This window comes from Diprion similis, chromosome 4, assembly GCF_021155765.1.
Source record: "Diprion similis isolate iyDipSimi1 chromosome 4, iyDipSimi1.1, whole genome shotgun sequence".
Taxonomy (NCBI): domain Eukaryota; kingdom Metazoa; phylum Arthropoda; class Insecta; order Hymenoptera; family Diprionidae; genus Diprion; species Diprion similis.
Genome location: NC_060108.1, coordinates 73,449 through 217,627, shown reverse-complemented (window position 1 = coordinate 217,627; position 144,179 = coordinate 73,449).

Here is a 144,179-nt window from a genome sequence, read left to right as displayed (position 1 = left end):
GAATGCGATAATACAAGTTTTAGGTCGCTAGCATGTATAGAAAAAAAGTTACTAACCGATATCTGAAAAACAAACAAACGGAATTCGACTCCGTGTTTTGAGCAATATCAGAACAAAGACGACCGTTTCCGGCGTAATTTGACGCGCTGAATGCGATAAAACAAGTTTTAGGTCGCCAGCATGTATAGAAAAAAAGTTATCAACCGATATCCGAAAAACAGACAAACGGACTTCGACTTCGTGTTTTAAGCAATATCAAAACAAAGACGACCGTTTCCGGCGTAATTTGACGCGCTGAATGCGATAAAACAAGTTTTAGGTCGCTAGCATGTATAGAAAAAAAGTTACCAACCGATATCTGAAAAACAAACAAACGGACTTCGACTTCGTGTTTCGAGCAATATCAAAACAAAGACGGCCGTTTCCGGCGTAATTTGACGCGCTGAATGCGATAATACAAGTTTTAGGTCGCTCGCATGTATAGAAAAAAAGTTACTCACCGATATCCACGGAACAAACAAACGGAATTCGACTCCGTGTTTTGAGCAATATCAGAACAAAGACGACCGTTTCCGGCGTAATTTGACGCGCTGAATGCGATAAAACAAGTTTTAGGTGGCTAGCATGTATCGAAAAGAAGTTACCAACCGATATCTGAAAAACAAACAAACGGACTTCGACCTCGTGTTTCGAGCAATATCAAAACAAAGACGGCCGTTTCCGGCGTAATTTGACGCGCTGAATGCGATAAAACAAGTTTTAGGTCGCCAGCATGTATAGAAAAAAAGTTATCAACCGATATCTGAAAAACAAACAAACGGACTTCGACTTCGTGTTTTAAGCAATATCAAAACAAAGACGACCGTTTCCGGCGTAATTTGACGCGCTGAATGCGATAAAACAAGTTTTTGGGTCGCTAGCATGTATAGAAAAAAAGTTACCAACCGATATCTGAAAAACAAACAAACGGACTTCGACTTCGTGTTTCGAGCAATATCAAAACAAAGACGGCCGTTTCCGGCGTAATTTGACGCGCTGAATGCGATAATACAAGTTTTAGGTCGCTAGCATGTATAGAAAAAAAGTTACCGACCGATATCCACGAAACAAACAAACGGAATTCGACTCCGTGTTTTGAGCAATATCAGAACAAAGACGAGCGTTTCCGGCGTAATTTGACGCGCTGAATGCGATAAAACAAGTTTTAGGTCGCTAGCATGTATAGAAAAAAAGTTACCAACCGATATCTGAAAAACAAACAAACGGACTTCGACTTCGTGTTTCGAGCTATATCAAAACAAAGACGGCCGTTTCCGGCGTAATTTGACGCGCTGAATGCGATGAAACAAGTTTTAGGTCGCTAGCATGTATAGAAAAAAAGTTACTCACCGATATCCACGGAACAAACAAACGGAATTCGACTCCGTGTTTTGAGCAATATCAGAACAAAGACGACCGTTTCCGGCGTAATTTGACGCGCTGAATGCGATGAAACAAGTTTTAGGTCGCTAGCATGTATAGAAAAAAAGTTACTCACCGATATCCACGGAACAAACAAACGGAATTTGACTCCGTGTTTTGAGCAATATCAGAACAAAGACGAGCGTTTCCGGCGTAATTTGACGCGCTGAATGCGATAAAACAAGTTTTAGGTCGCTAGCATGTATAGAAAAAAAGTTACCAACCGATATCTGAAAAACAAACAAACGGACTTCGACTTCGTGTTTCGAGCAATATCAAAACAAAGACGGCCGTTTCCGGCGTAATTTGACGCGCTGAATGCGATAATACAAGTTTTAGGTCGCTAGCATGTATAGAAAAAAAGTTACTCACCGATATCCACGAAACAAACAAACGGAATTCGACTCCGCGTTTTGAGCAATATCAGAACAAAGACGACCGTTTCCGGCGTAATTTGACGCGCTGAATGCGATAAAACAAGTTTTAGGTCGCTAGCATGTATAGCAAAAAAGTTACCAACCGATATCCACAAAACAAACGAACGGAATTTGACTTCGTGTTTTAAGCAATATCAGAACAAAGACGACCGTTTCCGGCGTAATTTGACGGGCTGAATGCGATAAAACAAGTTTCAGGTCGCTAGCATGTATAGAAAAAAAGTTACTCACCGATATCCACGGAACAAACAAACGGAATTCGACTCCGTGTTTTGAGCAATATCAGAACAGAGACGAGCGTTTCCGGCGTAATTTGACGCGCTGAATGCGATAAAACAAGTTTTAGGTCGCTAGCATGTATAGAAAAAAAGTTACCAACCGATATCTGAAAAACAAACAAACGGACTTCGACTTCGTGTTTCGAGCTATATCAAAACAAAGACGGCCGTTTCCGGCGTAATTTGACGCGCTGAATGCGATAATACAAGTTTTAGGTCGCTAGCATGTATAGAAAAAAAGTTACTAACCGATATCTGAAAAACAAACAAACGGAATTCGACTCCGTGTTTTGAGCAATATCAGAACAAAGACGACCGTTTCCGGCGTAATTTGACGCGCTGAATGCGATAAAACAAGTTTTAGGTCGCCAGCATGTATAGAAAAAAAGTTATCAACCGATATCCGAAAAACAGACAAACGGACTTCGACTTCGTGTTTTAAGCAATATCAAAACAAAGACGACCGTTTCCGGCGTAATTTGACGCGCTGAATGCGATAAAACAAGTTTTAGGTCGCTAGCATGTATAGAAAAAAAGTTACCAACCGATATCTGAAAAACAAACAAACGGACTTCGACTTCGTGTTTCGAGCAATATCAAAACAAAGACGGCCGTTTCCGGCGTAATTTGACGCGCTGAATGCGATAATACAAGTTTTAGGTCGCTCGCATGTATAGAAAAAAAGTTACTCACCGATATCCACGGAACAAACAAACGGAATTCGACTCCGTGTTTTGAGCAATATCAGAACAAAGACGACCGTTTCCGGCGTAATTTGACGCGCTGAATGCGATAAAACAAGTTTTAGGTGGCTAGCATGTATCGAAAAGAAGTTACCAACCGATATCTGAAAAACAAACAAACGGACTTCGACCTCGTGTTTCGAGCAATATCAAAACAAAGACGGCCGTTTCCGGCGTAATTTGACGCGCTGAATGCGATAAAACAAGTTTTAGGTCGCCAGCATGTATAGAAAAAAAGTTATCAACCGATATCTGAAAAACAAACAAACGGACTTCGACTTCGTGTTTTAAGCAATATCAAAACAAAGACGACCGTTTCCGGCGTAATTTGACGCGCTGAATGCGATAAAACAAGTTTTTGGGTCGCTAGCATGTATAGAAAAAAAGTTACCAACCGATATCTGAAAAACAAACAAACGGACTTCGACTTCGTGTTTCGAGCAATATCAAAACAAAGACGGCCGTTTCCGGCGTAATTTGACGCGCTGAATGCGATAATACAAGTTTTAGGTCGCTAGCATGTATAGAAAAAAAGTTACCCACCGATATCCACGAAACAAACAAACGGAATTCGACTCCGTGTTTTGAGCAATATCAGAACAAAGACGAGCGTTTCCGGCGTAATTTGACGCGCTGAATGCGATAAAACAAGTTTTAGGTCGCTAGCATGTATAGAAAAAAAGTTACCAACCGATATCTGAAAAACAAACAAACGGACTTCGACTTCGTGTTTCGAGCTATATCAAAACAAAGACGGCCGTTTCCGGCGTAATTTGACGCGCTGAATGCGATAATACAAGTTTTAGGTCGCTAGCATGTATAGAAAAAAAGTTACCAACCGATATCCACGAAACAAACGAACGGAATTCGACTTCGTGTTTTGAGCAATATCAGAACAAAGACGACCGTTACCGGCGTAATTTGACGCGCTGAATGCGATAAATCAAGTTTCAGGTCGCTAGCATGTATAGAAAAAAAGTTACTCACCGATATCCACGAAACAAACAAACGAAATCCGACTCCGTGTTTTGAGCAATATCAGAACAAAGACGACCGTTTCCGGCGTAATTTGACGCGCTGAATGCGATAGAACAAGTTTTAGGTCGCTAGCATGTATAGAAAAAAAGTTACTAACCGATATCTGAAAAACAAACAAACGGAATTCGACTCCGTGTTTTGAGCAATATCAGAACAAAGACGACCGTTTCCGGCGTAATTTGACGCGCTGAATGCGATAAAACAAGTTTCAGGTCGCCAGCATGTATAGAAAAAAAGTTATCAACCGATATCTGAAAAACAGACAAACGGACTTCGACTTCGTGTTTTAAGCAATATCAAAACAAAGACGACCGTTTCCGGCGTAATTTGACGCGCTGAATGCGATAAAACAAGTTTTAGGTCGCTAGCATGTATAGAAAAAAAGTTACCAACCGATATCTGAAAAACAAACAAACGGACTTCGACTTCGTGTTTCGAGCAATATCAAAACAAAGACGGCCGTTTCCGGCGTAATTTGACGCGCTGAATGCGATAATACAAGTTTTAGGTCGCTCGCATGTATAGAAAAAAAGTTACTCACCGATATCCACGAAACAAACAAACGGAATTCGACTCCGTGTTTTGAGCAATATCAGAACAAAGACGACCGTTTCCGGCGTAATTTGACGCGCTGAATGCGATAAAACAAGTTTTAGGTGGCTAGCATGTATCGAAAAGAAGTTACCAACCGATATCTGAAAAACAAACAAACGGACTTCGACCTCGTGTTTCGAGCAATATCAAAACAAAGACGGCCGTTTCCGGCGTAATTTGACGCGCTGAATGCGATAAAACAAGTTTTAGGTCGCTAGCATGTATAGAAAAAAAGTTACTCACCGATATCCACGGAACAAACAAACGGAATTCGACTCCGTGTTTTGAGCAATATCAGAACAAAGACGAGCGTTTCCGGCGTAATTTGACGCGCTGAATGCGATAAAACAAGTTTTAGGTCGCTAGCATGTATAGAAAAAAAGTTACCAACCGATATCTGAAAAACAAACAAACGGACTTCGACTTCGTGTTTCGAGCAATATCAAAACAAAGACGGCCGTTTCCGGCGTAATTTGACGCGCTGAATGCGATAATACAAGTTTTAGGTCGCTAGCATGTATAGAAAAAAAGTTACTCACCGATATCCACGGAACAAACAAACGGAATTCGACTCCGTGTTTTGAGCAATATCAGAACAAAGACGACCGTTTCCGGCGTAATTTGACGCGCTGAATGCGATAAAACAAGTTTTAGGTCGCTAGCATGTATAGAAAAAAAGTTACTCACCGATATCCACGGAACAAACAAACGGAATTCGACTCTGTGTTTTGAGCAATATCAGAACAAAGACGAGCGTTTTCGGCGTAATTTGACGCGCTGAATGCGATAAAACAAGTTTTAGGTCGCTAGCATGTATAGAAAAAAAGTTACCAACCGATATCTGAAAAACAAACAAACGGACTTCGACTTCGTGTTTCGAGCAATATCAAAACAAAGACGGCCGTGTCCGGCGTAATTTGACGCGCTGAATGCGATAATACAAGTTTTAGGTCGCTAGCATGTATAGAAAAAAAGTTACCCACCGATATCCACGAAACAAACAAACGGAATTCGACTCCGCGTTTTGAGCAATATCAGAACAAAGACGACCGTTTCCGGCGTAATTTGACGCGCTGAATGCGATAAAACAAGTTTTAGGTCGCTAGCATGTATAGAAAAAAAGTTACCAACCGATATCCACAAAACAAACGAACGGAATTTGACTTCGTGTTTTAAGCAATATCAGAACAAAGACGACCGTTTCCGGCGTAATTTGACGGGCTGAATGCGATAAAACAAGTTTTAGGTCGCTAGCATGTATAGAAAAAAAGTTACTCACCGATATCCACGGAACAAACAAACGGAATTCGACTCCGTGTTTTGAGCAATATCAGAACAAAGACGAGCGTTTCCGGCGTAATTTGACGCGCTGAATGCGATAAAACAAGTTTTAGGTCGCTAGCATGTATAGAAAAAAAGTTACCAACCGATATCTGAAAAACAAACAAACGGACTTCGACTTCGTGTTTCGAGCTATATCAAAACAAAGACGGCCGTTTCCGGCGTAATTTGACGCGCTGAATGCGATAATACAAGTTTTAGGTCGCTAGCATGTATAGAAAAAAAGTTACCAACCGATATCCACGAAACAAACGAACGGAATTCGACTTCGTGTTTTGAGCAATATCAGAACAAAGACGACCGTTTCCGGCGTAATTTGACGCGCTGAATGCGATAATACAAGTTTTAGGTCGCTAGCATGTATAGAAAAAAAGTTACTCACCGATATCCACGGAACAAACAAACGGAATTCGACTCCGTGTTTCGAGCAATATCAGAACAAAGACGACCGTTTCCGGCGTAATTTGACGCGCTGAATGCGATAATACAAGTTTTAGGTCGCTAGCATGTATAGAAAAAAAGTTACCCACCGATATCCACGAAACAAACAAACGGAATTCGACTCCGTGTTTTGAGCAATATCAGAACAAAGACGAGCGTTTCCGGCGTAATTTGACGCGCTGAATGCGATAAAACAAGTTTTAGGTCGCTAGCATGTATAGAAAAAAAGTTACCAACCGATATCTGAAAAACAAACAAACGGACTTCGACTTCGTGTTTCGAGCAATATCAAAACAAAGACGGCCGTTTCCGGCGTAATTTGACGCGCTGAATGCGATAATACAAGTTTTAGGTCGCTAGCATGTATAGAAAAAAAGTTACCAACCGATATCCACGAAACAAACGAACGGAATTCGACGTCGTGTTTTAAGCAATATCAGAACAAAGACGACCGTTTCCGGCGTAATTTGACGCGCTGAATGCGATAAAACAAGTTTTAGGTCGCTAGCATGTATAGAAAAAAAGTTACTCACCGATATCCACGGAACAAACAAACGGAATTCGACTCCGTGTTTTGAGCAATATCAGAACAAAGACGACCGTTTCCGGCGTAATTTGACGCGCTGAATGCGATAAAACAAGTTTTAGGTCGCTAGCATGTATAGAAAAAAAGTTACTCACCGATATCCACGGAACAAACAAACGGAATTCGACTCTGTGTTTTGAGCAATATCAGAACAAAGACGAGCGTTTTCGGCGTAATTTGACGCGCTGAATGCGATAAAACAAGTTTTAGGTCGCTAGCATGTATAGAAAAAAAGTTACCAACCGATATCTGAAAAACAAACAAACGGACTTCGACTTCGTGTTTCGAGCAATATCAAAACAAAGACGGCCGTGTCCGGCGTAATTTGACGCGCTGAATGCGATAATACAAGTTTTAGGTCGCTAGCATGTATAGAAAAAAAGTTACCCACCGATATCCACGAAACAAACAAACGGAATTCGACTCCGCGTTTTGAGCAATATCAGAACAAAGACGACCGTTTCCGGCGTAATTTGACGCGCTGAATGCGATAAAACAAGTTTTAGGTCGCTAGCATGTATAGAAAAAAAGTTACCAACCGATATCCACAAAACAAACGAACGGAATTTGACTTCGTGTTTTAAGCAATATCAGAACAAAGACGACCGTTTCCGGCGTAATTTGACGGGCTGAATGCGATAAAACAAGTTTTAGGTCGCTAGCATGTATAGAAAAAAAGTTACTCACCGATATCCACGGAACAAACAAACGGAATTCGACTCCGTGTTTTGAGCAATATCAGAACAAAGACGAGCGTTTCCGGCGTAATTTGACGCGCTGAATGCGATAAAACAAGTTTTAGGTCGCTAGCATGTATAGAAAAAAAGTTACCAACCGATATCTGAAAAACAAACAAACGGACTTCGACTTCGTGTTTCGAGCTATATCAAAACAAAGACGGCCGTTTCCGGCGTAATTTGACGCGCTGAATGCGATAATACAAGTTTTAGGTCGCTAGCATGTATAGAAAAAAAGTTACCAACCGATATCCACGAAACAAACGAACGGAATTCGACTTCGTGTTTTGAGCAATATCAGAATAAAGACGACCGTTTCCGGCGTAATTTGACGCGCTGAATGCGATAATACAAGTTTTAGGTAGCTAGCATGTATAGAAAAAAAGTTACTCACCGATATCCACGGAACAAACAAACGGAATTCGACTCCGTGTTTTGAGCAATATCAGAACAAAGACGACCGTTTCCGGCGTAATTTGACGCGCTGAATGCGATAATACAAGTTTTAGGTCGCTAGCATGTATAGAAAAAAAGTTACCCACCGATATCCACGAAACAAACAAACGGAATTCGACTCCGTGTTTTGAGCAATATCAGAACAAAGACGAGCGTTTCCGGCGTAATTTGACGCGCTGAATGCGATAAAACAAGTTTTAGGTCGCTAGCATGTATAGAAAAAAAGTTACCAACCGATATCTGAAAAACAAACAAACGGACTTCGACTTCGTGTTTCGAGCAATATCAAAACAAAGACGGCCGTTTCCGGCGTAATTTGACGCGCTGAATGCGATAATACAAGTTTTAGGTCGCTAGCATGTATAGAAAAAAAGTTACCAACCGATATCCACGAAACAAACGAACGGAATTCGACGTCGTGTTTTAAGCAATATCAGAACAAAGACGACCGTTTCCGGCGTAATTTGACGCGCTGAATGCGATAAAACAAGTTTTAGGTCGCTAGCATGTATAGAAAAAAAGTTACTCACCGATATCCACGGAACAAACAAACGGAATTCGACTCCGTGTTTTGAGCAATATCAGAACAAAGACGACCGTTTCCGGCGTAATTTGACGCGCTGAATGCGATGAAACAAGTTTTAGGTCGCTAGCATGTATAGAAAAAAAGTTACTCACCGATATCCACGGAACAAACAAACGGAATTCGACTCCGTGTTTTGAGCAATATCAGAACAAAGACGACCGTTTCCGGCGTAATTTGACGCGCTGAATGCGATGAAACAAGTTTTAGGTCGCTAGCATGTATAGAAAAAAAGTTACTCACCGATATCCACGGAACAAACAAACGGAATTTGACTCCGTGTTTTGAGCAATATCAGAACAAAGACGAGCGTTTCCGGCGTAATTTGACGCGCTGAATGCGATAAAACAAGTTTTAGGTCGCTAGCATGTATAGAAAAAAAGTTACCAACCGATATCTGAAAAACAAACAAACGGACTTCGACTTCGTGTTTCGAGCAATATCAAAACAAAGACGGCCGTTTCCGGCGTAATTTGACGCGCTGAATGCGATAATACAAGTTTTAGGTCGCCAGCATGTATAGAAAAAAAGTTACTCACCGATATCCACGAAACAAACAAACGGAATTCGACTCCGCGTTTTGAGCAATATCAGAACAAAGACGACCGTTTCCGGCGTAATTTGACGCGCTGAATGCGATAAAACAAGTTTTAGGTCGCTAGCATGTATAGCAAAAAAGTTACCAACCGATATCCACAAAACAAACGAACGGAATTTGACTTCGTGTTTTAAGCAATATCAGAACAAAGACGACCGTTTCCGGCGTAATTTGACGGGCTGAATGCGATAAAACAAGTTTCAGGTCGCTAGCATGTATAGAAAAAAAGTTACTCACCGATATCCACGGAACAAACAAACGGAATTCGACTCCGTGTTTTGAGCAATATCAGAACAAAGACGACCGTTTCCGGCGTAATTTGACGCGCTGAATGCGATAATACAAGTTTTAGGTCGCTAGCATGTATAGAAAAAAAGTTACCAACCGATATCTGAAAAACAAACAAACGGACTTCGACTTCGTGTTTCGAGCTATATCAAAACAAAGACGGCCGTTTCCGGCGTAATTTGACGCGCTGAATGCGATAATACAAGTTTTAGGTCGCTAGCATGTATAGAAAAAAAGTTACTAACCGATATCTGAAAAACAAACAAACGGAATTCGACTCCGTGTTTTGAGCAATATCAGAACAAAGACGACCGTTTCCGGCGTAATTTGACGCGCTGAATGCGATAAAACAAGTTTTAGGTCGCCAGCATGTATAGAAAGAAAGTTATCAACCGATATCCGAAAAACAGACAAACGGACTTCGACTTCGTGTTTTAAGCAATATCAAAACAAAGACGACCGTTTCCGGCGTAATTTGACGCGCTGAATGCGATAAAACAAGTTTTAGGTCGCTAGCATGTATAGAAAAAAAGTTACCAACCGATATCTGAAAAACAAACAAACGGACTTCGACTTCGTGTTTCGAGCAATATCAAAACAAAGACGGCCGTTTCCGGCGTAATTTGACGCGCTGAATGCGATAATACAAGTTTTAGGTCGCTCGCATGTATAGAAAAAAAGTTACTCACCGATATCCACGGAACAAACAAACGGAATTCGACTCCGTGTTTTGAGCAATATCAGAACAAAGACGACCGTTTCCGGCGTAATTTGACGCGCTGAATGCGATAAAACAAGTTTTAGGTGGCTAGCATGTATCGAAAAGAAGTTACCAACCGATATCTGAAAAACAAACAAACGGACTTCGACCTCGTGTTTCGAGCAATATCAAAACAAAGACGGCCGTTTCCGGCGTAATTTGACGCGCTGAATGCGATAAAACAAGTTTTAGGTCGCCAGCATGTATAGAAAAAAAGTTATCAACCGATATCTGAAAAACAAACAAACGGACTTCGACTTCGTGTTTTAAGCAATATCAAAACAAAGACGACCGTTTCCGGCGTAATTTGACGCGCTGAATGCGATAAAACAAGTTTTTGGGTCGCTAGCATGTATAGAAAAAAAGTTACCAACCGATATCTGAAAAACAAACAAACGGACTTCGACTTCGTGTTTCGAGCAATATCAAAACAAAGACGGCCGTTTCCGGCGTAATTTGACGCGCTGAATGCGATAATACAAGTTTTAGGTCGCTAGCATGTATAGAAAAAAAGTTACCCACCGATATCCACGAAACGAACAAACGGAATTCGACTCCGTGTTTTGAGCAATATCAGAACAAAGACGAGCGTTTCCGGCGTAATTTGACGCGCTGAATGCGATAAAACAAGTTTTAGGTCGCTAGCATGTATAGAAAAAAAGTTACCAACCGATATCTGAAAAACAAACAAACGGACTTCGACTTCGTGTTTCGAGCTATATCAAAACAAAGACGGCCGTTTCCGGCGTAATTTGACGCGCTGAATGCGATAATACAAGTTTTAGGTCGCTAGCATGTATAGAAAAAAAGTTACCAACCGATATCCACGAAACAAACGAACGGAATTCGACTTCGTGTTTTGAGCAATATCAGAACAAAGACGACCGTTACCGGCGTAATTTGACGCGCTGAATGCGATAAATCAAGTTTCAGGTCGCTAGCATGTATAGAAAAAAAGTTACTCACCGATATCCACGAAACAAACAAACGAAATCCGACTCCGTGTTTTGAGCAATATCAGAACAAAGACGACCGTTTCCGGCGTAATTTGACGCGCTGAATGCGATAGAACAAGTTTTAGGTCGCCAGCATGTATAGAAAAAAAGTTATCAACCGATATCCGAAAAACAGACAAACGGACTTCGACTTCGTGTTTTAAGCAATATCAAAACAAAGACGACCGTTTCCGGCGTAATTTGACGCGCTGAATGCGATAAAACAAGTTTTAGGTCGCTAGCATGTATAGAAAAAAAGTTACCAACCGATATCTGAAAAACAAACAAACGGACTTCGACTTCGTGTTTCGAGCAATATCAAAACAAAGACGGCCGTTTCCGGCGTAATTTGACGCGCTGAATGCGATAATACAAGTTTTAGGTCGCTCGCATGTATAGAAAAAAAGTTACTCACCGATATCCACGGAACAAACAAACGGAATTCGACTCCGTGTTTTGAGCAATATCAGAACAAAGACGACCGTTTCCGGCGTAATTTGACGCGCTGAATGCGATAAAACAAGTTTTAGGTGGCTAGCATGTATCGAAAAGAAGTTACCAACCGATATCTGAAAAACAAACAAACGGACTTCGACCTCGTGTTTCGAGCAATATCAAAACAAAGACGGCCGTTTCCGGCGTAATTTGACGCGCTGAATGCGATAAAACAAGTTTTAGGTCGCCAGCATGTATAGAAAAAAAGTTATCAACCGATATCTGAAAAACAAACAAACGGACTTCGACTTCGTGTTTTAAGCAATATCAAAACAAAGACGACCGTTTCCGGCGTAATTTGACGCGCTGAATGCGATAAAACAAGTTTTTGGGTCGCTAGCATGTATAGAAAAAAAGTTACCAACCGATATCTGAAAAACAAACAAACGGACTTCGACTTCGTGTTTCGAGCAATATCAAAACAAAGACGGCCGTTTCCGGCGTAATTTGACGCGCTGAATGCGATAATACAAGTTTTAGGTCGCTAGCATGTATAGAAAAAAAGTTACCCACCGATATCCACGAAACGAACAAACGGAATTCGACTCCGTGTTTTGAGCAATATCAGAACAAAGACGAGCGTTTCCGGCGTAATTTGACGCGCTGAATGCGATAAAACAAGTTTTAGGTCGCTAGCATGTATAGAAAAAAAGTTACCAACCGATATCTGAAAAACAAACAAACGGACTTCGACTTCGTGTTTCGAGCTATATCAAAACAAAGACGGCCGTTTCCGGCGTAATTTGACGCGCTGAATGCGATAATACAAGTTTTAGGTCGCTAGCATGTATAGAAAAAAAGTTACCAACCGATATCCACGAAACAAACGAACGGAATTCGACTTCGTGTTTTGAGCAATATCAGAACAAAGACGACCGTTACCGGCGTAATTTGACGCGCTGAATGCGATAAATCAAGTTTCAGGTCGCTAGCATGTATAGAAAAAAAGTTACTCACCGATATCCACGAAACAAACAAACGAAATCCGACTCCGTGTTTTGAGCAATATCAGAACAAAGACGACCGTTTCCGGCGTAATTTGACGCGCTGAATGCGATAGAACAAGTTTTAGGTCGCTAGCATGTATAGAAAAAAAGTTACTAACCGATATCTGAAAAACAAACAAACGGAATTCGACTCCGTGTTTTGAGCAATATCAGAACAAAGACGACCGTTTCCGGCGTAATTTGACGCGCTGAATGCGATAAAACAAGTTTCAGGTCGCCAGCATGTATAGAAAAAAAGTTATCAACCGATATCTGAAAAACAGACAAACGGACTTCGACTTCGTGTTTTAAGCAATATCAAAACAAAGACGACCGTTTCCGGCGTGATTTGACGCGCTGAATGCGATAAAACAAGTTTTAGGTCGCTAGCATGTATAGAAAAAAAGTTACCAACCGATATCTGAAAAACAAACAAACGGACTTCGACTTCGTGTTTCGAGCAATATCAAAACAAAGACGGCCGTTTCCGGCGTAATTTGACGCGCTGAATGCGATAATACAAGTTTTAGGTCGCTCGCATGTATAGAAAAAAAGTTACTCACCGATATCCACGAAACAAACAAACGGAATTCGACTCCGTGTTTTGAGCAATATCAGAACAAAGACGACCGTTTCCGGCGTAATTTGACGCGCTGAATGCGATAAAACAAGTTTTAGGTGGCTAGCATGTATCGAAAAGAAGTTACCAACCGATATCTGAAAAACAAACAAACGGACTTCGACCTCGTGTTTCGAGCAATATCAAAACAAAGACGGCCGTTTCCGGCGTAATTTGACGCGCTGAATGCGATAAAACAAGTTTTAGGTCGCTAGCATGTATAGAAAAAAAGTTACTCACCGATATCCACGGAACAAACAAACGGAATTCGACTCCGTGTTTTGAGCAATATCAGAACAAAGACGAGCGTTTCCGGCGTAATTTGACGCGCTGAATGCGATAAAACAAGTTTTAGGTCGCTAGCATGTATAGAAAAAAAGTTACCAACCGATATCTGAAAAACAAACAAACGGACTTCGACTTCGTGTTTCGAGCAATATCAAAACAAAGACGGCCGTTTCCGGCGTAATTTGACGCGCTGAATGCGATAATACAAGTTTTAGGTCGCTAGCATGTATAGAAAAAAAGTTACTCACCGATATCCACGGAACAAACAAACGGAATTCGACTCCGTGTTTTGAGCAATATCAGAACAAAGACGACCGTTTCCGGCGTAATTTGACGCGCTGAATGCGATAAAACAAGTTTTAGGTCGCTAGCATGTATAGAAAAAAAGTTACTCACCGATATCCACGGAACAAACAAACGGAATTCGACTCTGTGTTTTGAGCAATATCAGAACAAAGACGAGCGTTTTCGGCGTAATTTGACGCGCTGAATGCGATAAAACAAGTTTTAGGTCGCTAGCATGTATAGAAAAAAAGTTACCAACCGATATCTGAAAAACAAACAAACGGACTTCGACTTCGTGTTTCGAGCAATATCAAAACAAAGACGGCCGTGTCCGGCGTAATTTGACGCGCTGAATGCGATAATACAAGTTTTAGGTCGCTAGCATGTATAGAAAAAAAGTTACCCACCGATATCCACGAAACAAACAAACGGAATTCGACTCCGCGTTTTGAGCAATATCAGAACAAAGACGACCGTTTCCGGCGTAATTTGACGCGCTGAATGCGATAAAACAAGTTTTAGGTCGCTAGCATGTATAGAAAAAAAGTTACCAACCGATATCCACAAAACAAACGAACGGAATTTGACTTCGTGTTTTAAGCAATATCAGAACAAAGACGACCGTTTCCGGCGTAATTTGACGGGCTGAATGCGATAAAACAAGTTTTAGGTCGCTAGCATGTATAGAAAAAAAGTTACTCACCGATATCCACGGAACAAACAAACGGAATTCGACTCCGTGTTTTGAGCAATATCAGAACAAAGACGAGCGTTTCCGGCGTAATTTGACGCGCTGAATGCGATAAAACAAGTTTTAGGTCGCTAGCATGTATAGAAAAAAAGTTACCAACCGATATCTGAAAAACAAACAAACGGACTTCGACTTCGTGTTTCGAGCTATATCAAAACAAAGACGGCCGTTTCCGGCGTAATTTGACGCGCTGAATGCGATAATACAAGTTTTAGGTCGCTAGCATGTATAGAAAAAAAGTTACCAACCGATATCCACGAAACAAACGAACGGAATTCGACTTCGTGTTTTGAGCAATATCAGAACAAAGACGACCGTTTCCGGCGTAATTTGACGCGCTGAATGCGATAATACAAGTTTTAGGTCGCTAGCATGTATAGAAAAAAAGTTACTCACCGATATCCACGGAACAAACAAACGGAATTCGACTCCGTGTTTTGAGCAATATCAGAACAAAGACGACCGTTTCCGGCGTAATTTGACGCGCTGAATGCGATAAAACAAGTTTTAGGTCGCTAGCATGTATAGAAAAAAAGTTACTCACCGATATCCACGGAACAAACAAACGGAATTCGACTCTGTGTTTTGAGCAATATCAGAACAAAGACGAGCGTTTTCGGCGTAATTTGACGCGCTGAATGCGATAAAACAAGTTTTAGGTCGCTAGCATGTATAGAAAAAAAGTTACCAACCGATATCTGAAAAACAAACAAACGGACTTCGACTTCGTGTTTCGAGCAATATCAAAACAAAGACGGCCGTGTCCGGCGTAATTTGACGCGCTGAATGCGATAATACAAGTTTTAGGTCGCTAGCATGTATAGAAAAAAAGTTACCCACCGATATCCACGAAACAAACAAACGGAATTCGACTCCGCGTTTTGAGCAATATCAGAACAAAGACGACCGTTTCCGGCGTAATTTGACGCGCTGAATGCGATAAAACAAGTTTTAGGTCGCTAGCATGTATAGAAAAAAAGTTACCAACCGATATCCACAAAACAAACGAACGGAATTTGACTTCGTGTTTTAAGCAATATCAGAACAAAGACGACCGTTTCCGGCGTAATTTGACGGGCTGAATGCGATAAAACAAGTTTTAGGTCGCTAGCATGTATAGAAAAAAAGTTACTCACCGATATCCACGGAACAAACAAACGGAATTCGACTCCGTGTTTTGAGCAATATCAGAACAAAGACGAGCGTTTCCGGCGTAATTTGACGCGCTGAATGCGATAAAACAAGTTTTAGGTCGCTAGCATGTATAGAAAAAAAGTTACCAACCGATATCTGAAAAACAAACAAACGGACTTCGACTTCGTGTTTCGAGCTATATCAAAACAAAGACGGCCGTTTCCGGCGTAATTTGACGCGCTGAATGCGATAATACAAGTTTTAGGTCGCTAGCATGTATAGAAAAAAAGTTACCAACCGATATCCACGAAACAAACGAACGGAATTCGACTTCGTGTTTTGAGCAATATCAGAACAAAGACGACCGTTTCCGGCGTAATTTGACGCGCTGAATGCGATAAATCAAGTTTCAGGTCGCTAGCATGTATAGAAAAAAAGTTACTCACCGATATCCACGAAACAAACAAACGAAATCCGACTCCGTGTTTTGAGCAATATCAGAACAAAGACGACCGTTTCCGGCGTAATTTGACGCGCTGAATGCGATAGAACAAGTTTTAGGTCGCTAGCATGTATAGAAAAAAAGTTACTAACCGATATCTGAAAAACAAACAAACGGAATTCGACTCCGTGTTTTGAGCAATATCAGAACAAAGACGACCGTTTCCGGCGTAATTTGACGCGCTGAATGCGATAAAACAAGTTTTAGGTCGCCAGCATGTATAGAAAAAAAGTTATCAACCGATATCTGAAAAACAGACAAACGGACTTCGACTTCGTGTTTTAAGCAATATCAAAACAAAGACGACCGTTTCCGGCGTAATTTGACGCGCTGAATGCGATAAAACAAGTTTTAGGTCGCTAGCATGTATAGAAAAAAAGTTACCAACCGATATCTGAAAAACAAACAAACGGACTTCGACTTCGTGTTTCGAGCAATATCAAAACAAAGACGGCCGTTTCCGGCGTAATTTGACGCGCTGAATGCGATAATACAAGTTTCAGGTCGCTCGCATGTATAGAAAAAAAGTTACTCACCGATATCCACGAAACAAACAAACGGAATTCGACTCCGTGTTTTGAGCAATATCAGAACAAAGACGAGCGTTTCCGGCGTAATTTGACGCGCTGAATGCGATAAAACAAGTTTTAGGTCGCTAGCATGTATAGAAAAAAAGTTACCAACCGATATCTGAAAAACAAACAAACGGACTTCGACTTCGTGTTTCGAGCAATATCAAAACAAAGACGGCCGTTTCCGGCGTAATTTGACGCGCTGAATGCGATAATACAAGTTTTAGGTCGCTAGCATGTATAGAAAAAAAGTTACTCACCGATATCCACGGAACAAACAAACGGAATTCGACTCCGTGTTTTGAGCAATATCAGAACAAAGACGACCGTTTCCGGCGTAATTTGACGCGCTGAATGCGATAAAACAAGTTTTAGGTCGCTAGCATGTATAGAAAAAAAGTTACTCACCGATATCCACGGAACAAACAAACGGAATTCGACTCTGTGTTTTGAGCAATATCAGAACAAAGACGAGCGTTTTCGGCGTAATTTGACGCGCTGAATGCGATAAAACAAGTTTTAGGTCGCTAGCATGTATAGAAAAAAAGTTACCAACCGATATCTGAAAAACAAACAAACGGACTTCGACTTCGTGTTTCGAGCAATATCAAAACAAAGACGGCCGTGTCCGGCGTAATTTGACGCGCTGAATGCGATAATACAAGTTTTAGGTCGCTAGCATGTATAGAAAAAAAGTTACCAACCGATATCCACGAAACAAACGAACGGAATTCGACGTCGTGTTTTAAGCAATATCAGAACAAAGACGACCGTTTCCGGCGTAATTTCACGCGCTGAATGCGATAAAACAAGTTTTAGGTCGCTAGCATGTATAGAAAAAAAGTTACTCACCGATATCCACGGAACAAACAAACGGAATTCGACTCCGTGTTTTGAGCAATATCAGAACAAAGACGACCGTTTCCGGCGTAATTTGACGCGCTGAATGCGATAAAACAAGTTTTAGGTCGCTAGCATGTATCGAAAAAAAGTTACCAACCGATATCTGAAAAACAAACAAACGGACTTCGACCTCGTGTTTCGAGCAATATCAAAACAAAGACGGCCGTTTCCGGCGTAATTTGACGCGCTGAATGCGATAAAACAAGTTTTAGGTCGCCAGCATGTATAGAAAAAAAGTTATCAACCGATATCTGAAAAACAAACAAACGGACTTCGACGTCGTGTTTTAAGCAATATCAGAACAAAGATGGCCGTTTCCGGCGTAATTTGACGCGCTGAATGCGATAATACAAGTTTTAGGTGGCTAGCATGTATCGAAAAGAAGTTACCAACCGATATCTGAAAAACAAACAAACGGACTTCGACCTCGTGTTTCGAGCAATATCAAAACAAAGACGGCCGTTTCCGGCGTAATTTGACGCGCTGAATGCGATAAAACAAGTTTTAGGTCGCTAGCATGTATAGAAAAAAAGTTACTCACCGATATCCACGGAACAAACAAACGGAATTCGACTCCGTGTTTTGAGCAATATCAGAACAAAGACGAGCGTTTCCGGCGTAATTTGACGCGCTGAATGCGATAAAACAAGTTTTAGGTCGCTAGCATGTATAGAAAAAAAGTTACCAACCGATATCTGAAAAACAAACAAACGGACTTCGACTTCGTGTTTCGAGCAATATCAAAACAAAGACGGCCGTTTCCGGCGTAATTTGACGCGCTGAATGCGATAATACAAGTTTTAGGTCGCTCGCATGTATAGAAAAAAAGTTACTCACCGATATCCACGGAACAAACAAACGGAATTCGACTCCGTGTTTTGAGCAATATCAGAACAAAGACGACCGTTTCCGGCGTAATTTGACGCGCTGAATGCGATAAAACAAGTTTTAGGTGGCTAGCATGTATCGAAAAGAAGTTACCAACCGATATCTGAAAAACAAACAAACGGACTTCGACCTCGTGTTTCGAGCAATATCAAAACAAAAACGGCCGTTTCCGGCGTAATTTGACGCGCTGAATGCGATAAAACAAGTTTTAGGTCGCTAGCATGTATAGAAAAAAAGTTACTCACCGATATCCACGGAACAAACAAACGGAATTCGACTCCGTGTTTTGAGCAATATCAGAACAAAGACGAGCGTTTCCGGCGTAATTTGACGCGCTGAATGCGATAAAACAAGTTTTAGGTCGCTAGCATGTATAGAAAAAAAGTTACCAACCGATATCTGAAAAACAAACAAACGGACTTCGACTTCGTGTTTCGAGCAATATCAAAACAAAGACGGCCGTTTCCGGCGTAATTTGACGCGCTGAATGCGATAATACAAGTTTTAGGTCGCTAGCATGTATAGAAAAAAAGTTACTCACCGATATCCACGGAACAAACAAACGGAATTCGACTCCGTGTTTCGAGCAATATCAAAACAAAGACGGCCGTTTCCGGCGTAATTTGACGCGCTAAATGCGATAATACAAGTTTTAGGTCGCTAGCATGTATAGAAAAAAAGTTACTCACCGATATCCACGGAACAAACAAACGGAATTCGACTCCGTGTTTTGAGCAATATCAGAACAAAGACGACCGTTTCCGGCGTAATTTGACGCGCTGAATGCGATAAAACAAGTTTTAGGTCGCTAGCATGTATAGAAAAAAAGTTACTCACCGATATCCACGGAACAAATAAACGGAATTCGACTCTGTGTTTTGAGCAATATCAGAACAAAGACGAGCGTTTTCGGCGTAATTTGACGCGCTGAATGCGATAAAACAAGTTTTAGGTCGCTAGCATGTATAGAAAAAAAGTTACCAACCGATATCTGAAAAACAAACAAACGGACTTCGACTTCGTGTTTCGAGCAATATCAAAACAAAGACGGCCGTGTCCGGCGTAATTTGACGCGCTGAATGCGATAATACAAGTTTTAGGTCGCTAGCATGTATAGAAAAAAAGTTACCCACCGATATCCACGAAACAAACAAACGGAATTCGACTCCGCGTTTTGAGCAATATCAGAACAAAGACGACCGTTTCCGGCGTAATTTGACGCGCTGAATGCGATAAAACAAGTTTTAGGTCGCTAGCATGTATAGAAAAAAAGTTACCAACCGATATCCACAAAACAAACGAACGGAATTTGACTTCGTGTTTTAAGCAATATCAGAACAAAGACGACCGTTTCCGGCGTAATTTGACGGGCTGAATGCGATAAAACAAGTTTTAGGTCGCTAGCATGTATAGAAAAAAAGTTACTCACCGATATCCACGGAACAAACAAACGGAATTCGACTCCGTGTTTTGAGCAATATCAGAACAAAGACGAGCGTTTCCGGCGTAATTTGACGCGCTGAATGCGATAAAACAAGTTTTAGGTCGCTAGCATGTATAGAAAAAAAGTTACCAACCGATATCTGAAAAACAAACAAACGGACTTCGACTTCGTGTTTCGAGCTATATCAAAACAAAGACGGCCGTTTCCGGCGTAATTTGACGCGCGGAATGCGATAATACAAGTTTTAGGTCGCTAGCATGTATAGAAAAAAAGTTACCAACCGATATCCACGAAACAAACGAACGGAATTCGACTTCGTGTTTTGAGCAATATCAGAACAAAGACGACCGTTTCCGGCGTAATTTGACGCGCTGAATGCGATAAATCAAGTTTCAGGTCGCTAGCATGTATAGAAAAAAAGTTACTCACCGATATCCACGAAACAAACAAACGAAATCCGACTCCGTGTTTTGAGCAATATCAGAACAAAGACGACCGTTTCCGGCGTAATTTGACGCGCTGAATGCGATAAAACAAGTTTTAGGTCGCTAGCATGTATAGAAAAAAAGTTACCAACCGATATCCACAAAACAAACGAACGGAATTTGACTTCGTGTTTTAAGCAATATCAGAACAAAGACGACCGTTTCCGGCGTAATTTGACGGGCTGAATGCGATAAAACAAGTTTTAGGTCGCTAGCATGTATAGAAAAAAAGTTACCAACCGATATCCACGAAACAAACGAACGGAATTTGACTTCGTGTTTTAAGCAATATCAGAACAAAGACGACCGTTTCCGGCGTAATTTGACGGGCTGAATGCGATAAAACAAGTTTTAGGTCGCTAGCATGTATAGAAAAAAAGTTACCAACCGATATCCACGAAACAAACGAACGGAATTCGACTTCGTGTTTTGAGCAATATCAGAACAAAGACGACCGTTTCCGGCGTAATTTGACGCGCTGAATGCGATAAATCAAGTTTCAGGTCGCTAGCATGTATAGAAAAAAAGTTACTCACCGATATCCACGAAACAAACAAACGAAATCCGACTCCGTGTTTTGAGCAATATCAGAACAAAGACGACCGTTTCCGGCGTAATTTGACGCGCTGAATGCGATAGAACAAGTTTTAGGTCGCTAGCATGTATAGAAAAAAAGTTACTAACCGATATCTGAAAAACAAACAAACGGAATTCGACTCCGTGTTTTGAGCAATATCAGAACAAAGACGACCGTTTCCGGCGTAATTTGACGCGCTGAATGCGATAAAACAAGTTTTAGGTCGCCAGCATGTATAGAAAAAAAGTTATCAACCGATATCTGAAAAACAGACAAACGGACTTCGACTTCGTGTTTTAAGCAATATCAAAACAAAGACGACCGTTTCCGGCGTAATTTGACGCGCTGAATGCGATAAAACAAGTTTTAGGTCGCTAGCATGTATAGAAAAAAAGTTACCAACCGATATCTGAAAAACAAACAAACGGACTTCGACTTCGTGTTTCGAGCAATATCAAAACAAAGACGGCCGTTTCCGGCGTAATTTGACGCGCTGAATGCGATAATACAAGTTTTAGGTCGCTCGCATGTATAGAAAAAAAGTTACTCACCGATATCCACGAAACAAACAAACGGAATTCGACTCCGTGTTTTGAGCAATATCAGAACAAAGACGACCGTTTCCGGCGTAATTTGACGCGCTGAATGCGATAAAACAAGTTTTAGGTGGCTAGCATGTATCGAAAAGAAGTTACCAACCGATATCTGAAAAACAAACAAACGGACTTCGACCTCGTGTTTCGAGCAATATCAAAACAAAGACGGCCGTTTCCGGCGTAATTTGACGCGCTGAATGCGATAAAACAAGTTTTAGGTCGCTAGCATGTATAGAAAAAAAGTTACTCACCGATATCCACGGAACAAACAAACGGACCTCGACTCCGTGTTTTGAGCAATATCAGAATAAAGACGAGCGTTTCCGGCGTAATTTGACGCGCTGAATGCGATAAAACAAGTTTTAGGTCGCTAGCATGTATAGAAAAAAAGTTACCAACCGATATCTGAAAAACAAACAAACGGACTTCGACTTCGTGTTTCGAGCAATATCAAAACAAAGACGGCCGTTTCCGGCGTAATTTGACGCGCTGAATGCGATCATACAAGTTTTAGGTCGCTAGCATGTATAGAAAAAAAGTTACTCACCGATATCCACGGAACAAACAAACGGAATTCGACTCTGTGTTTTGAGCAATATCAGAACAAAGACGAGCGTTTTCGGCGTAATTTGACGCGCTGAATGCGATAAAACAAGTTTTAGGTCGCTAGCATGTATAGAAAAAAAGTTACCAACCGATATCTGAAAAACAAACAAACGGACTTCGACTTCGTGTTTCGAGCAATATCAAAACAAAGACGGCCGTGTCCGGCGTAATTTGACGCGCTGAATGCGATAATACAAGTTTTAGGTCGCTAGCATGTATAGAAAAAAAGTTACCAACCGATATCCACGAAACAAACGAACGGAATTCGACGTCGTGTTTTAAGCAATATCAGAACAAAGACGACCGTTTCCGGCGTAATTTGACGCGCTGAATGCGATAAAACAAGTTTTAGGTCGCTAGCATGTATAGAAAAAAAGTTACTCACCGATATCCACGGAACAAACAAACGGAATTCGACTCCGTGTTTTGAGCAATATCAGAACAAAGACGACCGTTTCCGGCGTAATTTGACGCGCTGAATGCGATAAAACAAGTTTTAGGTCGCTAGCATGTATCGAAAAAAAGTTACCAACCGATATCTGAAAAACAAACAAACGGACTTCGACCTCGTGTTTCGAGCAATATCAAAACAAAGACGGCCGTTTCCGGCGTAATTTGACGCGCTGAATGCGATAAAACAAGTTTTAGGTCGCCAGCATGTATAGAAAAAAAGTTATCAACCGATATCTGAAAAACAAACAAACGGACTTCGACGTCGTGTTTTAAGCAATATCAGAACAAAGACGGCCGTTTCCGGCGTAATTTGACGCGCTGAATGCGATAATACAAGTTTTAGGTGGCTAGCATGTATCGAAAAGAAGTTACCAACCGATATCTGAAAAACAAACAAACGGACTTCGACCTCGTGTTTCGAGCAATATCAAAACAAAGACGGCCGTTTCCGGCGTAATTTGACGCGCTGAATGCGATAAAACAAGTTTTAGGTCGCTAGCATGTATAGAAAAAAAGTTACTCACCGATATCCACGGAACAAACAAACGGAATTCGACTCCGTGTTTTGAGCAATATCAGAACAAAGACGAGCGTTTCCGGCGTAATTTGACGCGCTGAATGCGATAAAACAAGTTTTAGGTCGCTAGCATGTATAGAAAAAAAGTTACCAACCGATATCTGAAAAACAAACAAACGGACTTCGACTTCGTGTTTCGAGCAATATCAAAACAAAGACGGCCGTTTCCGGCGTAATTTGACGCGCTGAATGCGATAATACAAGTTTTAGGTCGCTAGCATGTATAGAAAAAAAGTTACCAACCGATATCCACGAAACAAACGAACGGAATTCGACGTCGTGTTTTAAGCAATATCAGAACAAAGACGACCGTTTCCGGCGTAATTTGACGCGCTGAATGCGATAAAACAAGTTTCAGGTCGCTAGCATGTATAGAAAAAAAGTTACTCACCGATATCCACGGAACAAACAAACGGAATTCGACTCCGTGTTTTGAGCAATATCAGAACAAAGACGACCGTTTCCGGCGTAATTTGACGCGCTGAATGCGATGAAACAAGTTTTAGGTCGCTAGCATGTATAGAAAAAAAGTTACTCACCGATATCCACGGAACAAACAAACGGGATTCGACTCCGTGTTTTGAGCAATATCAGAACAAAGACGACCGTTTCCGGCGTAATTTGACGCGCTGAATGCGATAAAACAAGTTTTAGGTCGCCAGCATGTATAGAAAAAAAGTTATCAACCGATATCTGAAAAACAGACAAACGGACTTCGACTTCGTGTTTTAAGCAATATCAAAACAAAGACGACCGTTTCCGGCGTAATTTGACGCGCTGAATGCGATAAAACAAGTTTTAGGTCGCTCGCATGTATAGAAAAAAAGTTACCAACCGATATCTGAAAAACAAACAAACGGACTTCGACTTCGTGTTTCGAGCAATATAAAAACAAAGACCGCCGTTTCCGGCGTAATTTGACGCGCTGAATGCGATAATACAAGTTTTAGGTCGCTCGCATGTATAGAAAAAAAGTTACTCACCGATATCCACGGAACAAACAAACGGAATTCGACTCCGTGTTTTGAGCAATATCAGAACAAAGACGACCGTTTCCGGCGTAATTTGACGCGCTGAATGCGATAAAACAAGTTTTAGGTGGCTAGCATGTATCGAAAAGAAGTTACCAACCGATATCTGAAAAACAAACAAACGGACTTCGACCTCGTGTTTCGAGCAATATCAAAACAAAGACGGCCGTTTCCGGCGTAATTTGACGCGCTGAATGCGATAAAACAAGTTTTAGGTCGCTAGCATGTATAGAAAAAAAGTTACTCACCGATATCCACGGAACAAACAAACGGAATTCGACTCCGTGTTTTGAGCAATATCAGAACAAAGACGAGCGTTTCCGGCGTAATTTGACGCGCTGAATGCGATAAAACAAGTTTTAGGTCGCTAGCATGTATCGAAAAAAAGTTACCAACCGATATCTGAAAAACAAACAAACGGACTTCGACTTCGTGTTTCGAGCAATATCAAAACAAAGACGGCCGTTTCCGGCGTAATTTGACGCGCTGAATGCGATAAAACAAGTTTTAGGTCGCTAGCATGTATAGAAAAAAAGTTACTAACCGATATCTGAAAAACAAACAAACGGAATTCGACTCCGTGTTTTGAGCAATATCAGAACAAAGACGACCGTTTCCGGCGTAATTTGACGCGCTGAATGCGATAAAACAAGTTTTAGGTCGCCAGCATGTATAGAAAAAAAGTTATCAACCGATATCTGAAAAACAGACAAACGGACTTCGACTTCGTGTTTTAAGCAATATCAAAACAAAGACGACCGTTTCCGGCGTAATTTGACGCGCTGAATGCGATAAAACAAGTTTTAGGTCGCTAGCATGTATAGAAAAAAAGTTACCAACCGATATCTGAAAAACAAACAAACGGACTTCGACTTCGTGTTTCGAGCAATATCAAAACAAAGACGGCCGTTTCCGGCGTAATTTGACGCGCTGAATGCGATAATACAAGTTTTAGGTCGCTCGCATGTATAGAAAAAAAGTTACTCACCGATATCCACGAAACAAACAAACGGAATTCGACTCCGTGTTTTGAGCAATATCAGAACAAAGACGACCGTTTCCGGCGTAATTTGACGCGCTGAATGCGATAAAACAAGTTTTAGGTGGCTAGCATGTATCGAAAAGAAGTTACCAACCGATATCTGAAAAACAAACAAACGGACTTCGACCTCGTGTTTCGAGCAATATCAAAACAAAGACGGCCGTTTCCGGCGTAATTTGACGCGCTGAATGCAATAAAACAAGTTTTAGGTCGCTAGCATGTATAGAAAAAAAGTTACTCACCGATATCCACGGAACAAACAAACGGACCTCGACTCCGTGTTTTGAGCAATATCAGAACAAAGACGAGCGTTTCCGGCGTAATTTGACGCGCTGAATGCGATAAAACAAGTTTTAGGTCGCTAGCATGTATAGAAAAAAAGTTACCAACCGATATCTGAAAAACAAACAAACGGACTTCGACTTCGTGTTTTGAGCAATATCAAAACAAAGACGGCCGTTTCCGGCGTAATTTGACGCGCTGAATGCGATCATACAAGTTTTAGGTCGCTAGCATGTATAGAAAAAAAGTTACTCACCGATATCCACGGAACAAACAAACGGAATTCGACTCTGTGTTTTGAGCAATATCAGAACAAAGACGAGCGTTTTCGGCGTAATTTGACGCGCTGAATGCGATAAAACAAGTTTTAGGTCGCTAGCATGTATAGAAAAAAAGTTACCAACCGATATCTGAAAAACAAACAAACGGACTTCGACTTCGTGTTTCGAGCAATATCAAAACAAAGACGGCCGTGTCCGGCGTAATTTGACGCGCTGAATGCGATAATACAAGTTTTAGGTCGCTAGCATGTATAGAAAAAAAGTTACCAACCGATATCCACGAAACAAACGAACGGAATTCGACGTCGTGTTTTAAGCAATATCAGAACAAAGACGACCGTTTCCGGCGTAATTTGACGCGCTGAATGCGATAAAACAAGTTTTAGGTCGCTAGCATGTATAGAAAAAAAGTTACTCACCGATATCCACGGAACAAACAAACGGAATTCGACTCCGTGTTTTGAGCAATATCAGAACAAAGACGACCGTTTCCGGCGTAATTTGACGCGCTGAATGCGATAAAACAAGTTTTAGGTCGCTAGCATGTATCGAAAAAAAGTTACCAACCGATATCTGAAAAACAAACAAACGGACTTCGACCTCGTGTTTCGAGCAATATCAAAACAAAGACGGCCGTTTCCGGCGTAATTTGACGCGCTGAATGCGATAAAACAAGTTTTAGGTCGCCAGCATGTATAGAAAAAAAGTTATCAACCGATATCTGAAAAACAAACAAACGGACTTCGACGTCGTGTTTTAAGCAATATCAGAACAAAGACGGCCGTTTCCGGCGTAATTTGACGCGCTGAATGCGATAATACAAGTTTTAGGTGGCTAGCATGTATCGAAAAGAAGTTACCAACCGATATCTGAAAAACAAACAAACGGACTTCGACCTCGTGTTTCGAGCAATATCAAAACAAAGACGGCCGTTTCCGGCGTAATTTGACGCGCTGAATGCGATAAAACAAGTTTTAGGTCGCTAGCATGTATAGAAAAAAAGTTACTCACCGATATCCACGGAACAAACAAACGGAATTCGACTCCGTGTTTTGAGCAATATCAGAACAAAGACGAGCGTTTCCGGCGTAATTTGACGCGCTGAATGCGATAAAACAAGTTTTAGGTCGCTAGCATGTATAGAAAAAAAGTTACCAACCGATATCTGAAAAACAAACAAACGGACTTCGACTTCGTGTTTCGAGCAATATCAAAACAAAGACGGCCGTTTCCGGCGTAATTTGACGCGCTGAATGCGATAATACAAGTTTTAGGTCGCTAGCATGTATAGAAAAAAAGTTACCAACCGATATCCACGAAACAAACGAACGGAATTCGACGTCGTGTTTTAAGCAATATCAGAACAAAGACGACCGTTTCCGGCGTAATTTGACGCGCTGAATGCGATAAAACAAGTTTCAGGTCGCTAGCATGTATAGAAAAAAAGTTACTCACCGATATCCACGGAACAAACAAACGGAATTCGACTCCGTGTTTTGAGCAATATCAGAACAAAGACGACCGTTTCCGGCGTAATTTGACGCGCTGAATGCGATGAAACAAGTTTTAGGTCGCTAGCATGTATAGAAAAAAAGTTACTCACCGATATCCACGGAACAAACAAACGGAATTCGACTCCGTGTTTTGAGCAATATCAGAACAAAGACGACCGTTTCCGGCGTAATTTGACGCGCTGAATGCGATAAAACAAGTTTTAGGTCGCCAGCATGTATAGAAAAAAAGTTATCAACCGATATCTGAAAAACAGACAAACGGACTTCGACTTCGTGTTTTAAGCAATATCAAAACAAAGACAACCGTTTCCGGCGTAATTCGACGCGCTGAATGCGATAAAACAAGTTTTAGGTCGCTCGCATGTATAGAAAAAAAGTTACCAACCGATATCTGAAAAACAAACAAACGGACTTCGACTTCGTGTTTCGAGCAATATAAAAACAAAGACCGCCGTTTCCGGCGTAATTTGACGCGCTGAATGCGATAATACAAGTTTTAGGTCGCTCGCATGTATAGAAAAAAAGTTACTCACCGATATCCACGGAACAAACAAACGGAATTCGACTCCGTGTTTTGAGCAATATCAGAACAAAGACGACCGTTTCCGGCGTAATTTGACGCGCTGAATGCGATAAAACAAGTTTTAGGTCGCTAGCATGTATAGAAAAAAAGTTACTCACCGATATCCACGGAACAAACAAACGGACCTCGACTCCGTGTTTTGAGCAATATCAGAACAAAGACGAGCGTTTCCGGCGTAATTTGACGCGCTGAATGCGATAAAACAAGTTTTAGGTCGCTAGCATGTATAGAAAAAAAGTTACCAACCGATATCTGAAAAACAAACAAACGGACTTCGACTTCGTGTTTCGAGCAATATCAAAACAAAGACGGCCGTTTCCGGCGTAATTTGACGCGCTGAATGCGATCATACAAGTTTTAGGTCGCTAGCATGTATAGAAAAAAAGTTACTCACCGATATCCACGGAACAAACAAACGGAATTCGACTCTGTGTTTTGAGCAATATCAGAACAAAGACGAGCGTTTTCGGCGTAATTTGACGCGCTGAATGCGATAAAACAAGTTTTAGGTCGCTAGCATGTATAGAAAAAAAGTTACCAACCGATATCTGAAAAACAAACAAACGGACTTCGACTTCGTGTTTCGAGCAATATCAAAACAAAGACGGCCGTGTCCGGCGTAATTTGACGCGCTGAATGCGATAATACAAGTTTTAGGTCGCTAGCATGTATAGAAAAAAAGTTACCAACCGATATCCACGAAACAAACGAACGGAATTCGACGTCGTGTTTTAAGCAATATCAGAACAAAGACGACCGTTTCCGGCGTAATTTGACGCGCTGAATGCGATAAAACAAGTTTTAGGTCGCTAGCATGTATAGAAAAAAAGTTACTCACCGATATCCACGGAACAAACAAACGGAATTCGACTCCGTGTTTTGAGCAATATCAGAACAAAGACGACCGTTTCCGGCGTAATTTGACGCGCTGAATGCGATAAAACAAGTTTTAGGTCGCTAGCATGTATCGAAAAAAAGTTACCAACCGATATCTGAAAAACAAACAAACGGACTTCGACCTCGTGTTTCGAGCAATATCAAAACAAAGACGGCCGTTTCCGGCGTAATTTGACGCGCTGAATGCGATAAAACAAGTTTTAGGTCGCCAGCATGTATAGAAAAAAAGTTATCAACCGATATCTGAAAAACAAACAAATGGACTTCGACGTCGTGTTTTAAGCAATATCAGAACAAAGACGGCCGTTTCCGGCGTAATTTGACGCGCTGAATGCGATAATACAAGTTTTAGGTGGCTAGCATGTATCGAAAAGAAGTTACCAACCGATATCTGAAAAACAAACAAACGGACTTCGACCTCGTGTTTCGAGCAATATCAAAACAAAGACGGCCGTTTCCGGCGTAATTTGACGCGCTGAATGCGATAAAACAAGTTTTAGGTCGCTAGCATGTATAGAAAAAAAGTTACTCACCGATATCCACGGAACAAACAAACGGAATTCGACTCCGTGTTTTGAGCAATATCAGAACAAAGACGAGCGTTTCCGGCGTAATTTGACGCGCTGAATGCGATAAAACAAGTTTTAGGTCGCTAGCATGTATAGAAAAAAAGTTACCAACCGATATCTGAAAAACAAACAAACGGACTTCGACTTCGTGTTTCGAGCAATATCAAAACAAAGACGGCCGTTTCCGGCGTAATTTGACGCGCTGAATGCGATAATACAAGTTTTAGGTCGCTAGCATGTATAGAAAAAAAGTTACCAACCGATATCCACGAAACAAACGAACGGAATTCGACGTCGTGTTTTAAGCAATATCAGAACAAAGACGACCGTTTCCGGCGTAATTTGACGCGCTGAATGCGATAAAACAAGTTTCAGGTCGCTAGCATGTATAGAAAAAAAGTTACTCACCGATATCCACGGAACAAACAAACGGAATTCGACTCCGTGTTTTGAGCAATATCAGAACAAAGACGACCGTTTCCGGCGTAATTTGACGCGCTGAATGCGATGAAACAAGTTTTAGGTCGCTAGCATGTATAGAAAAAAAGTTACTCACCGATATCCACGGAACAAACAAACGGAATTCGACTCCGTGTTTTGAGCAATATCAGAACAAAGACGACCGTTTCCGGCGTAATTTGACGCGCTGAATGCGATAAAACAAGTTTTAGGTCGCCAGCATGTATAGAAAAAAAGTTATCAACCGATATCTGAAAAACAGACAAACGGACTTCGACTTCGTGTTTTAAGCAATATCAAAACAAAGACGACCGTTTCCGGCGTAATTTGACGCGCTGAATGCGATAAAACAAGTTTTAGGTCGCTCGCATGTATAGAAAAAAAGTTACCAACCGATATCTGAAAAACAAACAAACGGACTTCGACTTCGTGTTTCGAGCAATATAAAAACAAAGACCGCCGTTTCCGGCGTAATTTGACGCGCTGAATGCGATAATACAAGTTTTAGGTCGCTCGCATGTATAGAAAAAAAGTTACTCACCGATATCCACGGAACAAACAAACGGAATTCGACTCCGTGTTTTGAGCAATATCAGAACAAAGACGACCGTTTCCGGCGTAATTTGACGCGCTGAATGCGATAAAACAAGTTTTAGGTGGCTAGCATGTATCGAAAAGAAGTTACCAACCGATATCTGAAAAACAAACAAACGGACTTCGACCTCGTGTTTCGAGCAATATCAAAACAAAGACGGCCGTTTCCGGCGTAATTTGACGCGCTGAATGCGATAAAACAAGTTTTAGGTCGCTAGCATGTATAGAAAAAAAGTTACTCACCGATATCCACGGAACAAACAAACGGAATTCGACTCCGTGTTTTGAGCAATATCAGAACAAAGACGAGCGTTTCCGGCGTAATTTGACGCGCTGAATGCGATAAAACAAGTTTTAGGTCGCTAGCATGTATCGAAAAAAAGTTACCAACCGATATCTGAAAAACAAACAAACGGACTTCGACTTCGTGTTTCGAGCAATATCAAAACAAAGACGGCCGTTTCCGGCGTAATTTGACGCGCTGAATGCGATAATACAAGTTTCAGGTCGCTAGCATGTATCGAAAAAAAGTTACCAACCGATATCTGAAAAACAAACAAACGGACTTCGACCTCGTGTTTCGAGCAATATCAAAACAAAGACGGCCGTTTCCGGCGTAATTTGACGCGCTGAATGCGATAAAACAAGTTTTAGGTCGCTAGCATGTATAGAAAAAAAGTTACTCACCGATATCCACGGAACAAACAAACGGAATTCGACTCCGTGTTTTGAGCAATATCAGAACAAAGACGAGCGTTTCCGGCGTAATTTGACGCGCTGAATGCGATAAAACAAGTTTTAGGTCGCTAGCATGTATCGAAAAAAAGTTACCAACCGATATCTGAAAAACAAACAAACGGACTTCGACCTCGTGTTTCGAGCAATATCAAAACAAAGACGGCCGTTTCCGGCGTAATTTGACGCGCTGAATGCGATAAAACAAGTTTTAGGTCGCCAGCATGTATAGAAAAAAAGTTATCAACCGATATCTGAAAAACAAACAAACGGACTTCGACGTCGTGTTTTAAGCAATATCAGAACAAAGACGGCCGTTTCCGGCGTAATTTGACGCGCTGAATGCGATAATACAAGTTTTAGGTGGCTAGCATGTATCGAAAAGAAGTTACCAACCGATATCTGAAAAACAAACAAACGGACTTCGACCTCGTGTTTCGAGCAATATCAAAACAAAGACGGCCGTTTCCGGCGTAATTTGACGCGCTGAATGCGATAAAACAAGTTTTAGGTCGCTAGCATGTATAGAAAAAAAGTTACTCACCGATATCCACGGAACAAACAAACGGAATTCGACTCCGTGTTTTGAGCAATATCAGAACAAAGACGAGCGTTTCCGGCGTAATTTGACGCGCTGAATGCGATAAAACAAGTTTTAGGTCGCTAGCATGTATAGAAAAAAAGTTACCAACCGATATCTGAAAAACAAACAAACGGACTTCGACTTCGTGTTTCGAGCAATATCAAAACAAAGACGGCCGTTTCCGGCGTAATTTGACGCGCTGAATGCGATAATACAAGTTTTAGGTCGCTAGCATGTATAGAAAAAAAGTTACCAACCGATATCCACGAAACAAACGAACGGAATTCGACGTCGTGTTTTAAGCAATATCAGAACAAAGACGACCGTTTCCGGCGTAATTTGACGCGCTGAATGCGATAAAACAAGTTTCAGGTCGCTAGCATGTATAGAAAAAAAGTTACTCACCGATATCCACGGAACAAACAAACGGAATTCGACTCCGTGTTTTGAGCAATATCAGAACAAAGACGACCGTTTCCGGCGTAATTTGACGCGCTGAATGCGATGAAACAAGTTTTAGGTCGCTAGCATGTATAGAAAAAAAGTTACTCACCGATATCCACGGAACAAACAAACGGACCTCGACTCCGTGTTTTGAGCAATATCAGAACAAAGACGAGCGTTTCCGGCGTAATTTGACGCGCTGAATGCGATAAAACAAGTTTTAGGTCGCTAGCATGTATAGAAAAAAAGTTACCAACCGATATCTGAAAAACAAACAAACGGACTTCGACTTCGTGTTTCGAGCAATATCAAAACAAAGACGGCCGTTTCCGGCGTAATTTGACGCGCTGAATGCGATCATACAAGTTTTAGGTCGCTAGCATGTATAGAAAAAAAGTTACTCACCGATATCCACGGAACAAACAAACGGAATTCGACTCTGTGTTTTGAGCAATATCAGAACAAAGACGAGCGTTTTCGGCGTAATTTGACGCGCTGAATGCGATAAAACAAGTTTTAGGTCGCTAGCATGTATAGAAAAAAAGTTACCAACCGATATCTGAAAAACAAACAAACGGACTTCGACTTCGTGTTTCGAGCAATATCAAAACAAAGACGGCCGTGTCCGGCGTAATTTGACGCGCTGAATGCGATAATACAAGTTTTAGGTCGCTAGCATGTATAGAAAAAAAGTTACCAACCGATATCCACGAAACAAACGAACGGAATTCGACGTCGTGTTTTAAGCAATATCAGAACAAAGACGACCGTTTCCGGCGTAATTTGACGCGCTGAATGCGATAAAACAAGTTTTAGGTCGCTAGCATGTATAGAAAAAAAGTTACTGACCGATATCCACGGAACAAACAAACGGAATTCGACTCCGTGTTTTGAGCAATATCAGAACAAAGACGACCGTTTCCGGCGTAATTTGACGCGCTGAATGCGATAAAACAAGTTTTAGGTCGCTAGCATGTATCGAAAAAAAGTTACCAACCGATATCTGAAAAACAAACAAACGGACTTCGACCTCGTGTTTCGAGCAATATCAAAACAAAGACGGCCGTTTCCGGCGTAATTTGACGCGCTGAATGCGATAATACAAGTTTCAGGTCGCTAGCATGTATCGAAAAAAAGTTACCAACCGATATCTGAAAAACAAACAAACGGACTTCGACCTCGTGTTTCGAGCAATATCAAAACAAAGACGGCCGTTTCCGGCGTAATTTGACGCGCTGAATGCGATAAAACAAGTTTTAGGTCGCTAGCATGTATAGAAAAAAAGTTACTCACCGATATCCACGGAACAAACAAACGGAATTCGACTCCGTGTTTTGAGCAATATCAGAACAAAGACGAGCGTTTCCGGCGTAATTTGACGCGCTGAATGCGATAAAACAAGTTTTAGGTCGCTAGCATGTATCGAAAAAAAGTTACCAACCGATATCTGAAAAACAAACAAACGGACTTCGACCTCGTGTTTCGAGCAATATCAAAACAAAGACGGCCGTTTCCGGCGTAATTTGACGCGCTGAATGCGATAAAACAAGTTTTAGGTCGCCAGCATGTATAGAAAAAAAGTTATCAACCGATATCTGAAAAACAAACAAACGGACTTCGACGTCGTGTTTTAAGCAATATCAGAACAAAGACGGCCGTTTCCGGCGTAATTTGACGCGCTGAATGCGATAATACAAGTTTTAGGTGGCTAGCATGTATCGAAAAGAAGTTACCAACCGATATCTGAAAAACAAACAAACGGACTTCGACCTCGTGTTTCGAGCAATATCAAAACAAAGACGGCCGTTTCCGGCGTAATTTGACGCGCTGAATGCGATAAAACAAGTTTTAGGTCGCTAGCATGTATAGAAAAAAAGTTACTCACCGATATCCACGGAACAAACAAACGGAATTCGACTCCGTGTTTTGAGCAATATCAGAACAAAGACGAGCGTTTCCGGCGTAATTTGACGCGCTGAATGCGATAAAACAAGTTTTAGGTCGCTAGCATGTATAGAAAAAAAGTTACCAACCGATATCTGAAAAACAAACAAACGGACTTCGACTTCGTGTTTCGAGCAATATCAAAACAAAGACGGCCGTTTCCGGCGTAATTTGACGCGCTGAATGCGATAATACAAGTTTTAGGTCGCTAGCATGTATAGAAAAAAAGTTACCAACCGATATCCACGAAACAAACGAACGGAATTCGACGTCGTGTTTTAAGCAATATCAGAACAAAGACGACCGTTTCCGGCGTAATTTGACGCGCTGAATGCGATAAAACAAGTTTCAGGTCGCTAGCATGTATAGAAAAAAAGTTACTCACCGATATCCACGGAACAAACAAACGGAATTCGACTCCGTGTTTTGAGCAATATCAGAACAAAGACGACCGTTTCCGGCGTAATTTGACGCGCTGAATGCGATGAAACAAGTTTTAGGTCGCTAGCATGTATAGAAAAAAAGTTACTCACCGATATCCACGGAACAAACAAACGGACCTCGACTCCGTGTTTTGAGCAATATCAGAACAAAGACGAGCGTTTCCGGCGTAATTTGACGCGCTGAATGCGATAAAACAAGTTTTAGGTCGCTAGCATGTATAGAAAAAAAGTTACCAACCGATATCTGAAAAACAAACAAACGGACTTCGACTTCGTGTTTCGAGCAATATCAAAACAAAGACGGCCGTTTCCGGCGTAATTTGACGCGCTGAATGCGATCATACAAGTTTTAGGTCGCTAGCATGTATAGAAAAAAAGTTACTCACCGATATCCACGGAACAAACAAACGGAATTCGACTCTGTGTTTTGAGCAATATCAGAACAAAGACGAGCGTTTTCGGCGTAATTTGACGCGCTGAATGCGATAAAACAAGTTTTAGGTCGCTAGCATGTATAGAAAAAAAGTTACCAACCGATATCTGAAAAACAAACAAACGGACTTCGACTTCGTGTTTCGAGCAATATCAAAACAAAGACGGCCGTGTCCGGCGTAATTTGACGCGCTGAATGCGATAATACAAGTTTTAGGTCGCTAGCATGTATAGAAAAAAAGTTACCAACCGATATCCACGAAACAAACGAACGGAATTCGACGTCGTGTTTTAAGCAATATCAGAACAAAGACGACCGTTTCCGGCGTAATTTGACGCGCTGAATGCGATAAAACAAGTTTTAGGTCGCTAGCATGTATAGAAAAAAAGTTACTGACCGATATCCACGGAACAAACAAACGGAATTCGACTCCGTGTTTTGAGCAATATCAGAACAAAGACGACCGTTTCCGGCGTAATTTGACGCGCTGAATGCGATAAAACAAGTTTTAGGTCGCTAGCATGTATCGAAAAAAAGTTACCAACCGATATCTGAAAAACAAACAAACGGACTTCGACCTCGTGTTTCGAGCAATATCAAAACAAAGACGGCCGTTTCCGGCGTAATTTGACGCGCTGAATGCGATAAAACAAGTTTTAGGTCGCCAGCATGTATAGAAAAAAAGTTATCAACCGATATCTGAAAAACGAACAAACGGACTTCGACGTCGTGTTTTAAGCAATATCAGAACAAAGACGGCCGTTTCCGGCGTAATTTGACGCGCTGAATGCGATAATACAAGTTTTAGGTGGCTAGCATGTATCGAAAAGAAGTTACCAACCGATATCTGAAAAACAAACAAACGGACTTCGACCTCGTGTTTCGAGCAATATCAAAACAAAGACGGCCGTTTCCGGCGTAATTTGACGCGCTGAATGCGATAAAACAAGTTTTAGGTCGCTAGCATGTATAGAAAAAAAGTTACTCACCGATATCCACGGAACAAACAAACGGAATTCGACTCCGTGTTTTGAGCAATATCAGAACAAAGACGAGCGTTTCCGGCGTAATTTGACGCGCTGAATGCGATAAAACAAGTTTTAGGTCGCTAGCATGTATAGAAAAAAAGTTACCAACCGATATCTGAAAAACAAACAAACGGACTTCGACTTCGTGTTTCAAACAATATCAAAACAAAGACGGCCGTTTCCGGCGTAATTTGACGCGCTGAATGCGATAATACAAGTTTTAGGTCGCTAGCATGTATAGAAAAAAAGTTACCAACCGATATCCACGAAACAAACGAACGGAATTCGACGTCGTGTTTTAAGCAATATCAGAACAAAGACGACCGTTTCCGGCGTAATTTGACGCGCTGAATGCGATAAAACAAGTTTCAGGTCGCTAGCATGTATAGAAAAAAAGTTACTCACCGATATCCACGGAACAAACAAACGGAATTCGACTCCGTGTTTTGAGCAATATCAGAACAAAGACGACCGTTTCCGGCGTAATTTGACGCGCTGAATGCGATGAAACAAGTTTTAGGTCGCTAGCATGTATAGAAAAAAAGTTACTCACCGATATCCACGGAACAAACAAACGGAATTCAACTCCGTGTTTTGAGCAATATCAGAACAAAGACGAGCGTTTCCGGCGTAATTTGACGCGCTGAATGCGATAAAACAAGTTTTAGGTCGCTAGCATGTATAGAAAAAAAGTTACCAACCGATATCTGAAAAACAAACAAACGGACTTCGACTTCGTGTTTCGAGCAATATCAAAACAAAGACGGCCGTTTCCGGCGTAATTTGACGCGCTGAATGCGATAATACAAGTTTTAGGTCGCTAGCATGTATAGAAAAAAAGTTACCAACCGATATCCACGAAACAAACGAACGGAATTCGACGTCGTGTTTTAAGCAATATCAGAACAAAGACGACCGTTTCCGGCGTAATTTGACGCGCTGAATGCGATAAAACAAGTTTCAGGTCGCTAGCATGTATAGAAAAAAAGTTACTCACCGATATCCACGGAACAAACAAACGGAATTCGACTCCGTGTTTTGAGCAATATCAGAACAAAGACGACCGTTTCCGGCGTAATTTGACGCGCTGAATGCGATGAAACAAGTTTTAGGTCGCTAGCATGTATAGAAAAAAAGTTACTCACCGATATCCACGGAACAAACAAACGGACCTCGACTCCGTGTTTTGAGCAATATCAGAACAAAGACGAGCGTTTCCGGCGTAATTTGACGCGCTGAATGCGATAAAACAAGTTTTAGGTCGCTAGCATGTATAGAAAAAAAGTTACCAACCGATATCTGAAAAACAAACAAACGGACTTCGACTTCGTGTTTCGAGCAATATCAAAACAAAGACGGCCGTTTCCGGCGTAATTTGACGCGCTGAATGCGATCATACAAGTTTTAGGTCGCTAGCATGTATAGAAAAAAAGTTACTCACCGATATCCACGGAACAAACAAACGGAATTCGACTCTGTGTTTTGAGCAATATCAGAACAAAGACGAGCGTTTTCGGCGTAATTTGACGCGCTGAATGCGATAAAACAAGTTTTAGGTCGCTAGCATGTATAGAAAAAAAGTTACCAACCGATATCTGAAAAACAAACAAACGGACTTCGACTTCGTGTTTCGAGCAATATCAAAACAAAGACGGCCGTGTCCGGCGTAATTTGACGCGCTGAATGCGATAATACAAGTTTTAGGTCGCTAGCATGTATAGAAAAAAAGTTACCAACCGATATCCACGAAACAAACGAACGGAATTCGACGTCGTGTTTTAAGCAATATCAGAACAAAGACGACCGTTTCCGGCGTAATTTGACGCGCTGAATGCGATAAAACAAGTTTTAGGTCGCTAGCATGTATAGAAAAAAAGTTACTCACCGATATCCACGGAACAAACAAACGGAATTCGACTCCGTGTTTTGAGCAATATCAGAACAAAGACGACCGTTTCCGGCGTAATTTGACGCGCTGAATGCGATAAAACAAGTTTTAGGTCGCTAGCATGTATCGAAAAAAAGTTACCAACCGATATCTGAAAAACAAACAAACGGACTTCGACCTCGTGTTTCGAGCAATATCAAAACAAAGACGGCCGTTTCCGGCGTAATTTGACGCGCTGAATGCGATAAAACAAGTTTTAGGTCGCCAGCATGTATAGAAAAAAAGTTATCAACCGATATCTGAAAAACAAACAAACGGACTTCGACGTCGTGTTTTAAGCAATATCAGAACAAAGACGGCCGTTTCCGGCGTAATTTGACGCGCTGAATGCGATAATACAAGTTTTAGGTGGCTAGCATGTATCGAAAAGAAGTTACCAACCGATATCTGAAAAACAAACAAACGGACTTCGACCTCGTGTTTCGAGCAATATCAAAACAAAGACGGCCGTTTCCGGCGTAATTTGACGCGCTGAATGCGATAAAACAAGTTTTAGGTCGCTAGCATGTATAGAAAAAAAGTTACTCACCGATATCCACGGAACAAACAAACGGAATTCGACTCCGTGTTTTGAGCAATATCAGAACAAAGACGAGCGTTTCCGGCGTAATTTGACGCGCTGAATGCGATAAAACAAGTTTTAGGTCGCTAGCATGTATAGAAAAAAAGTTACCAACCGATATCTGAAAAACAAACAAACGGACTTCGACTTCGTGTTTCAAACAATATCAAAACAAAGACGGCCGTTTCCGGCGTAATTTGACGCGCTGAATGCGATAATACAAGTTTTAGGTCGCTAGCATGTATAGAAAAAAAGTTACCAACCGATATCCACGAAACAAACGAACGGAATTCGACGTCGTGTTTTAAGCAATATCAGAACAAAGACGACCGTTTCCGGCGTAATTTGACGCGCTGAATGCGATAAAACAAGTTTCAGGTCGCTAGCATGTATAGAAAAAAAGTTACTCACCGATATCCACGGAACAAACAAACGGAATTCGACTCCGTGTTTTGAGCAATATCAGAACAAAGACGACCGTTTCCGGCGTAATTTGACGCGCTGAATGCGATGAAACAAGTTTTAGGTCGCTAGCATGTATAGAAAAAAAGTTACTCACCGATATCCACGGAACAAACAAACGGAATTCGACTCCGTGTTTTGAGCAATATCAGAACAAAGACGACCGTTTCCGGCGTAATTTGACGCGCTGAATGCGATAAAACAAGTTTTAGGTCGCCAGCATGTATAGAAAAAAAGTTATCAACCGATATCTGAAAAACAGACAAACGGACTTCGACTTCGTGTTTTAAGCAATATCAAAACAAAGACGACCGTTTCCGGCGTAATTTGACGCGCTGAATGCGATAAAACAAGTTTTAGGTCGCTCGCATGTATAGAAAAAAAGTTACCAACCGATATCTGAAAAACAAACAAACGGACTTCGACTTCGTGTTTCGAGCAATATAAAAACAAAGACCGCCGTTTCCGGCGTAATTTGACGCGCTGAATGCGATAATACAAGTTTTAGGTCGCTCGCATGTATAGAAAAAAAGTTACTCACCGATATCCACGGAACAAACAAACGGAATTCGACTCCGTGTTTTGAGCAATATCAGAACAAAGACGACCGTTTCCGGCGTAATTTGACGCGCTGAATGCGATAAAACAAGTTTTAGGTGGCTAGCATGTATCGAAAAGAAGTTACCAACCGATATCTGAAAAACAAACAAACGGACTTCGACCTCGTGTTTCGAGCAATATCAAAACAAAGACGGCCGTTTCCGGCGTAATTTGACGCGCTGAATGCGATAAAACAAGTTTTAGGTCGCTAGCATGTATAGAAAAAAAGTTACTCACCGATATCCACGGAACAAACAAACGGAATTCGACTCCGTGTTTTGAGCAATATCAGAACAAAGACGAGCGTTTCCGGCGTAATTTGACGCGCTGAATGCGATAAAACAAGTTTTAGGTCGCTAGCATGTATCGAAAAAAAGTTACCAACCGATATCTGAAAAACAAACAAACGGACTTCGACTTCGTGTTTCGAGCAATATCAAAACAAAGACGGCCGTTTCCGGCGTAATTTGACGCGCTGAATGCGATAATACAAGTTTCAGGTCGCTAGCATGTATCGAAAAAAAGTTACCAACCGATATCTGAAAAACAAACAAACGGACTTCGACCTCGTGTTTCGAGCAATATCAAAACAAAGACGGCCGTTTCCGGCGTAATTTGACGCGCTGAATGCGATAAAACAAGTTTTAGGTCGCTAGCATGTATAGAAAAAAAGTTACTCACCGATATCCACGGAACAAACAAACGGAATTCGACTCCGTGTTTTGAGCAATATCAGAACAAAGACGAGCGTTTCCGGCGTAATTTGACGCGCTGAATGCGATAAAACAAGTTTTAGGTCGCTAGCATGTATCGAAAAAAAGTTACCAACCGATATCTGAAAAACAAACAAACGGACTTCGACCTCGTGTTTCGAGCAATATCAAAACAAAGACGGCCGTTTCCGGCGTAATTTGACGCGCTGAATGCGATAAAACAAGTTTTAGGTCGCCAGCATGTATAGAAAAAAAGTTATCAACCGATATCTGAAAAACAAACAAACGGACTTCGACGTCGTGTTTTAAGCAATATCAGAACAAAGACGGCCGTTTCCGGCGTAATTTGACGCGCTGAATGCGATAATACAAGTTTTAGGTGGCTAGCATGTATCGAAAAGAAGTTACCAACCGATATCTGAAAAACAAACAAACGGACTTCGACCTCGTGTTTCGAGCAATATCAAAACAAAGACGGCCGTTTCCGGCGTAATTTGACGCGCTGAATGCGATAAAACAAGTTTTAGGTCGCTAGCATGTATAGAAAAAAAGTTACTCACCGATATCCACGGAACAAACAAACGGAATTCGACTCCGTGTTTTGAGCAATATCAGAACAAAGACGAGCGTTTCCGGCGTAATTTGACGCGCTGAATGCGATAAAACAAGTTTTAGGTCGCTAGCATGTATAGAAAAAAAGTTACCAACCGATATCTGAAAAACAAACAAACGGACTTCGACTTCGTGTTTCGAGCAATATCAAAACAAAGACGGCCGTTTCCGGCGTAATTTGACGCGCTGAATGCGATAATACAAGTTTTAGGTCGCTAGCATGTATAGAAAAAAAGTTACCAACCGATATCCACGAAACAAACGAACGGAATTCGACGTCGTGTTTTAAGCAATATCAGAACAAAGACGACCGTTTCCGGCGTAATTTGACGCGCTGAATGCGATAAAACAAGTTTCAGGTCGCTAGCATGTATAGAAAAAAAGTTACTCACCGATATCCACGGAACAAACAAACGGAATTCGACTCCGTGTTTTGAGCAATATCAGAACAAAGACGACCGTTTCCGGCGTAATTTGACGCGCTGAATGCGATGAAACAAGTTTTAGGTCGCTAGCATGTATAGAAAAAAAGTTACTCACCGATATCCACGGAACAAACAAACGGAATTCGACTCCGTGTTTTGAGCAATATCAGAACAAAGACGACCGTTTCCGGCGTAATTTGACGCGCTGAATGCGATAAAACAAGTTTTAGGTCGCCAGCATGTATAGAAAAAAAGTTATCAACCGATATCTGAAAAACAGACAAACGGACTTCGACTTCGTGTTTTAAGCAATATCAAAACAAAGACGACCGTTTCCGGCGTAATTTGACGCGCTGAATGCGATAAAACAAGTTTTAGGTCGCTCGCATGTATAGAAAAAAAGTTACCAACCGATATCTGAAAAACAAACAAACGGACTTCGACTTCGTGTTTCGAGCAATATAAAAACAAAGACGGCCGTTTCCGGCGTAATTTGACGCGCTGAATGCGATAATACAAGTTTTAGGTCGCTCGCATGTATAGAAAAAAAGTTACTCACCGATATCCACGGAACAAACAAACGGAATTCGACTCCGTGTTTTGAGCAATATCAGAACAAAGACGACCGTTTCCGGCGTAATTTGACGCGCTGAATGCGATAAAACAAGTTTTAGGTGGCTAGCATGTATCGAAAAGAAGTTACCAACCGATATCTGAAAAACAAACAAACGGACTTCGACCTCGTGTTTCGAGCAATATCAAAACAAAGACGGCCGTTTCCGGCGTAATTTGACGCGCTGAATGCGATAAAACAAGTTTTAGGTCGCTAGCATGTATAGAAAAAAAGTTACTCACCGATATCCACGGAACAAACAAACGGAATTCGACTCCGTGTTTTGAGCAATATCAGAACAAAGACGAGCGTTTCCGGCGTAATTTGACGCGCTGAATGCGATAAAACAAGTTTTAGGTCGCTAGCATGTATAGAAAAAAAGTTACCAACCGATATCTGAAAAACAAACAAACGGACTTCGACTTCGTGTTTCGAGCAATATCAAAACAAAGACGGCCGTTTCCGGCGTAATTTGACGCGCTGAATGCGATAATACAAGTTTCAGGTCGCTAGCATGTATCGAAAAAAAGTTACCAACCGATATCTGAAAAACAAACAAACGGACTTCGACCTCGTGTTTCGAGCAATATCAAAACAAAGACGGCCGTTTCCGGCGTAATTTGACGCGCTGAATGCGATAAAACAAGTTTTAGGTCGCTAGCATGTATAGAAAAAAAGTTACTCACCGATATCCACGGAACAAACAAACGGACCTCGACTCCGTGTTTTGAGCAATATCAGAACAAAGACGAGCGTTTCCGGCGTAATTTGACGCGCTGAATGCGATAAAACAAGTTTTAGGTCGCTAGCATGTATAGAAAAAAAGTTACCAACCGATATCTGAAAAACAAACAAACGGACTTCGACTTCGTGTTTCGAGCAATATCAAAACAAAGACGGCCGTTTCCGGCGTAATTTGACGCGCTGAATGCGATCATACAAGTTTTAGGTCGCTAGCATGTATAGAAAAAAAGTTACTCACCGATATCCACGGAACAAACAAACGGAATTCGACTCTGTGTTTTGAGCAATATCAGAACAAAGACGAGCGTTTTCGGCGTAATTTGACGCGCTGAATGCGATAAAACAAGTTTTAGGTCGCTAGCATGTATAGAAAAAAAGTTACCAACCGATATCTGAAAAACAAACAAACGGACTTCGACTTCGTGTTTCGAGCAATATCAAAACAAAGACGGCCGTGTCCGGCGTAATTTGACGCGCTGAATGCGATAATACAAGTTTTAGGTCGCTAGCATGTATAGAAAAAAAGTTACCAACCGATATCCACGAAACAAACGAACGGAATTCGACGTCGTGTTTTAAGCAATATCAGAACAAAGACGACCGTTTCCGGCGTAATTTGACGCGCTGAATGCGATAATACAAGTTTTAGGTGGCTAGCATGTATCGAAAAGAAGTTACCAACCGATATCTGAAAAACAAACAAACGGACTTCGACCTCGTGTTTCGAGCAATATCAAAACAAAGACGGCCGTTTCCGGCGTAATTTGACGCGCTGAATGCGATAAAACAAGTTTTAGGTCGCTAGCATGTATAGAAAAAAAGTTACTCACCGATATCCACGGAACAAACAAACGGAATTCGACTCCGTGTTTTGAGCAATATCAGAACAAAGACGAGCGTTTCCGGCGTAATTTGACGCGCTGAATGCGATAAAACAAGTTTTAGGTCGCTAGCATGTATAGAAAAAAAGTTACCAACCGATATCTGAAAAACAAACAAACGGACTTCGACTTCGTGTTTCGAGCAATATCAAAACAAAGACGGCCGTTTCCGGCGTAATTTGACGCGCTGAATGCGATAATACAAGTTTTAGGTCGCTAGCATGTATAGAAAAAAAGTTACCAACCGATATCCACGAAACAAACGAACGGAATTCGACGTCGTGTTTTAAGCAATATCAGAACAAAGACGACCGTTTCCGGCGTAATTTGACGCGCTGAATGCGATAAAACAAGTTTCAGGTCGCTAGCATGTATAGAAAAAAAGTTACTCACCGATATCCACGGAACAAACAAACGGAATTCGACTCCGTGTTTTGAGCAATATCAGAACAAAGACGACCGTTTCCGGCGTAATTTGACGCGCTGAATGCGATGAAACAAGTTTTAGGTCGCTAGCATGTATAGAAAAAAAGTTACTCACCGATATCCACGGAACAAACAAACGGAATTCGACTCCGTGTTTTGAGCAATATCAGAACAAAGACGACCGTTTCCGGCGTAATTTGACGCGCTGAATGCGATCATACAAGTTTTAGGTCGCTAGCATGTATAGAAAAAAAGTTACTCACCGATATCCACGGAACAAACAAACGGAATTCGACTCTGTGTTCTGAGCAATATCAGAACAAAGACGACCGTTTCCGGCGTAATTTGACGCGCTGAATGCGATGAAACAAGTTTTAGGTCGCTAGCATGTATAGAAAAAAAGTTACTCACCGATATCCACGGAACAAACAAACGGAATTCGACTCCGTGTTTTGAGCAATATCAGAACAAAGACGACCGTTTCCGGCGTAATTTGACGCGCTGAATGCGATCATACAAGTTTTAGGTCGCTAGCATGTATAGAAAAAAAGTTACTCACCGATATCCACGGAACAAACAAACGGAATTCGACTCTGTGTTTTGAGCAATATCAGAACAAAGACGAGCGTTTTCGGCGTAATTTGACGCGCTGAATGCGATAAAACAAGTTTTAGGTCGCTAGCATGTATAGAAAAAAAGTTACCAACCGATATCTGAAAAACAAACAAACGGACTTCGACTTCGTGTTTCGAGCAATATCAAAACAAAGACGGCCGTGTCCGGCGTAATTTGACGCGCTGAATGCGATAATACAAGTTTTAGGTCGCTAGCATGTATAGAAAAAAAGTTACCAACCGATATCCACGAAACAAACGAACGGAATTCGACGTCGTGTTTTAAGCAATATCAGAACAAAGACGACCGTTTCCGGCGTAATTTGACGCGCTGAATGCGATAAAACAAGTTTTAGGTCGCTAGCATGTATAGAAAAAAAGTTACTCACCGATATCCACGGAACAAACAAACGGAATTCGACTCCGTGTTTTGAGCAATATCAGAACAAAGACGACCGTTTCCGGCGTAATTTGACGCGCTGAATGCGATAAAACAAGTTTTAGGTCGCTAGCATGTATCGAAAAAAAGTTACCAACCGATATCTGAAAAACAAACAAACGGACTTCGACCTCGTGTTTCGAGCAATATCAAAACAAAGACGGCCGTTTCCGGCGTAATTTGACGCGCTGAATGCGATAAAACAAGTTTTAGGTCGCCAGCATGTATAGAAAAAAAGTTATCAACCGATATCTGAAAAACAAACAAACGGACTTCGACGTCGTGTTTTAAGCAATATCAGAACAAAGACGGCCGTTTCCGGCGTAATTTGACGCGCTGAATGCGATAATACAAGTTTTAGGTGGCTAGCATGTATCGAAAAGAAGTTACCAACCGATATCTGAAAAACAAACAAACGGACTTCGACCTCGTGTTTCGAGCAATATCAAAACAAAGACGGCCGTTTCCGGCGTAATTTGACGCGCTGAATGCGATAAAACAAGTTTTAGGTCGCTAGCATGTATAGAAAAAAAGTTACTCAGCGATATCCACGGAACAAACAAACGGAATTCGACTCCGTGTTTTGAGCAATATCAGAACAAAGACGACCGTTTCCGGCGTAATTTGACGCGCTGAATGCGATGAAACAAGTTTTAGGTCGCTAGCATGTATAGAAAAAAAGTTACTCACCGATATCCACGGAACAAACAAACGGAATTCGACTCCGTGTTTTGAGCAATATCAGAACAAAGACGACCGTTTCCGGCGTAATTTGACGCGCTGAATGCGATAAAACAAGTTTTAGGTCGCCAGCATGTATAGAAAAAAAGTTATCAACCGATATCTGAAAAACAGACAAACGGACTTCGACTTCGTGTTTTAAGCAATATCAAAACAAAGACGACCGTTTCCGGCGTAATTTGACGCGCTGAATGCGATAAAACAAGTTTTAGGTCGCTCGCATGTATAGAAAAAAAGTTACCAACCGATATCTGAAAAACAAACAAACGGACTTCGACTTCGTGTTTCGAGCAATATAAAAACAAAGACCGCCGTTTCCGGCGTAATTTGACGCGCTGAATGCGATAATACAAGTTTTAGGTCGCTCGCATGTATAGAAAAAAAGTTACTCACCGATATCCACGGAACAAACAAACGGAATTCGACTCCGTGTTTTGAGCAATATCAGAACAAAGACGACCGTTTCCGGCGTAATTTGACGCGCTGAATGCGATAAAACAAGTTTTAGGTGGCTAGCATGTATCGAAAAGAAGTTACCAACCGATATCTGAAAAACAAACAAACGGACTTCGACCTCGTGTTTCGAGCAATATCAAAACAAAGACGGCCGTTTCCGGCGTAATTTGACGCGCTGAATGCGATAAAACAAGTTTTAGGTCGCTAGCATGTATAGAAAAAAAGTTACTCACCGATATCCACGGAACAAACAAACGGAATTCGACTCCGTGTTTTGAGCAATATCAGAACAAAGACGAGCGTTTCCGGCGTAATTTGACGCGCTGAATGCGATAAAACAAGTTTTAGGTCGCTAGCATGTATCGAAAAAAAGTTACCAACCGATATCTGAAAAACAAACAAACGGACTTCGACTTCGTGTTTCGAGCAATATCAAAACAAAGACGGCCGTTTCCGGCGTAATTTGACGCGCTGAATGCGATAAAACAAGTTTTAGGTCGCTAGCATGTATAGAAAAAAAGTTACTAACCGATATCTGAAAAACAGACAAACGGACTTCGACTTCGTGTTTTAAGCAATATCAAAACAAAGACGACCGTTTCCGGCGTAATTTGACGCGCTGAATGCGATAAAACAAGTTTTAGGTCGCTCGCATGTATAGAAAAAAAGTTACCAACCGATATCTGAAAAACAAACAAACGGACTTCGACTTCGTGTTTCGAGCAATATAAAAACAAAGACCGCCGTTTCCGGCGTAATTTGACGCGCTGAATGCGATAATACAAGTTTTAGGTCGCTCGCATGTATAGAAAAAAAGTTACTCACCGATATCCACGGAACAAACAAACGGAATTCGACTCCGTGTTTTGAGCAATATCAGAACAAAGACGACCGTTTCCGGCGTAATTTGACGCGCTGAATGCGATAAAACAAGTTTTAGGTGGCTAGCATGTATCGAAAAGAAGTTACCAACCGATATCTGAAAAACAAACAAACGGACTTCGACCTCGTGTTTCGAGCAATATCAAAACAAAGACGGCCGTTTCCGGCGTAATTTGACGCGCTGAATGCGATAAAACAAGTTTTAGGTCGCTAGCATGTATAGAAAAAAAGTTACTCACCGATATCCACGGAACAAACAAACGGAATTCGACTCCGTGTTTTGAGCAATATCAGAACAAAGACGAGCGTTTCCGGCGTAATTTGACGCGCTGAATGCGATAAAACAAGTTTTAGGTCGCTAGCATGTATCGAAAAAAAGTTACCAACCGATATCTGAAAAACAAACAAACGGACTTCGACTTCGTGTTTCGAGCAATATCAAAACAAAGACGGCCGTTTCCGGCGTAATTTGACGCGCTGAATGCGATAAAACAAGTTTTAGGTCGCTAGCATGTATAGAAAAAAAGTTACTAACCGATATCTGAAAAACAAACAAACGGAATTCGACTCCGTGTTTTGAGCAATATCAGAACAAAGACGACCGTTTCCGGCGTAATTTGACGCGCTGAATGCGATAAAACAAGTTTTAGGTCGCCAGCATGTATAGAAAAAAAGTTATCAACCGATATCTGAAAAACAGACAAACGGACTTCGACTTCGTGTTTTAAGCAATATCAAAACAAAGACGACCGTTTTCGGCGTAATTTGACGCGCTGAATGCGATAAAACAAGTTTTAGGTCGCTAGCATGTATAGAAAAAAAGTTACCAACCGATATCTGAAAAATAAACAAACGGACTTCGACTTCGTGTTTCGAGCAATATCAAAACAAAGACGGCCGTTTCCGGCGTAATTTGACGCGCTGAATGCGATAATACAAGTTTTAGGTCGCTCGCATGTATAGAAAAAAAGTTACTCACCGATATCCACGAAACAAACAAACGGAATTCGACTCCGTGTTTTGAGCAATATCAGAACAAAGACGACCGTTTCCGGCGTAATTTGACGCGCTGAATGCGATAAAACAAGTTTTAGGTGGCTAGCATGTATCGAAAAGAAGTTACCAACCGATATCTGAAAAACAAACAAACGGACTTCGACCTCGTGTTTCGAGCAATATCAAAACAAAGACGGCCGTTTCCGGCGTAATTTGACGCGCTGAATGCGATAAAACAAGTTTTAGGTCGCTAGCATGTATAGAAAAAAAGTTACTCACCGATATCCACGGAACAAACAAACGGACCTCGACTCCGTGTTTTGAGCAATATCAGAACAAAGACGAGCGTTTCCGGCGTAATTTGACGCGCTGAATGCGATAAAACAAGTTTTAGGTCGCTAGCATGTATAGAAAAAAAGTTACCAACCGATATCTGAAAAACAAACAAACGGACTTCGACTTCGTGTTTCGAGCAATATCAAAACAAAGACGGCCGTTTCCGGCGTAATTTGACGCGCTGAATGCGATCATACAAGTTTTAGGTCGCTAGCATGTATAGAAAAAAAGTTACTCACCGATATCCACGGAACAAACAAACGGAATTCGACTCTGTGTTTTGAGCAATATCAGAACAAAGACGAGCGTTTTCGGCGTAATTTGACGCGCTGAATGCGATAAAACAAGTTTTAGGTCGCTAGCATGTATAGAAAAAAAGTTACCAACCGATATCTGAAAAACAAACAAACGGACTTCGACTTCGTGTTTCGAGCAATATCAAAACAAAGACGGCCGTGTCCGGCGTAATTTGACGCGCTGAATGCGATAATACAAGTTTTAGGTCGCCAGCATGTATAGAAAAAAAGTTATCAACCGATATCTGAAAAACAAACAAACGGACTTCGACGTCGTGTTTTAAGCAATATCAGAACAAAGACGGCCGTTTCCGGCGTAATTTGACGCGCTGAATGCGATAATACAAGTTTTAGGTGGCTAGCATGTATCGAAAAGAAGTTACCAACCGATATCTGAAAAACAAACAAACGGACTTCGACCTCGTGTTTCGAGCAATATCAAAACAAAGACGGCCGTTTTCGGCGTAATTTGACGCGCTGAATGCGATAAAACAAGTTTTAGGTCGCTAGCATGTATAGAAAAAAAGTTACCAACCGATATCTGAAAAACAAACAAACGGACTTCGACTTCGTGTTTCGAGCAATATCAAAACAAAGACGGCCGTGTCCGGCGTAATTTGACGCGCTGAATGCGATAATACAAGTTTTAGGTCGCCAGCATGTATAGAAAAAAAGTTATCAACCGATATCTGAAAAACAAACAAACGGACTTCGACGTCGTGTTTTAAGCAATATCAGAACAAAGACGGCCGTTTCCGGCGTAATTTGACGCGCTGAATGCGATAATACAAGTTTTAGGTGGCTAGCATGTATCGAAAAGAAGTTACCAACCGATATCTGAAAAACAAACAAACGGACTTCGACCTCGTGTTTCGAGCAATATCAAAACAAAGACGGCCGTTTCCGGCGTAATTTGACGCGCTGAATGCGATAAAACAAGTTTTAGGTCGCTAGCATGTATAGAAAAAAAGTTACTCACCGATATCCACGGAACAAACAAACGGAATTCGACTCCGTGTTTTGAGCAATATCAGAACAAAGACGAGCGTTTCCGGCGTAATTTGACGCGCTGAATGCGATAAAACAAGTTTTAGGTCGCTAGCATGTATAGAAAAAAAGTTACCAACCGATATCTGAAAAACAAACAAACGGACTTCGACTTCGTGTTTCGAGCAATATCAAAACAAAGACGGCCGTTTCCGGCGTAATTTGACGCGCTGAATGCGATAATACAAGTTTTAGGTCGCTAGCATGTATAGAAAAAAAGTTACCAACCGATATCCACGAAACAAACGAACGGAATTCGACGTCGTGTTTTAAGCAATATCAGAACAAAGACGACCGTTTCCGGCGTAATTTGACGCGCTGAATGCGATAAAACAAGTTTCAGGTCGCTAGCATGTATAGAAAAAAAGTTACTCACCGATATCCACGGAACAAACAAACGGAATTCGACTCCGTGTTTTGAGCAATATCAGAACAAAGACGACCGTTTCCGGCGTAATTTGACGCGCTGAATGCGATGAAACAAGTTTTAGGTCGCTAGCATGTATAGAAAAAAAGTTACTCACCGATATCCACGGAACAAACAAACGGAATTCGACTCCGTGTTTTGAGCAATATCAGAACAAAGACGACCGTTTCCGGCGTAATTTGACGCGCTGAATGCGATAAAACAAGTTTTAGGTCGCCAGCATGTATAGAAAAAAAGTTATCAACCGATATCTGAAAAACAGACAAACGGACTTCGACTTCGTGTTTTAAGCAATATCAAAACAAAGACGACCGTTTCCGGCGTAATTTGACGCGCTGAATGCGATAAAACAAGTTTTAGGTCGCTCGCATGTATAGAAAAAAAGTTACCAACCGATATCTGAAAAACAAACAAACGGACTTCGACTTCGTGTTTCGAGCAATATAAAAACAAAGACCGCCGTTTCCGGCGTAATTTGACGCGCTGAATGCGATAATACAAGTTTTAGGTCGCTCGCATGTATAGAAAAAAAGTTACTCACCGATATCCACGGAACAAACAAACGGAATTCGACTCCGTGTTTTGAGCAATATCAGAACAAAGACGACCGTTTCCGGCGTAATTTGACGCGCTGAATGCGATAAAACAAGTTTTAGGTGGCTAGCATGTATCGAAAAGAAGTTACCAACCGATATCTGAAAAACAAACAAACGGACTTCGACCTCGTGTTTCGAGCAATATCAAAACAAAGACGGCCGTTTCCGGCGTAATTTGACGCGCTGAATGCGATAAAACAAGTTTTAGGTCGCTAGCATGTATAGAAAAAAAGTTACTCACCGATATCCACGGAACAAACAAACGGAATTCGACTCCGTGTTTTGAGCAATATCAGAACAAAGACGAGCGTTTCCGGCGTAATTTGACGCGCTGAATGCGATAAAACAAGTTTTAGGTCGCTAGCATGTATCGAAAAAAAGTTACCAACCGATATCTGAAAAACAAACAAACGGACTTCGACTTCGTGTTTCGAGCAATATCAAAACAAAGACGGCCGTTTCCGGCGTAATTTGACGCGCTGAATGCGATAATACAAGTTTCAGGTCGCTAGCATGTATCGAAAAAAAGTTACCAACCGATATCTGAAAAACAAACAAACGGACTTCGACCTCGTGTTTCGAGCAATATCAAAACAAAGACGGCCGTTTCCGGCGTAATTTGACGCGCTGAATGCGATAAAACAAGTTTTAGGTCGCTAGCATGTATAGAAAAAAAGTTACTCACCGATATCCACGGAACAAACAAACGGAATTCGACTCCGTGTTTTGAGCAATATCAGAACAAAGACGAGCGTTTCCGGCGTAATTTGACGCGCTGAATGCGATAAAACAAGTTTTAGGTCGCTAGCATGTATCGAAAAAAAGTTACCAACCGATATCTGAAAAACAAACAAACGGACTTCGACCTCGTGTTTCGAGCAATATCAAAACAAAGACGGCCGTTTCCGGCGTAATTTGACGCGCTGAATGCGATAAAACAAGTTTTAGGTCGCCAGCATGTATAGAAAAAAAGTTATCAACCGATATCTGAAAAACAAACAAACGGACTTCGACGTCGTGTTTCAAGCAATATCAGAACAAAGACGGCCGTTTCCGGCGTAATTTGACGCGCTGAATGCGATAATACAAGTTTTAGGTGGCTAGCATGTATCGAAAAGAAGTTACCAACCGATATCTGAAAAACAAACAAACGGACTTCGACCTCGTGTTTCGAGCAATATCAAAACAAAGACGGCCGTTTCCGGCGTAATTTGACGCGCTGAATGCGATAAAACAAGTTTTAGGTCGCTAGCATGTATAGAAAAAAAGTTACTCACCGATATCCACGGAACAAACAAACGGAATTCGACTCCGTGTTTTGAGCAATATCAGAACAAAGACGAGCGTTTCCGGCGTAATTTGACGCGCTGAATGCGATAAAACAAGTTTTAGGTCGCTAGCATGTATAGAAAAAAAGTTACCAACCGATATCTGAAAAACAAACAAACGGACTTCGACTTCGTGTTTCGAGCAATATCAAAACAAAGACGGCCGTTTCCGGCGTAATTTGACGCGCTGAATGCGATAATACAAGTTTTAGGTCGCTAGCATGTATAGAAAAAAAGTTACCAACCGATATCCACGAAACAAACGAACGGAATTCGACGTCGTGTTTTAAGCAATATCAGAACGAAGACGACCGTTTCCGGCGTAATTTGACGCGCTGAATGCGATAAAACAAGTTTCAGGTCGCTAGCATGTATAGAAAAAAAGTTACTCACCGATATCCACGGAACAAACAAACGGAATTCGACTCCGTGTTTTGAGCAATATCAGAACAAAGACGACCGTTTCCGGCGTAATTTGACGCGCTGAATGCGATGAAACAAGTTTTAGGTCGCTAGCATGTATAGAAAAAAAGTTACTCACCGATATCCACGGAACAAACAAACGGAATTCGACTCCGTGTTTTGAGCAATATCAGAACAAAGACGACCGTTTCCGGCGTAATTTGACGCGCTGAATGCGATAAAACAAGTTTTAGGTCGCCAGCATGTATAGAAAAAAAGTTATCAACCGATATCTGAAAAACAGACAAACGGACTTCGACTTCGTGTTTTAAGCAATATCAAAACAAAGACGACCGTTTCCGGCGTAATTTGACGCGCTGAATGCGATAAAACAAGTTTTAGGTCGCTCGCATGTATAGAAAAAAAGTTACCAACCGATATCTGAAAAACAAACAAACGGACTTCGACTTCGTGTTTCGAGCAATATAAAAACAAAGACGGCCGTTTCCGGCGTAATTTGACGCGCTGAATGCGATAATACAAGTTTTAGGTCGCTCGCATGTATAGAAAAAAAGTTACTCACCGATATCCACGGAACAAACAAACGGAATTCGACTCCGTGTTTTGAGCAATATCAGAACAAAGACGACCGTTTCCGGCGTAATTTGACGCGCTGAATGCGATAAAACAAGTTTTAGGTGGCTAGCATGTATCGAAAAGAAGTTACCAACCGATATCTGAAAAACAAACAAACGGACTTCGACCTCGTGTTTCGAGCAATATCAAAACAAAGACGGCCGTTTCCGGCGTAATTTGACGCGCTGAATGCGATAAAACAAGTTTTAGGTCGCTTGCATGTATAGAAAAAAAGTTACTCACCGATATCCACGGAACAAACAAACGGAATTCGACTCCGTGTTTTGAGCAATATCAGAACAAAGACGAGCGTTTCCGGCGTAATTTGACGCGCTGAATGCGATAAAACAAGTTTTAGGTCGCTAGCATGTATAGAAAAAAAGTTACCAACCGATATCTGAAAAACAAACAAACGGACTTCGACTTCGTGTTTCGAGCAATATCAAAACAAAGACGGCCGTTTCCGGCGTAATTTGACGCGCTGAATGCGATAATACAAGTTTCAGGTCGCTAGCATGTATCGAAAAAAAGTTACCAACCGATATCTGAAAAACAAACAAACGGACTTCGACCTCGTGTTTCGAGCAATATCAAAACAAAGACGGCCGTTTCCGGCGTAATTTGACGCGCTGAATGCGATAAAACAAGTTTTAGGTCGCTAGCATGTATAGAAAAAAAGTTACTCACCGATATCCACGGAACAAACAAACGGAATTCGACTCCGTGTTTTGAGCAATATCAGAACAAAGACGAGCGTTTCCGGCGTAATTTGACGCGCTGAATGCGATAAAACAAGTTTTAGGTCGCTAGCATGTATAGAAAAAAAGTTACCAATCGATATCTGAAAAACAAACAAACGGACTTCGACCTCGTGTTTCGAGCAATATCAAAACAAAGACGGCCGTTTCCGGCGTAATTTGACGCGCTGAATGCGATAAAACAAGTTTTAGGTCGCTAGCATGTATAGAAAAAAAGTTACTCACCGATATCCACGGAACAAACAAACGGAATTCGACTCCGTGTTTTGAGCAATATCAGAACAAAGACGAGCGTTTCCGGCGTAATTTGACGCGCTGAATGCGATAAAACAAGTTTTAGGTCGCTAGCATGTATAGAAAAAAAGTTACCAACCGATATCTGAAAAACAAACAAACGGACTTCGACTTCGTGTTTCGAGCAATATCAAAACAAAGACGGCCGTTTCCGGCGTAATTTGACGCGCTGAATGCGATAATACAAGTTTTAGGTCGCTAGCATGTATAGAAAAAAAGTTACCAACCGATATCCACGAAACAAACGAACGGAATTCGACGTCGTGTTTTAAGCAATATCAGAACAAAGACGACCGTTTCCGGCGTAATTTGACGCTCTGAATGCGATAAAACAAGTTTTAGGTCGCTAGCATGTATAGAAAAAAAGTTACTCACCGATATCCACGGAACAAACAAACGGAATTCGACTCCGTGTTTTGAGCAATATCAGAACAAAGACGACCGTTTCCGGCGTAATTTGACGCGCTGAATGCGATGAAACAAGTTTTAGGTCGCTAGCATGTATAGAAAAAAAGTTACTCACCGATATCCACGGAACAAACGAACGGAATTCGACTCCGTGTTTTGAGCAATATCAGAACAAAGACGACCGTTTCCGGCGTAATTTGACGCGCTGAATGCGATGAAACAAGTTTTAGGTCGCTAGCATGTATAGAAAAAAAGTTACTCACCGATATCCACGGAACAAACAAACGGAATTCGACTCCGTGTTTTGAGCAATATCAGAACAAAGACGAGCGTTTCCGGCGTAATTTGACGCGCTGAATGCGATAAAACAAGTTTTAGGTCGCTAGCATGTATAGAAAAAAAGTTACCAACCGATATCTGAAAAACAAACAAACGGACTTCGACTTCGTGTTTCGAGCAATATCAAAACAAAGACGGCCGTTTCCGGCGTAATTTGACGCGCTGAATGCGATAATACAAGTTTTAGGTCGCTAGCATGTATAGAAAAAAAGTTACTCACCGATATCCACGAAACAAACAAACGGAATTCGACTCCGCGTTTTGAGCAATATCAGAACAAAGACGACCGTTTCCGGCGTAATTTGACGCGCTGAATGCGATAAAACAAGTTTTAGGTCGCTAGCATGTATAGAAAAAAAGTTACCAACCGATATCCACAAAACAAACGAACGGAATTTGACTTCGTGTTTTAAGCAATATCAGAACAAAGACGACCGTTTCCGGCGTAATTTGACGGGCTGAATGCGATCAAACAAGTTTTAGGTCGCTAGCATGTATAGAAAAAAAGTTACTCACCGATATCCACGGAACAAACAAACGGAATTCGACTCCGTGTTTTGAGCAATATCAGAACAAAGACGAGCGTTTCCGGCGTAATTTGACGCGCTGAATGCGATAAAACAAGTTTTAGGTCGCCAGCATGTATAGAAAAAAAGTTATCAACCGATATCTGAAAAACAAACAAACGGACTTCGACGTCGTGTTTTAAGCAATATCAGAACAAAGACGGCCGTTTCCGGCGTAATTTGACGCGCTGAATGCGATAATACAAGTTTTAGGTGGCTAGCATGTATCGAAAAGAAGTTACCAACCGATATCTGAAAAACAAACAAACGGACTTCGACCTCGTGTTTCGAGCAATATCAAAACAAAGACGGCCGTTTCCGGCGTAATTTGACGCGCTGAATGCGATAAAACAAGTTTTAGGTCGCTAGCATGTATAGAAAAAAAGTTACTCACCGATATCCACGGAACAAACAAACGGAATTCGACTCCGTGTTTTGAGCAATATCAGAACAAAGACGAGCGTTTCCGGCGTAATTTGACGCGCTGAATGCGATAAAACAAGTTTTAGGTCGCTAGCATGTATAGAAAAAAAGTTACCAACCGATATCTGAAAAACAAACAAACGGACTTCGACTTCGTGTTTCGAGCAATATCAAAACAAAGACGGCCGTTTCCGGCGTAATTTGACGCGCTGAATGCGATAATACAAGTTTTAGGTCGCTAGCATGTATAGAAAAAAAGTTACCAACCGATATCCACGAAACAAACGAACGGAATTCGACGTCGTGTTTTAAGCAATATCAGAACAAAGACGACCGTTTCCGGCGTAATTTGACGCGCTGAATGCGATAAAACAAGTTTTAGGTCGCTAGCATGTATAGAAAAAAAGTTACTCACCGATATCCACGGAACAAACAAACGGAATTCGACTCCGTGTTTTGAGCAATATCAGAACAAAGACGACCGTTTCCGGCGTAATTTGACGCGCTGAATGCGATGAAACAAGTTTTAGGTCGCTAGCATGTATAGAAAAAAAGTTACTCACCGATATCCACGGAACAAACAAACGGAATTCGACTCCGTGTTTTGAGCAATATCAGAACAAAGACGAGCGTTTCCGGCGTAATTTGACGCGCTGAATGCGATAAAACAAGTTTTAGGTCGCTAGCATGTATAGAAAAAAAGTTACCAACCGATATCCACAAAACAAACGAACGGAATTTGACTTCGTGTTTTAAGCAATATCAGAACAAAGACGACCGTTTCCGGCGTAATTTGACGGGCTGAATGCGATAAAACAAGTTTTAGGTCGCTAGCATGTATAGAAAAAAAGTTACTCACCGATATCCACGGAACAAACAAACGGAATTCGACTCCGTGTTTTGAGCAATATCAGAACAAAGACGAGCGTTTCCGGCGTAATTTGACGCGCTGAATGCGATAAAACAAGTTTTAGGTCGCCAGCATGTATAGAAAAAAAGTTATCAACCGATATCTGAAAAACAAACAAACGGACTTCGACGTCGTGTTTTAAGCAATATCAGAACAAAGACGGCCGTTTCCGGCGTAATTTGACGCGCTGAATGCGATAATACAAGTTTTAGGTGGCTAGCATGTATCGAAAAGAAGTTACCAACCGATATCTGAAAAACAAACAAACGGACTTCGACCTCGTGTTTCGAGCAATATCAAAACAAAGACGGCCGTTTCCGGCGTAATTTGACGCGCTGAATGCGATAAAACAAGTTTTAGGTCGCTAGCATGTATAGAAAAAAAGTTACTCACCGATATCCACGGAACAAACAAACGGAATTCGACTCCGTGTTTTGAGCAATATCAGAACAAAGACGAGCGTTTCCGGCGTAATTTGACGCGCTGAATGCGATAAAACAAGTTTTAGGTCGCTAGCATGTATAGAAAAAAAGTTACCAACCGATATCTGAAAAACAAACAAACGGACTTCGACTTCGTGTTTCGAGCAATATCAAAACAAAGACGGCCGTTTCCGGCGTAATTTGACGCGCTGAATGCGATAATACAAGTTTTAGGTCGCTAGCATGTATAGAAAAAAAGTTACCAACCGATATCCACGAAACAAACGAACGGAATTCGACGTCGTGTTTTAAGCAATATCAGAACAAAGACGACCGTTTCCGGCGTAATTTGACGCGCTGAATGCGATAAAACAAGTTTTAGGTCGCTAGCATGTATAGAAAAAAAGTTACTCACCGATATCCACGGAACAAACAAACGGAATTCGACTCCGTGTTTTGAGCAATATCAGAACAAAGACGACCGTTTCCGGCGTAATTTGACGCGCTGAATGCGATGAAACAAGTTTTAGGTCGCTAGCATGTATAGAAAAAAAGTTACTCACCGATATCCACGGAACAAACAAACGGAATTCGACTCCGTGTTTTGAGCAATATCAGAACAAAGACGAGCGTTTCCGGCGTAATTTGACGCGCTGAATGCGATAAAACAAGTTTTAGGTCGCTAGCATGTATAGAAAAAAAGTTACCAACCGATATCCACAAAACAAACGAACGGAATTTGACTTCGTGTTTTAAGCAATATCAGAACAAAGACGACCGTTTCCGGCGTAATTTGACGCGCTGAATGCGATAAAAAGGGTTTCAGGTCGCTAGCATGTATAGAAAAAAAGTTACCAACCGATATCTGAAAAACAAACAAACGGACTTCGACTTCGTGTTTCGAGCAATATCAAAACAAAGACGGCCGTTTCCGGCGTAATTTGACGCGCTGAATGCGATAAAACAAGTTTTAGGTCGCTAGCATGTATAGAAAAAAAGTTATCAACCGATATCTGAAAAACAGACAAACGGACTTCGACTTCGTGTTTTAAGCAATATCAAAACAAAGACGACCGTTTCCGGCGTAATTTGACGCGCTGAATGCGATAAAACAAGTTTTAGGTCGCTAGCATGTATAGAAAAAAAGTTACCAACCGATATCTGAAAAACAAACAAACGGACTTCGACTTCGTGTTTCGAGCAATATCAAAACAAAGACGGCCGTTTCCGGCGTAATTTGACGCGCTGAATGCGATAATACAAGTTTTAGGTCGCTCGCATGTATAGAAAAAAAGTAACTCACCGATATCCACGGAACAAACAAACGGAATTCGACTCCGTGTTTTGAGCAATATCAGAACAAAGACGACCGTTTCCGGCGTAATTTGACGCGCTGAATGCGATAAAACAAGTTTCAGGTCGCTAGCATGTATAGAAAAAAAGTTACCAACCGATATCTGAAAAACAAACAAACGGACTTCGACTTCGTGTTTCGAGCAATATCAAAACAAAGACGGCCGTTTCCGGCGTAATTTGACGCGCTGAATGCGATAAAACAAGTTTTAGGTCGCTAGCATGTATAGAAAAAAAGTTACCAACCGATATCCACAAAACAAACGAACGGAATTTGACTTCGTGTTTTAAGCAATATCAGAACAAAGACGACCGTTTCCGGCGTAATTTGACGGGCTGAATGCGATAAAACAAGTTTTAGGTTGCTAGCATGTATAGAAAAAAAGTTACTCACCGATATCCACGGAACAAACAAACGGAATTCGACTCCGTGTTTTGAGCAATATCAGAACAAAGACGAGCGTTTCCGGCGTAATTTGACGCGCTGAATGCGATAAAACAAGTTTTAGGTCGCTAGCATGTATAGAAAAAAAGTTACCAACCGATATCTGAAAAACAAACAAACGGACTTCGACTTCGTGTTTCGAGCTATATCAAAACAAAGACGGCCGTTTCCGGCGTAATTTGACGCGCTGAATGCGATAATACAAGTTTTAGGTCGCTAGCATGTATAGAAAAAAAGTTACTAACCGATATCTGAAAAACAAACAAACGGAATTCGACTCCGTGTTTTGAGCAATATCAGAACAAAGACGACCGTTTCCGGCGTGATTTGACGCGCTGAATGCGATAAAACAAGTTTTAGGTCGCCAGCATGTATAGAAAAAAAGTTATCAACCGATATCTGAAAAACAGACAAACGGACTTCGACTTCGTGTTTTAAGCAATATCAAAACAAAGACGACCGTTTCCGGCGTAATTTGACGCGCTGAATGCGATAAAACAAGTTTTAGGTCGCTAGCATGTATAGAAAAAAAGTTACCAACCGATATCTGAAAAACAAACAAACGGACTTCGACTTCGTGTTTCGAGCTATATCAAAACAAAGACGGCCGTTTCCGGCGTAATTTGACGCGCTGAATGCGATAATACAAGTTTTAGGTCGCTAGCATGTATAGAAAAAAAGTTACTAACCGATATCTGAAAAACAAACAAACGGAATTCGACTCCGTGTTTTGAGCAATATCAGAACAAAGACGACCGTTTCCGGCGTGATTTGACGCGCTGAATGCGATAAAACAAGTTTTAGGTCGCCAGCATGTATAGAAAAAAAGTTATCAACCGATATCTGAAAAACAGACAAACGGACTTCGACTTCGTGTTTTAAGCAATATCAAAACAAAGACGACCGTTTCCGGCGTAATTTGACGCGCTGAATGCGATAAAACAAGTTTTAGGTCGCTAGCATGTATAGAAAAAAAGTTACCAACCGATATCTGAAAAACAAACAAACGGACTTCGACTTCGTGTTTCGAGCAATATCAAAACAAAGACGGCCGTTTCCGGCGTAATTTGACGCGCTGAATGCGATAATACAAGTTTTAGGTCGCTCGCATGTATAGAAAAAAAGTTACTCACCGATATCCACGGAACAAACAAACGGAATTCGACTCCGTGTTTTGAGCAATATCAGAACAAAGACGACCGTTTCCGGCGTAATTTGACGCGCTGAATGCGATAAAACAAGTTTTAGGTGGCTAGCATGTATCGAAAAGAAGTTACCAACCGATATCTGAAAAACAAACAAACGGACTTCGACCTCGTGTTTCGAGCAATATCAAAACAAAGACGGCCGTTTCCGGCGTAATTTGACGCGCTGAATGCGATAAAACAAGTTTTATGTCGCCAGCATGTATAGAAAAAAAGTTATCAACCGATATCTGAAAAACAAACAAACGGACTTCGACTTCGTGTTTTAAGCAATATCAAAACAAAGACGACCGTTTCCGGCGTAATTTGACGCGCTGAATGCGATAAAACAAGTTTTTGGGTCGCTAGCATGTATAGAAAAAAAGTTACCAACCGATATCTGAAAAACAAACAAACGGACTTCGACTTCGTGTTTCGAGCAATATCAAAACAAAGACGACCGTTTCCGGCGTAATTTGACGCGCTGAATGCGATAAAACAAGTTTTAGGTGGCTAGCATGTATCGAAAAGAAGTTACCAACCGATATCTGAAAAACAAACAAACGGACTTCGACCTCGTGTTTCGAGCAATATCAAAACAAAGACGGCCGTTTCCGGCGTAATTTGACGCGCTGAATGCGATAAAACAAGTTTTAGGTCGCAGGCATGTATAGAAAAAAAGTTATCAACCGATATCTGAAAAACAAACAAACGGACTTCGACTTCGTGTTTTAAGCAATATCAAAACAAAGACGACCGTTTCCGGCGTAATTTGACGCGCTGAATGCGATAAAACAAGTTTTTGGGTCGCTAGCATGTATAGAAAAAAAGTTACCAACCGATATCTGAAAAACAAACAAACGGACTTCGACTTCGTGTTTCGAGCAATATCAAAACAAAGACGGCCGTTCCCGGCGTGATTTGACGCGCTGAATGCGATAAAACGAGTTTTAGGTCGCTAGCATGTATAGAAAAAAAGTTACCAACCGATATCTGAAAAACAAACAAACGGACTTCGACTTCGTGTTTCGAGCAATATCAAAACAAAGACGGCCGTTTCCGGCGTAATTTGACGCGCTGAATGCGATAATACAAGTTTTAGGTCGCTAGCATGTATAGAAAAAAAGTTACTCACCGATATCCACGAAACAAACAAACGGAATTTGACTCCGCGTTTTGAGCAATATCAGAACAAAGACGACCGTTTCCGGCGTAATTTGACGCGCTGAATGCGATAAAACAAGTTTTTGGGTCGCTAGCATGTATAGAAAAAAAGTTACCAACCGATATCTGAAAAACAAACAAACGGACTTCGACTTCGTGTTTCGAGCAATATCAAAACAAAGACGGCCGTTCCCGGCGTGATTTGACGCGCTGAATGCGATAAAACGAGTTTTAGGTCGCTAGCATGTATAGAAAAAAAGTTACCAACCGATATCTGAAAAACAAACAAACGGACTTCGACTTCGTGTTTCGAGCAATATCAAAACAAAGACGGCCGTTTCCGGCGTAATTTGACGCGCTGAATGCAATAATACAAGTTTTAGGTCGCTAGCATGTATAGAAAAAAAGTTACTCACCGATATCCACGGAACAAACAAACGGAATTCGACTCCGTGTTTTGAGCAATATCAGAACAAAGACGACCGTTTCCGGCGTAATTTGACGCGCTGGATGCGATAAAACAAGTTTTAGGTGGCTAGCATGTATAGAAAAAAAGTTACTCACCGATATCCACGGAACAAACAAACGGAATTCGACTCCGTGTTTTGAGCAATATCAGAACAAAGACGAGCGTTTCCGGCGTAATTTGACGCGCTGAATGCGATAAAACAAGTTTTAGGTCGCTAGCATGTATAGAAAAAAAGTTACCAACCGATATCTGAAAAACAAACAAACGGACTTCGACTTCGTGTTTCGAGCTATATCAAAACAAAGACGGCCGTTTCCGGCGTAATTTGACGCGCTGAATGCGATAATACAAGTTTTAGGTCGCTAGCATGTATAGAAAAAAAGTTACTAACCGATATCTGAAAAACAAACAAACGGAATTCGACTCCGTGTTTTGAGCAATATCAGAACAAAGACGACCGTTTCCGGCGTTATTTGACGCGCTGAATGCGATGAAACAAGTTTTAGGTCGCTAGCATGTATAGAAAAAAAGTTACTCACCGATATCCACGAAACAAACAAACGGAATTCGACTTCGTGTTTTGAGCAATATCAGAACAAAGACGACCGTTTCCGGCGTAATTCGACGCGCTGAATGCGATAAAACAAGTTTTATGTCGCCAGCATGTATAGAAAAAAAGTTATCAACCGATATCTGAAAAACAGACAAACGGACTTCGACTTCGTGTTTTAAGCAATATCAAAACAAAGACGACCGTTTCCGGCGTAATTTGACGCGCTGAATGCGATAAAACAAGTTTCAGGTCGCTAGCATGTATAGAAAAAAAGTTACCAACCGATATCTGAAAAACAAACAAACGGACTTCGACTTCGTGTTTCGAGCAATATCAAAACAAAGACGGCCGTTTCCGGCGTAATTTGACGCGCTGAATGCGATAATACAAGTTTTAGGTCGCTCGCATGTATAGAAAAAAAGTTACTCACCGATATCCACGGAACAAACAAACGGAATTCGACTCCGTGTTTTGAGCAATATCAGAACAAAGACGACCGTTTCCGGCGTAATTTGACGCGCTGAATGCGATAAAACAAGTTTTAGGTGGCTAGCATGTATCGAAAAGAAGTTACCAACCGATATCTGAAAAACAAACAAACGGACTTCGACCTCGTGTTTCGAGCAATATCAAAACAAAGACGGCCGTTTCCGGCGTAATTTGACGCGCTGAATGCGATAAAACAAGTTTTAGGTCGCCAGCATGTATAGAAAAAAAGTTATCAACCGATATCTGAAAAACAAACAAACGGACTTCGACTTCGTGTTTTAAGCAATATCAAAACAAAGACGACCGTTTCCGGCGTAATTTGACGCGCTGAATGCGATAAAACAAGTTTTTGGGTCGCTAGCATGTATAGAAAAAAAGTTACCAACCGATATCTGGAAAATAAACAAACGGACTTCGACCTCGTGTTTCGAGCAATATCAAAACAAAGACGGCCGTTTCCGGCGTAATTTGACGCGCTGAATGCGATAAAACAAGTTTTAGGTCGCCAGCATGTATAGAAAAAAAGTTATCAACCGATATCTGAAAAACAAACAAACGGACTTCGACTTCGTGTTTCGAGCATTATCAGAACAAAGACGGCCGTTTCCGGCGTAATTTGACGCGCTGAATGCGATAAAACAAGTTTTAGGTCGCCAGCATGTATAGAAAAAAAGTTATTAACCGATATCTGAAAAACAAACAAACGGAATTCGACGTCGTGTTTTAAGCAATATCAGAACAAAGACGACCGTTTCCGGCGTAATTTGACGCGCTGAATCCGATAAAACAAGTTTTAGGTCGCTAGCATGTATCGAAAAAAAGTTACCAACCGATATCTGAAAAACAAACAAACGGACTTCGACCTCGTGTTTCGAGCAATATCAAAACAAAGACGGCCGTTTCCGGCGTAATTTGACGCGCTGAATGCGATAAAACAAGTTTTAGGTCGCCAGCATGTATAGAAAAAAAGTTATTAACCGATATCTGAAAAACAAACAAACGGACTTCGACTCCGTGTTTCGAGCATTATCAGAACAAAGACGACCGTTTCCGGCGTAATTTGACGCGCTGAATGCGATAAAACAAGTTTTAGGTCGCTAGCATGTATAGAAAAAAAGTAACTCACCGATATCCACGGAACAAACAAACGGAATTCGACTCCGTGTTTTGAGCAGAATCAGAACAAAGACGGGCGTTTCCGGCGTAATTTGACGCGCTGAATGCGATAAAACAAGTTTTAGGTCGCTAGCATGTATAGAAAAAAAGTTACTAACCGATATCTGAAAAACAAACAAACGGACTTCGACTTCGTGTTTCGAGCAATATCAAAACAAAGACGGCCGTTTCCGGCGTAATTTGACGCGCTGAATGCGATAATACAAGATTTAGGTCCTTAGCATGTATAGAAAAAAAGTTACTAACCGATATCCACGAAACAAACGAACGGAATTCGACTTCGTGTTTGAAGCAATATCAGAACAAAGACGACCGTTTCCGGCGTAATTTGACGCGCTGAATGCGATAAATCAAGTTTTAGGTCGCTAGCATGTATAGAAAAAAAGTTACTCACCGATATCCACGAAACAAACAAACGAAATCCGACTCCGTGTTTTGAGCAATATCAGAAGAAAGACGACCGTTTCCGGCGTAATTTGACGCGCTGAATGCGATAGAACAAGTTTTGGGTCGCTAGCATGTATAGAAAAAAAGTTACTAACCGTTATCTGAAAAACAAACAAACGGAATTCGACTCCGTGTTTTGAGCAATATCAGAACAAAGACGACCGTTTCCGGCGTAATTTGACGCGCTGAATGCGATAAAACAAGTTTTAGGTCGCCAGCATGTATAGAAAAAAAGTTATCAACCGATATCTGAAAAACAGACAAACGGACTTCGACTTCGTGTTTTAAGCAATATCAAAACAAAGACGACCGTTTCCGGCGTAATTTGACGCGCTGAATGCGATAAAACAAGTTTTAGGTGGCTAGCATGTATCGAAAAGAAGTTACCAACCGATATCTGAAAAACAAACAAACGGACTTCGACCTCGTGTTTCGAGCAATATCAAAACAAAGACGGCCGTTTCCGGCGTAATTTGACGCGCTGAATGCGATAAAACAAGTTTTAGGTCGCCAGCATGTATAGAAAAAAAGTTATCAACCGATATCTGAAAAACAAACAAACGGACTTCGACTTCGTGTTTTAAGCAATATCAAAACAAAGACGACCGTTTCCGGCGTAATTTGACGCGCTGAATGCGATAAAACAAGTTTTTGGGTCGCTAGCATGTATAGAAAAAAAGTTACCAACCGATATCTGGAAAATAAACAAACGGACTTCGACCTCGTGTTTCGAGCAATATCAAAACAAAGACGGCCGTTTCCGGCGTAATTTGACGCGCTGAATGCGATAAAACAAGTTTTAGGTCGCCAGCATGTATAGAAAAAAAGTTATCAACCGATATCTGAAAAACAAACAAACGGACTTCGACTTCGTGTTTCGAGCATTATCAGAACAAAGACGGCCGTTTCCGGCGTAATTTGACGCGCTGAATGCGATAAAACAAGTTTTAGGTCGCCAGCATGTATAGAAAAAAAGTTATTAACCGATATCTGAAAAACAAACAAACGGAATTCGACGTCGTGTTTTAAGCAATATCAGAACAAAGACGACCGTTTCCGGCGTAATTTGACGCGCTGAATCCGATAAAACAAGTTTTAGGTCGCTAGCATGTATCGAAAAAAAGTTACCAACCGATATCTGAAAAACAAACAAACGGACTTCGACCTCGTGTTTCGAGCAATATCAAAACAAAGACGGCCGTTTCCGGCGTAATTTGACGCGCTGAATGCGATAAAACAAGTTTTAGGTCGCCAGCATGTATAGAAAAAAAGTTATCAACCGATATCTGAAAAACAAACAAACGGACTTCGACTCCGTGTTTCGAGCATTATCAGAACAAAGACGACCGTTTCCGGCGTAATTTGACGCGCTGAATGCGATAAAACAAGTTTTAGGTCGCTAGCATGTATAGAAAAAAAGTAACTCACCGATATCCACGGAACAAACAAACGGAATTCGACTCCGTGTTTTGAGCAGAATCAGAACAAAGACGGGCGTTTCCGGCGTAATTTGACGCGCTGAATGCGATAAAACAAGTTTTAGGTCGCTAGCATGTATAGAAAAAAAGTTACCAACCGATATCTGAAAAACAAACAAACGGACTTCGACTTCGTGTTTCGAGCAATATCAAAACAAAGACGGCCGTTTCCGGCGTAATTTGACGCGCTGAATGCGATAATACAAGATTTAGGTCCTTAGCATGTATAGAAAAAAAGTTACTAACCGATATCCACGAAACAAACGAACGGAATTCGACTTCGTGTTTGAAGCAATATCAGAACAAAGACGACCGTTTCCGGCGTAATTTGACGCGCTGAATGCGATAAATCAAGTTTTAGGTCGCTAGCATGTATAGAAAAAAAGTTACTCACCGATATCCACGAAACAAACAAACGAAATCCGACTCCGTGTTTTGAGCAATATCAGAAGAAAGACGACCGTTTCCGGCGTAATTTGACGCGCTGAATGCGATAGAACAAGTTTTGGGTCGCTAGCATGTATAGAAAAAAAGTTACTAACCGATATCTGAAAAACAAACAAACGGAATTCGACTCCGTGTTTTGAGCAATATCAGAACAAAGACGACCGTTTCCGGCGTAATTTGACGCGCTGAATGCGATAGAACAAGTTTTAGGTCGCCAGCATGTATAGAAAAAAAGTTATCAACCGATATCTGAAAAACAGACAAACGGACTTCGACTTCGTGTTTTAAGCAATATCAAAACAAAGACGACCGTTTCCGGCGTAATTTGACGCGCTGAATGCGATAAAACAAGTTTTAGGTCGCTAGCATGTATAGAAAAAAAGTTACCAACCGATATCTGAAAAACAAACAAACGGACTTCGACTTCGTGTTTCGAGCAATATCAAAACAAAGACGGCCGTTTCCGGCGTGATTTAACGCGCTGAATGCGATAAAACAAGTTTTAGGTCGCTAGCATGTATAGAAAAAAAGTTACCAACCGATATCTGAAAAACAAACAAACGGACTTCGACTTCGTGTTTCGAGCAATATCAAAACAAAGACGGCCGTTTCCGGCGTAATTTGACGCGCTGAATGCGATAATACAAGATTTAGGTCGCTAGCATGTATAGAAAAAAAGTTACTAACCGATATCCACGAAACAAACGAACGGAATTCGACTTCGTGTTTTGAGCAATATCAGAACAAAGACGACCGTTTCCGGCGTAATTTGACGCGCTGAATGCGATAAATCAAGTTTTAGGTCGCTAGCATGTATAGAAAAAAAGTAACTCACCGATATCCACGGAACAAACAAACGGAATTCGACTCCGTGTTTTGAGCAGAATCAGAACAAAGACGGGCGTTTCCGGCGTAATTTGACGCGCTGAATGCGATAAAACAAGTTTTAGGTCGCTAGCATGTATAGAAAAAAAGTTACCAACCGATATCTGAAAAACAAACAAACGGACTTCGACTTCGTGTTTCGAGCAATATCAAAACAAAGACGGCCGTTTCCGGCGTAATTTGACGCGCTGAATGCGATAATACAAGATTTAGGTCCTTAGCATGTATAGAAAAAAAGTTACTAACCGATATCCACGAAACAAACGAACGGAATTCGACTTCGTGTTTGAAGCAATATCAGAACAAAGACGACCGTTTCCGGCGTAATTTGACGCGCTGAATGCGATAAATCAAGTTTTAGGTCGCTAGCATGTATAGAAAAAAAGTTACTCACCGATATCCACGAAACAAACAAACGAAATCCGACTCCGTGTTTTGAGCAATATCAGAAGAAAGACGACCGTTTCCGGCGTAATTTGACGCGCTGAATGCGATAGAACAAGTTTTGGGTCGCTAGCATGTATAGAAAAAAAGTTACTAACCGATATCTGAAAAACAAACAAACGGAATTCGACTCCGTGTTTTGAGCAATATCAGAACAAAGACGACCGTTTCCGGCGTAATTTGACGCGCTGAATGCGATAAAACAAGTTTTAGGTCGCCAGCATGTATAGAAAAAAAGTTATCAACCGATATCTGAAAAACAGACAAACGGACTTCGACTTCGTGTTTTCAGCAATATCAAAACAAAGACGACCGTTTCCGGCGTAATTTGACGCGCTGAATGCGATAAAACAAGTTTTAGGTCGCTAGCATGTATAGAAAAAAAGTTACCAACCGATATCTGAAAAACAAACAAACGGACTTCGACTTCGTGTTTCGAGCAATATCAAAACAAAGACGGCCGTTTCCGGCGTGATTTAACGCGCTGAATGCGATAAAACAAGTTTTAGGTCGCTAGCATGTATAGAAAAAAAGTTACCAACCGATATCTGAAAAACAAACAAACGGACTTCGACTTCGTGTTTCGAGCAATATCAAAACAAAGACGGCCGTTTCCGGCGTAATTTGACGCGCTGAATGCGATAATACAAGATTTAGGTCGCTAGCATGTATAGAAAAAAAGTTACTAACCGATATCCACGAAACAAACGAACGGAATTCGACTTCGTGTTTTGAGCAATATCAGAACAAAGACGACCGTTTCCGGCGTAATTTGACGCGCTGAATGCGATAAATCAAGTTTTAGGTCGCTAGCATGTATAGAAAAAAAGTTACTCACCGATATCCACGAAACAAACAAACGAAATCCGACTCCGTGTTTTGAGCAATATCAGAACAAAGACGACCGTTTCCGGCGTAATTTGACGCGCTGAATGCGATAGAACAAGTTTTGGGTCGCTAGCATGTATAGAAAAAAAGTTACTAACCGATATCTGAAAAACAAACAAACGGAATTCGACTCCGTGTTTTGAGCAATATCAGAACAAAGACGACCGTTTCCGGCGTAATTTGACGCGCTGAATGCGATCAAACAAGTTTTAGGTCGCCAGCATGTATAGAAAAAAAGTTATCAACCGATATCTGAAAAACAGACAAACGGACTTCGACTTCGTGTTTTAAGCAATATCAAAACAAAGACGACCGTTTCCGGCGTAATTTGACGCGCTGAATGCGATAAAACAAGTTTTAGGTCGCTAGCATGTATAGAAAAAAAGTTACCAACCGATATCTGAAAAACAAACAAACGGACTTCGACTTCGTGTTTCGAGCAATATCAAAACAAAGTCGGCCGTTTCCGGCGTGATTTAACGCGCTGAATGCGATAAAACAAGTTTTAGGTCGCTAGCATGTATAGAAAAAAAGTTACCAACCGATATCTGAAAAACAAACAAACGGACTTCGACTTCGTGTTTCGAGCAATATCAAAACAAAGACGGCCGTTTCCGGCGTAATTTGACGCGCTGAATGCGATAAAACAAGTTTTAGGTCGCTAGCATGTATAAAAAAAAAGTTACCAACCGATATCCACGAAACAAACGAACGGAATTCGACTTCGTGTTTTAAGCAATATCAAAACGAAGACGACCGTTTCCGGCGTAATTTGACGCGCTGAATGCGATAAATCAAGTTTTAGGTCGCTAGCATGTATAGAAAAAAAGTTACTCACCGATATCCACGAAACAAACAAACGGAATCCGACTCCGTGTTTTGAGCAATATCAGAACAAAGACGACCGTTTCCGGCGTAATTTGACGCGCTGAATGCGATAGAACAAGTTTTAGGTCGCTAGCATGTATAGAAAAAAAGTTACTAACCGATATCTGAAAAACAAACAAACGGAATTCGACTCCGTGTTTTGAGCAATATCAGAACAAAGACGACCGTTTCCGGCGTAATTTGACGCGCTGAATGCGATAAAACAAGTTTTAGGTCGCCAGCATGTATAGAAAAAAAGTTATCAACCGATATCTGAAAAACAAACAAACGGACTTCGACTTCGTGTTTCGAGCAATATCAAAACAAAGACGGCCGTTTCCGGCGTAATTTGACGCGCTGAATGCGATCATACAAGTTTTAGGTCGCTAGCATGTATAGAAAAAAAGTTACTCACCGATATCCACGAAACAAACAAACGGAATTCGACTCCGCGTTTTGAGCAATATCAGAACAAAGACGACCGTTTCCGGCGTAATTTGACGCGCTGAATGCGATAAAACAAGTTTTAGGTCGCTAGCATGTATAGAAAAAAAGTTACCAACCGATATCCACGAAACAAACGAACGGAATTCGACTTCGTGTTTTGAGCAATATCAGAACAAAGACGACCGTTTCCGGCGTAATTTGACGCGCTGAATGCGATGAAACAAGTTTTAGGTCGCTAGCATGTATAGAAAAAAAGTTACTCACCGATATCCACGGAACAAACAAACGGAATTCGACTCCGTGTTTTGAGCAATATCAGAACAAAGACGACCGTTTCCGGCGTAATTTGACGCGCTGAATGCGATCAAACAAGTTTTAGGTCGCTAGCATGTATAGAAAAAAAGTTACTCACCGATATCCACGGAACAAACAAACGGAATTCGACTCCGTGTTTTGAGCAATATCAGAACAAAGACGACCGTTTCCGGCGTAATTTGACGCGCTGAATGCGATAAAACAAGTTTTAGGTCGCTAGCATGTATAGAAAAAAAGTTACTCACCGATATCCACGAAACAAACAAACGGAATCCGACTCCGTGTTTTGAGCAATATCAGAACAAAGACGACCGTTTCCGGCGTAATTTGACGCGCTGAATGCGATAGAACAAGTTTTAGGTCGCTAGCATGTATAGAAAAAAAGTTACTAACCGATATCTGAAAAACAAACAAACGGAATTCGACTCCGTGTTTTGAGCAATATCAGAACAAAGACGACCGTTTCCGGCGTAATTTGACGCGCTGAATGCGATAAAACAAGTTTCAGGTCGCTAGCATGTATAGAAAAAAAGTTACCAACCGATATCTGAAAAACAAACAAACGGAATCCGACTCCGCGTTTTGAGCAATATCAGAACAAAGACGACCGTTTCCGGCGTAATTTGACGCGCTGAATGCGATAAAACTAGTTTTAGGTCGCTAGCATGTATAGAAAAAAAGTTACCAACCGATATCCACGAAACAAACGAACGGAATTCGACTTCGTGTTTTGAGCAATATCAGAACAAAGACGACCGTTTCCGGCGTAATTTGACGCGCTGAATGCGATAAAACAAGTTTTAGGTCGCTGGCATGTATAGGAAAAAAGTTACCAACCGATATCTGAAAAACAAACAAACGGACTTCGACTTCGTGTTTCGAGCAATATCAAAACAAAGACGGCCGTTCCCGGCGTAATTTGACGCGCTGAATGCGATAATACAAGTTTCAGGTCGCTAGCATGTATAGAAAAAAAGTTACTCACCGATATCCACGAAACAAACAAACGGAATTCGACTCCGCGTTTTGAGCAATATCAGAACAAAGACGACCGTTTCCGGCGTAGTTTGACGCGCTGAATGCGATAAAACAAGTTTTAGGTCGCTAGCATGTATAGAAAAAAAGTTACTAACCGATATCTGAAAAACAAACAAACGGAATTCGACTCCGTGTTTTGAGCAATATCAGAACAAAGACGGCCGTTCCCGGCGTAATTTGATGCGCTGAATGCGATAATACAAGTTTCAGGTCGCTAGCATGTATAGAAAAAAAGTTACTCACCGATATCGACGAAACAAACAAACGGAATTCGACTCCGCGTTTTGAGCAATATCAGAACAAAGACGACCGTTTCCGGCGTAATTTGACGCGCTGAATGCGATAAAACAAGTTTTAGGTCGCTAGCATGTATAGAAAAAAAGTTACCAACCGATATCCACGAAACAAACGAACGGAATTCGACTTCGTGTTTTAAGCAATATCAGAACAAAGACGACCGTTTCCGGCGTAATTTGACGCGCTGAATGCGATTAGACAAGTTTTAGGTCGCTAGCATGTATAGAAAAAAAGTTACTCACCGATATCCACGGAACAAACAAACGGAATTCGACTCCGTGTTTTGAGCAATATTAGAACAAAGACGACCGTTTCCGGCGTAATTTGACGCGCCGAATGCGATCAAACAAGTTTTAGGTCGCCAGCATGTACAGAAAAAAAGTTATCAACCGATATCTGAAAAACAGACAAACGGACTTCGACTTCGTGTTTTCAGCAATATCAAAACAAAGACGACCGTTTCCGGCGTAATTTGACGCGCTGAATGCGATAAAACAAGTTTTAGGTCGCTAGCATGTATAGAAAAAAAGTTACCAACCGATATCTGAAAAACAAACAAACGGAATCCGACTCCGCGTTTTGAGCAATATCAGAACAAAGACGACCGTTTCCGGCGTAATTTGACGCGCTGAATGCGATAAAACTAGTTTTAGGTCGCTAGCATGTATAGAAAAAAAGTTACCAACCGATATCCACGAAACAAACGAACGGAATTCGACTTCGTGTTTTGAGCAATATCAGAACAAAGACGACCGTTTCCGGCGTAATTTGACGCGCTGAATGCGATAAAACAAGTTTTAGGTCGCTGGCATGTATAGGAAAAAAGTTACCAACCGATATCTGAAAAACAAACAAACGGACTTCGACTTCGTGTTTCGAGCAATATCAAAACAAAGACGGCCGTTCCCGGCGTAATTTGACGCGCTGAATGCGATAATACAAGTTTCAGGTCGCTAGCATGTATAGAAAAAAAGTTACTCACCGATATCCACGAAACAAACAAACGGAATTCGACTCCGCGTTTTGAGCAATATCAGAACAAAGACGACCGTTTCCGGCGTAGTTTGACGCGCTGAATGCGATAAAACAAGTTTTAGGTCGCTAGCATGTATAGAAAAAAAGTTACTAACCGATATCTGAAAAACAAACAGACGGAATTCGACTCCGTGTTTTGAGCAATATCAGAACAAAGACGGCCGTTCCCGGCGTAATTTGACGCGCTGAATGCGATAATACAAGTTTCAGGTCGCTAGCATGTATAGAAAAAAAGTTACTCACCGATATCGACGAAACAAACAAACGGAATTCGACTCCGCGTTTTGAGCAATATCAGAACAAAGACGACCGTTTCCGGCGTAATTTGACGCGCTGAATGCGATAAAACAAGTTTTAGGTCGCTAGCATGTATAGAAAAAAAGTTACCAACCGATATCCACGAAACAAACGAACGGAATTCGACTTCGTGTTTTAAGCAATATCAGAACAAAGACGACCGTTTCCGGCGTAATTTGACGCGCTGAATGCGATTAGACAAGTTTTAGGTCGCTAGCATGTATAGAAAAAAAGTTACTCACCGATATCCACGGAACAAACAAACGGAATTCGACTCCGTGTTTTGAGCAATATTAGAACAAAGACGACCGTTTCCGGCGTAATTTGACGCGCCGAATGCGATCAAACAAGTTTTAGGTCGCCAGCATGTATAGAAAAAAAGTTATCAACCGATATCTGAAAAACAGACAAACGGACTTCGACTTCGTGTTTTCAGCAATATCAAAACAAAGACGACCGTTTCCGGCGTAATTTGACGCGCTGAATGCGATAAAACAAGTTTTAGGTCGCTAGCATGTATAGAAAAAAAGTTACCAACCGATATCTGAAAAACAAACAAACGGACTTCGACTTCGTGTTTCGAGCAATATCAAAACAAAGACGGCCGTTTCCGGCGTAATTTGACGCGCTGAATGCGATAATACAAGTTTTAGGTCGCTAGCATGTATAGAAGAAAAGTTACTCACCGATATCCACGAAACAAACAAACGGAATCCGACTCCGCGTTTTGAGCAATATCAGAACAAAGACGACCGTTTCCGGCGTAATTTGACGCGCTGAATGCGATAAAACTAGTTTTAGGTCGCTAGCATGTATAGAAAAAAAGTTACCAACCGATATCCACGAAACAAACGAACGGAATTCGACTTCGTGTTTTAAGCAATATCAGAACAAAGACGACCGTTTCCGGCGTAATTTGACGCGCTGAATGCGATAAAACAAGTTTTAGGTCGCTAGCATGTATAGAAAAAAAGTTACCAACCGATATCTGAAAAACTAACCAACGGACTTCGACTTCGTGTTTCGAGCAATATCAAAACAAAGACGGCCGTTTCCGGCGTAATTTGACGCGCTGAATGCGATAATACAAGTTTTAGGTCGCTAGCATGTATAGAAAAAAAGTTACCAACCGATATCTGAAAAACAAACAAACGGACTTCGACTTCGTGTTTCGAGCAATATCAAAACAAAGACGGCCGTTTCCGGCGTAATTTGACGCGCTGAATGCGATAATACAAGTTTTAGGTCGCTAGCATGTATAGAAAAAAAGTTACTCACCGATATCCACGAAACAAACAAACGGAATTCGACTCCGCGTTTTGAGCAATATCAGAACAAAGACGACCGTTTTCGGCGTAATTTGACGCGCTGAATGCGATAAAACAAGTTTTAGGTCGCTAGCATGTATAGAAAAAAAGTTACCAACCGATATCCACGAAACAAACGAACGGAATTCGACTTCGTGTTTTGAGCAATATCAGAACAAAGACGACCGTTTCCGGCGTAATTTGACGCGCTGAATGCGATAAAACAAGTTTTAGGTCGCTAGCATGTATAGAAAAAAAGTTACTCACCGATATCCACGGAACAAACAAACGGAATTCGACTCCGTGTTTTGAGCAATATCAGAACAAAGACGACCGTTTCCGGCGTAATTTGACGCGCTGAATGCGATAAAACAAGTTTTAGGTCGCTAGCATGTATCGAAAAAAAGTTACTCACCGATATCCACGAAACAAACAAACGGAATTCGACTCCGTGTTTTGAGCAATATCAGAACAAAGACGATCGTTTCCGGCGTAATTTGACGCGCTGAATGCGATAGAACAAGTTTTAGGTCGCTAGCATGTATAGAAAAAAAGTTACTCACCGATATCCACGGAACAAACAAACGGAATTCGACTCCGTGTTTTGAGCAATATCAGAACAAAGACGACCGTTTCCGGCGTAATTTGACGCGCCGAATGCGATCAAACAAGTTTTAGGTCGCCAGCATGTATAGAAAAAAAGTTATCAACCGATATCTGAAAAACAGACAAACGGACTTCGACTTCGTGTTTTCAGCAATATCAAAACAAAGACGACCGTTTCCGGCGTAATTTGACGCGCTGAATGCGATAAAACAAGTTTTAGGTCGCTAGCATGTATAGAAAAAAAGTTACCAACCGATATCTGAAAAACAAACAAACGGACTATGACTTCGTGTTTCGAGCAATATCAAAACAAAGACGGTCGTTTCCGGCGTAATTTGACGCGCTGAATGCGATAATACAAGTTTTAGGTCGCTAGCATGTATAGAAGAAAAGTTACTCACCGATATCCACGAAACAAACAAACGGAATCCGACTCCGCGTTTTGAGCAATATCAGAACAAAGACGACCGTTTCCGGCGTAATTTGACGCGCTGAATCCGATAAAACTAGTTTTAGGTCGCTAGCATGTATAGAAAAAAAGTTACCAACCGATATCCACGAAACAAACGAACCGAATTCGACTTCGTGTTTTAAGCAATATCAGAACAAAGACGACCGTTTCCGGCGTAATTTGACGCGCTGAATGCGATAAAACAAGTTTTAGGTCGCTAGCATGTATAGAAAAAAAGTTACCAACCGATATCTGAAAAACAAACCAACGGACTTCGACTTCGTGTTTCGAGCAATATCAAAACAAAGACGGCCGTTTCCGGCGTAATTTGACGCGCTGAATGCGATAATACAAGTTTTATTTCGCTAGCATGTATAGAAAAAAAGTTACCAACCGATATCTGAAAAACAAACAAACGGACTTCGACTTCGTGTTCCGAGCAATATCAAAACAAAGACGGCCGTTTCCGGCGTAATTTGACGCGCTGAATGCGATAATACAAGTTTTAGGTCGCTAGCATGTATAGAAAAAAAGTTACTCACCGATATCCACGAAACAAACAAACGGAATTCGACTCCGCGTTTTGAGCAATATCAGAACAAAGACGACCGTTTCCGGCGTAATTTGACGCGCTGAATGCGATAAAACAAGTTTTAGGTCGCTAGCATGTATAGAAAAAAAGTTACCAACCGATATCCACGAAACAAACGAACGGAATTCGACTTCGTGTTTTGAGCAATATCAGAACAAAGACGACCGTTTCCGGCGTAATTTGACGCGCTGAATGCGATAAAACAAGTTTTAGGTCGCTGGCATGTATAGAAAAAAAGTTACCAACCGATATCCACGAAACAAACGAACGGACTTCGACTTCGTGTTTCGAGCAATATCAAAACAAAGACGGCCGTTTCCGGCGTAATTTGACGCGCTGAATGCGATAATACAAGTTTTAGGTCGCTAGCATGTATAGAAAAAAAGTTACTCACCGATATCCACGAAACAAACAAACGGAATTCGACTCCGCGTTTTGAGCAATATCAGAACAAAAACGACCGTTTCCGGCGTAATTTGACGCGCTGAATGCGATAAAACAAGTTTTAGGTCGCTAGCATGTATAGAAAAAAAGTTACCAACCGATATCCACGAAACAAACGAACGGAATTCGACTTCGTGTTTTGAGCAATATCAGAACAAAGACGACCGTTTCCGGCGTAATTTGACGCGCTGAATGCGATAAAACAAGTTTTAGGTCGCTAGCATGTATAGAAAAAAAGTTACTCACCGATATCCACGGAACAAACAAACGGAATTCGACTCCGTGTTTTGAGCAATATCAGAACAAAGACGACCGTTTCCGGCGTAATTTGACGCGCTGAATGCGATAAAACAAGTTTTAGGTCGCTAACATGTATCGAAAAAAAGTTACTCACCGATATCCACGAAACAAACAAACGGAATTCGACTCCGCGTTTTGAGCAATATCAGAACAAAGACGACCGTTTTCGGCGTAATTTGACGCGCTGAATGCGATAAAACAAGTTTTAGGTCGCTAGCATGTATAGAAAAAAAGTTACCAACCGATATCCACGAGACAAACGAACGGAATTCGACTTCGTGTTTTAAGCAATATCAGAACAAAGACGACCGTTTCCGGCGTAATTTGACGCGCTGAATGCGATAAAACAAGTTTTAGGTCGCTAGCATGTATAGAAAAAAAGTTACCAACCGATATCTGAAAAACAAACAAACGGACTTCGACTTCGTGTTTCGAGCAATATCAAAACAAAGACGGCCGTTTCCGGCGTAATTTGACGCGCTGAATGCGATAATACAAGTTTTAGGTCGCTAGCATGTATAGAAAAAAAGTTACTCACCGATATCCACGAAACAAACAAACGGAATCCGACTCCGCGTTTTGAGCAATATCAGAACAAAGACGACCGTTTCCGGCGTAATTTGACGCGCTGGATGCGATAAAACAAGTTTTAGGTCGCTAGCATGTATAGAAAAAAAGTTACCAACCGATATCCACAAAACAAACGAACGGAATTCGACTTCGTGTTTTGAGCAATATCAGAACAAAGACGACCGTTTCCGGCGTAATTTGACGCGCTGAATGCGATAAAACAAGTTTCAGGTCGCTGGCATGTATAGAAAAAAAGTTACTAACCGATATCTGAAAAACAAACAAACGGACTTCGACTTCGTGTTTCGAGCAATATCAAAACAAAGACGGCCGTTCCCGGCGTAATTTGACGCGCTGAATGCGATAATACAAGTTTCAGGTCGCTAGCATGTATAGAAAAAAAGTTACTCACCGATATCCACGAAACAAACAAACGGAATTCGACTCCGCGTTTTGAGCAATATCAGAACAAAGACGACCGTTTCCGGCGTAATTTGACGCGCTGAATGCGATAAAACAAGTTTTAGGTCGCTAGCATGTATAGAAAAAAAGTTACCAACTGATATCCACGAAACAAACGAACGGAATTCGACTTCGTGTTTTGAGCAATATCAGAACAAAGACGACCGTTTCCGGCGTAATTTGACGCGCTGAATGCGATAAAACAAGTTTTAGGTCGCTAGCATGTATAGAAAAAAAGTTACTCACCGATATCCACGGAACAAACAAACGGAATTCGACTCCGTGTTTTGAGCAATATCAGAACAAAGACGACCGTTTCCGGCGTAATTTGACGCGCTAAATGCGATAAAACAAGTTTTAGGTCGCTAGCATGTATAGAAAAAAAGTTACCAACCGATATCTGAAAAACAAACAAACGGACTTCGACTTCGTGTTTCGAGCAATATCAAAACAAAGACGGCCGTTTCCGGCGTAATTTAACGCGCTGAATGCGATAATACAAGTTTTAGGTCGCTAGCATGTATAGAAAAAAAGTTACCAACCGATATCCACGAAACAAACAAACGGAATTCGACTTCGTGTTTTGAGCAATATCAGAACAAAGACGACCGTTTCCGGCGTAATTTGACGCGCTGAATGCGATAAAACAAGTTTTAGGTCGCTAGCATGTATAGAAAAAAAGTTACTCACCGATATCCACGGAACAAACAAACGGAATTCGACTCCGTGTTTTGAGCAATATCAGAACAAAGACGACCGTTTCCGGCGTAATTTGACGCGCTGAATGCGATCAAACAAGTTTTAGGTCGCTAGCATGTATCGAAAAAAAGTTACTCACCGATATCCACGAAACAAACAAACGGAATTCGACTCCGTGTTTTGAGCAATATCAGAACAAAGACGATCGTTTCCGGCGTAATTTGACGCGCTGAATGCGATAGAACAAGTTTTAGGTCGCTAGCATGTATAGAAAAAAAGTTACTCACCGATATCCACGGAACAAACAAACGGAATTCGACTCCGTGTTTTGAGCAATATCAGAACAAAGACGACCGTTTCCGGCGTAATTTGACGCGCCGAATGCGAATAAACAAGTTTTAGGTCGCCAGCATGTATAGAAAAAAAGTTATCAACCGATATCTGAAAAACAGACAAACGGACTTCGACTTCGTGTTTTCAGCAATATCAAAACAAAGACGACCGTTTCCGGCGTAATTTGACGCGCTGAATGCGATAAAACAAGTTTTAGGTCGCTAGCATGTATAGAAAAAAAGTTACCAACCGATATCTGAAAAACAAACAAACGGACTATGACTTCGTGTTTCGAGCAATATCAAAACAAAGACGGCCGTTTCCGGCGTAATTTGACGCGCTGAATGCGATAATACAAGTTTTAGGTCGCTAGCATGTATAGAAAAAAAGTTACCAACCGATATCTGAAAAACAAACAAACGGACTATGACTTCGTGTTTCGAGCAATATCAAAACAAAGACGGCCGTTTCCGGCGTAATTTGACGCGCTGAATGCGATAATACAAGTTTTAGGTCGCTAGCATGTATAGAAGAAAAGTTACTCACCGATATCCACGAAACAAACAAACGGAATCCAACTCCGCGTTTTGAGCAATATCAGAACAAAGACGACCGTTTCCGGCGTAATTTGACGCGCTGAATGCGATAAAACTAGTTTTAGGTCGCTAGCATGTATAGAAAAAAAGTTACCAACCGATATCCACGAAACAAACGAACGGAATTCGACTTCGTGTTTTAAGCAATATCAGAACAAAGACGACCGTTTCCGGCGTAATTTGACGCGTTGAATGCGATAAAACAAGTTTTAGGTCGCTAGCATGTATAGAAAAAAAGTTACCAACCGATATCTGAAAAACAAACCAACGGACTTCGACTTCGTGTTTCGAGCAATATCAAAACAAAGACGGCCGTTTCCGGCGTAATTTGACGCGCTGAATGCGATAATACAAGTTTTAGGTCGCTAGCATGTATAGAAAAAAAGTTACCAACCGATATCTGAAAAACAAACAAACGGAATTCGACTTCGTGTTTCGAGCAATATCAAAACAAAGACGGCCGTTCCCGGCGTAATTCGACGCGCTGAATGCGATAATACAAGTTTCAGGTCGCTAGCATGTATAGAAAAAAAGTTACTCACCGATATCCACGAAACAAACAAACGGAATTCGACTCCGCGTTTTGAGCAATATCAGAACAAAGACGACCGTTTCCGGCGTAATTTGACGCGCTGAATGCGATAAAACAAGTTTTAGGTCGCTAGCATGTATAGAAAAAAAGTTACCAACTGATATCCACGAAACAAACGAACGGAATTCGACTTCGTGTTTTGAGCAATATCAGAACAAAGACGACCGTTTCCGGCGTAATTTGACGCGCTGAATGCGATAAAACAAGTTTTAGGTCGCTAGCATGTATAGAAAAAAAGTTACTCACCGATATCCACGGAACAAACAAACGGAATTCGACTCCGTGTTTTGAGCAATATCAGAACAAAGACGACCGTTTCCGGCGTAATTTGACGCGCTAAATGCGATAAAACAAGTTTTAGGTCGCTAGCATGTATAGAAAAAAAGTTACCAACCGATATCTGAAAAACAAACAAACGGACTTCGACTTCGTGTTTCGAGCAATATCAAAACAAAGACGGCCGTTTCCGGCGTAATTTAACGCGCTGAATGCGATAATACAAGTTTTAGGTCGCTAGCATGTATAGAAAAAAAGTTACCAACCGATATCCACGAAACAAACGAACGGAATTCGACTTCGTGTTTTGAGCAATATCAGAACAAAGACGACCGTTTCCGGCGTAATTTGACGCGCTGAATGCGATAAAACAAGTTTTAGGTCGCTAGCATGTATAGAAAAAAAGTTACTCACCGATATCCACGGAACAAACAAACGGAATTCGACTCCGTGTTTTGAGCAATATCAGAACAAAGACGACCGTTTCCGGCGTAATTTGACGCGCTGAATGCGATCAAACAAGTTTTAGGTCGCTAGCATGTATCGAAAAAAAGTTACTCACCGATATCCACGAAACAAACAAACGGAATTCGACTCCGTGTTTTGAGCAATATCAGAACAAAGACGATCGTTTCCGGCGTAATTTGACGCGCTGAATGCGATAGAACAAGTTTTAGGTCGCTAGCATGTATAGAAAAAAAGTTACTCACCGATATCCACGGAACAAACAAACGGAATTCGACTCCGTGTTTTGAGCAATATCAGAACAAAGACGACCGTTTCCGGCGTAATTTGACGCGCCGAATGCGAATAAACAAGTTTTAGGTCGCCAGCATGTATAGAAAAAAAGTTATCAACCGATATCTGAAAAACAGACAAACGGACTTCGACTTCGTGTTTTCAGCAATATCAAAACAAAGACGACCGTTTCCGGCGTAATTTGACGCGCTGAATGCGATAAAACAAGTTTTAGGTCGCTAGCATGTATAGAAAAAAAGTTACCAACCGATATCTGAAAAACAAACAAACGGACTATGACTTCGTGTTTCGAGCAATATCAAAACAAAGACGGCCGTTTCCGGCGTAATTTGACGCGCTGAATGCGATAATACAAGTTTTAGGTCGCTAGCATGTATAGAAAAAAAGTTACCAACCGATATCTGAAAAACAAACAAACGGACTATGACTTCGTGTTTCGAGCAATATCAAAACAAAGACGGCCGTTTCCGGCGTAATTTGACGCGCTGAATGCGATAATACAAGTTTTAGGTCGCTAGCATGTATAGAAGAAAAGTTACTCACCGATATCCACGAAACAAACAAACGGAATCCAACTCCGCGTTTTGAGCAATATCAGAACAAAGACGACCGTTTCCGGCGTAATTTGACGCGCTGAATGCGATGAAACTAGTTTTAGGTCGCTAGCATGTATAGAAAAAAAGTTACCAACCGATATCCACGAAACAAACGAACGGAATTCGACTTCGTGTTTTAAGCAATATCAGAACAAAGACGACCGTTTCCGGCGTAATTTGACGCGTTGAATGCGATAAAACAAGTTTTAGGTCGCTAGCATGTATAGAAAAAAAATTACCAACCGATATCTGAAAAACAAACCAACGGACTTCGACTTCGTGTTTCGAGCAATATCAAAACAAAGACGGCCGTTTCCGGCGTAATTTGACGCGCTGAATGCGATAATACAAGTTTTAGGTCGCTAGCATGTATAGAAAAAAAGTTACCAACCGATATCTGAAAAACAAACAAACGGAATTCGACTCCGCGTTTTGAGCAATATCAGAACAAAGACGACCGTTTCCGGCGTAATTTGACGCGCTGAATGCGATAAAACAAGTTTTAGGTCGCCAGCATGTATAGAAAAAAAGTTATCAACCGATATCTAAAAAACAGACAAACGGACTTCGACTTCGTGTTTTCAGCAATATCAAAACAAAGACGACCGTTTCCGGCGTAATTTGACGCGCTGAATGCGATAAAACAAGTTTTAGGTCGCTAGCATGTATCGAAAAAAAGTTACTCACCGATATCCACGAAACAAACAAACGGAATTCGACTCCGTGTTTTGAGCAATATCAGAACAAAGACGACCGTTTCCGGCGTAATTTGACGCGCTGAATGCGATGAAACAAGTTTTAGGTCGCTAGCATGTATAGAAAAGAAGTTACCAACCAATATCTGAAAAACAAACAAACGGACTTCGACTTCGTGTTTCGAGCAATATCAAAACAAAGACGGCCGTTTCCGGCGTAATTTGACGCGCTAAATGCGATAATACAAGTTTTAGGTCGCTAGCATGTATAGAAAAAAAGTTACTCACCGATATCCACGAAACAAACAAACGGAATTCGACTTTGTGTTTTGAGCAATATCAGAACAGAGACGACCGTTTCCGGCGTAATTTGACGCGCTGAATGCGATAAAACAAGTTTTAGGTCGCTAGCATGTATAGAAAAAAAGTTACCAACCGATATCCACGAAACAAACGAACGGAATTCGACTTCGTGTTTGAAGCAATATCAGAACAAAGACGACCGTTTCCGGCGTAATTTGACGCGCTGAATGCGATGAAACAAGTTTTAGGTCGCTAGCATGTATAGAAAAAAAGTTACTCACCGATATCCACGGAACAAACAAACGGAATTCGACTCCGTGTTTTGAGCAATATCAGAACAAAGACGACCGTTTCCGGCGTAATTTGACGCGCTGAATGCGATAAAACAAGTTTTAGGTCGCTAGCATGTATAGAAAAAAAGTTACTCACCGATATCCACGGAACAAACAAACGGAATTCGACTCCGTGTTTTGAGCAATATTAGAACAAAGACGACCGTTTCCGGCGTAATTTGACGCGCTGAATGCGATAAAACAAGTTTTAGGTCGCTAGCATGTATAGAAAAGAAGTTACCAACCAATATCTGAAAAACAAACAAACGGACTTCGACTTCGTGTTTCGAGAAATATCAAAACAAAGACGGCCGTTTCCGGCGTAATTTGACGCGCTGAATGCGATAATACAAGTTCTAGGTCGCTAGCATGTATAGAAAAAAAGTTACTCACCGATATCCACGAAACAAACAAACGGAATTCGACTTTGTGTTTTGAGCAATATCAGAACAGAGACGACCGTTTCCGGCGTAATTTGACGCGCTGAATGCGATAAAACAAGTTTTAGGTCGCTAGCATGTATAGAAAAAAAGTTACTCACCGATATCCACGAAACAAACGAACGGAATTCGACTTCGTGTTTTAAGCAATATCAAAACAGAGACGACCGTTTCCGGCGTAATTTGACGCGCTGAATGCGATAAAACAAGTTTTAGGTCGCTAGCATGTATAGAAAAAAAGTTACTCACCGATATCCACGAAACAAACAAACGGAATTCGACTTTGTGTTTTGAGCAATATCAGAACAGAGACGAGCGTTTCCGGCGTAATTTGACGCGCTGAATGCGATAAAACAAGTTTTAGGTCGCTAGCATGTATAGAAAAAAAGTTACTCACCGATATCCACGGAACAAACAAACGGAATTCGACTCCGTGTTTTGAGCAATATCAGAACTAAGACGACCGTTTCCGGCGTAATTTGACGCGCTGAATGCGATAAAACAAGTTTCAGGTCGCTAGCATGTATCGAAAAAAAGTTACTCACCGATATCCACGAAACAAACAAACGGAATTCGACTCCGTGTTTTGAGCAATATCAGAACAAAGACGACCGTTTCCGGCGTAATTTGACGCGCTGAATGCGATAGAACAAGTTTTAGGTCGCTAGCATGTATAGAAAAAAAGTTACTAACCGATATCTGAAAAACAAACAAACGGAATTCGACTCCGTGTTTTGAGCAATATCAGAACAAAGACGACCGTTTCCGGCGTAATTTGACGCGCCGAATGTGATAAAACAAGTTTTAGGTCGCCAGCATGTATAGAAAAAAAGTTATCAACCGATATCTAAAAAACAGACAAACGGACTTCGACTTCGTGTTTTCAGCAATATCAAAACAAAGACGACCGTTTCCGGCGTAATTTGACGCGCTGAATGCGATAAAACAAGTTTTAGGTCGCTAGCATGTATCGAAAAAAAGTTACTCACCGATATCCACGAAACAAACAAACGGAATTCGACTCCGTGTTTTGAGCAATATCAGAACAAAGACGACCGTTTCCGGCGTAATTTGACGCGCTGAATGCGATAGAACAAGTTTTAGGTCGCTAGCATGTATAGAAAAAAAGTTACTAACCGATATCTGAAAAACAAACAAACGGAATTCGACTCCGTGTTTTGAGCAATATCAGAACAAAGACGACCGTTTCCGGCGTAATTTGACGCGCCGAATGTGATAAAACAAGTTTTAGGTCGCCAGCATGTATAGAAAAAAAGTTATCAACCGATATCTAAAAAACAGACAAACGGACTTCGACTTCGTGTTTTCAGCAATATCAAAACAAAGACGACCGTTTCCGGCGTAATTTGACGCGCTGAATGCGATAAAACAAGTTTTAGGTCGCTAGCATGTATCGAAAAAAAGTTACTCACCGATATCCACGAAACAAACAAACGGAATTCGACTCCGTGTTTTGAGCAATATCAGAACAAAGACGACCGTTTCCGGCGTAATTTGACGCGCTGAATGCGATAGAACAAGTTTTAGGTCGCTAGCATGTATAGAAAAAAAGTTACTCACCGATATCCACGGAACAAACAAACGGAATTCGACTCCGTGTTTTAAGCAATATCAGAACAAAGACGACCATTTCCGGCGTAATTTGACGCGCTGAATGCGATAAAACAAGTTTCAGGTCGCTGGCATGTATAGAAAAAAAGTTATCAACCGATATCTGAAAAACAAACAAACGGACTTCGACTTCGTGTTTCGAGCAATATCAAAACAAAGACGGCCGTTCCCGGCGTAATTTGACGCGCTGAATGCGATAATACAAGTTTCAGGTCGCTAGCATGTATAGAAAAAAAGTTACTCACCGATATCCACGAAACAAACAAACGGAATTCGACTCCGCGTTTTGAGCAATATCAGAACAAAGACGACCGTTTCCGGCGTAATTTGACGCGCTGAATGCGATAAAACAAGTTTTAGGTCGCTAGCATGTATAGAAAAAAAGTTACCAACCGATATCCACGAAACAAACGAACGGAATTCGACTTCGTGTTTTAAGCAATATCAGAACAAAGACGACCATTTCCGGCGTAATTTGACGCGCTGAATGCGATAAAACAAGTTTTAGGTCGCTAGCATGTATAGAAAAAAAGTTACTCACCGATATCCACGGAACAAACAAACGGAATTCGACTCCGTGTTTTGAGCAATATCAGAACAAAGACGACCGTTTCCGGCGTAATTTGACGCGCTAAATGCGATAAAACAAGTTTTAGGTCGCTAGCATGTATAGAAAAAAAGTTACCAACCGATATCCACGAAACAAACGAACGGAATTCGACTTCGTGTTTTAAGCAATATCAGAACAAAGACGACCATTTCCGGCGTAATTTGACGCGCTGAATGCGATAAAACAAGTTTTAGGTCGCTAGCATGTATAGAAAAAAAGTTACTCACCGATATCCACGGAACAAACAAACGAAATTCGACTCCGTGTTTTGAGCAATATCAGAACAAAGACGACCGTTTCCGGCGTAATTTGACGCGCTAAATGCGATAAAACAAGTTTTAGGTCGCTAGCATGTATAGAAGAAAAGTTACCAACCGATATCTGAAAAACAAACAAACGGACTTCGACTTCGTGTTTCGAGCAATATCAAAACAAAGACGGCCGTTTCCGGCGTAATTTAACGCGCTGAATGCGATAATACAAGTTTTAGGTCGCTAGCATGTATAGAATAAAAGTTACCAACCGATATCCACGAAACAAACGAACGGAATTCGACTTCGTGTTTTAAGCAATATCAGAACAAAGACGACCGTTTCCGGCGTAATTTGACGCGCTGGATGCGATAAAACAAGTTTTAGGTCGCTAGCATGTATAGAAAAAAAGTTACCAACCGATATCCACAAAACAAACGAACGGAATTCGACTTCGTGTTTTGAGCAATATCAGAACAAAGACGACCGTTTCCGGCGTAATTTGACGCGCTGAATGCGATAGAACAAGTTTCAGGTCGCTCGCATGTATAGAAAAAAAGTTATCAACCGATATCTGAAAAACAAACAAACGGACTTCGACTTCGTGTTTCGAGCAATATCAAAACAAAGACGGCCGTTCCCGGCGTAATTTGACGCGCTGAATGCGATAATACAAGTTTCAGGTCGCTAGCATGTATAGAAAAAAAGTTACTCACCGATATCCACGAAACAAACAAACGGAATTCGACTCCGCGTTTTGAGCAATATCAGAACAAAGACGACCGTTTCCGGCGTAATTTGACGCGCTGAATGCGATAAAACAAGTTTTAGGTCGCTAGCATGTATAGAAAAAAAGTTACCAACCGATATCCACGAAACAAACGAACGGAATTCGACTTCGTGTTTTAAGCAATATCAGAACAAAGACGACCATTTCCGGCGTAATTTGACGCGCTGAATGCGATGAAACAAGTTTTAGGTCGCTAGCATGTATAGAAAAAAAGTTACTCACCGATATCCACGGAACAAACAAACGGAATTCGACTCCGTGTTTTGAGCAATATCAGAACAAAGACGACCGTTTCCGGCGTAATTTGACGCGCTAAATGCGATAAAACAAGTTTTAGGTCGCTAGCATGTATAGAAAAAAAGTTACCAACCGATATCCACGAAACAAACGAACGGAATTCGACTTCGTGTTTTAAGCAATATCAGAACAAAGACGACCATTTCCGGCGTAATTTGACGCGCTGAATGCGATAAAACAAGTTTTAGGTCGCCAGCATGTATAGAAAAAAAGTTACTCACCGATATCCACGGAACAAACAAACGGAATTCGACTCCGTGTTTTGAGCAATATCAGAACAAAGACGACCGTTTCCGGCGTAATTTGACGCGCTAAATGCGATAAAACAAGTTTTAGTTCGCTAGCATGTATAGAAAAAAAGTTACCAACCGATATCTGAAAAACAAACAAACGGACTTCGACTTCGTGTTTCGAGCAATATCAAAACAAAGACGGCCGTTTCCGGCGTAATTTAACGCGCTGAATGCGATAATACAAGTTTTAGGTCGCTAGCATGTATAGAAAAAAAGTTACCAACCGATATCCACGAAACAAACGAACGGAATTCGACTTCGTGTTTTAAGCAATATCAGAACAAAGACGACCGTTTCCGGCGTAATTTGACGCGCTGAATGCGATAGAACAAGTTTTAGGTCGCTAGCATGTATAGAAAAAAAGTTACTCACCGATATCCACGGAACAAACAAACGGAATTCGACTCCGTGTTTTGAGCAATATCAGAACAAAGACGACCGTTTCCGGCGTAATTTGACGCGCCGAATGCGATAAAACAAGTTTCAGGTCGCTAGCATGTATCGAAAAAAAGTTACTCACCGATATCCACGAAACAAACAAACGGAATTCGACTCCGTGTTTTGAGCAATATCAGAACAAAGACGACCGTTTCCGGCGTAATTTGACGCGCTGAATGCGATAGAACAAGTTTTAGGTCGCTAGCATGTATAGAAAAAAAGTTACTAACCGATATCTGAAAAACAAACAAACGGAATTCGACTCCGTGTTTTGAGCAATATCAGAACAAAGACGACCGTTTCCGGCGTAATTTGACGCGCCGAATGTGATAAAACAAGTTTTAGGTCGCCAGCATGTATAGAAAAAAAGTTATCAACCGATATCTAAAAAACAGACAAACGGACTTCGACTTCGTGTTTTCAGCAATATCAAAACAAAGACGACCGTTTCCGGCGTAATTTGACGCGCTGAATGCGATAAAACAAGTTTTAGGTCGCTAGCATGTATCGAAAAAAAGTTACTCACCGATATCCACGAAACAAACAAACGGAATTCGACTCCGTGTTTTGAGCAATATCAGAACAAAGACGACCGTTTCCGGCGTAATTTGACGCGCTGAATGCGATAGAACAAGTTTTAGGTCGCCAGCATGTATAGAAAAAAAGTTATCAACCGATATCTAAAAAACAGACAAACGGACTTCGACTTCGTGTTTTCAGCAATATCAAAACAAAGACGACCGTTTCCGGCGTAATTTGACGCGCTGAATGCGATAAAACAAGTTTTAGGTCGCTAGCATGTATAGAAAAAAAGTTACCAACCGATATCTGAAAAACAAACAAACGGACTTCGACTTCGTGTTTCGAGCAATATCAGAACAAAGACGGCCGTTTCCGGCGTAATTTGACGCGCTGAATGCGATAATACAAGTTTTAGGTCGCTAGCATGTATAGAAAAAAAGTTACTCACCGATATCCACGAAACAAACAAACGGAATCCGACTCCGCGTTTTGAGCAATATCAGAACAAAGACGACCGTTTCCGGCGTAATTTGACGCGCTGGATGCGATAAAACAAGTTTTAGGTCGCTAGCATGTATAGAAAAAAAGTTACCAACCGATATCCACAAAACAAACGAACGGAATTCGACTTCGTGTTTTGAGCAATATCAGAACAAATACGACCGTTTCCGGCGTAATTTGACGCGCTGAATGCGATAAAACAAGTTTCAGGTCGCTGGCATGTATAGAAAAAAAGTTACTAACCGATATCTGAAAAACAAACAAACGGACTTCGACTTCGTGTTTCGAGCAATATCAAAACAAAGACGGCCGTTCCCGGCGTAATTTGACGCGCTGAATGCGATAATACAAGTTTCAGGTCGCTAGCATGTATAGAAAAAAAGTTACTCACCGATATCCACGAAACAAACAAACGGAATTCGACTCCGCGTTTCGAGCAATATCAGAACAAAGACGACCGTTTCCGGCGTAATTTGACGCGCTGAATGCGATAAAACAAGTTTTAGGTCGCTAGCATGTATAGAAAAAAAGTTACCAACCGATATCCACGAAACAAACGAACGGAATTCGACTTCGTGTTTTAAGCAATATCAGAACAAAGACGACCATTTCCGGCGTAATTTGACGCGCTGAATGCGATAAAACAAGTTTTAGGTCGCTAGCATGTATAGAAAAAAAGTTACTCACCGATATCCACGGAACAAACAAACGGAATTCGACTCCGTGTTTTGAGCAATATCAGAACAAAGACGACCGTTTCCGGCGTAATTTGACGCGCTGAATGCGATAAAACAAGTTTTAGGTCGCTAGCATGTATCGAAAAAAAGTTACCAACCGATATCTGGAAAACAAACAAACGGACTTCGACTTCGTGTTTCGAGCAATATCAAAACAAAGACGGCCGTTTCCGGCGTAATTTGACGCGCTGAATGCGATAAAACAAGTTTTAGGTCGCTAGCATGTATAGAAAAAAAGTTACCAACCGATTTTTGAAAAACAAACAAACGGACTTCGACTTCGTGTTTCGAGCAATATCAAAACAAAGACGGCCGTTTCCGGCGTAATTTGACGCGCTGAATGCGATAATACAAGTTTTAGGTCGCTAGCATGTATAGAAAAAAAGTTACCAACCGATATCCACGAAACAAACAAACGGAATCCGACTCCGCGTTTTGAGCAATATCAGAACAAAGACGACCGTTTCCGGCGTAATTTGACGCGCTGAATGCGATAAAACAAGTTTTAGGTCGCTAGCATGTATAGAAAAAAAGTCACCAACCGATATCCACAAAACAAACGAACGGAATTCGACTTCGTGTTTTGAGCAATATCAGAACAAAGACGACCGTTTCCGGCGTAATTTGACGCGCTGAATGCGATAAAACAAGTTTCAGGTCGCTGGCATGTATAGAAAAAAAGTTACTAACCGATATCTGAAAAACAAACAAACGGACTTCGACTTCGTGTTTCGAGCAATATCAAAACAAAGACGGCCGTTCCCGGCGTAATTTGACGCGCTGAATGCGATAATACAAGTTTCAGGTCACTAGCATGTATAGAAAAAAAGTTACTCACCGATATCCACGAAACAAACAAACGGAATTCGACTCCGCGTTTTGAGCAATATCAGAACAAAGACGACCGTTTCCGGCGTAATTTGACGCGCTGAATGCGATAAAACAAGTTTTAGGTCGCTAGCATGTATAGAAAAAAAGTTACCAACCGATATCCACGAAACGAACGAACGGAATTCGACTTCGTGTTTTAAGCAATATCAGAACAAAGCCGACCGTTTCCGGCGTAATTTGACGCGCTGAATGCGATAAAACAAGTTTTAGGTCGCTAGCATGTATAGAAAAAAAGTTACTCACCGATATCCACGGAACAAACAAACGGAATTCGACTCCGTGTTTTGAGCAATATCAGAACAAAGACGACCGTTTCCGGCGTAATTTGACGCGCTGAATGCGATAAAACAAGTTTTAGGTCGCTAGCATGTATAGAAAAAAAGTTACTCACCGATATCCACGGAACAAACAAACGGAATTCGACTCCGTGTTTTGAGCAATATCAGAACAAAGACGACCGTTTCCGGCGTAATTTGACGCGCTAAATGCGATAAAACAAGTTTTAGGTCGCTAGCATGTATAGAAAAAAAGTTACCAACCGATATCCACGAAACAAACGAACGGAATTCGACTTCGTGTTTTAAGCAATATCAGAACAAAGACGACCATTTCCGGCGTAATTTGACGCGCTGAATGCGATAAAACAAGTTTTAGGTCGCTAGCATGTATAGAAAAAAAGTTACTCACCGATATCCACGGAACAAACAAACGTAATTCGACTCCGTGTTTTGAGCAATATCAGAACAAAGACGACCGTTTCCGGCGTAATTTGACGCGCTAAATGCGATAAAACAAGTTTTAGGTCGCTAGCATGTATAGAAAAAAAGTTACCAACCGATATCCACGAAACAAACGAACGGAATTCGACTTCGTGTTTTAAGCAATATCAGAACAAAGACGACCATTTCCGGCGTAATTTGACGCGCTGAATGCGATAAAACAAGTTTTAGGTCGCTAGCATGTAAAGAAAAAAAGTTACTCACCGATATCCACGGAACAAACAAACGGAATTCGACTCCGTGTTTTGAGCAATATCAGAACAAAGACGACCGTTTCCGGCGTAATTTGACGCGCTTAATGCGATAAAACAAGTTTTAGGTCGCTAGCATGTATAGAAAAAAAGTTACCAACCGATATCTGAAAAACAAACAAACGGACTTCGACTTCGTGTTTCGAGCAATATCAAAACAAAGACGGCCGTTTCCGGCGTAATTTCACGCGCTGAATGCGATAATACAAGTTTTAGGTCGCTAGCATGTATAGAAAAAAAGTTACCAACCGATATCCACGAAACAAACGAACGGAATTCGACTTCGTGTTTTAAGCAATATCAGAACAAAGACGACCGTTTCCGGCGTAATTTGACGCGCTGAATGCGATAAAACAAGTTTTAGGTCGCTAGCATGTATAGAGAAAAAGTTACTCACCGATATCCACGGAACAAACAAACGAAATTCGACTTCGTGTTTCGAGCAATATCAAAACAAAGACGGCCGTTTCCGGCGTAATTTGACGCGCTGAATGCGATAATACAAGTTTTAGGTCGCTAGCATGTATAGAAAAAAAGTTACCAACCGATATCTGAAAAACAAACAAACGGACTTCGACTTCGTGTTTCGAGCAATATCAAAACAAAGACGGCCGTTTCCGGCGTAATTTGACGCGCTGAATGCGATAATACAAGTTTTAGGTCGCTAGCATGTATAGAAAAAAAGTTACTCACCGATATCCACGAAACAAACAAACGGAATTCGACTCCGTGTTTTGAGCAATATCAGAACAAAGACGACCGTTTCCGGCGTAATTTGACGCGCTGAATGCGATAAAACAAGTTTAAGGTCGAAGGCATGTATCGAAAAAAAGTTACCAACCGATATCTGGAAAACAAACAAACGGACTTCGACTTCGTGTTTCGAGCAATATCAAAACAAAGACGGCCGTTTCCGGCGTAATTTGACGCGCTGAATGCGATAAAACAAGTTTTAGGTCGCTAGCATGTATAGAAAAAAAGTTACCAACCGATTTTTGAAAAACAAACAAACGGACTTCGACTTCGTGTTTCGAGCAATATCAAAACAAAGACGGCCGTTTCCGGCGTAATTTGACGCGCTGAATGCGATAATACAAGTTTTAGGTCGCTAGCATGTATAGAAAAAAAGTTACCAACCGATATCCACGAAACAAACAAACGGAATCCGACTCCGCGTTTTGAGCAATATCAGAACAAAGACGACCGTTTCCGGCGTAATTTGACGCGCTGAATGCGATAAAACAAGTTTTAGGTCGCTAGCATGTATAGAAAAAAAGTCACCAACCGATATCCACAAAACAAACGAACGGAATTCGACTTCGTGTTTTGAGCAATATCAGAACAAAGACGACCGTTTCCGGCGTAATTTGACGCGCTGAATGCGATAAAACAAGTTTCAGGTCGCTGGCATGTATAGAAAAAAAGTTACTAACCGATATCTGAAAAACAAACAAACGGACTTCGACTTCGTGTTTCGAGCAATATCAAAACAAAGACGGCCGTTCCCGGCGTAATTTGACGCGCTGAATGCGATAATACAAGTTTCAGGTCACTAGCATGTATAGAAAAAAAGTTACTCACCGATATCCACGAAACAAACAAACGGAATTCGACTCCGCGTTTTGAGCAATATCAGAACAAAGACGACCGTTTCCGGCGTAATTTGACGCGCTGAATGCGATAAAACAAGTTTTAGGTCGCTAGCATGTATAGAAAAAAAGTTACCAACCGATATCCACGAAACAAACGAACGGAATTCGACTTCGTGTTTTAAGCAATATCAGAACAAAGACGACCGTTTCCGGCGTAATTTGACGCGCTGAATGCGATAAAACAAGTTTTAGGTCGCTAGCATGTATAGAAAAAAAGTTACTCACCGATATCCACGGAACAAACAAACGGAATTCGACTCCGTGTTTTGAGCAATATCAGAACAAAGACGACCGTTTCCGGCGTAATTTGACGCGCTGAATGCGATAAAACAAGTTTTAGGTCGCTAGCATGTATAGAAAAAAAGTTACTCACCGATATCCACGGAACAAACAAACGGAATTCGACTCCGTGTTTTGAGCAATATCAGAACAAAGACGACCGTTTCCGGCGTAATTTGACGCGCTAAATGCGATAAAACAAGTTTTAGGTCGCTAGCATGTATAGAAAAAAAGTTACCAACCGATTTTTGAAAAACAAACAAACGGACTTCGACTTCGTGTTTCGAGCAATATCGAAACAAAGACGGCCGTTTCCGGCGTAATTTGACGCGCTGAATGCGATAATACAAGTTTTAGGTCGCTAGCATGTATAGAAAAAAAGTTACTCACCGATATCCACGAAACAAACAAACGGAATTCGACTCCGCGTTTCGAGCAATATCAGAACAAAGACGACCGTTTCCGGCGTAATTTGACGCGCTGAATGCGATAAAACAAGTTTTAGGTCGCTAGCATGTATAGAAAAAAAGTTACCAACCGATATCCACGAAACAAACAAACGGAATTCGACTCCGCGTTTTGAGCAATATCAGAACAAAGACGACCGTTTCCGGCGTAATTTGACGCGCTGAATGCGATAAAACAAGTTTTAGGTCGCTAGCATGTATAGAAAAAAAGTTACTCACCGATATCCACGGAACAAACGCACGGAATTCGACTCCGTGTTTTGAGCAATATCAGAACAAAGACGACCGATTCCGGCGTAATTTGACGCGCTGAATGCGATAAAACAAGTTTTAGGTCGCTAGCATGTATAGAAAAAAAGTTACTCACCGATATCCACGGAACAAACAAACGAAATTCGACTCCGTGTTTTGAGCAATATCAGAACAAAGACGACCGTTTCCGGCGTAATTTGACGCGCTGAATGCGATAAAACAAGTTTTAGGTCGCTAGCATGTATCGAAAAAAAGTTACCAACCGATATCTGGAAAACAAACAAACGGACTTCGACTTCGTGTTTCGAGCAATATCAAAACAAAGACGGCCGTTTCCGGCGTAATTTGACGCGCTGAATGCGATAAAACAAGTTTTAGGTCGCTAGCATGTATAGAAAAAAAGTTACCATTCGATTTTTGAAAAACAAACAAACGGACTTCGACTTCGTGTTTCGAGCAATATCAAAACAAAGACGGCCGTTTCCGGCGTAATTTGACGCGCTGAATGCGATAATACAAGTTTTAGGTCGCTAGCATGTATAGAAAAAAAGTTACCAACCGATATCCACGAAACAAACAAACGGAATTCGACTCCGCGTTTTGAGCAATATCAGAACAAAGACGACCGTTTCCGGCGTAATTTGACGCGCTGAATGCGATAAAACAAGTTTTAGGTCGCTAGCATGTATAGAAAAAAAGTTACTGACCGATATCCACGGAACAAACGCACGGAATTCGACTCCGTGTTTTGAGCAATATCAGAACAAAGACGACCGTTTCCGGCGTAATTTGACGCGCTGAATGCGATAAAACAAGTTTTAGGTCGCTAGCATGTATAGAAAAAAAGTTACTCACCGATATCCACGGAACAAACAAACGAAATTCGACTCCGTGTTTTGAGCAATATCAGAACAAAGACGACCGTTTCCGGCGTAATTTGACGCGCTGAATGCGATAAAACAAGTTTTAGGTCGCTAGCATGTATCGAAAAAAAGTTACCAACCGATATCTGGAAAACAAACAAACGGACTTCGACTTCGTGTTTCGAGCAATATCAAAACAAAGACGGCCGTTTCCGGCGTAATTTGACGCGCTGAATGCGATAAAACAAGTTTTAGGTCGCTAGCATGTATAGAAAAAAAGTTACCAACCGATATCTGAAAAACAAACAAACGGACTTCGACTTCGTGTTTCGAGCAATATCAAAACAAAGACGGCCGTTTCCGGCGTAATTTAACGCGCTGAATGCGATAATACAAGTTTTAGGTCGCTAGCATGTATAGAAAAAAAGTTACCAACCGATATCCACGAAACAAACGAACGGAATTCGACTTCGTGTTTTAAGCAATATCAGAACAAAGACGACCGTTTCCGGCGTAATTTGACGCCCTGAATGCGATAAAACAAGTTTTAGGTCGCTAGCATGTATAGAACAAAAGTTACCAACCGATATCCACGAAACAAACGAACGGAATTCGACTTCGTGTTTTAAGCAATATCAAAACAAAGACGACCGTTTCCGGCGTAATTTGACGCGCTGAATGCGATAAAACAAGTTTAAGGTCGCTAGCATGTATCGAAAAAAAGTTACCAACCGATATCTGGAAAACAAACAAACGGACTTCGACTTCGTGTTTCGAGCAATATCAAAACAAAGACGGCCGTTTCCGGCGTAATTTGACGCGCTGAATGCGATAAAACAAGTTTTAGGTCGCTAGCATGTATCGAAAAAAAGTTACCAACCGATATCTGGAAAACAAACAAACGGACTTCGACTTCGTGTTTGGAGCAATATCAAAACAAAGACGGCCGTTTCCGGCGTAATTTGACGCGCTGAATGCGATAAAACAAGTTTTAGGTCGCTAGCATGTATAGAAAAAAAGTTACCAACCGATTTTTGAAAAACAAACAAACGGACTTCGACTTCGTGTTTCGAGCAATATCAAAACAAAGACGGCCGTTTCCGGCGTAATTTGACGCGCTGAATGCGATAATACAAGTTTTAGGTCGCTAGCATGTATAGAAAAAAAGTTACCAACCGATATCCACGAAACAAACAAACGGAATTCGACTCCGCGTTTTGAGCAATATCAGAACAAAGACGACCGTTTCCGGCGTAATTTGACGCGCTGAATGCGATAAAACAAGTTTTAGGTCGCTAGCATGTATAGAAAAAAAGTTACTCACCGATATCCACGGAACAAACGCACGGAATTCGACTCCGTGTTTTGAGCAATATCAGAACAAAGACGACCGTTTCCGGCGTAATTTGACGCGCTGAATGCGATAAAACAAGTTTTAGGTCGCTAGCATGTATAGAAAAAAAGTTACTCACCGATATCCACGGAACAAACAAACGAAATTCGACTCCGTGTTTTAAGCAATATCAGAACAAAGACGACCGTTTCCGGCGTAATTTGACGCGCTGAATGCGATAAAACAAGTTTTAGGTCGCTAGCATGTATCGAAAAAAAGTTACCAACCGATATCTGGAAAACAAACAAACGGACTTCGACTTCGTGTTTCGAGCAATATCAAAACAAAGACGGCCGTTTCCGGCGTAATTTGACGCGCTGAATGCGATAAAACAAGTTTTAGGTCGCTAGCATGTATAGAAAAAAAGTTACTATTCGATTTTTGAAAAACAAACAAACGGACTTCGACTTCGTGTTTCGAGCAATATCAAAACAAAGACGGCCGTTTCCGGCGTAATTTGACGCGCTGAATGCGATAATACAAGTTTTAGGTCTCTAGCATGTATAGAAAAAAAGTTACTCACCGATATCCACGAAACAAACAAACGGAATTCGACTCCGCGTTTTGAGCAATATCAGAACAAAGACGACCGTTTCCGGCGTAATTTGACGCGCTGAATGCGATAAAACAAGTTTTAGGTCGCTAGCATGTATAGAAAAAAAGTTACTCACCGATATCCACGGAACAAACAAACGGAATTCGACTCCGTGTTTTGAGCAATATCAGAACAAAGACGACCGTTTCCGGCGTAATTTGACGCGCTGAATGCGATAAAACAAGTTTTAGGTCGCTAGCATGTATCGAAAAAAAGTTACCAACCGATATCTGGAAAACAAACAAACGGACTTCGACTTCGTGTTTCGAGCAATATCAAAACAAAGACGGCCGTTTCCGGCGTAATTTGACGCGCTGAATGCGATAAAACAAGTTTTAGGTCGCTAGCATGTATAGAAAAAAAGTTACCAACCGATTTTTGAAAAACAAACAAACGGACTTCGACTTCGTGTTTCGAGCAATATCGAAACAAAGACGGCCGTTTCCGGCGTAATTTGACGCGCTGAATGCGATAATACAAGTTTTAGGTCGCTAGCATGTATAGAAAAAAAGTTACTCACCGATATCCACGAAACAAACAAACGGAATTCGACTCCGCGTTTCGAGCAATATCAGAACAAAGACGACCGTTTCCGGCGTAATTTGACGCGCTGAATGCGATAAAACAAGTTTTAGGTCGCTAGCATGTATAGAAAAAAAGTTACCAACCGATATCCACGAAACAAACAAACGGAATTCGACTCCGCGTTTTGAGCAATATCAGAACAAAGACGACCGTTTCCGGCGTAATTTGACGCGCTGAATGCGATAAAACAAGTTTTAGGTCGCTAGCATGTATAGAAAAAAAGTTACTCACCGATATCCACGGAACAAACGCACGGAATTCGACTCCGTGTTTTGAGCAATATCAGAACAAAGACGACCGATTCCGGCGTAATTTGACGCGCTGAATGCGATAAAACAAGTTTTAGGTCGCTAGCATGTATAGAAAAAAAGTTACTCACCGATATCCACGGAACAAACAAACGAAATTCGACTCCGTGTTTTGAGCAATATCAGAACAAAGACGACCGTTTCCGGCGTAATTTGACGCGCTGAATGCGATAAAACAAGTTTTAGGTCGCTAGCATGTATCGAAAAAAAGTTACCAACCGATATCTGGAAAACAAACAAACGGACTTCGACTTCGTGTTTCGAGCAATATCAAAACAAAGACGGCCGTTTCCGGCGTAATTTGACGCGCTGAATGCGATAAAACAAGTTTTAGGTCGCTAGCATGTATAGAAAAAAAGTTACCATTCGATTTTTGAAAAACAAACAAACGGACTTCGACTTCGTGTTTCGAGCAATATCAAAACAAAGACGGCCGTTTCCGGCGTAATTTGACGCGCTGAATGCGATAATACAAGTTTTAGGTCGCTAGCATGTATAGAAAAAAAGTTACCAACCGATATCCACGAAACAAACAAACGGAATTCGACTCCGCGTTTTGAGCAATATCAGAACAAAGACGACCGTTTCCGGCGTAATTTGACGCGCTGAATGCGATAAAACAAGTTTTAGGTCGCTAGCATGTATAGAAAAAAAGTTACTGACCGATATCCACGGAACAAACGCACGGAATTCGACTCCGTGTTTTGAGCAGTATCAGAACAAAGACGACCGTTTCCGGCGTAATTTGACGCGCTGAATGCGATAAAACAAGTTTTAGGTCGCTAGCATGTATAGAAAAAAAGTTACTCACCGATATCCACGGAACAAACAAACGAAATTCGACTCCGTGTTTTGAGCAATATCAGAACAAAGACGACCGTTTCCGGCGTAATTTGACGCGCTGAATGCGATAAAACAAGTTTTAGGTCGCTAGCATGTATCGAAAAAAAGTTACCAACCGATATCTGGAAAACAAACAAACGGACTTCGACTTCGTGTTTCGAGCAATATCAAAACAAAGACGGCCGTTTCCGGCGTAATTTGACGCGCTGAATGCGATAAAACAAGTTCTAGGTCGCTAGCATGTATAGAAAAAAAGTTACCATTCGATTTTTGAAAAACAAACAAACGGACTTCGACTTCGTGTTTCGAGCAATATCAAAACAAAGACGGCCGTTTCCGGCGTAATTTGACGCGCTGAATGCGATAATACAAGTTTTAGGTCGCTAGCATGTATAGAAAAAAAGTTACTCACCGATATCCACGAAACAAACAAACGGAATTCGACTCCGCGTTTTGAGCAATATCAGAACAAAGACGACCGTTTCCGGCGTAATTTGACGCGCTGAATGCGATAAAACAAGTTTTAGGTCGCTAGCATGTATAGAAAAAAAGTTACTCACCGATATCCACGGAACAAACAAACGGAATTCGACTCCGTGTTTTGAGCAATATCAGAACAAAGACGACCGTTTCCGGCGTAATTTGACGCGCTGAATGCGATAAAACAAGTTTTAGGTCGCTAGCATGTATAGAAAAAAAGTTACTCACCGATATCCACGAAACAAACAAACGGAATTCGACTCCGCGTTTTGAGCAATATCAGAACAAAGACGACCGTTTCCGGCGTAATTTGACGCGCTGAATGCGATAAAACAAGTTTTAGGTCGCTAGCATGTATAGAAAAAAAGTTACTCACCGATATCCACGAAACAAACAAACGGAATTCGACTCCGCGTTTTGAGCAATATCAGAACAAAGACGACCGTTTCCGGCGTAATTTGACGCGCTGAATGCGATAAAACAAGTTTTAGGTCGCTGGCATGTATAGAAAAAAAGTTACTCACCGATATCCACGGAACAAACAAACGGAATTCGACTCCGTGTTTTGAGCAATATCAGAACAAAGACGACCGTTTCCGGCGTAATTTGACGCGCTGAATGCGATAAAACAAGTTTTAGGTCGCTAGCATGTATCGAAAAAAAGTTACTAACCGATATCCACGAAACAAACAAACGGACTTCGACTTCGTGTTTCGAGCAATATCAAAACAAAGACGGCCGTTTCCGGCGTAATTTGACGCGCTGAATGCGATAAAACAAGTTTTAGGTCGCTAGCATGTATCGAAAAAAAGTTACCAACCGATATCTGGAAAACAAACAAACGGACTTCGACTTCGTGTTTCGAGCAATATCAAAACAAAGACGGCCGTTTCCGGCGTAATTTGACGCGCTGAATGCGATAAAACAAGTTTTAGGTCGCTAGCATGTATAGAAAAAAAGTTACCAACCGATTTTTGAAAAACAAACAAACGGACTTCGACTTCGTGTTTCGAGCAATATCGAAACAAAGACGGCCGTTTCCGGCGTAATTTGACGCGCTGAATGCGATAATACAAGTTTTAGGTCGCTAGCATGTATAGAAAAAAAGTTACTCACCGATATCCACGAAACAAACAAACGGAATTCGACTCCGCGTTTCGAGCAATATCAGAACAAAGACGACCGTTTCCGGCGTAATTTGACGCGCTGAATGCGATAAAACAAGTTTTAGGTCGCTAGCATGTATAGAAAAAAAGTTACCAACCGATATCCACGAAACAAACAAACGGAATTCGACTCCGCGTTTTGAGCAATATCAGAACAAAGACGACCGTTTCCGGCGTAATTTGACGCGCTGAATGCGATAAAACAAGTTTTAGGTCGCTAGCATGTATAGAAAAAAAGTTACTCACCGATATCCACGGAACAAACGCACGGAATTCGACTCCGTGTTTTGAGCAATATCAGAACAAAGACGACCGATTCCGGCGTAATTTGACGCGCTGAATGCGATAAAACAAGTTTTAGGTCGCTAGCATGTATAGAAAAAAAGTTACTCACCGATATCCACGGAACAAACAAACGAAATTCGACTCCGTGTTTTGAGCAATATCAGAACAAAGACGACCGTTTCCGGCGTAATTTGACGCGCTGAATGCGATAAAACAAGTTTTAGGTCGCTAGCATGTATCGAAAAAAAGTTACCAACCGATATCTGGAAAACAAACAAACGGACTTCGACTTCGTGTTTCGAGCAATATCAAAACAAAGACGGCCGTTTCCGGCGTAATTTGACGCGCTGAATGCGATAAAACAAGTTTTAGGTCGCTAGCATGTATAGAAAAAAAGTTACCATTCGATTTTTGAAAAACAAACAAACGGACTTCGACTTCGTGTTTCGAGCAATATCAAAACAAAGACGGCCGTTTCCGGCGTAATTTGACGCGCTGAATGCGATAATACAAGTTTTAGGTCGCTAGCATGTATAGAAAAAAAGTTACTCACCGATATCCACGAAACAAACAAACGGAATTCGACTCCGCGTTTTGAGCAATATCAGAACAAAGACGACCGTTTCCGGCGTAATTTGACGCGCTGAATGCGATAAAACAAGTTTTAGGTCGCTAGCATGTATAGAAAAAAAGTTACTCACCGATATCCACGGAACAAACAAACGGAATTCGACTCCGTGTTTTGAGCAATATCAGAACAAAGACGACCGTTTCCGGCGTAATTTGACGCGCTGAATGCGATAAAACAAGTTTTAGGTCGCTAGCATGTATCGAAAAAAAGTTACTAACCGATATCCACGAAACAAACAAACGGACTTCGACTTCGTGTTTCGAGCAATATCAAAACAGAGACGGCCGTTTCCGGCGTAATTTGACGCGCTGAATGCGATAAAACAAGTTTTAGGTCGCTAGCATGTATCGAAAAAAAGTTACCAACCGATATCTGGAAAACAAACAAACGGACTTCGACTTCGTGTTTCGAGCAATATCAAAACAAAGACGGCCGTTTCCGGCGTAATTTGACGCGCTGAATGCGATAAAACAAGTTTTAGGTCGCTAGCATGTATAGAAAAAAAGTTACCAACCGATTTTTGAAAAACAAACAAACGGACTTCGACTTCGTGTTTCGAGCAATATCAAAACAAAGACGGCCGTTTCCGGCGTAATTTGACGCGCTGAATGCGATAATACAAGTTTTAGGTCGCTAGCATGTATAGAAAAAAAGTTACCAACCGATATCCACGAAACAAACAAACGGAATTCGACTCCGCGTTTTGAGCAATATCAGAACAAAGACGACCGTTTCCGGCGTAATTTGACGCGCTGAATGCGATAAAACAAGTTTTAGGTCGCTAGCATGTATAGAAAAAAAGTTACTCACCGATATCCACGGAACAAACGCACGGAATTCGACTCCGTGTTTTGAGCAATATCAGAACAAAGACGACCGTTTCCGGCGTAATTTGACGCGCTGAATGCGATAAAACAAGTTTTAGGTCGCTAGCATGTATAGAAAAAAAGTTACTCACCGATATCCACGGAACAAACAAACGAAATTCGACTCCGTGTTTTAAGCAATATCAGAACAAAGACGACCGTTTCCGGCGTAATTTGACGCGCTGAATGCGATAAAACAAGTTTTAGGTCGCTAGCATGTATCGAAAAAAAGTTACCAACCGATATCTGGAAAACAAACAAACGGACTTCGACTTCGTGTTTCGAGCAATATCAAAACAAAGACGGCCGTTTCCGGCGTAATTTGACGCGCTGAATGCGATAAAACAAGTTTTAGGTCGCTAGCATGTATAGAAAAAAAGTTACTATTCGATTTTTGAAAAACAAACAAACGGACTTCGACTTCGTGTTTCGAGCAATATCAAAACAAAGACGGCCGTTTCCGGCGTAATTTGACGCGCTGAATGCGATAATACAAGTTTTAGGTCGCTAGCATGTATAGAAAAAAAGTTACTCACCGATATCCACGGAACAAACAAACGGAATTCGACTCCGTGTTTTGAGCAATATCAGAACAAAGACGACCGTTTCCGGCGTAATTTGACGCGCTGAATGCGATAAAACAAGTTTTAGGTCGCTAGCATGTATCGAAAAAAAGTTACTCACCGATATCCACGAAACAAACAAACGGAATTCGACTCCGCGTTTTGAGCAATATCAGAACAAAGACGACCGTTTCCGGCGTAATTTGACGCGCTGAATGCGATAAAACAAGTTTTAGGTCGCTAGCATGTATAGAAAAAAAGTTACTCACCGATATCCACGGAACAAACAAACGGAATTCGACTCCGTGTTTTGAGCAATATCAGAACAAAGACGACCGTTTCCGGCGTAATTTGACGCGCTGAATGCGATAAAACAAGTTTTAGGTCGCTAGCATGTATCGAAAAAAAGTTACTAACCGATATCCACGAAACAAACAAACGGACTTCGACTTCGTGTTTCGAGCAATATCAAAACAAAGACGGCCGTTTCCGGCGTAATTTGACGCGCTGAATGCGATAAAACAAGTTTTAGGTCGCGAGCATGTATCGAAAAAAAGTTACCAACCGATATCTGGAAAACAAACAAACGGACTTCGACTTCGTGTTTCGAGCAATATCAAAACAAAGACGGCCGTTTCCGGCGTAATTTGACGCGCTGAATGCGATAAAACAAGTTTTAGGTCGCTAGCATGTATAGAAAAAAAGTTACCAACCGATTTTTGAAAAACAAACAAACGGACTTCGACTTCGTGTTTCGAGCAATATCGAAACAAAGACGGCCGTTTCCGGCGTAATTTGACGCGCTGAATGCGATAATACAAGTTTTAGGTCGCTAGCATGTATAGAAAAAAAGTTACTCACCGATATCCACGAAACAAACAAACGGAATTCGACTCCGCGTTTCGAGCAATATCAGAACAAAGACGACCGTTTCCGGCGTAATTTGACGCGCTGAATGCGATAAAACAAGTTTTAGGTCGCTAGCATGTATAGAAAAAAAGTTACCAACCGATATCCACGAAACAAACAAACGGAATTCGACTCCGCGTTTTGAGCAATATCAGAACAAAGACGACCGTTTCCGGCGTAATTTGACGCGCTGAATGCGATAAAACAAGTTTTAGGTCGCTAGCATGTATAGAAAAAAAGTTACTCACCGATATCCACGGAACAAACGCACGGAATTCGACTCCGTGTTTTGAGCAATATCAGAACAAAGACGACCGATTCCGGCGTAATTTTACGCGCTGAATGCGATAAAACAAGTTTTAGGTCGCTAGCATGTATAGAAAAAAAGTTACTCACCGATATCCACGGAACAAACAAACGAAATTCGACTCCGTGTTTTGAGCAATATCAGAACAAAGACGACCGTTTCCGGCGTAATTTGACGCGCTGAATGCGATAAAACAAGTTTTAGGTCGCTAGCATGTATAGAAAAAAAGTTACTCACCGATATCCACGGAACAAACGCACGGAATTCGACTCCGTGTTTTGAGCAATATCAGAACAAAGACGACCGATTCCGGCGTAATTTTACGCGCTGAATGCGATAAAACAAGTTTTAGGTCGCTAGCATGTATAGAAAAAAAGTTACTCACCGATATCCACGGAACAAACAAACGAAATTCGACTCCGTGTTTTGAGCAATATCAGAACAAAGACGACCGTTTCCGGCGTAATTTGACGCGCTGAATGCGATAAAACAAGTTTTAGGTCGCTAGCATGTATAGAAAAAAAGTTACTCACCGATATCCACGGAACAAACAAACGAAATTCGACTCCGTGTTTTAAGCAATATCAGAACAAAGACGACCGTTTCCGGCGTAATTTGACGCGCTGAATGCGATAAAACAAGTTTTAGGTCGCTAGCATGTATCGAAAAAAAGTTACCAACCGATATCTGGAAAACAAACAAACGGACTTCGACTTCGTGTTTCGAGCAATATCAAAACAAAGACGGCCGTTTCCGGCGTAATTTGACGCGCTGAATGCGATAAAACAAGTTTTAGGTCGCTAGCATGTATAGAAAAAAAGTTACTATTCGATTTTTGAAAAACAAACAAACGGACTTCGACTTCGTGTTTCGAGCAATATCAAAACAAAGACGGCCGTTTCCGGCGTAATTTGACGCGCTGAATGCGATAATACAAGTTTTAGGTCTCTAGCATGTATAGAAAAAAAGTTACTCACCGATATCCACGAAACAAACAAACGGAATTCGACTCCGCGTTTTGAGCAATATCAGAACAAAGACGACCGTTTCCGGCGTAATTTGACGCGCTGAATGCGATAAAACAAGTTTTAGGTCGCTAGCATGTATAGAAAAAAAGTTACTCACCGATATCCACGGAACAAACAAACGGAATTCGACTCCGTGTTTTGAGCAATATCAGAACAAAGACGACCGTTTCCGGCGTAATTTGACGCGCTGAATGCGATAAAACAAGTTTTAGGTCGCTAGCATGTATCGAAAAAAAGTTACTAACCGATATCCACGAAACAAACAAACGGACTTCGACTTCGTGTTTCGAGCAATATCAAAACAAAGACGGCCGTTTCCGGCGTAATTTGACGCGCTGAATGCGATAAAACAAGTTTTAGGTCGCTAGCATGTATCGAAAAAAAGTTACCAACCGATATCTGGAAAACAAACAAACGGACTTCGACTTCGTGTTTCGAGCAATATCAAAACAAAGACGGCCGTTTCCGGCGTAATTTGACGCGCTGAATGCTATAAAACAAGTTTTAGGTCGCTAGCATGTATAGAAAAAAAGTTACCAACCGATTTTTGAAAAACAAACAAACGGACTTCGACTTCGTGTTTCGAGCAATATCGAAACAAAGACGGCCGTTTCCGGCGTAATTTGACGCGCTGAATGCGATAATACAAGTTTTAGGTCGCTAGCATGTATAGAAAAAAAGTTACTCACCGATATCCACGAAACAAACAAACGGAATTCGACTCCGCGTTTCGAGCAATATCAGAACAAAGACGACCGTTTCCGGCGTAATTTGACGCGCTGAATGCGATAAAACAAGTTTTAGGTCGCTAGCATGTATAGAAAAAAAGTTACCAACCGATATCCACGAAACAAACAAACGGAATTCGACTCCGCGTTTTGAGCAATATCAGAACAAAGACGACCGTTTCCGGCGTAATTTGACGCGCTGAATGCGATAAAACAAGTTTTAGGTCGCTAGCATGTATAGAAAAAAAGTTACTCACCGATATCCACGGAACAAACGCACGGAATTCGACTCCGTGTTTTGAGCAATATCAGAACAAAGACGACCGATTCCGGCGTAATTTGACGCGCTGAATGCGATAAAACAAGTTTTAGGTCGCTAGCATGTATAGAAAAAAAGTTACTCACCGATATCCACGGAACAAACAAACGAAATTCGACTCCGTGTTTTGAGCAATATCAGAACAAAGACGACCGTTTCCGGCGTAATTTGACGCGCTGAATGCGATAAAACAAGTTTTAGGTCGCTAGCATGTATCGAAAAAAAGTTACCAACCGATATCTGGAAAACAAACAAACGGACTTCGACTTCGTGTTTCGAGCAATATCAAAACAAAGACGGCCGTTTCCGGCGTAATTTGACGCGCTGAATGCGATAAAACAAGTTTTAGGTCGCTAGCATGTATAGAAAAAAAGTTACCATTCGATTTTTGAAAAACAAACAAACGGACTTCGACTTCGTGTTTCGAGCAATATCAAAACAAAGACGGCCGTTTCCGGCGTAATTTGACGCGCTGAATGCGATAATACAAGTTTTAGGTCGCTAGCATGTATAGAAAAAAAGTTACCAACCGATATCCACGAAACAAACAAACGGAATTCGACTCCGCGTTTTGAGCAATATCAGAACAAAGACGACCGTTTCCGGCGTAATTTGACGCGCTGAATGCGATAAAACAAGTTTTAGGTCGCTAGCATGTATAGAAAAAAAGTTACTGACCGATATCCACGGAACAAACGCACGGAATTCGACTCCGTGTTTTGAGCAATATCAGAACAAAGACGACCGTTTCCGGCGTAATTTGACGCGCTGAATGCGATAAAACAAGTTTTAGGTCGCTAGCATGTATAGAAAAAAAGTTACTCACCGATATCCACGGAACAAACAAACGAAATTCGACTCCGTGTTTTGAGCAATATCAGAACAAAGACGACCGTTTCCGGCGTAATTTGACGCGCTGAATGCGATAAAACAAGTTTTAGGTCGCTAGCATGTATCGAAAAAAAGTTACCAACCGATATCTGGAAAACAAACAAACGGACTTCGACTTCGTGTTTCGAGCAATATCAAAACAAAGACGGCCGTTTCCGGCGTAATTTGACGCGCTGAATGCGATAAAACAAGTTCTAGGTCGCTAGCATGTATAGAAAAAAAGTTACCATTCGATTTTTGAAAAACAAACAAACGGACTTCGACTTCGTGTTTCGAGCAATATCAAAACAAAGACGGCCGTTTCCGGCGTAATTTGACGCGCTGAATGCGATAATACAAGTTTTAGGTCGCTAGCATGTATAGAAAAAAAGTTACTCACCGATATCCACGAAACAAACAAACGGAATTCGACTCCGCGTTTTGAGCAATATCAGAACAAAGACGACCGTTTCCGGCGTAATTTGACGCGCTGAATGCGATAAAACAAGTTTTAGGTCGCTAGCATGTATAGAAAAAAAGTTACTCACCGATATCCACGGAACAAACAAACGGAATTCGACTCCGTGTTTTGAGCAATATCAGAACAAAGACGACCGTTTCCGGCGTAATTTGACGCGCTGAATGCGATAAAACAAGTTTTAGGTCGCTAGCATGTATCGAAAAAAAGTTACTAACCGATATCCACGAAACAAACAAACGGACTTCGACTTCGTGTTTCGAGCAATATCAAAACAAAGACGGCCGTTTCCGGCGTAATTTGACGCGCTGAATGCGATAAAACAAGTTTTAGGTCGCTAGCATGTATCGAAAAAAAGTTACCAACCGATATCTGGAAAACAAACAAACGGACTTCGACTTCGTGTTTCGAGCAATATCAAAACAAAGACGGCCGTTTCCGGCGTAATTTGACGCGCTGAATGCGATAAAACAAGTTTTAGGTCGCTAGCATGTATAGAAAAAAAGTTACCAACCGATTTTTGAAAAACAAACAAACGGACTTCGACTTCGTGTTTCGAGCAATATCGAAACAAAGACGGCCGTTTCCGGCGTAATTTGACGCGCTGAATGCGATAATACAAGTTTTAGGTCGCTAGCATGTATAGAAAAAAAGTTACTCACCGATATCCACGAAACAAACAAACGGAATTCGACTCCGCGTTTCGAGCAATATCAGAACAAAGACGACCGTTTCCGGCGTAATTTGACGCGCTGAATGCGATAAAACAAGTTTTAGGTCGCTAGCATGTATAGAAAAAAAGTTACCAACCGATATCCACGAAACAAACAAACGGAATTCGACTCCGCGTTTTGAGCAATATCAGAACAAAGACGACCGTTTCCGGCGTAATTTGACGCGCTGAATGCGATAAAACAAGTTTTAGGTCGCTAGCATGTATAGAAAAAAAGTTACTCACCGATATCCACGGAACAAACGCACGGAATTCGACTCCGTGTTTTGAGCAATATCAGAACAAAGACGACCGATTCCGGCGTAATTTGACGCGCTGAATGCGATAAAACAAGTTTTAGGTCGCTAGCATGTATAGAAAAAAAGTTACTCACCGATATCCACGGAACAAACAAACGAAATTCGACTCCGTGTTTTGAGCAATATCAGAACAAAGACGACCGTTTCCGGCGTAATTTGACGCGCTGAATGCGATAAAACAAGTTTTAGGTCGCTAGCATGTATCGAAAAAAAGTTACCAACCGATATCTGGAAAACAAACAAACGGACTTCGACTTCGTGTTTCGAGCAATATCAAAACAAAGACGGCCGTTTCCGGCGTAATTTGACGCGCTGAATGCGATAAAACAAGTTTTAGGTCGCTAGCATGTATAGAAAAAAAGTTACCATTCGATTTTTGAAAAACAAACAAACGGACTTCGACTTCGTGTTTCGAGCAATATCAAAACAAAGACGACCGTTTCCGGCGTAATTTGACGCGCTGAATGCGATAAAACAAGTTTTAGGTCGCTAGCATGTATCGAAAAAAAGTTACCAACCGATATCTGGAAAACAAACAAACGGACTTCGACTTCGTGTTTCGAGCAATATCAAAACAAAGACGGCCGTTTCCGGCGTAATTTGACGCGCTGAATGCGATAAAACAAGTTTTAGGTCGCTAGCATGTATAGAAAAAAAGTTACCAACCGATTTTTGAAAAACAAACAAACGGACTTCGACTTCGTGTTTCGAGCAATATCAAAACAAAGACGGCCGTTTCCGGCGTAATTTGACGCGCTGAATGCGATAGAACAAGTTTTAGGTCGCTAGCATGTATAGAAAAAAAGTTACTCACCGATATCCACGAAACAAACAAACGGAATTCGACTCCGCGTTTTGAGCAATATCAGAACAAAGACGACCGTTTCCGGCGTAATTTGACGCGCTGAATGCGATAAAACAAGTTTTAGGTCGCTAGCATGTATAGAAAAAAAGTTACTCACCGATATCCACGGAACAAACAAACGGAATTCGACTCCGTGTTTTGAGCAATATCAGAACAAAGACGACCGTTTCCGGCGTAATTTGACGCGCTGAATGCGATAAAACAAGTTTTAGGTCGCTAGCATGTATCGAAAAAAAGTTACCAACCGATATCTGGAAAACAAACAAACGGACTTCGACTTCGTGTTTCGAGCAATATCAAAACAAAGACGGCCGTTTCCGGCGTAATTTGACGCGCTGAATGCGATAAAACAAGTTTTAGGTCGCTAGCATGTATAGAAAAAAAGTTACCAACCGATTTTTGAAAAACAAACAAACGGACTTCGACTTCGTGTTTCGAGCAATATCAAAACAAAGACGGCCGTTTCCGGCGTAATTTGACGCGCTGAATGCGATAATACAAGTTTTAGGTCGCTAGCATGTATAGAAAAAAAGTTACTCACCGATATCCACGAAACAAACAAACGGAATTCGACTCCGCGTTTTGAGCAATATCAGAACAAAGACGACCGTTTCCGGCGTAATTTGACGCGCTGAATGCGATAAAACAAGTTTTAGGTCGCTAGCATGTATAGAAAAAAAGTTACCAACCGATATCCACGAAACAAACGAACGGAATTCGACTTCGTGTTTTGAGCAATATCAGAACAAAGACGACCGTTTCCGGCGTAATTTGACGCGCTGAATGCGATAAAACAAGTTTCAGGTCGCTAGCATGTATAGAAAAAAAGTTACCAACCGATATCTGGAAAACAAACAAACGGACTTCGACTTCGTGTTTCGAGCAATATCAAAACAAAGACGGCCGTTTCCGGCGTAATTTGACGCGCTGAATGCGATCAAACAAGTTTTAGGTCGCTAGCATGTATAGAAAAAAAGTTACTCACCGATATCCACGGAACAAACGCACGGAATTCGACTCCGTGTTTTGAGCAATATCAGAACAAAGACGACCGTTTCCGGCGTAATTTGACGCGCTGAATGCGATAAAACAAGTTTTAGGTCGCTAGCATGTATAGAAAAAAAGTTACTCACCGATATCCACGGAACAAACAAACGAAATTCGACTCCGTGTTTTGAGCAATATCAGAACAAAGACGGCCGTTTCCGGCGTAATTTGACGCGCTGAATGCGATAAAACAAGTTTTAGGTCGCTAGCATGTATCGAAAAAAAGTTACCAACCGATATCCACGAAACAAACGAACGGAATTCGACTTCGTGTTTTGAGCAATATCAGAACATAGACGACCGTTTCCGGCGTAATTTGACGCGCTGAATGCGATAAAACAAGTTTCAGGTCGCTAGCATGTATAGAAAAAAAGTTACCAACCGATATCTGGAAAACAAACAAACGGACTTCGACTTCGTGTTTCGAGCAATATCAAAACAAAGACGGCCGTTTCCGGCGTAATTTGACGCGCTGAATGCGATCAAACAAGTTTTAGGTCGCTAGCATGTATAGAAAAAAAGTTACTCACCGATATCCACGGAACAAACGCACGGAATTCGACTCCGTGTTTTGAGCAATATCAGAACAAAGACGACCGTTTCCGGCGTAATTTGACGCGCTGAATGCGATAAAACAAGTTTTAGGTCGCTAGCATGTATAGAAAAAAAGTTACTCACCGATATCCACGGAACAAACAAACGAAATTCGACTCCGTGTTTTGAGCAATATCAGAACAAAGACGGCCGTTTCCGGCGTAATTTGACGCGCTGAATGCGATAAAACAAGTTTTAGGTCGCTAGCATGTATCGAAAAAAAGTTACCAACCGATATCTGGAAAACAAACAAACGGACTTCGACTTCGTGTTTCGAGCAATATCAAAACAAAGACGGCCGTTTCCGGCGTAATTTGACGCGCTGAATGCGATAGAACAAGTTTTAGGTCGCTAGCATGTATAGAAAAAAAGTTACTCACCGATATCCACGAAACAAACAAACGGAATTCGACTCCGCGTTTTGAGCAATATCAGAACAAAGACGACCGTTTCCGGCGTAATTTGACGCGCTGAATGCGATAAAACAAGTTTTAGGTCGCTAGCATGTATAGAAAAAAAGTTACCAACCGATATCCACGAAACAAACGAACGGAATTCGACTTCGTGTTTTGAGCAATATCAGAACAAAGACGACCGTTTCCGGCGTAATTTGACGCGCTGAATGCGATAAAACAAGTTTCAGGTCGCTAGCATGTATAGAAAAAAAGTTACCAACCGATATCTGGAAAACAAACAAACGGACTTCGACTTCGTGTTTCGAGCAATATCAAAACAAAGACGGCCGTTTCCGGCGTAATTTGACGCGCTGAATGCGATCAAACAAGTTTTAGGTCGCTAGCATGTATAGAAAAAAAGTTACTCACCGATATCCACGGAACAAACGCACGGAATTCGACTCCGTGTTTTGAGCAATATCAGAACAAAGACGACCGTTTCCGGCGTAATTTGACGCGCTGAATGCGATAAAACAAGTTTTAGGTCGCTAGCATGTATAGAAAAAAAGTTACTCACCGATATCCACGGAACAAACAAACGAAATTCGACTCCGTGTTTTGAGCAATATCAGAACAAAGACGGCCGTTTCCGGCGTAATTTGACGCGCTGAATGCGATAAAACAAGTTTTAGGTCGCTAGCATGTATCGAAAAAAAGTTACCAACCGATATCTGGAAAACAAACAAACGGACTTCGACTTCGTGTTTCGAGCAATATCAAAACAAAGACGGCCGTTTCCGGCGTAATTTGACGCGCTGAATGCGATAAAACAAGTTTTAGGTCGCTAGCATGTATAGAAAAAAAGTTACCATTCGATTTTTGAAAAACAAACAAACGGACTTCGACTTCGTGTTTCGAGCAATATCAAAACAAAGACGGCCGTTTCCGGCGTAATTTGACGCGCTGAATGCGATAATACAAGTTTTAGGTCGCTAGCATGTATAGAAAAAAAGTTACTCACCGATATCCACGAAACAAACAAACGGAATTCGACTCCGCGTTTTGAGCAATATCAGAACAAAGACGACCGTTTCCGGCGTAATTTGACGCGCTGAATGCGATAAAACAAGTTTTAGGTCGCTAGCATGTATAGAAAAAAAGTTACCAACCGATATCTGAAAAACAAACAAACGGACTTCGACTTCGTGTTTCGAGCAATATCAAAACGAAGACGGCCGCTTCCGGCGTAATTTGACGCGCTGAATGCGATAAAACAAGTTTTAGGTCGCTAGCATGTATAGAAAAAAAGTTACTCACCGATATCCACGGAACAAACGAACGGAATTCGACTTCGTGTTTTAAGCAATATCAGAACAAAGACGACCGTTTCCGGCGTAATTTGACGCGCTGAATGCGATAAAACAAGTTTTAGGTCGCTAGCATGTATAGAAAAAAAGTTACCAACCGATATCCACGAAACAAACGAACGGAATTCGACTTCGTGTTTTAAGCAATATCAGAACAAAGACGACCGTTTCCGGCGTAATTTGACGCGCTGAATGCGATAAAACAAGTTTTAGGTCGCTAGCATGTATAGAAAAAAAGTTACTCACCGATATCCACGGAACAAACAAACGAAATTCGACTCCGTGTTTTGAGCAATATCAGAACAAAGACGACCGTTTCCGGCGTAATTTGACGCGCTGAATGCGATAAAACAAGTTTTAGGTCGCTAGCATGTATCGAAAAAAAGTTACCAACCGATATCTGGAAAACAAACAAACGGACTTCGACTTCGTGTTTCGAGCAATATCAAAACAAAGACGGCCGTTTCCGGCGTAATTTAACGCGCTGAATGCGATAAAACAAGTTTTAGGTCGCTAGCATGTATAGAAAAAAAGTTACCAATCGATTTTTGAAAAACAAACAAACGGACTTCGACTTCGTGTTTCGAGCAATATCAAAACAAAGACGGCCGTTTCCGGCGTAATTTGACGCGCTGAATGCGATAATACAAGTTTTAGGTCGCTAGCATGTATAGAAAAAAAGTTACTCACCGATATCCACGAAACAAACAAACGGAATTCGACTCCGCGTTTTGAGCAGTATCAGAACAAAGACGACCGTTTCCGGCGTAATTTGACGCGCTGAATGCGATAAAACAAGTTTTAGGTCGCTAGCATGTATAGAAAAAAAGTTACTCACCGATATCCACGGAACAAACAAACGGAATTCGACTCCGTGTTTTGAGCAATATCAGAACAAAGACGACCGTTTCCGGCGTAATTTGACGCGCTGAATGCGATAAAACAAGTTTTAGGTCGCTAGCATGTATCGAAAAAAAGTTACCAACCGATATCTGGAAAACAAACAAACGGACTTCGACTTCGTGTTTCGAGCAATATCAAAACAAAGACGGCCGTTTCCGGCGTAATTTGACGCGCTAAATGCGATAAAACAAGTTTTAGGTCGCTAGCATGTATAGAAAAGAAGTTACCAACCGATTTTTGAAAAACAAACAAACGGACTTCGACTTCGTGTTTCGAGCAATATCAAAACAAAGACGGCCGTTTCCGGCGTAATTTGACGCGCTGAATGCGATAATACAAGATTTAGGTCGCTAGCATGTATAGAAAAAAAGTTACCAACCGATTTTTGAAAAACAAACAAACGGACTTCGACTTCGTGTTTCGAGCAATATCAAAACAAAGACGGCCGTTTCCGGCGTAATTTGACGCGCTGAATGCGATAATACAAGTTTTAGGTCGCTAGCATGTATAGAAAAAAAGTTACTCACCGATATCCACGAAACAAACAAACGGAATTCGACTCCGCGTTTTGAGCAATATCAGAACAAAGACGACCGTTTCCGGCGTAATTTGACGCGCTGAATGCGATAAAACAAGTTTTAGGTCGCTAGCATGTATAGAAAAAAAGTTACCAACCGATATCCACGAAACAAACGAACGGAATTCGACTTCGTGTTTTAAGCAATATCAGAACAAAGACGACCGTTTCCGGCGTAATTTGACGCGCTGAATGCGATAAAACAAGTTTCAGGTCGCTAGCATGTATAGAAAAAAAGTTACCAACCGATATCCACGAAACAAACGAACGGAATTCGACTTCGTGTTTTAAGCAATATCAGAACAAAGACGACCGTTTCCGGCGTAATTTGACGCGCTGAATGCGATAAAACAAGTTTTAGGTCGCTAGCATGTATAGAAAAAAAGTTATCAACCGATATCTGAAAAACAGACAAACGGACTTCGACTTCGTGTTTTAAGCAATATCAAAACAAAGACGACCGTTTCCGGCGTAATTTGACGCGCTGAATGCGATAAAACAAGTTTCAGGTCGCTAGCATGTATAGAAAAAAAGTTACCAACCGATATCTGAAAAACAAACAAACGGACTTCGACTTCGTGTTTCGAGCAATATCAAAACAAAGACGACCGTTTCCGGCGTAATTTGACGCGCTGAATGCGATAAAACAAGTTTTAGGTCGCTAGCATGTATAGAAAAAAAGTTACTCACCGATATCCACGGAACAAACAAACGAAATTCGACTCCGTGTTTTGAGCAATATCAGAACAAAGACGACCGTTTCCGGCGTAATTTGACGCGCTGAATGCGATAAAACAAGTTTCAGGTCGCTAGCATGTATAGAAAAAAAGTTACCAACCGATATCCACGAAACAAACGAACGGAATTCGACTTCGTGTTTTAAGCAATATCAGAACAAAGACGACCGTTTCCGGCGTAATTTGACGCGCTGAATGCGATAAAACAAGTTTTAGGTCGCTAGCATGTATAGAAAAAAAGTTATCAACCGATATCTGAAAAACAGACAAACGGACTTCGACTTCGTGTTTTAAGCAATATCAAAACAAAGACGACCGTTTCCGGCGTAATTTGACGCGCTGAATGCGATAAAACAAGTTTCAGGTCGCTAGCATGTATAGAAAAAAAGTTACCAACCGATATCTGAAAAACAAACAAACGGACTTCGACTTCGTGTTTCGAGCAATATCATAACAAAGACGACCGTTTCCGGCGTAATTTGACGCGCTGAATGCGATAAAACAAGTTTTAGGTCGCGAGCATGTATAGAAAAAAAGTTACTCACCGATATCCACGGAACAAACAAACGAAATTCGACTCCGTGTTTTGAGCAATATCAGAACAAAGACGACCGTTTCCGGCGTAATTTGACGCGCTGAATGCGATAAAACAAGTTTTAGGTCGCTAGCATGTATAGAAAAAAAGTTACCAACCGATTTTTGAAAAACAAACAAACGGACTTCGACTTCGTGTTTCGAGCAATATCAAAACAAAGACGGCCGTTTCCGGCGTAATTTGACGCGCTGAATGCGATAAAACAAGTTTTAGGTCGCTAGCATGTATCGAAAAAAAGTTACCAATCGATTTTTGAAAAACAAACAAACGGACTTCGACTTCGTGTTTCGAGCAATATCAAAACAAAGACGACCGTTTCCGGCGTAATTTGACGCGCTGAATGCGATAATACAAGTTTTAGGTCGCTAGCATGTATAGAAAAAAAGTTACTCACCGATATCCACGGAACAAACAAACGGAATTCGACTCCGTGTTTTGAGCAATATCAGAACAAAGACGATCGTTTCCGGCGTAATTTGACGCGCTGAATGCGATAAAACAAGTTTTAGGTCGCTAGCATGTATCGAAAAAAAGTTACCAACCGATATCTGGAAAACAAACAAACGGACTTCGACTTCGTGTTTCGAGCAATATCAAAACAAAGACGGCCGTTTCCGGCGTAATTTGACGCGCTGAATGCGATAAAACAAGTTTTAGGTCGCTAGCATGTATAGAAAAAAAGTTACCAACCGATTTTTGAAAAACAAACAAACGGACTTCGACTTCGTGTTTTAAGCAATATCAGAACAAAGACGACCGTTTCCGGCGTAATTTGACGCGCTGAATGCGATAAAACAAGTTTTAGGTCGCTAGCATGTATCGAAAAAAAGTTACCAACCGATATCTGGAAAACAAACAAACGGACTTCGACTTCGTGTTTCGAGCAATATCAAAACAAAGACGGCCGTTTCCGGCGTAATTTGACGCGCTAAATGCGATAAAACAAGTTTTAGGTCGCTAGCATGTATAGAAAAAAAGTTACCAACCGATTTTTGAAAAACAAACAAACGGACTTCGACTTCGTGTTTCGAGCAATATCAAAACAAAGACGGCCGTTTCCGGCGTAATTTGACGCGCTGAATGCGATAATACAAGTTTTAGGTCGCTAGCATGTATAGAAAAAAAGTTACTCACCGATATCCACGAAACAAACAAACGGAATTCGACTCCGCGTTTTGAGCAATATCAGAACAAAGACGACCGTTTCCGGCGTAATTTGACGCGCTGAATGCGATAAAACAAGTTTTAGGTCGCTAGCATGTATAGAAAAAAAGTTACCAACCGATATCCACGAAACAAACGAACGGAATTCGACTTCGTGTTTTAAGCAATATCAAAACAAAGACGACCGTTTCCGGCGTAATTTGACGCGCTGAATGCGATAAAACAAGTTTTAGGTCGCTAGCATGTATCGAAAAAAAGTTACCAACCGATATCTGGAAAACAAACAAACGGACTTCGACTTCGTGTTTCGAGCAATATCAAAACAAAGACGGCCGTTTCCGGCGTAATTTGACGCGCTAAATGCGATAAAACAAGTTTTAGGTCGCTAGCATGTATAGAAAAAAAGTTACCAACCGATTTTTGAAAAACAAACAAACGGACTTCGACTTCGTGTTTCGAGCAATATCAAAACAAAGACGGCCGTTTCCGGCGTAATTTGACGCGCTGAATGCGATAATACAAGTTTTAGGTCGCTAGCATGTATAGAAAAAAAGTTACCAACCGATTTTTGAAAAACAAACAAACGGACTTCGACTTCGTGTTTCGAGCAATATCAAAACAAAGACGGCCGTTTCCGGCGTAATTTGACGCGCTGAATGCGATAATACAAGTTTTAGGTCGCTAGCATGTATAGAAAAAAAGTTACTCACCGATATCCACGAAACAAACAAACGGAATTCGACTCCGCGTTTTGAGCAATATCAGAACAAAGACGACCGTTTCCGGCGTAATTTGACGCGCTGAATGCGATAAAACAAGTTTTAGGTCGCTAGCATGTATAGAAAAAAAGTTACCAGCCGATATCCACGAAACAAACGAACGGAATTCGACTTCGTGTTTTAAGCAATATCAGAACAAAGACGACCGTTTCCGGCGTAATTTGACGCGCTGAATGCGATAAAACAAGTTTCAGGTCGCTAGCATGTATAGAAAAAAAGTTACCAACCGATATCCACGAAACAAACGAACGGAATTCGACTTCGTGTTTTAAGCAATATCAGAACAAAGACGACCGTTTCCGGCGTAATTTGACGCGCTGAATGCGATAAAACAAGTTTTAGGTCGCTAGCATGTATAGAAAAAAAGTTACCAACCGATATCCACGAAACAAACGAACGGAATTCGACTTCGTGTTTTAAGCAATATCAGAACAAAGACGACCGTTTCCGGCGTAATTTGACGCGCTGAATGCGATAAAACAAGTTTTAGGTCGCTAGCATGTATAGAAAAAAAGTTACTCACCGATATCCACGGAACAAACAAACGAAATTCGACTCCGTGTTTTGAGCAATATCAGAACAAAGACGACCGTTTCCGGCGTAATTTGACGCGCTGAATGCGATAAAACAAGTTTTAGGTCGCTAGCATGTATCGAAAAAAAGTTACCAACCGATATCTGGAAAACAAACAAACGGACTTCGACTTCGTGTTTGAAGCAATATCAAAACAAAGACGGCCGTTTCCGGCGTAATTTGACGCGCTGAATGCGATAAAACAAGTTTTAGGTCGCTAGCATGTATAGAAAAAAAGTTACCAACCGATTTTTGAAAAACAAACAAACGGACTTCGACTTCGTGTTTCGAGCAATATCAAAACAAAGACGGCCGTTTCCGGCGTAATTTGACGCGCTGAATGCGATAATACAAGTTTTAGGTCGCTAGCATGTATAGAAAAAAAGTTACTCACCGATATCCACGAAACAAACAAACGGAATTCGACTCCGCGTTTTGAGCAGTATCAGAACAAAGACGACCGTTTCCGGCGTAATTTGACGCGCTGAATGCGATAAAACAAGTTTTAGGTAGCTAGCATGTATAGAAAAAAAGTTACTCACCGATATCCACGGAACAAACAAACGGAATTCGACTCCGTGTTTTGAGCAATATCAGAACAAAGACGACCGTTTCCGGCGTAATTTGACGCGCTGAATGCGATAAAACAAGATTTAGGTCGCTAGCATGTATCGAGAAAAAGTTACCAGCCGATATCTGGAAAACAAACAAACGGACTTCGACTTCGTGTTTCGAGCAATATCAAAACAAAGACGGCCGTTTCCGGCGTAATTTGACGCGCTGAATGCGATAAAACAAGTTTTAGGTCGCTAGCATGTATAGAAAAAAAGTTACCAACCGATTTTTGAAAAACAAACAAACGGACTTCGACTTCGTGTTTCGAGCAATATCAAAACAAAGACGGCCGTTTCCGGCGTAATTTGACGCGCTGAATGCGATAGAACAAGTTTTAGGTCGCTAGCATGTATAGAAAAAAAGTTACTCACCGATATCCACGAAACAAACAAACGGAATTCGACTCCGCGTTTTGAGCAATATCAGAACAAAGACGACCGTTTCCGGCGTAATTTGACGCGCTGAATGCGATAAAACAAGTTTTAGGTCGCTAGCATGTATAGAAAAAAAGTTACTCACCGATATCCACGGAACAAACAAACGGAATTCGACTCCGTGTTTTGAGCAATATCAGAACAAAGACGACCGTTTCCGGCGTAATTTGACGCGCTGAATGCGATAAAACAAGTTTTAGGTCGCTAGCATGTATCGAAAAAAAGTTACCAACCGATATCTGGAAAACAAACAAACGGACTTCGACTTCGTGTTTCGAGCAATATCAAAACAAAGACGGCCGTTTCCGGCGTAATTTAACGCGCTGAATGCGATAAAACAAGTTTTAGGTCGCTAGCATGTATAGAAAAAAAGTTACCAACCGATTTTTGAAAAACAAACAAACGGACTTCGACTTCGTGTTTCGAGCAATATCAAAACAAAGACGGCCGTTTCCGGCGTAATTTGACGCGCTGAATGCGATAAAACAAGTTTTAGGTCGCTAGCATGTATCGAAAAAAAGTTACCAACCGATATCTGGAAAACAAACAAACGGACTTCGACTTCGTGTTTCGAGCAATATCAAAACAAAGACGGCCGTTTCCGGCGTAATTTAACGCGCTGAATGCGATAAAACAAGTTTTAGGTCGCTAGCATGTATAGAAAAAAAGTTACCAATCGATTTTTGAAAAACAAACAAACGGACTTCGACTTCGTGTTTCGAGCAATATCAAAACAAAGACGGCCGTTTCCGGCGTAATTTGACGCGCTGAATGCGATAATACAAGTTTTAGGTCGCTAGCATGTATAGAAAAAAAGTTACCAACCGATTTTTGAAAAACAAACAAACGGACTTCGACTTCGTGTTTCGAGCAATATCAAAACAAAGACGGCCGTTTCCGGCGTAATTTGACGCGCTGAATGCGATAGAACAAGTTTTAGGTCGCTAGCATGTATAGAAAAAAAGTTACTCACCGATATCCACGAAACAAACAAACGGAATTCGACTCCGCGTTTTGAGCAATATCAGAACAAAGACGGCCGTTTCCGGCGTAATTTGACGCGCTGAATGCGATAAAACAAGTTTTAGGTCGCTAGCATGTATAGAAAAAAAGTTACTCACCGATATCCACGGAACAAACAAACGGAATTCGACTCCGTGTTTTGAGCAATATCAGAACAAAGACGACCGTTTCCGGCGTAATTTGACGCGCTGAATGCGATAAAACAAGTTTTAGGTCGCTAGCATGTATCGAAAAAAAGTTACCAACCGATATCTGGAAAACAAACAAACGGACTTCGACTTCGTGTTTCGAGCAATATCAAAACAAAGACGGCCGTTTCCGGCGTAATTTAACGCGCTGAATGCGATAAAACAAGTTTTAGGTCGCTAGCATGTATAGAAAAAAAGTTACCAACCGATTTTTGAAAAACAAACAAACGGACTTCGACTTCGTGTTTCGAGCAATATCAAAACAAAGACGGCCGTTTCCGGCGTAATTTGACGCGCTGAATGCGATAAAACAAGTTTTAGGTCGCTAGCATGTATCGAAAAAAAGTTACCAACCGATATCTGGAAAACAAACAAACGGACTTCGACTTCGTGTTTCGAGCAATATCAAAACAAAGACGGCCGTTTCCGGCGTAATTTAACGCGCTGAATGCGATAAAACAAGTTTTAGGTCGCTAGCATGTATAGAAAAAAAGTTACCAATCGATTTTTGAAAAACAAACAAACGGACTTCGACTTCGTGTTTCGAGCAATATCAAAACAAAGACGGCCGTTTCCGGCGTAATTTGACGCGCTGAATGCGATAATACAAGTTTTAGGTCGCTAGCATGTATAGAAAAAAAGTTACTCACCGATATCCACGGAACAAACAAACGGAATTCGACTCCGTGTTTTGAGCAATATCAGAACAAAGACGACCGTTTCCGGCGTAATTTGACGCGCTGAATGCGATAAAACAAGTTTTAGGTCGCTAGCATGTATCGAAAAAAAGTTACCAACCGATATCTGGAAAACAAACAAACGGACTTCGACTTCGTGTTTCGAGCAATATCAAAACAAAGACGGCCGTTTCCGGCGTAATTTGACGCGCTAAATGCGATAAAACAAGTTTTAGGTCGCTAGCATGTATCGAAAAAAAGTTACCAACCGATATCTGGAAAACAAACAAACGGACTTCGACTTCGTGTTTCGAGCAATATCAAAACAAAGACGGCCGTTTCCGGCGTAATTTAACGCGCTGAATGCGATAAAACAAGTTTTAGGTCGCTAGCATGTATAGAAAAAAAGTTACCAATCGATTTTTGAAAAACAAACAAACGGACTTCGACTTCGTGTTTCGAGCAATATCAAAACAAAGACGGCCGTTTCCGGCGTAATTTGACGCGCTGAATGCGATAATACAAGTTTTAGGTCGCTAGCATGTATAGAAAAAAAGTTACTCACCGATATCCACGGAACAAACAAACGGAATTCGACTCCGTGTTTTGAGCAATATCAGAACAAAGACGACCGTTTCCGGCGTAATTTGACGCGCTGAATGCGATAAAACAAGTTTTAGGTCGCTAGCATGTATCGAAAAAAAGTTACCAACCGATATCTGGAAAACAAACAAACGGACTTCGACTTCGTGTTTCGAGCAATATCAAAACAAAGACGGCCGTTTCCGGCGTAATTTGACGCGCTAAATGCGATAAAACAAGTTTTAGGTCGCTAGCATGTATAGAAAAAAAGTTACCAACCGATTTTTGAAAAACAAACAAACGGACTTCGACTTCGTGTTTCGAGCAATATCAAAACAAAGACGGCCGTTTCCGGCGTAATTTGACGCGCTGAATGCGATAATACAAGTTTTAGGTCGCTAGCATGTATAGAAAAAAAGTTACCAACCGATTTTTGAAAAACAAACAAACGGACTTCGACTTCGTGTTTCGAGCAATATCAAAACAAAGACGGCCGTTTCCGGCGTAATTTGACGCGCTGAATGCGATAATACAAGTTTCAGGTCGCTAGCATGTATAGAAAAAAAGTTACTCACCGATATCCACGAAACAAACAAACGGAATTCGACTCCGCGTTTTGAGCAATATCAGAACAAAGACGACCGTTTCCGGCGTAATTTGACGCGCTGAATGCGATAAAACAAGTTTTAGGTCGCTAGCATGTATAGAAAAAAAGTTACCAACCGATATCCACGAAACAAACGAACGGAATTCGACTTCGTGTTTTAAGCAATATCAGAACAAAGACGACCGTTTCCGGCGTAATTTGACGCGCTGAATGCGATAAAACAAGTTTCAGGTCGCTAGCATGTATAGAAAAAAAGTTACCAACCGATATCCACGAAACAAACGAACGGAATTCGACTTCGTGTTTTAAGCAATATCAGAACAAAGACGACCGTCTCCGGCGTAATTTGACGCGCTGAATGCGATAAAACAAGTTTTAGGTCGCTAGCATGTATAGAAAAAAAGTTATCAACCGATATCTGAAAAACAGACAAACGGACTTCGACTTCGTGTTTTAAGCAATATCAAAACAAAGACGACCGTTTCCGGCGTAATTTGACGCGCTGAATGCGATAAAACAAGTTTCAGGTCGCTAGCATGTATAGAAAAAAAGTTACCAACCGATATCTGAAAAACAAACAAACGGACTTCGACTTCGTGTTTCGAGCAATATCAAAACAAAGACGACCGTTTCCGGCGTAATTTGACGCGCTGAATGCGATAAAACAAGTTTTAGGTCGCTAGCATGTATCGAAAAAAAGTTACCAACCGATATCCACGAAACAAACAAACGGACTTCGACTTCGTGTTTCGAGCAATATCAAAACAAAGACGGCCGTTTCCGGCGTAATTTGACGCGCTGAATGCGATAAAACAAGTTTTAGGTCGCTAGCATGTATCGAAAAAAAGTTACCAACCGATATCTGGAAAACAAACAAACGGACTTCGACTTCGTGTTTCGAGCAATATCAAAACAAAGACGGCCGTTTCCGGCGTAATTTGACGCGCTGAATGCGATAAAACAAGTTTTAGGTCGCTAGCATGTATAGAAAAAAAGTTACCAACCGATTTTTGAAAAACAAACAAACGGACTTCGACTTCGTGTTTCGAGCAATATCAAAACAAAGACGGCCGTTTCCGGCGTAATTTGACGCGCTGAATGCGATAATACAAGTTTTAGGTCGCTAGCATGTATAGAAAAAAAGTTACCAACCGATTTTTGAAAAACAAACAAACGGACTTCGACTTCGTGTTTCGAGCAATATCAAAACAAAGACGGCCGTTTCCGGCGTAATTTGACGCGCTGAATGCGATAATACAAGTTTTAGGTCGCTAGCATGTATAGAAAAAAAGTTACTCACCGATATCCACGAAACAAACAAACGGAATTCGACTCCGCGTTTTGAGCAATATCAGAACAAAGACGACCGTTTCCGGCGTAATTTGACGCGCTGAATGCGATAAAACAAGTTTTAGGTCGCTAGCATGTATAGAAAAAAAGTTACCAACCGATATCCACGAAACAAACGAACGGAATTCGACTTCGTGTTTTAAGCAATATCAGAACAAAGACGACCGTTTCCGGCGTAATTTGACGCGCTGAATGCGATAAAACAAGTTTTAGGTCGCTAGCATGTATAGAAAAAAAGTTACTCACCGATATCCACGGAACAAACAAACGGAATTCGACTCCGTGTTTTGAGCAATATCAGAACAAAGACGACCGTTTCCGGCGTAATTTGACGCGCTGAATGCGATAAAACAAGTTTTAGGTCGCTAGCATGTATCGAAAAAAAGTTACCAACCGATATCCACGAAACAAACAAACGGACTTCGACTTCGTGTTTCGAGCAATATCAAAACAAAGACGGCCGTTTCCGGCGTAATTTGACGCGCTGAATGCGATAAAACAAGTTTTAGGTCGCTAGCATGTATAGAAAAAAAGTTACTCACCGATATCCACGAAACAAACAAACGGAATTCGACTCCGCGTTTTGAGCAATATCAGAACAAAGACGACCGTTTCCGGCGTAATTTGACGCGCTGAATGCGATAAAACAAGTTTTAGGTCGCTAGCATGTATAGAAAAAAAGTTACTCACCGATATCCACGGAACAAACAAACGGAATTCGACTCCGTGTTTTGAGCAATATCAGAACAAAGACGACCGTTTCCGGCGTAATTTGACGCGCTGAATGCGATAAAACAAGTTTTAGGTCGCTAGCATGTATCGAAAAAAAGTTACCAACCGATATCTGGAAAACAAACAAACGGACTTCGACTTCGTGTTTCGAGCAATATCAAAACAAAGACGGCCGTTTCCGGCGTAATTTAACGCGCTGAATGCGATAAAACAAGTTTTAGGTCGCTAGCATGTATAGAAAAAAAGTTACCAACCGATTTTTGAAAAACAAACAAACGGACTTCGACTTCGTGTTTCGAGCAATATCAAAACAAAGACGGCCGTTTCCGGCGTAATTTGACGCGCTGAATGCGATAAAACAAGTTTTAGGTCGCTAGCATGTATCGAAAAAAAGTTACCAACCGATATCTGGAAAACAAACAAACGGACTTCGACTTCGTGTTTCGAGCAATATCAAAACAAAGACGGCCGTTTCCGGCGTAATTTAACGCGCTGAATGCGATAAAACAAGTTTTAGGTCGCTAGCATGTATAGAAAAAAAGTTACCAATCGATTTTTGAAAAACAAACAACCGGACTTCGACTTCGTGTTTCGAGCAATATCAAAACAAAGACGGCCGTTTCCGGCGTAATTTGACGCGCTGAATGCGATAATACAAGTTTTAGGTCGCTAGCATGTATAGAAAAAAAGTTACTCACCGATATCCACGGAACAAACAAACGGAATTCGACTCCGTGTTTTGAGCAATATCAAAACAAAGACGACCGTTTCCGGCGTAATTTGACGCGCTGAATGCGATAAAACAAGTTTCAGGTCGCTAGCATGTATAGAAAAAAAGTTACCAACCGATATCTGAAAAACAAACAAACGGACTTCGACTTCGTGTTTCGAGCAATATCAAAACAAAGACGACCGTTTCCGGCGTAATTTGACGCGCTGAATGCGATAAAACAAGTTTTAGGTCGCTAGCATGTATCGAAAAAAAGTTACCAACCGATATCCACGAAACAAACAAACGGACTTCGACTTCGTGTTTCGAGCAATATCAAAACAAAGACGGCCGTTTCCGGCGTAATTTGACGCGCTGAATGCGATAAAACAAGTTTTAGGTCGCTAGCATGTATCGAAAAAAAGTTACCAACCGATATCTGGAAAACAAACAAACGGACTTCGACTTCGTGTTTCGAGCAATATCAAAACAAAGACGGCCGTTTCCGGCGTAATTTGACGCGCTGAATGCGATAAAACAAGTTTTAGGTCGCTAGCATGTATAGAAAAAAAGTTACCAACCGATTTTTGAAAAACAAACAAACGGACTTCGACTTCGTGTTTCGAGCAATATCAAAACAAAGACGGCCGTTTCCGGCGTAATTTGACGCGCTGAATGCGATAATACAAGTTTTAGGTCGCTAGCATGTATAGAAAAAAAGTTACCAACCGATTTTTGAAAAACAAACAAACGGACTTCGACTTCGTGTTTCGAGCAATATCAAAACAAAGACGGCCGTTTCCGGCGTAATTTGACGCGCTGAATGCGATAATACAAGTTTTAGGTCGCTAGCATGTATAGAAAAAAAGTTACTCACCGATATCCACGAAACAAACAAACGGAATTCGACTCCGCGTTTTGAGCAATATCAGAACAAAGACGACCGTTTCCGGCGTAATTTGACGCGCTGAATGCGATAAAACAAGTTTTAGGTCGCTAGCATGTATAGAAAAAAAGTTACCAACCGATATCCACGAAACAAACGAACGGAATTCGACTTCGTGTTTTAAGCAATATCAGAACAAAGACGACCGTTTCCGGCGTAATTTGACGCGCTGAATGCGATAAAACAAGTTTTAGGTCGCTAGCATGTATAGAAAAAAAGTTACTCACCGATATCCACGGAACAAACAAACGGAATTCGACTCCGTGTTTTGAGCAATATCAGAACAAAGACGACCGTTTCCGGCGTAATTTGACGCGCTGAATGCGATAAAACAAGTTTTAGGTCGCTAGCATGTATCGAAAAAAAGTTACCAACCGATATCCACGAAACAAACAAACGGACTTCGACTTCGTGTTTCGAGCAATATCAAAACAAAGACGGCCGTTTCCGGCGTAATTTGACGCGCTGAATGCGATAAAACAAGTTTTAGGTCGCTAGCATGTATAGAAAAAAAGTTACTCACCGATATCCACGAAACAAACAAACGGAATTCGACTCCGCGTTTTGAGCAATATCAGAACAAAGACGACCGTTTCCGGCGTAATTTGACGCGCTGAATGCGATAAAACAAGTTTTAGGTCGCTAGCATGTATAGAAAAAAAGTTACTCACCGATATCCACGGAACAAACAAACGGAATTCGACTCCGTGTTTTGAGCAATATCAGAACAAAGACGACCGTTTCCGGCGTAATTTGACGCGCTGAATGCGATAAAACAAGTTTTAGGTCGCTAGCATGTATCGAAAAAAAGTTACCAACCGATATCTGGAAAACAAACAAACGGACTTCGACTTCGTGTTTCGAGCAATATCAAAACAAAGACGGCCGTTTCCGGCGTAATTTAACGCGCTGAATGCGATAAAACAAGTTTTAGGTCGCTAGCATGTATAGAAAAAAAGTTACCAACCGATTTTTGAAAAACAAACAAACGGACTTCGACTTCGTGTTTCGAGCAATATCAAAACAAAGACGGCCGTTTCCGGCGTAATTTGACGCGCTGAATGCGATAAAACAAGTTTTAGGTCGCTAGCATGTATCGAAAAAAAGTTACCAACCGATATCTGGAAAACAAACAAACGGACTTCGACTTCGTGTTTCGAGCAATATCAAAACAAAGACGGCCGTTTCCGGCGTAATTTAACGCGCTGAATGCGATAAAACAAGTTTTAGGTCGCTAGCATGTATAGAAAAAAAGTTACCAATCGATTTTTGAAAAACAAACAACCGGACTTCGACTTCGTGTTTCGAGCAATATCAAAACAAAGACGGCCGTTTCCGGCGTAATTTGACGCGCTGAATGCGATAATACAAGTTTTAGGTCGCTAGCATGTATAGAAAAAAAGTTACTCACCGATATCCACGGAACAAACAAACGGAATTCGACTCCGTGTTTTGAGCAATATCAGAACAAAGACGACCGTTTCCGGCGTAATTTGACGCGCTGAATGCGATAAAACAAGTTTTAGGTCGCTAGCATGTATCGAAAAAAAGTTACCAACCGATATCTGGAAAACAAACAAACGGACTTCGACTTCGTGTTTCGAGCAATATCAAAACAAAGACGGCCGTTTCCGGCGTAATTTGACGCGCTAAATGCGATAAAACAAGTTTTAGGTCGCTAGCATGTATAGAAAAAAAGTTACCAACCGATTTTTGAAAAACAAACAAACGGACTTCGACTTCGTGTTTCGAGCAATATCAAAACAAAGACGGCCGTTTCCGGCGTAATTTGACGCGCTGAATGCGATAATACAAGTTTTAGGTCGCTAGCATGTATAGAAAAAAAGTTACTCACCGATATCCACGAAACAAACAAACGGAATTCGACTCCGCGTTTTGAGCAATATCAGAACAAAGACGACCGTTTCCGGCGTAATTTGACGCGCTGAATGCGATAAAACAAGTTTTAGGTCGCTAGCATGTATAGAAAAAAAGTTACCAACCGATATCCACGAAACAAACGAACGGAATTCGACTTCGTGTTTTAAGCAATATCAGAACAAAGACGACCGTTTCCGGCGTAATTTGACGCGCTGAATGCGATAAAACAAGTTTTAGGTCGCTAGCATGTATCGAAAAAAAGTTACCAACCGATATCTGGAAAACAAACAAACGGACTTCGACTTCGTGTTTCGAGCAATATCAAAACAAAGACGGCCGTTTTCGGCGTAATTTGACGCGCTAAATGCGATAAAACAAGTTTTAGGTCGCTAGCATGTATAGAAAAAAAGTTACCAATCGATTTTTGAAAAACAAACAACCGGACTTCGACTTCGTGTTTCGAGCAATATCAAAACAAAGACGGCCGTTTCCGGCGTAATTTGACGCGCTGAATGCGATAATACAAGTTTTAGGTCGCTAGCATGTATAGAAAAAAAGTTACTCACCGATATCCACGGAACAAACAAACGGAATTCGACTCCGTGTTTTGAGCAATATCAGAACAAAGACGACCGTTTCCGGCGTAATTTGACGCGCTGAATGCGATAAAACAAGTTTTAGGTCGCTAGCATGTATCGAAAAAAAGTTACCAACCGATATCTGGAAAACAAACAAACGGACTTCGACTTCGTGTTTCGAGCAATATCAAAACAAAGACGGCCGTTTCCGGCGTAATTTGACGCGCTAAATGCGATAAAACAAGTTTTAGGTCGCTAGCATGTATAGAAAAAAAGTTACCAACCGATTTTTGAAAAACAAACAAACGGACTTCGACTTCGTGTTTCGAGCAATATCAAAACAAAGACGGCCGTTTCCGGCGTAATTTGACGCGCTGAATGCGATAATACAAGTTTTAGGTCGCTAGCATGTATAGAAAAAAAGTTACTCACCGATATCCACGAAACAAACAAACGGAATTCGACTCCGCGTTTTGAGCAATATCAGAACAAAGACGACCGTTTCCGGCGTAATTTGACGCGCTGAATGCGATAAAACAAGTTTTAGGTCGCTAGCATGTATAGAAAAAAAGTTACCAACCGATATCCACGAAACAAACGAACGGAATTCGACTTCGTGTTTTAAGCAATATCAGAACAAAGACGACCGTTTCCGGCGTAATTTGACGCGCTGAATGCGATAAAACAAGTTTTAGGTCGCTAGCATGTATCGAAAAAAAGTTACCAACCGATATCTGGAAAACAAACAAACGGACTTCGACTTCGTGTTTCGAGCAATATCAAAACAAAGACGGCCGTTTTCGGCGTAATTTGACGCGCTAAATGCGATAAAACAAGTTTTAGGTCGCTAGCATGTATAGAAAAAAAGTTACCAACCGATTTTTGAAAAACAAACAAACGGACTTCGACTTCGTGTTTCGAGCAATATCAAAACAAAGACGGCCGTTTCCGGCGTAATTTGACGCGCTGAATGCGATAATACAAGTTTTAGGTCGCTAGCATGTATAGAAAAAAAGTTACTCACCGATATCCACGAAACAAACAAACGGAATTCGACTCCGCGTTTTGAGCAGTATCAGAACAAAGACGACCGTTTCCGGCGTAATTTGACGCGCTGAATGCGATAAAACAAGTTTTAGGTAGCTAGCATGTATAGAAAAAAAGTTACTCACCGATATCCACGGAACAAACAAACGGAATTCGACTCCGTGTTTTGAGCAATATCAGAACAAAGACGACCGTTTCCGGCGTAATTTGACGCGCTGAATGCGATAAAACAAGATTTAGGTCGCTAGCATGTATCGAGAAAAAGTTACCAGCCGATATCTGGAAAACAAACAAACGGACTTCGACTTCGTGTTTCGAGCAATATCAAAACAAAGACGGCCGTTTCCGGCGTAATTTGACGCGCTGAATGCGATAAAACAAGTTTTAGGTCGCTAGCATGTATAGAAAAAAAGTTACCAACCGATTTTTGAAAAACAAACAAACGGACTTCGACTTCGTGTTTCGAGCAATATCAAAACAAAGACGGCCGTTTCCGGCGTAATTTGACGCGCTGAATGCGATAGAACAAGTTTTAGGTCGCTAGCATGTATAGAAAAAAAGTTACTCACCGATATCCACGAAACAAACAAACGGAATTCGACTCCGCGTTTTGAGCAATATCAGAACAAAGACGACCGTTTCCGGCGTAATTTGACGCGCTGAATGCGATAAAACAAGTTTTAGGTCGCTAGCATGTATAGAAAAAAAGTTACTCACCGATATCCACGGAACAAACAAACGGAATTCGACTCCGTGTTTTGAGCAATATCAGAACAAAGACGACCGTTTCCGGCGTAATTTGACGCGCTGAATGCGATAAAACAAGTTTTAGGTCGCTAGCATGTATCGAAAAAAAGTTACCAACCGATATCTGGAAAACAAACAAACGGACTTCGACTTCGTGTTTCGAGCAATATCAAAACAAAGACGGCCGTTTCCGGCGTAATTTAACGCGCTGAATGCGATAAAACAAGTTTTAGGTCGCTAGCATGTATAGAAAAAAAGTTACCAACCGATTTTTGAAAAACAAACAAACGGACTTCGACTTCGTGTTTCGAGCAATATCAAAACAAAGACGGCCGTTTCCGGCGTAATTTGACGCGCTGAATGCGATAAAACAAGTTTTAGGTCGCTAGCATGTATCGAAAAAAAGTTACCAACCGATATCTGGAAAACAAACAAACGGACTTCGACTTCGTGTTTCGAGCAATATCAAAACAAAGACGGCCGTTTCCGGCGTAATTTAACGCGCTGAATGCGATAAAACAAGTTTTAGGTCGCTAGCATGTATAGAAAAAAAGTTACCAATCGATTTTTGAAAAACAAACAAACGGACTTCGACTTCGTGTTTCGAGCAATATCAAAACAAAGACGGCCGTTTCCGGCGTAATTTGACGCGCTGAATGCGATAATACAAGTTTTAGGTCGCTAGCATGTATAGAAAAAAAGTTACCAACCGATTTTTGAAAAACAAACAAACGGACTTCGACTTCGTGTTTCGAGCAATATCAAAACAAAGACGGCCGTTTCCGGCGTAATTTGACGCGCTGAATGCGATAGAACAAGTTTTAGGTCGCTAGCATGTATAGAAAAAAAGTTACTCACCGATATCCACGAAACAAACAAACGGAATTCGACTCCGCGTTTTGAGCAATATCAGAACAAAGACGACCGTTTCCGGCGTAATTTGACGCGCTGAATGCGATAAAACAAGTTTTAGGTCGCTAGCATGTATAGAAAAAAAGTTACTTACCGATATCCACGGAACAAACAAACGGAATTCGACTCCGTGTTTTGAGCAATATCAGAACAAAGACGACCGTTTCCGGCGTAATTTGACGCGCTGAATGCGATAAAACAAGTTTTAGGTCGCTAGCATGTATCGAAAAAAAGTTACCAACCGATATCTGGAAAACAAACAAACGGACTTCGACTTCGTGTTTCGAGCAATATCAAAACAAAGACGGCCGTTTCCGGCGTAATTTAACGCGCTGAATGCGATAAAACAAGTTTTAGGTCGCTAGCATGTATAGAAAAAAAGTTACCAACCGATTTTTGAAAAACAAACAAACGGACTTCGACTTCGTGTTTCGAGCAATATCAAAACAAAGACGGCCGTTTCCGGCGTAATTTGACGCGCTGAATGCGATAAAACAAGTTTTAGGTCGCTAGCATGTATCGAAAAAAAGTTACCAACCGATATCTGGAAAACAAACAAACGGACTTCGACTTCGTGTTTCGAGCAATATCAAAACAAAGACGGCCGTTTCCGGCGTAATTTAACGCGCTGAATGCGATAAAACAAGTTTTAGGTCGCTAGCATGTATAGAAAAAAAGTTACCAATCGATTTTTGAAAAACAAACAAACGGACTTCGACTTCGTGTTTCGAGCAATATCAAAACAAAGACGGCCGTTTCCGGCGTAATTTGACGCGCTGAATGCGATAATACAAGTTTTAGGTCGCTAGCATGTATAGAAAAAAAGTTACTCACCGATATCCACGGAACAAACAAACGGAATTCGACTCCGTGTTTTGAGCAATATCAGAACAAAGACGACCGTTTCCGGCGTAATTTGACGCGCTGAATGCGATAAAACAAGTTTTAGGTCGCTAGCATGTATCGAAAAAAAGTTACCAACCGATATCTGGAAAACAAACAAACGGACTTCGACTTCGTGTTTCGAGCAATATCAAAACAAAGACGGCCGTTTCCGGCGTAATTTGACGCGCTAAATGCGATAAAACAAGTTTTAGGTCGCTAGCATGTATAGAAAAAAAGTTACCAACCGATTTTTGAAAAACAAACAAACGGACTTCGACTTCGTGTTTCGAGCAATATCAAAACAAAGACGGCCGTTTCCGGCGTAATTTGACGCGCTGAATGCGATAATACAAGTTTTAGGTCGCTAGCATGTATAGAAAAAAAGTTACCAACCGATTTTTGAAAAACAAACAAACGGACTTCGACTTCGTGTTTCGAGCAATATCAAAACAAAGACGGCCGTTTCCGGCGTAATTTGACGCGCTGAATGCGATAATACAAGTTTCAGGTCGCTAGCATGTATAGAAAAAAAGTTACTCACCGATATCCACGAAACAAACAAACGGAATTCGACTCCGCGTTTTGAGCAATATCAGAACAAAGACGACCGTTTCCGGCGTAATTTGACGCGCTGAATGCGATAAAACAAGTTTTAGGTCGCTAGCATGTATAGAAAAAAAGTTACCAACCGATATCCACGAAACAAACGAACGGAATTCGACTTCGTGTTTTAAGCAATATCAGAACAAAGACGACCGTTTCCGGCGTAATTTGACGCGCTGAATGCGATAAAACAAGTTTCAGGTCGCTAGCATGTATAGAAAAAAAGTTACCAACCGATATCCACGAAACAAACGAACGGAATTCGACTTCGTGTTTTAAGCAATATCAGAACAAAGACGACCGTCTCCGGCGTAATTTGACGCGCTGAATGCGATAAAACAAGTTTTAGGTCGCTAGCATGTATAGAAAAAAAGTTATCAACCGATATCTGAAAAACAGACAAACGGACTTCGACTTCGTGTTTTAAGCAATATCAAAACAAAGACGACCGTTTCCGGCGTAATTTGACGCGCTGAATGCGATAAAACAAGTTTCAGGTCGCTAGCATGTATAGAAAAAAAGTTACCAACCGATATCTGAAAAACAAACAAACGGACTTCGACTTCGTGTTTCGAGCAATATCAAAACAAAGACGACCGTTTCCGGCGTAATTTGACGCGCTGAATGCGATAAAACAAGTTTTAGGTCGCTAGCATGTATCGAAAAAAAGTTACCAACCGATATCCACGAAACAAACAAACGGACTTCGACTTCGTGTTTCGAGCAATATCAAAACAAAGACGGCCGTTTCCGGCGTAATTTGACGCGCTGAATGCGATAAAACAAGTTTTAGGTCGCTAGCATGTATCGAAAAAAAGTTACCAACCGATATCTGGAAAACAAACAAACGGACTTCGACTTCGTGTTTCGAGCAATATCAAAACAAAGACGGCCGTTTCCGGCGTAATTTGACGCGCTGAATGCGATAAAACAAGTTTTAGGTCGCTAGCATGTATAGAAAAAAAGTTACCAACCGATTTTTGAAAAACAAACAAACGGACTTCGACTTCGTGTTTCGAGCAATATCAAAACAAAGACGGCCGTTTCCGGCGTAATTTGACGCGCTGAATGCGATAATACAAGTTTTAGGTCGCTAGCATGTATAGAAAAAAAGTTACCAACCGATTTTTGAAAAACAAACAAACGGACTTCGACTTCGTGTTTCGAGCAATATCAAAACAAAGACGGCCGTTTCCGGCGTAATTTGACGCGCTGAATGCGATAATACAAGTTTTAGGTCGCTAGCATGTATAGAAAAAAAGTTACTCACCGATATCCACGAAACAAACAAACGGAATTCGACTCCGCGTTTTGAGCAATATCAGAACAAAGACGACCGTTTCCGGCGTAATTTGACGCGCTGAATGCGATAAAACAAGTTTTAGGTCGCTAGCATGTATAGAAAAAAAGTTACCAACCGATATCCACGAAACAAACGAACGGAATTCGACTTCGTGTTTTAAGCAATATCAGAACAAAGACGACCGTTTCCGGCGTAATTTGACGCGCTGAATGCGATAAAACAAGTTTTAGGTCGCTAGCATGTATCGAAAAAAAGTTACCAACCGATATCTGGAAAACAAACAAACGGACTTCGACTTCGTGTTTCGAGCAATATCAAAACAAAGACGGCCGTTTTCGGCGTAATTTGACGCGCTAAATGCGATAAAACAAGTTTTAGGTCGCTAGCATGTATAGAAAAAAAGTTACCAACCGATTTTTGAAAAACAAACAAACGGACTTCGACTTCGTGTTTCGAGCAATATCAAAACAAAGACGGCCGTTTCCGGCGTAATTTGACGCGCTGAATGCGATAATACAAGTTTTAGGTCGCTAGCATGTATAGAAAAAAAGTTACTCACCGATATCCACGAAACAAACAAACGGAATTCGACTCCGCGTTTTGAGCAATATCAGAACAAAGACGACCGTTTCCGGCGTAATTTGACGCGCTGAATGCGATAAAACAAGTTTTAGGTCGCTAGCATGTATAGAAAAAAAGTTACCAACCGATATCCACGAAACAAACGAACGGAATTCGACTTCGTGTTTTAAGCAATATCAGAACAAAGACGACCGTTTCCGGCGTAATTTGACGCGCTGAATGCGATAAAACAAGTTTCAGGTCGCTAGCATGTATAGAAAAAAAGTTACCAACCGATATCCACGAAACAAACGAACGGAATTCGACTTCGTGTTTTAAGCAATATCAGAACAAAGACGACCGTCTCCGGCGTAATTTGACGCGCTGAATGCGATAAAACAAGTTTTAGGTCGCTAGCATGTATAGAAAAAAAGTTATCAACCGATATCTGAAAAACAGACAAACGGACTTCGACTTCGTGTTTTAAGCAATATCAAAACAAAGACGACCGTTTCCGGCGTAATTTGACGCGCTGAATGCGATAAAACAAGTTTCAGGTCGCTAGCATGTATAGAAAAAAAGTTACCAACCGATATCTGAAAAACAAACAAACGGACTTCGACTTCGTGTTTCGAGCAATATCAAAACAAAGACGACCGTTTCCGGCGTAATTTGACGCGCTGAATGCGATAAAACAAGTTTTAGGTCGCTAGCATGTATCGAAAAAAAGTTACCAACCGATATCCACGAAACAAACAAACGGACTTCGACTTCGTGTTTCGAGCAATATCAAAACAAAGACGGCCGTTTCCGGCGTAATTTGACGCGCTGAATGCGATAAAACAAGTTTTAGGTCGCTAGCATGTATCGAAAAAAAGTTACCAACCGATATCTGGAAAACAAACAAACGGACTTCGACTTCGTGTTTCGAGCAATATCAAAACAAAGACGGCCGTTTCCGGCGTAATTTGACGCGCTGAATGCGATAAAACAAGTTTTAGGTCGCTAGCATGTATAGAAAAAAAGTTACCAACCGATTTTTGAAAAACAAACAAACGGACTTCGACTTCGTGTTTCGAGCAATATCAAAACAAAGACGGCCGTTTCCGGCGTAATTTGACGCGCTGAATGCGATAATACAAGTTTTAGGTCGCTAGCATGTATAGAAAAAAAGTTACCAACCGATTTTTGAAAAACAAACAAACGGACTTCGACTTCGTGTTTCGAGCAATATCAAAACAAAGACGGCCGTTTCCGGCGTAATTTGACGCGCTGAATGCGATAATACAAGTTTTAGGTCGCTAGCATGTATAGAAAAAAAGTTACTCACCGATATCCACGAAACAAACAAACGGAATTCGACTCCGCGTTTTGAGCAATATCAGAACAAAGACGACCGTTTCCGGCGTAATTTGACGCGCTGAATGCGATAAAACAAGTTTTAGGTCGCTAGCATGTATAGAAAAAAAGTTACCAACCGATATCCACGAAACAAACGAACGGAATTCGACTTCGTGTTTTAAGCAATATCAGAACAAAGACGACCGTTTCCGGCGTAATTTGACGCGCTGAATGCGATAAAACAAGTTTTAGGTCGCTAGCATGTATAGAAAAAAAGTTACTCACCGATATCCACGGAACAAACAAACGGAATTCGACTCCGTGTTTTGAGCAATATCAGAACAAAGACGACCGTTTCCGGCGTAATTTGACGCGCTGAATGCGATAAAACAAGTTTTAGGTCGCTAGCATGTATCGAAAAAAAGTTACCAACCGATATCCACGAAACAAACAAACGGACTTCGACTTCGTGTTTCGAGCAATATCAAAACAAAGACGGCCGTTTCCGGCGTAATTTGACGCGCTGAATGCGATAAAACAAGTTTTAGGTCGCTAGCATGTATAGAAAAAAAGTTACTCACCGATATCCACGAAACAAACAAACGGAATTCGACTCCGCGTTTTGAGCAATATCAGAACAAAGACGACCGTTTCCGGCGTAATTTGACGCGCTGAATGCGATAAAACAAGTTTTAGGTCGCTAGCATGTATAGAAAAAAAGTTACTCACCGATATCCACGGAACAAACAAACGGAATTCGACTCCGTGTTTTGAGCAATATCAGAACAAAGACGACCGTTTCCGGCGTAATTTGACGCGCTGAATGCGATAAAACAAGTTTTAGGTCGCTAGCATGTATCGAAAAAAAGTTACCAACCGATATCTGGAAAACAAACAAACGGACTTCGACTTCGTGTTTCGAGCAATATCAAAACAAAGACGGCCGTTTCCGGCGTAATTTAACGCGCTGAATGCGATAAAACAAGTTTTAGGTCGCTAGCATGTATAGAAAAAAAGTTACCAACCGATTTTTGAAAAACAAACAAACGGACTTCGACTTCGTGTTTCGAGCAATATCAAAACAAAGACGGCCGTTTCCGGCGTAATTTGACGCGCTGAATGCGATAAAACAAGTTTTAGGTCGCTAGCATGTATCGAAAAAAAGTTACCAACCGATATCTGGAAAACAAACAAACGGACTTCGACTTCGTGTTTCGAGCAATATCAAAACAAAGACGGCCGTTTCCGGCGTAATTTAACGCGCTGAATGCGATAAAACAAGTTTTAGGTCGCTAGCATGTATAGAAAAAAAGTTACCAATCGATTTTTGAAAAACAAACAACCGGACTTCGACTTCGTGTTTCGAGCAATATCAAAACAAAGACGGCCGTTTCCGGCGTAATTTGACGCGCTGAATGCGATAATACAAGTTTTAGGTCGCTAGCATGTATAGAAAAAAAGTTACTCACCGATATCCACGGAACAAACAAACGGAATTCGACTCCGTGTTTTGAGCAATATCAGAACAAAGACGACCGTTTCCGGCGTAATTTGACGCGCTGAATGCGATAAAACAAGTTTTAGGTCGCTAGCATGTATCGAAAAAAAGTTACCAACCGATATCTGGAAAACAAACAAACGGACTTCGACTTCGTGTTTCGAGCAATATCAAAACAAAGACGGCCGTTTCCGGCGTAATTTGACGCGCTAAATGCGATAAAACAAGTTTTAGGTCGCTAGCATGTATAGAAAAAAAGTTACCAACCGATTTTTGAAAAACAAACAAACGGACTTCGACTTCGTGTTTCGAGCAATATCAAAACAAAGACGGCCGTTTCCGGCGTAATTTGACGCGCTGAATGCGATAATACAAGTTTTAGGTCGCTAGCATGTATAGAAAAAAAGTTACTCACCGATATCCACGAAACAAACAAACGGAATTCGACTCCGCGTTTTGAGCAATATCAGAACAAAGACGACCGTTTCCGGCGTAATTTGACGCGCTGAATGCGATAAAACAAGTTTTAGGTCGCTAGCATGTATAGAAAAAAAGTTACCAACCGATATCCACGAAACAAACGAACGGAATTCGACTTCGTGTTTTAAGCAATATCAGAACAAAGACGACCGTTTCCGGCGTAATTTGACGCGCTGAATGCGATAAAACAAGTTTTAGGTCGCTAGCATGTATCGAAAAAAAGTTACCAACCGATATCTGGAAAACAAACAAACGGACTTCGACTTCGTGTTTCGAGCAATATCAAAACAAAGACGGCCGTTTTCGGCGTAATTTGACGCGCTAAATGCGATAAAACAAGTTTTAGGTCGCTAGCATGTATAGAAAAAAAGTTACCAATCGATTTTTGAAAAACAAACAACCGGACTTCGACTTCGTGTTTCGAGCAATATCAAAACAAAGACGGCCGTTTCCGGCGTAATTTGACGCGCTGAATGCGATAATACAAGTTTTAGGTCGCTAGCATGTATAGAAAAAAAGTTACTCACCGATATCCACGGAACAAACAAACGGAATTCGACTCCGTGTTTTGAGCAATATCAGAACAAAGACGACCGTTTCCGGCGTAATTTGACGCGCTGAATGCGATAAAACAAGTTTTAGGTCGCTAGCATGTATCGAAAAAAAGTTACCAACCGATATCTGGAAAACAAACAAACGGACTTCGACTTCGTGTTTCGAGCAATATCAAAACAAAGACGGCCGTTTCCGGCGTAATTTGACGCGCTAAATGCGATAAAACAAGTTTTAGGTCGCTAGCATGTATAGAAAAAAAGTTACCAACCGATTTTTGAAAAACAAACAAACGGACTTCGACTTCGTGTTTCGAGCAATATCAAAACAAAGACGGCCGTTTCCGGCGTAATTTGACGCGCTGAATGCGATAATACAAGTTTTAGGTCGCTAGCATGTATAGAAAAAAAGTTACTCACCGATATCCACGAAACAAACAAACGGAATTCGACTCCGCGTTTTGAGCAATATCAGAACAAAGACGACCGTTTCCGGCGTAATTTGACGCGCTGAATGCGATAAAACAAGTTTTAGGTCGCTAGCATGTATAGAAAAAAAGTTACCAACCGATATCCACGAAACAAACGAACGGAATTCGACTTCGTGTTTTAAGCAATATCAGAACAAAGACGACCGTTTCCGGCGTAATTTGACGCGCTGAATGCGATAAAACAAGTTTTAGGTCGCTAGCATGTATCGAAAAAAAGTTACCAACCGATATCTGGAAAACAAACAAACGGACTTCGACTTCGTGTTTCGAGCAATATCAAAACAAAGACGGCCGTTTTCGGCGTAATTTGACGCGCTAAATGCGATAAAACAAGTTTTAGGTCGCTAGCATGTATAGAAAAAAAGTTACCAACCGATTTTTGAAAAACAAACAAACGGACTTCGACTTCGTGTTTCGAGCAATATCAAAACAAAGACGGCCGTTTCCGGCGTAATTTGACGCGCTGAATGCGATAATACAAGTTTTAGGTCGCTAGCATGTATAGAAAAAAAGTTACTCACCGATATCCACGAAACAAACAAACGGAATTCGACTCCGCGTTTTGAGCAATATCAGAACAAAGACGACCGTTTCCGGCGTAATTTGACGCGCTGAATGCGATAAAACAAGTTTTAGGTCGCTAGCATGTATAGAAAAAAAGTTACCAACCGATATCCACGAAACAAACGAACGGAATTCGACTTCGTGTTTTAAGCAATATCAGAACAAAGACGACCGTTTCCGGCGTAATTTGACGCGCTGAATGCGATAAAACAAGTTTCAGGTCGCTAGCATGTATAGAAAAAAAGTTACCAACCGATATCCACGAAACAAACGAACGGAATTCGACTTCGTGTTTTAAGCAATATCAGAACAAAGACGACCGTCTCCGGCGTAATTTGACGCGCTGAATGCGATAAAACAAGTTTTAGGTCGCTAGCATGTATAGAAAAAAAGTTATCAACCGATATCTGAAAAACAGACAAACGGACTTCGACTTCGTGTTTTAAGCAATATCAAAACAAAGACGACCGTTTCCGGCGTAATTTGACGCGCTGAATGCGATAAAACAAGTTTCAGGTCGCTAGCATGTATAGAAAAAAAGTTACCAACCGATATCTGAAAAACAAACAAACGGACTTCGACTTCGTGTTTCGAGCAATATCAAAACAAAGACGACCGTTTCCGGCGTAATTTGACGCGCTGAATGCGATAAAACAAGTTTTAGGTCGCTAGCATGTATCGAAAAAAAGTTACCAACCGATATCCACGAAACAAACAAACGGACTTCGACTTCGTGTTTCGAGCAATATCAAAACAAAGACGGCCGTTTCCGGCGTAATTTGACGCGCTGAATGCGATAAAACAAGTTTTAGGTCGCTAGCATGTATCGAAAAAAAGTTACCAACCGATATCTGGAAAACAAACAAACGGACTTCGACTTCGTGTTTCGAGCAATATCAAAACAAAGACGGCCGTTTCCGGCGTAATTTGACGCGCTGAATGCGATGAAACAAGTTTTAGGTCGCTAGCATGTATAGAAAAAAAGTTACTAACCGATATCTGAGAAAAAAACAAACGGACTCCGACTTCGTCTATCGAGCAATATCAAGACAAAGACGGCCGTTTTCGGCGTAATTTGACGCGCTGAATGCGATGAAACAAGTTTTAGGTCGCTAGCATGTATAGAAAAAAAGTTACCAACCGATATCTGGAAAACAAACGAACGGAATTCGACTTCGTGTTTTGAGCAATATCAAAACAAAGACGACCGTTTCCGGCGTCATTTGACGCGCTGAATGCGATGAAACAAGTTTCAGGTCGCTAGCATGTATAGAAAAAAAGTTACAAACCGATATCTGAAAAACAAACAAACGGACTTCGACTTCGTGTTTCGACCAATATCTAAACAAAGACGGCCGTTTCCGGCGTAATTTGACGCGCTGAATGCGATGAAACAAGTTTTAGGTCGCTAGCATGTATAGAAAAAAAGTTACTAACCGATATCTGAGAAACAAACAAACGGACTCCGACTTCGTCTATCGAGCAATATCAAGACAAAGACGGCCGTTTCCGGCGTAATTTGACGCGCTGAATGCGATGAAACAAGTTTCAGGTCGCTAGCATGTATAGAAAAAAAGTTACTCACCGATATCCACGGAACAACGAACGGAATTCGACTTCGTGTTTTGAGCAATATCGAAACAGAGACGACCGTTTCCGGCGTAATTTGACGCGCTGTATGCGATAAAACAAGTTTTAGGTCGCTAGCATGTATAGAAAAAAAGTTACCAACCGATATCTGAAAAACAAACGAACGGAATTCGACTTCGTGTTTTGAGCAATATCAAAACAAAGCCGACCGTTTCCGGCGTCATTTGACGCGCTGAATGCGATGAAACAAGTTTCAGGTCGCTAGCATGTATAGAAAAAAAGTTACAAACCGATATCTGAAAAACAAACAAACGGACTTCGACTTCGTGTTTCGAGCAATATCTAAACAAAGACGGCCGTTTCCGGCGTAATTTGACGCGCTGAATGCGATAAAACAAGTTTTAGGTCGCTAGCATGTATAGAAAAAAAGTTACTCACCGATATCCACGAAACAAACGAACGGAATTCGACTTCGTGTTTTAAGCAATATCAAAACAAAGACGACCGTTTCCGGCGTAATTTGACGGGCTGAATGCGATCAAACAAGTTTTAGGTCGCTAGCATGTATAGAAAAAAAGTTACTCACCGATATCCACGAAACAAACGAACGGAATTCGACTTCGTGTTTTAAGCAATATCAAAACAAAGACGACCGTTTCCGGCGTAATTTGACGGGCTGAATGCGATAAATCAAGTTTTAGGTCGCTAGCATGTATAGAAAAAAAGTTACTCACCGATATCCACAAAACAAACAAACGGAATTCGACTCCGTGTTCTGAGCAATATCAGAACAAAGACGACCGTTTCCGGCGTAATTTGACGCGCTGAATGCGATGAAACAAGTCTCAGGTCGCTAGCATGTATAGAAAAAAAGTTACTAACCGATATCAGAAAAACAAACAAACGGACTCCGACTTCGTCTATCGAGCAATATCAAAACAAAGACGGCCGTTTCCGGCGTAATTTGACGCGCTGAATGCGATGAAACAAGTTTTAGGTCGCTAGCATGTATAGAAAAAAAGTTACCAACCGATATCTGGAAAACAAACGAACGGAATTCGACTTCGTGTTTTGAGCAATATCAAAACAAAGACGACCGTTTCCGGCGTCATTTGACGCGCTGAATGCGATGAAACAAGTTTCAGGTCGCTAGCATGTATAGAAAAAAAGTTACAAACCGATATCTGGAAAACAAACAAACGGACTTCGACTTCGTGTTTCGACCAATATCTAAACAAAGACGGCCGTTTCCGGCGTAATTTGACGCGCTGAATGCGATGAAACAAGTTTTAGGTCGCTAGCATGTATAGAAAAAAAGTTACCAACCGATATCTGAAAAACAAACAAACGGACTCCGACTTCGTCTATCGAGCAATATCAAAACAAAGACGGCCGTTTCCGGCGTAACTTGACGCGCTGAATGCGTTGAAACAAGTTTCAGGTCGCTAGCATGTATAGAAAAAAAGTTACTTACCGATATCCACGGAACAAACGAACGGAATTCGACTTCGTGTTTTAAGCAATATCAAAACAAAGACGACCGTTTCCGGCGTAATTTGACGGGCTGAATGCGATAAAACAAGTTTTAGGTCGCTAGCATGTATAGAAAAAAAGTTACCAACCGATTTTTGAAAAACAAACAAACGGACTTCGACTTCGTGTTTCGAGCAATATCAAAACAAAGACGGCCGTTTCCGGCGTAATTTGACGCGCTGAATGCGATAATACAAGTTTTAGGTCGCTAGCATGTATAGAAAAAAAGTTACCAACCGATTTTTGAAAAACAAACAAACGGACTTCGACTTCGTGTTTCGAGCAATATCAAAACAAAGACGGCCGTTTCCGGCGTAATTTGACGCGCTGAATGCGATAATACAAGTTTTAGGTCGCTAGCATGTATAGAAAAAAAGTTACTCACCGATATCCACGAAACAAACAAACGGAATTCGACTCCGCGTTTTGAGCAATATCAGAACAAAGACGACCGTTTCCGGCGTAATTTGACGCGCTGAATGCGATAAAACAAGTTTTAGGTCGCTAGCATGTATAGAAAAAAAGTTACCAACCGATATCCACGAAACAAACGAACGGAATTCGACTTCGTGTTTTAAGCAATATCAGAACAAAGACGACCGTTTCCGGCGTAATTTGACGCGCTGAATGCGATAAAACAAGTTTTAGGTCGCTAGCATGTATAGAAAAAAAGTTACTCACCGATATCCACGGAACAAACAAACGGAATTCGACTCCGTGTTTTGAGCAATATCAGAACAAAGACGACCGTTTCCGGCGTCATTTGACGCGCTGAATGCGATAAAACAAGTTTTAGGTCGCTAGCATGTATCGAAAAAAAGTTACCAACCGATATCCACGAAACAAACAAACGGACTTCGACTTCGTGTTTCGAGCAATATCAAAACAAAGACGGCCGTTTCCGGCGTAATTTGACGCGCTGAATGCGATAAAACAAGTTTTAGGTCGCTAGCATGTATCGAAAAAAAGTTACCAACCGATATCTGGAAAACAAACAAACGGACTTCGACTTCGTGTTTCGAGCAATATCAAAACAAAGACGGCCGTTTCCGGCGTAATTTGACGCGCTGAATGCGATAAAACAAGTTTTAGGTCGCTAGCATGTATAGAAAAAAAGTTACCAACCGATTTTTGAAAAACAAACAAACGGACTTCGACTTCGTGTTTCGAGCAATATCAAAACAAAGACGGCCGTTTTCGGCGTAATTTGACGCGCTGAATGCGATAATACAAGTTTTAGGTCGCTAGCATGTATAGAAAAAAAGTTACTCACCGATATCCACGAAACAAACAAACGGAATTCGACTCCGCGTTTTGAGCAATATCAGAACAAAGACGACCGTTTCCGGCGTAATTTGACGCGCTGAATGCGATAAAACAAGTTTTAGGTCGCTAGCATGTATAGAAAAAAAGTTACCAACCGATATCCACGAAACAAACGAACGGAATTCGACTTCGTGTTTTAAGCAATATCAGAACAAAGACGACCGTTTCCGGCGTAATTTGACGCGCTGAATGCGATAAAACAAGTT